Source organism: Cricetulus griseus, chromosome 3 (assembly GCF_003668045.3).
Source record: "Cricetulus griseus strain 17A/GY chromosome 3, alternate assembly CriGri-PICRH-1.0, whole genome shotgun sequence".
NCBI classification, from domain to species: Eukaryota; Metazoa; Chordata; class Mammalia; order Rodentia; family Cricetidae; genus Cricetulus; species Cricetulus griseus.
Genome location: NC_048596.1, coordinates 236,404,284 through 236,548,462, shown reverse-complemented (window position 1 = coordinate 236,548,462; position 144,179 = coordinate 236,404,284). Strand labels below are relative to the sequence as shown.

Sequence of the window (144,179 nt, the reverse complement as noted above, 5' to 3'; positions counted from 1 at the left end):
GGATATCTTTCATTAAAAAATGTGGATGGCACCTGAGGAATGGAACACCCACCCACCTATTTGCATGCAACTCCCCACAGACAAATAAATAAATAAGACTTTTTAAAAAAGGCTTATGGTGCTAAAATATAGGCATACCATTCAAATGGCAAATAATCTGCCAGGCTTCCAAACATATGTGGCTTTGGCATCTCAGAGACTTGCACCTAAAGAGCAAAGGAAAATTCTTTTCGTCAATGCCTGCTTGACAGACAATATAAGTACATGGTTCTTTCTTTGTCACTACAATTGTTAAGCAATTGTATAATTAAGAAAATTGCAGTGACAACTTACATTTTCTTGATACAATCAAGGATATTGTTGCCACTTGAATGTTGTGGGTTGCTGGTTTAGGAATCATCTCACTCTGTTAATGTCAAGGCCATGGGATTAAATGGAACAGGCAATTTAACTGTAGTTCTGGAAGGAAGCTCAGTTGTGATTAACAAGCCAGCAGGGATCTGGTAATACTACTTTTACTTCCATGGCATGCATCATGCAGATATTGTGAAGTGGGTGATAGACCTCTAAGGAGGCTGATGATTTATGTACTGAGTGACATCTTGACTGAGGCATAACTTGTAATTTGTGGTTGGTGATAAGATTGCTGGTATTTATTTTCTCCTTTCCTTGGCAAGTTCTCAAAATAAAAGAAACTAGAATGAGCCTATTGTTTTCCTTCTGTCTATTTACAGAGCTATAAAACTCAAGTTTTCTTTGATAGACGGAGAGGGAAGATGAATTAGATAAATTAGGGATAAAGTTTTAAATGATTAACGGTTCTAAAAGGGGATGCAAAACCAGAGCTGTCAATTTGAAGAAAGTTCGTTTGTATAACCAACATATTGTGTAGGCTAGAGATTAATGAATTCTATTCTTAGGATAAAAACAAGTAAACCGAGTGACTGGTAAAGCCAGTTCCATTCCTCCTCCTCCTCCTCCTCCTGGTTGCAGACTGTTCTCCACACAAAGCACAGGACTGAGCTGTCAGTTATAATAGCAGGCATCAAACTCTGTATAATTAAAGAACAGGCATCAGCAAGCATATCCCATCAAAAAGTGACAGTTAGGGAAAAAGCATTTCTTAAAGATCTTAGAAATTGAAACAGCTGCAGAAACAAACCCACAGCTGGAACCGTCCCACAAGGTGCCCCAAGGGATGTCAGGATAAACCCACTGTTGCACCTAAAGAAAGCATCAAGGAAGACCAGTACCAAGACATCCCATGGACTGTCCTCCTGCCTGCTCAACCTCTTAGCCACAGCCAAAGGACGGGGTTGGGCTTTTCCCACAGTGGTCTAGTCTAGGGCTAGGGTTTGCTCCCCACCCCACCCTCATCCCCACCCCGAGCCCCCACCTCCCGTAAGCTCCAAAGCCACCAGTCCACAGGTTTGCGCCTGCGCTACCCACACCTGGAAGCAAGTTGCTTAACGCCCCCCAGGTCGAAGTTCCCGGATGGTTTGTAACTCCGGGATCAAAGGAGGCCCCTACCCAGGAAACCGAGTGAGCGCTGGGAGACCTCATTTGCATAGATGACTCACCCATTCCGCATCTCCACTGCCCCGCCCATGGCTCCACTAGGACCAATGGCTGTAAACCACGTGGCCTCCAAAACAAGAGTAGAGAGTGACAACAGCGCCTGCTCCTGTGACCTCGGTGGCCACCTCGCCCCCTTCTGGTCTTCTTCCCAACATCAAATGTTTCTAAATGCTGCACTCTGGCTCCTCAAGCTGATGCTCAGGCTTTCCAAAACGGGACTCTCCTTGTTCAGATCTTACGATCCAGGCTTAAATGGAAGCTGATTTCAGAAACTGGGTGCCCTGGTGGCTGTGCAGATGCAAACTGCAGACCCAGACCTGCGGGGAGAAGCTCTTCTCCCACCTGCAGTCCTGGGAAGCTACTACAGTCTTTGGGGTGGAAGATACCTACCTCTTTCCCAAGACTCCGTTTTGATGAATGCCACCTCTAAGAAAAGAACTCCGGGAGGAACCCGATTCAAGTTTAACTTGTGTTAGTATTACTCCAATCCCTAGTGCCGCTGCCTATAACAACAAGACCCCAGCAGCTTCTCCAATGTCAGCTCACAGTTAATAAAGAGGCTGGTAGACTGAGAATGGAGAAGGGTTTGTACTAATGGAATTAGGAGTAACTCCTCAGAGCTCCCCTATTAGCTGACACAGTGCCCAGAAGCTCCGACAGCTCCGCAGTCCCCAGCTCTGCATCTGTGAAGCCAGCTCCTGGTCACACACTGTCATAGAACCGGTACATCTGAGAAACGCTTGCACACTGTTTGTTAGAGACTATCTTTACTCCAATGTATGTCTTTTTTTTTTTTTTTTTTTTTTTGGTTTTTCAAGACAGGGTTTCTCTGTGGCTTTTGGAAGCTGTCCTGGAACTAGCTCTTGTAGACCAGGCTGGTCTCGAACTCACAGAGATCCACCTGCCTCTGCCTCCCTAGTGCTGGGATTAAAGGCGTGCGCCACCAACGCCTGGCTCCAATGTATGTCTTTAACACCTTTGTCAAAAGTTAGATGGCCATACCTGTGGGAGTTTGCTCTATTCGTGGATGTACAGGTTTGTTTTTGTGCCTGTAACATGTTATTTTTGTTTCTGTGGCTGTGCATCACAATATGAAATCGAGTTTTATGATACCCCAGAACTGCCCTTTTGCTAAGTACTATTTGGGATCTGTTTTGTTTCCTTGTGAGTCTTAAGATCATTTTTCCAGTTCTGAGAACATCACTGGGATCTTGATGGGGTTGAGTTGAATCTGTATATTGGATTCAGCCCGATTGCCATTTTTACAATATGCATGCAGAAGAATGAAACTAGATCTGTATCTCCCCTGGCCCTTACACAAAAATCAATTCAAAGTGGTTCTAAGACCTTAAATTAAGACCTGAAACTGCTACAAGGAAATATTGGCAAAGCACTTCAAGACACAGGCACAGGTAAAGACTTTTTGGAAGGCACTCCCACCACACAGGAAACAACCCCAAGAGTTGACAAACGGGATTATATGAAATTGAAAAGGAAGCTACCAACAAAGAAAACAGCCTACAAAGTGGGGAAAATAGCCAGCAGCTAAACTTAAAATGAAGGATTTATATATAGGATGTATATAAAGAACAACATAAATTAAATTCCAAAAAAATCTCCCAACCAATAAATGGGCTTATGAACTGAACATATAGGTCTCAAAAGTAGAAATACAATTAGCTATTAAATACTTGAAATGTGTTCAACATCCTTAGCCATCAGAGAAACGCAAATTAAAACCGCTTTGAGATTCCATCTTGCCTCACTCAGAATGGCTGTCATCAAGGGGGGAAAGATAACACATGTTAGCAAAAATGTGGGGAAATCAGAAGCTTTATGTACTCCTGGTGGGACTGTAATTGTGTGCAGCCACTATGGAAGTCATCGTGAAGGTTCCCTCAAAAAACTTGGCATCTTAGTTAAGGTTACTGTTGCTATGATGAAACACCATGACCAAAGTAAGTTAGGGAGGAAAGGGTTAATTCAGCTTATACTTTCATATCACTGTTTATCGTCTAAGGAAGTCAGGACAGGAACTCAAACAGGGCAGGAACCGGGAGGCAGGAGCGGATGCACAGACCATGGAGGAGGGCTGCTTACTGGCTTGTTTCTCATAGCTTACTCATACTGCTTTCTTATAGAACCCAGGGCCACCAGGCCAGGGATGGCACCACCCACCATGGACTGGGCCCTCCCCCATCAATCACTAATTAAGAAAATGCCTTACAGGTTTTCCTACAGTCCAATCTTATAGAGGCATTTTCTAAATTGAAGTTCCTTCCTCTCAGAGGACTTTAGCTTGTGTTAAGCTGACATAAAACTATCCAGCACACTTGGATAGATATCAAGGACTCTAAGTCAGCACACCACAGAGACACTTGCACATCCATGTTTATTGCTGCACTCTTCACAATAGCTAGGAAGAGCAATCAGCTCAGATGCCAGACAACAGACAAACAGACAAAGACAGTGTGGTACCTATACACAACAGAATCTTATTCAGCTGTTAGCAAAAGTGAAAATATAACATTAGCAGGAAAAATGGATGGAACTGTGGAAATCATGTTAAACGAAATACGTCAGCCTCAGAAATATATGTTTTCTCTTATACACAGACTCTCTCTCTCTCTCTCTCTCTCTCTCTCTCTCTCTCTCTCTCTGTGTGTGTGTGTGTGTGTGTGTGAGAGAGAGAGAGAGAGAGAGAGAGAGAGAGAGAGAGAGAGAGAGAGAGAGATGAATTCAGAAAAGGGATCCCTAAGGGGAGGAAGAAATCTAAGGGAGAAGAAATAGAGAAGGTAGAGGGTTGCATGAAAGCAAAGGGAAGAGACTCGATGAGGCAAGCAAGAGAACCAGCAAGATGGAGGCAGAGAGGATGGGAAAAGGCAGTGTGTGGGGTGACAAGAAAGTACATGACGCTTAGGTAAGAAAATGCCAATTTGAAACCCATTAATTTCTATGCTAACCTAAAACTAGTTATATCTACTCTTAAAGAGTAACCGGTATTCTGAAACTGCAGGCCCAGTCTTTTGTTTGCTCCAGCATTTTTCACAGTAGCCTCATGAAAAGCCGGTCTTTGTCACTTGGTTACTTAGCGTTAGAGTTGAGTCTGAACTGAGGCAGTCTGACTCCACAGGCAGGGGATCTCAGCTTTTCAGAAAAGAACATGTGACCTTGGGCACACTGCTGAGCTCTTAGCTGACTCTGCACAGAGATGCTCTATGTGTGGTAAGAACCACACAAGCTCTGAGGTCATGACAGTGAGATGCTTGCTGACCACATCAGTGACCTTCCTCCTTGCTGTGATGAAAGCAACTTAAGGAAGAGTTTTTTGGTTCACGTTTTGAAGACACAGTCTGTTGTGGCTGGGAAGACACAGTGACCCGAGGATGAGGCAGTGAGCTACATTATATTCAGTCAGGAAGCAGAGAGGCACTAGTGAGATGTCTCAGCTGTTAGGAGCATTTTCTGTTCTTCCAGGGGATATAAGTTTCACACACACACACACACACACACACACACACACACACACACACACACACGGTCTCATATATATATAAGGGTCTCAGATCCTATATGTATGCATACCTTAGATCCTATCATATATATGCATGCATATGATATATGTGTGTGTGTAAGAGAGACAGAGGAAGAGAGAGAGACAGAAGAGGAAGAGGAAGAAGAGGTAGAGGAGGAGGGGGAGGGAAAAGAAGAAGAAGGAGAAGAAGAAAAAGAAGAAGAAGAAGAAGAAGAAGAAGAAGAAGAAGAAGAAGAAGAAGAAGAAGAAGAAGAAGAAGAAGAAGAAGAAGAAAATGCTAGATACTAGTTCTTGGCTCACTTCCTCTTTTTGTTCAGTTTAGGACCTCAGCTCATGGAATGGTGTCACCCACATTTAAGGCAAGTCTTTCTGCCCCAGTTCACTCAATCTAGAAGCTTCCTCACAGCCATGCCAAGAAGCATCTTTCCATGGAGATTCTAAATCCTTTCAAGTAGATAAACAAGATAGGTCATTGCACTGACACAAGGAAATGGATGAAAATCTAGGATGAAGTTTTAAAGTCACTCAACTGTGCTCTATTTGAGTTCTTGTTAAAAGACAATGCATCTTTTTATCTCTCAGCAGTTCAGATAATGAGCTTCAATGTTGCTTAGGAAAGTGAGAGGCTCATTACTCCTCCCAGAGCTACAGACATTTTTTCTTCAACTCCCCGGGTTGCCAGGCTTAGAGCGTCTAAGATACCAAGTTTTGCCTTTGTAATCCTGTTTTATAAGGCTGTTATTTTTCCCCCTTTGAACACTAACTCCAAGTCATTTAGATGCTTAAATGCCTAGACGTGGCACATTTTATTCTGTTAATGTGCTCCTCTCAAATGCCAAGTAGGTATTGCTGTGCCTTTCCAGGATGCAAAACGCTGGCTTATGTGCAAACAGCTTTCATTAAAGTGCCTGGCAAGCCCAAGTATTTTTCTCTTGACTTAAAATAACTTTTTAGCATGCAAAATAATAACTTCTTTATGACATTTACATAGATATGGATCACTGTAACTTGTTCTTATTTCCTTCCATGACCTTCCCTGTCTGCCCCCCCCACAAGCTAGTCCCTTTCCTCCCCCTAAAGACTCTCATTCTGCTTTCATTTCGTACATATGTGTGTCTCCATGGTGATTCTAAAGCCCACCATGTTTTTATATCTATTTGATTGTGTACGTATATACATTTATTAATCTAGATTAAATGAGAGAGAAAATATGTGATATTTGTTATGGCATTATGGGTTTTTGTTGCCATTCTGGGGACTGAAGCCAGTACCTTGCACATGTTAGGTAATTGCTCTCTCACTGAGCTATAGCCAGCCTATTGCTATGACATGTTTTATAACCCAGAATAAATTGCTCTCACAGTGGATGTTCTCTGAGTTCCTAAGAAGAATGTGTATTCTGCTGTTAGATAAAGTAGCCAAGACATGTCAATTATGTCAAGGTGATTGGTGACCTTTTTTTTCCTCCAATTTTCACAATATAGTGTTTTTAGGATAGGAAGCTTCCTTTGAAGTTAATTCATCCTTTCAAAAGTGCATCTCCTGGCCCAGCGAGATGGCTCAATGGGTAAAGGTTATTGCTGCCAAGTCTGGTGACCTGAGTTCAGTCCCTAGAACCCACTTAAGTGGAAGGAGAGAACTGACTCCCACAGGTTGCTCTCTGACCACCGTATGTGCACAGTGGCACGCCATTGCCCACACACATACACAGCACACACACAAAATAAATGCAAAAAAAATAATGTCTTTCCTAGCACCAGCTGTATTTCAAAAGGAGTGTGTGTGGGGGGGCACACACGCCCCCACTCATGTGGATGCATGTAGAGGCCAGAGTTAGTTAGCATCAGATGTCATTATCCACATTATTTTTTGAGGCTGTCTTTTACTGAACATTTACCTGGAACTTACTAATTCAGGGAGACTAACTGCCCATCAAGTCCACAGGATCTACCTGTCTATGCTTTCTTTCAGAGTTACAGACAGGGCTCCCATGCCCCAGGTGTGTACCTAGATGCTGAGGATTCAAAATCAGGTCCTCATGTTTTCATGCAAGTATTTTACCCCTCGAACAACTCTTCATCCCCCAAATGCTTACTTTTTGACTGGACGTTTTAGCAATGCTGTGATGGTATATGCTGTTTCTTCATTCAGCTATGTCCTAACTCATTTCATGAATGCTGCATCTGTCCACTAGAGGGCACAGACGTTCTCGCCTGTGACCATGGATGACCCTGTCTCCTTTCAGTTCTGTTTTTGCAACACATTTTAATGTGCTAATGTTCCATACATAAAATTAAAGGGTTTGGCGGCTGATTATTTTTCAGAATTAGTTGCTTTTGCATTTTGTATTGCACCTTTGTGTGGGTGTGTGCAGGTGCCTATGTGTATATGTGCATTTATAGGTCAGAGGACACCCTCAGATACTATTATTGCTGTTTACCTTGTTTGAGACAAGTTCTGGGACTCACTAAGTAGGCTTAATCTAGCTGGCCAATGAAAACAAGGATATGCCTGACTCTATTCTACCAGCCATTGTGGCATTGTGCATGCCATAATGCCCAGATTTCTTACATGGATTCTGGGGGGCAAACTCAGGGTCTCATGTTTGCAGGGCAAGCACTCTCCAAAGGAGCCATCTACCCAGCCCTGTAATTCCCCTCTTTGACCCTGATAATGTTCCTTGGTTCCTTTCACTGAAATCTGTTCTTTCAAAACTTAATGTAGTTATTTCCACCTTCTTTTGATTAGAGCTAGCTAGCAAGCTTTATCTTTCTCCCACCCTTTACATTTTATGCATTTGTCTTTGCATTTAAAGTGGAGTTCTCATAGATAACACATACTTGTCTCCTTCCAGTGTATGGATTCTGGGAATCAAAGTCACATCATTCCCCTTGGTGGCAAGTGCCTTTCCCCAGTGAAACATCTTGCCAGCTCCTTGTATCTTGCTTCTTGATCCTTTGCAATACTCTGTCTTTTTAAATAAGGGTATTTTAAATTTTTGTCTTTGTTGGCTCTTTGCTTTTTGTTGTTGTTTTGAGACAGAGTTTCACTATGTAGCTCTGGTTGTCCTAGAACTCCCTTTGTAGACCAGGCCGCCCTTGAACTCACAGAGGTCTTTGCCTTTGTCTCTGGAGTGCTGGAATTAGAGATGTGAACCACCATGCTCAGCTCGTCTTTGTTATATCTATGAGAGAGTTTTAACATAACTATTGATTCTAATTAGCACATTTAGACCATTAATGCTTAAAATGGTCATTGGTATAATTGGATATCTGTCTACTGTATCTGTTTCCTGTTTAATGCCTTTGTTTTGTTTCTATTTTTGTCTTCCACCTTTTTTTACTTGTAGTTTAAATTGAGTAATATCAGCTACATTACATTAAAAAACAATTTTGAGTGTTTATCCTAGAGGTTGAAATATATATTCACAACAAATACAAGCACCCTTTCCAATGGTATACACCACTACCTAGGTAACACAGGCACCAATGAGAACAGAACAGTCCCCATTTCTCCCTCTTGCTCCTTTGCATTTAGAGGTTAAATTCACGAGGTGTAGAATTTTAGGAGGTGACTTATCTTCTAGCAATGCTTGCAAGTTTTCACTCCATGTTTTTCTTGATTGTACAGTTTCTAAGGAGAAGTTGGAAATACTTATCTTTTTCTCGCCTCTCTTTTTTAAAATTTAAATTAGAAACAATCTTGTTTTACATGTCAATCCCAGTTCCCTCTCCCTCCCTTCCTCCCCTGCACCCCACCAACCTCCCATCCCCTTTCTGCTCCCCAGGGAGGGTGAGGCCTTCCATGGTGATCTTCAAATCTGTCACATCATTTGGAGCAGGACTTAGGCCCTCCGCCATGTGTCTGAATGGGCTCCCAAAGTCCATCCACACACTAGGGATAAATATTGGTCTACTACCGGAGGCCCCATAGACTGCCCAGTCCTCCTAGCTGACACCCACGTTCAGGGGGCCTGGTTTGGTCCTATACTGGTTTCCCAGCTATCAGTCTGGGGTCCATGAGTTCCCCCTTGCTCAGGTCAGCTGTTTCTATGAGTTTCTCCAACCTGGTCTTGAGCTATTTGCTCATCACTCCTCCCTCTCTGCAACTGGATTCCAGGAGTTCGGCTCAGGGCTTAGCTGTGAATCTCTGCTTCTGCTTCAATCAGCTACTGAATGAAGGCTCTAGGATGACATATAAGGTAGTCATCAATTTCTTTATAGGTGAAGGGCATCAAAGGCAGCCTCTCCACGAATGCTTAAATTCTTAGTTGGGGTCATCTTTGTAGATCTCGGGACATTTCCCTAGTGCCAGATTTCTCTTTAAACCTATAATGGCTCCCTCTGTTTTGGTATCTCTTTTCTTGCTCGCCTCTATTCTTCCCGACTCAATCTTCCTGCTTCCTCATGTCCTCCTCTCCCCTCCTCTTCTCCCCTTCTCTATCTCCTAACTCCCTCCCCCCTCCCCCATGCTCTGAAATAATTATCTTCTTAAGATTTTACCTTATTATTATGTGTATGAGTCTATGTATATCTACACATGAATGCAGTGCTCAAGGAGGCCAGAGGAGGGCATCAGAGTCCCTGGAGCTGGAATTATGAGCACTTATGCGTTGCCTAATGTGGATGCTGGGACTGAACTTGGGTCTTCTTCAAGGGTAGCAAGTATTCATAACTGCTGAGCCATCAACCCAGCCCAACCTTACTATTGCTCTACAATATTTTGCAAATTTCCTCCTTTGCTAATTGTTCTAAAAATTATTGTGGATTTACATTTCCAGATGAGTTTAACTTTTAATCAGTTTCAAGTTCCAAGAAAATCTTGTTGGTTTAAATGGTTTTCACTAAATTTACAGTTTAATTAGGGAACTGTGAATGTATTTATAACATTAAGCCTTTTTATCTATTAACCTGGAATGGCAATTTTGTAAGATTTGTTTTGTTTCGTTTGAGACAAGGTCTTACTGTTTAGTTTTGGCCTACCTGGTGCTCACTATTGTTTCATAGGTTGGCCTCCAAGTCACAGTGATCCTTCTGCCTCAGCCTCTGGAGAACTGAGATTACAGGTGTTCAGTACTATGCCCTGCTTCCATTTTGTCAGATACTTAGGGCATGTTTTGATAAGGGTTCCTAGTTTTATACTAATATTGTTGTATGGTTTTATTGAATTTGTTCCTGGTTACTTTATGGTTTCATTGGGCCATAGGACATCTTACTGCCAAGACATAACTACTTAGTAGATCTAGCAGTTTCTCCGTTGACTCACTTCAGTCTAAGCTCGCCTTCTCAGCACAGTGTAAACTCCAAACAATCATTTGTTAAAGATGCTGCAGGCTCCTGTCACCAGTCTAAGCCTGCATTCTACATCCAGGGGTACAAGGTACAGGAAACCACATTTGTTGATCATGATCACTGTAAGACCCCCCAGAAAGCTCAGGCCTCCAGGATCTCAGCCCAGGACCTCGGCCACCCCAATCACCATTCGTAGTCGAAAGCTTGATGCAAACTGCACAAGGCTTTATTATAGTTGTTTAACGAGCTAACCCCATGTTAGCTCGGGTCTTTCCTCCACCCACCATGGCAGATGGCTAAAAAAGACAGCGGCTTCATAGAGATCTTATAGGGCAGCGTAAGGGGAGTGTCTAGGGGTACGCACAGGCTCAGGATTGGTGTGCCTCCAGGCTTGGAGGGCTTGCCCTGTGTTGATTGGCCAACTGGTTGTTATGGCCCATAGGCCCTCCCAGGGTGGTTGCTATGCTCTGCGTGTCATTGCTGTGCGCTTGTCGGTAAAGCACACCCAGAGCCGTAAAGCATACCACCACCAGCTAACTTCTGATTGGTTCCTTGCCACGAGGCAGGCACCTAACCTCTAGTGACCAAGGCAAGGTCAGACAAGTGCGTGTTCGGCTGTTATGGCTGCCAAAATGGGGAGCTGGTCCCTTCAGTCACCAATAATACTAGGTTGCTGTCTCACTAGCCTTTCCCCTGATAACACTGACAAAACAGAACAAAATCTCTCACAGGCATTAGTTGGCTCTGTTTCCAGTGTCCTCCCACTTTCTATGTACAGGGGTTGAATCCCAAGACCTATTGCAATACTGGAAAGTGCTTGACTGCTGAGCTACCCGCCCCAACCCTTCAATGTTTAATATGTAATGTTCACCTCTTTGAAGAGATTCTCCCTTAAAATCTGGTGTGGAAAATGCAGGTGGAAACAATGCTGAGTCGGGGATCATTCAAGGTGAGGGCACCAAGATACCTGGAGGTGGTGAGGAGGCTCCAGGGGTCTTCCATTTAGTCATCATACAGTACAGTTCGTTAGGTTGAGTTTAAACTACTAGCCACTGTGCTGGCTAGTTTTATGTCAACTTGACACAAACTAGAGACATTTGGGAAGAGAGAACCTCAATTGAGGAGATGCTCCCACCAGATTGGCCTAAGAGCATTTTCTTGGCCTAAGAGCAAGCCTGTTGCACATTTTCTTGATTGATGAATAATTCGGGAGGGTCCAGCTCACTGTGGTTGGTATCACCCCCTGGGTAGGTGGTTCTGAACTGTATAAGAAAGCAGGCTGAACAAACCATAAGGAGTAAGCCATCCTCCATTGTTGCTGCTCTAGTTGCTGCCATAATGGTCCTGGATGACGGTCTATAAGCTGTAAGCTGAAATAGAACCCTTCCTCCACAGTTTGATTCTCATCATGGTGTTTTATCACGGCAATAGAAACCCCATCTAAGACATCATCCTAATGTTGGATTCTTTGGGGTCAGAAAATTCTTTGGGGCTGGAGAGATGGCTCATTGGTCAAGAGCATAGCTGCTCTTGCAGAGGACTCAGCTTCATTTCCCAGCACCAACATGACATCTTAGAAATATGTGTAAATTCAGTTCCAGAGGATTCAGTGCCTTCTTCTGACCTCCACGAACACCTGTATGCCTGTGGTGTACATACATGAGCTTGGATCCATACTCATAAAACAGTAAACCCTTAAAAAAGAACCAGAAAATTCTCAATTTCTTCCTCAGCCTTCATTGTAGATTGTCATGTAAGTAGAATGACCCAAAAGGGCCAAAGAATGCAAATTTGCAGAGTCACTGGTGGGCAGCTGTTCACCCTGTGCTCAATCTCCTGCTTTCCTGCTATAAGTATGGTTAGCAATACTCTACTAAGAATCATTGACTCAGCCATTTTGTTTCTTCGTTTTCAGGACAAGGTTTCTCTGTGTGGCCCTGGCTGTCCTGAAACTCACTCCGTACATAGACTGGGCTGGCCTGGAACTCACAGATATCCACCTGCCTCTATGCTGGGATTAAAGGTGTGTGGCACTGCCCTGCTGACACTGACATTTTTCTGTCTTTCATTTTTAGATTTATTTTACATATGTGTTCTGCCTACATGTATGTATGTGTACCATGTTTGTACCTGGTGCCTGTGGAGGACAGCACTAAATCTCCTAGAACTAGAGCTATGGGTGGTTGTAAGCCACTGGTGTGGGTGCTAGGTCTTCTGCAAGAGCACAAGTGCTTTTAACCACCGACCATCTCTCTGGCCTCTTCTGTCATTCCTTTTGTGAGAAACCAAATATAGCCTATGTCTCTGATATATAAACAATGCAAAATAAAACCACGAGCTGCAGGACAGAGTTCATCTCACATGTTTAGAAAGTATATAACCAAAAAGGAAATGCTTAAAAAGTATTAGCACATGAAAAAAAAAGTATTCACACTTCTGTCTTCAGAAGACAGCTCAGTGTAAAGTATTTTGCATGAGCATGAGGGCCTGAGTTCAGATCCTCAGAATCTAAGAAGAGCTGGATGCTCATTTTTATCCAAGGACTCCCACACTGAGACAGGAGGGAGAGACAGGAGACTCCCTGGAAGCCCATGGGCCAGTTAGCCTTGGAGTACACAGTGGCAAACAAGAGACCCTGTCTCCAAGAAGGTGGACGGTATGGACCGACACCCGAGGTTGTCGTCTGTGCTTGCTTGTACCCATGGTAACACACATCTGCACTCACACCACATGAATGTATATATGCACTCACACACACATACAAAGAGAAAAGTATAACCACTTACATGTGGAGAAGAAAGGGGTCTGGGCCTGGAGAGACGGCTTATTGGTTAAGAGCACTTGCTTTTACAAAGGACTTGAGTTTGATTCCTAGTACCCATATCAGGCATCTCACAACCACCTGGAATTCTAGTTCCAGGGCATCCATCACTCTCTCTGACCTCTGGGGACACTGCATGCATGTGGTATATATGAATACACATATCCATAAAAGTAAAATAAATAAATAAATAAATCTTTAAAAAAAACGGAAAAGAAAGGATCTAAATAGAGGGTGTAACAGAAGGTAATGGAGAGAATGAGGGAGTCAAATATTGCATGTTTTCTCTTATATATGGCATACATACACACATATATGACAGGGACACAGAAGGAATACCACAGGGGGAGGAATGGGACTTGTTGGGGGTGACAAGAGAGGATAATGGGAAGTGCAAGTGAGCAAAGCATAATGACAGATATGTATGTAAATGTCATATTTACACAAATTATTTTGTATGCTAAGAAAAGTAAGAAGCCAGATAGTAGCAATGCACACCTTTAACCTCAGCATTTGGGAGGTAGAGGCAGTGGATCTTGGAGTTGGAGGCCTGCTTGGTATACAGAATGAGTTCCAGGACAGCCAGATCTACACAGAGAAATCCTGTCTTGGAAAAAAAAAAAAAATCATAGTGCTTTTCGCACTCAGAAATCAAACCAGCAAAACAGATATTTTAAATGTTTTTAGTCCCTCGGTTAACATTTTGGAATATAATTTTTTTACACATTACTTTATGAATACATGCAGATCTACTAGGCAACTGATGAGTACTCAGCTACGACTGCTTCCAGAAGCATCAGGACCCTGAGGGTTTTCAAATGCATTCCCACCACATACCAGCTCCTTTCCCACCACTGTGTCAGAACTCTTTGAAGAATAGCCTCAGAGAGCACAGGTTCATATTGGCTCCTGGCTTTACCAGGTAAACTCCATCAGGATGGGGAAGGCATAGTGGCTGGGGTGGCTCTATCCATGAGAGGAGGAGCTTCTGTCATGGCTGTTCAAAGGCACGTGGGTCAGGAGGCAGGGAGCCAGACTGGAAGTAGGTTGGATTGTAAACCTCAAAGACCTGCCAGCCAAACACCATGTCCCAAAGGTTCCTCAGCCTCCCCCAATAGCACCACTGACTGGGGATCAAGTAATCAAAACATGAGTCTGTGAGTGACATTTCACATTCAAACAGCCCCATGTGGGTAAGATAGAAATTTGCTTTAAGAACTATGGTATCAGTAGATGTTCGAAGCAGAAACAGGAATCCATAGCTAAACACTGAGCCATACCCCTGGAATCCAGTTGTGGAGAGGGAGGAGAGATGAGCAAAGAAGCCAAGACAGTGCTGCAGATAACCGTAGAAACAGTTGACCTGACCTAGCGAGAACATGGAGACCTTAGTCATAAAGCTGTGGAAACAGCATTGGGCCAAACCAAGCCCTCTGAATGTGGGTGGCCAGCTAGGAGGCCAATAGAGTCTATGGGACCTCTAACAGTGGAGCCAATCTTTAACCCTAGAACACAAATGGACTTTGGGAGCCCATTCCCTATGGAGGGATATTATTGCAGCCCAGATACAGCAAGGAGAGCCTAGGCCCTCCCCCAAATAATATGACAGACTTTGAAGGTCCCTGGTGGAGGGCCTCACTATCCCTGGGAAGGAGTTGTGGGATGGGTTGGGGGGGGTGGGGAACATGGGAGGATGGGAGGGCGAGGGAATGGGGGGGGATGGATAGGTAAATATGAGTAGTAATTAAAGAATATAAATAAAAATCATTAAAAAAAGAACTATGGTATCTTGACAGTCTGGGGATAGTATAGCTCAATGGGTAAGAGCATTTGTTGAATAAGTAAAAGAGCCAGAGATCCTAGCACCCCTATATAAAAAAGTCAGGCATGGCCACATATGGCTATGTACTGACCCGGAACCTCAGGATGGTGTTGAGTGGAGACAGGGGGACCACTGAAGCTTGCTAGTTGCCTGCCTGGCTCTAGGTTCAGTGTGATGCTGTCTCAAAGATCTGAAGCAGAACCCTCTAGCCTCTGCATGCACCCTGTGCACACACACACACTTATACACAGACGCAGATACCACACACACACTTTTTAAAAATTACAGTGGACTGCAAAGATTAGTTCCCCGCCTACCTTCTCTTCCCTGTTCCCCGTACGCACAGCTGCCAAACTAATCTTTCCAAAACACCAATTTTCTTCTGCCACTCCAAAATCCAGCTTCCCGACTTCCTGTTGTGTAAAAACTCGTCCTACATGCTTCTGCCTGGTGCACAGATCCTCCAAAATGCTCCACTCTTCCACCACTAGCTGCATATCCTGGACTAATTATCCAACAAAGCCATTCCCAATTCCCCATAGATGCTTATTTGACAGTGGTGAGAACTGATTCTCAAATCTTGCATATGCCAGGCAAGTACTTGACCACAAAGGACCATCCAGTTCTTGGGTTTGTTTTGTTTTGTTGTTGGTTTTTTAAATCTCTCTCTCTCTCTCTCTCTCTCTCTATATATATAATATATATATATATATATATAATATATAATATTTGTGTTTGTGTGTGTGTGTGTGTGTGTGTGTGAGAGAGAGAGAGAGAGAGAGAGAGTGTGTGTGAGTTCGTGCATCTGTGGAGACCAGAGATGTTGGCTTCTCATGGAGCTGGAACTACAAGCAATTGTGAGCTACCTGGCACAGGTACTGTGATGGGGGATGTCCTTCTGTATATATGTTTCTCTTATTGGTTGATGAATAAAACACTGATTGGCCAGTAGCCAGGCAGAAAGCATAGACAGGGCTACCAGACCAGGAGAAGGCTACGGAGAGGAAAGCAGAAAGGAGCCACCAGGGAACACTATGTAGAGGCAGAAGGAGTAACATGCCGGGGCATTACCGGGTAAGCCAAGAGCACATGGAAATACTTAGATTAATAGAAATGGGTTAATAATTAAGACAGAACTAGCCAGTAAGAAGCCCTAGCCATAGGCCAAACAGTTTATAAATTAATGTAAGTCTTTGTGTGTTTATTTGGGGCTAATCAGCTGCTGGACCAGGCAGAACAGAAACTTTCACCAACAGTGCTGGGAACCAAACTTAGGTTCTTTGAAAGAGCAATACATGTTGTTAAACCATGAGCCATCTCTTTAGCCTCAGAGCTTGGAATTTTGCTTGGTGTATGGAATCAAATTTAAGAAAATATTTGCAGGTCCTGGTGGTATAGGACTGTCATCCCAGAACCTCTGACACAGAAGAATGGCAAGTTCAGGACTGCTGCCTGGGCTAAAGTATTAGTTCAAGCCCAGCCTGGGCAACTCATCAGGATTCTATCTCAAAATAAAAACTAAAATGAAGGCCTAGGTTCAACCCCTTTCAAAATCATCAATGAATAGATGCTATCATCTATCCCCATCTATCTTGCCTTGTAAAAACAAAACATATTGAGACATTAATTGGAAAAGGACAATAAAAGCTTAAGTCTGCTATGAGATTGTGTCTCCTAGAAATGACAAAGAAGCTACACCCATGATACCCCAACAATATGGCTGCTTAATCAAGACCTGAACAGCGACAACACCAACAGACCTGCAAAAGTAGAAGGGGGAAATCTCACAGGGCCCCACCCCTAGATAAAGAATTGAAAGTAACTAAAAAAATGCTGACATTGGGAGAAATAGTCTTCCCCAGGGATGAGCCCACTAATTGGTTATCCAGTACCAACTGGTCATCAATGAAATCACATACATTCGAGAAACATTAAAAGGACCCAGAAGGTCATACATAAATATATACATACGTGTGTGTGTGTGTGTGTGTGAGAGAGAGAGAGAGAGAGAGAGAGACAGAGAGAGAGAGAGAGAGAGAGAATAATTGGAGGCATGAATTGGGAAGGGAGCAAAGAGGGGCATGGGAAGGGGGGAGATTGCAGGCAGGAGAAGGAAGGGAAGATGATATACTTATACTTAATTTTTAAAAACTAAAAGCTGGGGGTTGGTGGCGCACGCCTTTAATCCCAGCACTTGGGAGGCAGAGGCAGGTGGATCTCTGTGAGTTTGAGGCCAGCCTGGTCTCCAGACCAAGTGCCAGGATAGGCTCCAAAGCTACACAAAGAAACCCTGTCTTGAAAAACAAAACAGAACAATAAAAAAAACTAAAGTAAACAAAAGCTCTTCTCAGTAGCCTAAATTGTCTGGAAAATGTGTCCTGCATGACAGCCACCTACTTGTGGGACAACCACTGGTTTACTCCTTATTCTCCTGTTCTTCCTTTCTCTCGTTCTTCCTTCACCTTCTCTCTCTCTCTCTTTCCTTCCTTTTTCTTGCAATGCTGGTATCAAACCAACACACCACAGCATACTAAGCATATGTCCTACCACTGAGTCACACCCACTGTCCCTAGATATTTTCTTGTTTGTGATTTTGGTAAATGTTTACAATCCCACAAACCACCTCCGAGTAAGTTCCTTGCTATGGTCCTGTTCAAGGGCCGATGTAGATTATTAAGATACCTTTCAGAGATTCCTGTTAAATTTAAATTGTCTGTAACCTTTGTATAAGGCAGATACAGCTAGTGAAAATACTGCCACTAGGCTGGGCGTTGGTGGCACTCGCCTTTAATCCCAGCACTCGGGAGGCAGAGGCAGGCTGATCTCTGTGAGTTCGAGGCCAGCCTGGTCTCCAGAGTGAGCGCCAGGACAGGCTCCTAAGCTACACAGAGAAACCCTGTGTTGAAAAAGAAAAAAGAAAAGAAAAGAAAAGAAAATACGGCCACTAAAGCTGGAGAGGTGGCTTAGCATTGAGTGCTTATTGGTCTTGCAGAGGACCCAAATTCAGTTCCTAGCAACCCCAACTCCGGGAAAATCCAAAGCCCTCTCTGGACTCTGTAGGCACTGCTTTCACGTGTAAATACCCCCCCCCCATGTGGTTTAAAAATAACTTTAAGTTTTAAATTAAAGTAAGATATAGAAATATAGCCATTTTAAAGGATCACATTCTCTGCTCACTTAGCATAAAATCCCACTTAAACTAAATCTCAATTCGTTCAAGGGCCAGTGGATTCTGCATTTTTGACAGAACTCTACACTGTGGGGTTTTTGTTTTGTTTTTGTTTGTTTGTTTGTTTTTCCTCCAGAGGAGTGAGCAAGAGACCTGGCGACTGGCTTTTCTTCCCGATCCTTTGTGTAGCGCTCACCCAGGAGGTCAGGCAGTAACTAATGCCAAAGAAACATCAAAATAGAAAGTGCTAGCGTGTGCGGTCATGCAGCCGTTCAGGCTGCCTGAAGATTAGGAAACTGTTCAAACATCAGATCGCCGGCAGGCGTCCCAGCCCGGGCCTGTGCAAGAAGCTCGCTGGGAGCGCTTTGGTGTCCTAGCTGAGAGCGAGATTAGAAACCAGGAAAGCCACTCGCGCGTGTGGCAGCGGGTGCAAGGTTGGCCGAAAGGCCCTTCCAGCTGCGATCCCGTGTGCCCCGATCGTGGGACCTGCGCACTAGGCCCCAGGAACCGACAGGAAACGTGCTCCGGGCCCCCCCGAGTCTTCTCGTGCTTAACCGCAACCACGGGATCCTCTCCAGACTTCTGGAGAGACGCTTGCGCCGAGAAGGGGCTTTGCTAATTGCAGGAAGTGAGCACGAGGAAGAAGTGGCAGAGATCAAGAGGAGGGAAGGGAGGAGAAGGAGCAGCAGCAGGGCAGCGCACAGAGCCTTAGAATCGCGCGTTGCCACAGCAGGAGATTGGGTCCCGGCGATCCTGCTGTTCTCTGGGGTCCCAGAGGCTGCCCAGCCCCGCTCGGACACTCGTCTCTCGGTCTTCATGGCTTCTCCGGATGACCCTCTGCGCTCAGGTAAAGTGGCACCGTGCCGCGCCCGTACTTGGAGCGTGACCACCAACTGGGTTCCTAAGACTGAACCTCTGTCACCCCTGAGAGCGCTTCAGGACACGAGTACCTGCGCCAGATGTGTGTCAGGCTGGATGGGGACAGTGGTGGCACACTGTTCTACCTCTCCCAATCCCACCCTTGTGCTTCCCCCTCTGTGACCAGCAGCTGACCTGCTTGCCTCCTGCACACTGTAAGGTGTGCGCGGTCCCTCTCCCCACGCGGAGGCCCAGGCGAGCGCTTTTGTTCTGGGCCACGCGGGTGCCAGGTTGAAACAAGTCAGTCAACCTTTGGCAGAAAAGAACATAGGGAGAGTCTGCGCCCCCTCCCAGGCTCTCCCTTGCTCCCCGCTCACACGCTTTCTTGATTCCCCTTTTCCTTCCTGGCTCCACTTTGCTGAGATGGTTTTCCTTCTGTTTAAGTCTTACCTCTCCCAGCCGCTCTATGAACTATTATAGTATCCACAGAGCCACGAGGCTGTGGCAGTCCCCCACCTGTGCAGGAGGCCTCTAGTCCCGTTAGCACATAAAAAACGTTGTGCCTGAGGCCAGCATCTAGATTTTTCTATCGCGTCTCCCTGCATGCGTTTAAGTAAAAATTCTCTTTAAACTTCATCTTCCAGGGATCCCCTCTGTCCTCCTGCAACTTAGCTAAAAATTTCATCGTTCATTAGTGTTTGTGAGACACGCACGATGAATGGGTGGTGTGCCCCTCAGAGTACACTGGGTGTCTTTGGTTTTGTTAAGGTTGGAAGTTCTGGTGAGAGCCACCCAGAGCCACCCAGAACCAGACCGGTTGGGACTGCTGGGTTAGATGTGACCGCTTGTGTTTCGTATTTCATTTCTTGAGCTGGAGTGGGGACAGAGTTCAGCTGTTCAGCCCCAATTAGTGGCTTGACCTGACGGAGGTGACACCATGTGTCTGGCAGTGGCCAGAAGATTAAGCCCAATGGCCATGTTGGTATCTTGAAGGACTGATTAGGGGAGGGGGCTGTTTACTGGTGACATTGAAAAAAGAACTAAATTATTCAAGTGTGGCATGGTCAACAGGCTATCAATTGGAATGAATTGGCCATCCCTCCCATTGTTTGCAAGAACAGAATGGGAAATGAAGGGAACAATTCTCTTATCCTGGTCCTAGTCCTAACACTACCCCTCCTGTGCTGAGAACCTTATTGATAAGGTGCCCAGGGGTGTTTGGGACTAATTTTAGTTATAATGGTTCCAGGCTCATTAAATGATACTGGTGAGGGGAATTTAAAAGATGGAGAGAGGGAACTCACTAGATGAGGATATGGGTAACATTTGCCTGAGCTGTACCCCAACATCACTGGCACCAGAGAAAGTGGGGGGTGGAAACCAGTTCAGCAGTGACATCAGTGTAAAAAAGCCTCAGGGAGGGCTGATGAAACAATAGTTCAGTTAGTAAAGATCCTGCCAAGCAAGCAAGCAAGCATGAGGACTTGTGTTCTGATCCCAGCACCCACATTAAAAGTCAGCCATGGTGTCGCCCATCTGTAACCCCAGTGCTGGGAGGTTTGTTTAAGACAAACAGACAGATTCCTGGAGCTCACTGGCCAGCCAGCCAAGGCAAATCGATGTGTTCCAGGTTCAGTGTGAGATCCTGTCTCAAAGAAAATGTGGGGAGAGGTTAGATAAATGGTTGTGTGGGTAAAGGGAGCTTTGCTGTTCTAGTGTGAGAACATGGAGTTTAAATTCTTAGTATCCACACCAAAACCTAGCCATAACACCCACACCTGTAACCCTAGGGCTGTGAAGAGTGGGCTAGAGACAGGAAGATCCCTGGGGCTTGTTGGCCACCAGTTTAGCTCCAGATTCAGTGAGAAACCCTGTCTCAGGTGGGTAGAGAATGGTAGAACAAGATGCCTGCCATCCTCCTCTGGCCTACATGCATACACAGGTACATACCTGCATACACATGTACACACACACATACCTGCATACACACACACACACACACACACACACACACACACACACACACCAGAGAATAATTAATGAAGACACCCTAAGTTGACTTCTAGTCTGTACACACAAAGGAGCATGAGCACTTACACACATGTACACGTGCCCACATGAACATGTACATATAACCCCACACATATACATTTAACATGTACATATAACCCCATGTGTATGTGGGGTCAGATATATGATCTAAGGAGATAATTAAAGTATTATAGGATTAGAATTGCAGCTATAGCCTTAGTTAGCTTGGCCCATATAGAATGGATGACCAAAACTTGCAGTAAAGGGGCCATCAAATCTCTGTATGTGTGGAATGGTGTGAACAGAGGGTGTCCTGTGGACAGAACTCATACCTCTAGGTGAACTCTTTAGGGAGAGGTGAACTGGGGCTCCCCACAAAGGGGAAGGAGGCCTCCTTCAGGGACCCCTTCAGCAGGGAATGGTGAAGACAAATTCAGGCCTGGGAGATATTAAGAATGTCCTTTCCCATCCTAGGAATCTGTCAAAGAGATTCCTCCATGTAATTCATGTCTGGACACATAGACACTTCCATTCAGACACCCCACCTGGCCCTTCCATTTCTGAAGTGCCAACATGGGTGGTGTCGGTGCGTACAGCCAGTTGACTGAAGATTTCAGCTCTTCACCTCAGACCATGCTCTATCTCCTGGCTTTCTGCACCCAGCTCCCAACTGGAGTTTCCACACTGATGCATGCTTCCTGTCAGTGGCCAGGGTGAACTCTTGATCAGTCATATCTGTCACCCTCCTGCTTAGACTTACTTCTGGACAAATTCTCAGACTTGCCATCCATCCTGCTACACCCTTAACCCATCCTTTCCACACCTTTAGTCACTTGTTTTTGGCATGAGAGTCATACTGCCTCCTTTCTAGCCTTTGAAAAGCTCCATCTTATGTGCCTCCAGGCCTCTGCCCCTGCCCCAGGGAAGATTGTTTCCACTGTCCAGAAAGCTCCTGCACCCTTCCTTCCCTGTCTGAGACCTATTTCTTCAGACTTCAAAGACCACCCAGCTCAGCCCAGTCCAGCCCAGCCCAGCCCAGCCCAGCCCAGCCCAAGATCACTCTCTTGGCTGTTCTGGAACCTTCCTCTCACTGTTTCTAGATTCCATTTGGCCAGGGTCACTCTCTCCATTGGAAAGTGAGTCCCACCTAGAACTAAAGTCTGTCTTGTCTGTAGCTCCTCTTTAACTCCCATCACAGTACTCAGTACACACAAAGCCCTGTGTAAACACATTTTACTTCAGCAAGTGGAAAAATGAATGGATGAATGGATGACACAGAATTTAATGCAATTGCTTCAAACTGTGATAAAAAAAGTTCTTTCCGTATTGGTTCCTGAGGAATTTATTCATCAAGTGAAACATGTCAACTAAGTTTACCGTGCAGAGTAAAAAAAGAAAAAAGACCTGTTTCCTCAAACACATAATTAAGATATAGCTCAGTGGTAGAGGACCCTTGCCTGTTATTCATGAGGTCCAATTCTTTGTCTGTCTGTCTCTGTCTGTCTGTCTGTCTGTCTCTCTCTCTGTCTCTGTCTCTCTCTCTCTCTCTCTCTCTCTCTCACACACACACACACACACACATACACACACACACACACACACATAAACAGAGGATATATCACTATGCTGTATTGTGAAGTTAATTAAAATTTTTAGACATATTGATTTTATTCTATGTGTATGAATGTTTTGCCTACATGTATGTATATGCCTGTTACCTGTGAAGATCAGAAGTATCAGATCCCCTGGCACTGGAGTTATGGATAATTGTAAGCCACCATGTGGATGCTAGGAACTGAACCTGGGCCCTCTGCAAAAGTAACAAGTGTTCTTAACCACTGAGCCATCTCCCCAGGCCATGAAGTTCATTTTAAAAATTATTTTACGTATATGTGTATAGGTGTTTTGCCTTCTTTTATGTGTACCACTTATCTGCTTGATGCACTCAAAAGCCAGAAGAGGACATTGGATCCTCTGGAACTAGAGTTACAGATGGTTGTGAGCCACCACATAACCACTGAACCACCTCTCCAGTCCCCATGAAGTTAATTTTTAAAAATGCTATTAAGAAACTTCACAAGACGCTTGAGGTCACAGGGAAAGACAATGGCAGTGATGGTGAGGGGTAGCTGTCATACTCAACTTCCCTCACTGATCTACCATTGTCTGTCTTTGTGGCTAAAATCTGGCTATTCATGTTTATTTGGATATTGAGGACTAACAAAGCATGACCAAGAGAGGAGGTGGGATACCTTGTTACCTAAGTGCCATGGTGGCAGAGTACAGTCATGTGGCTTTCCCTTTGTTCAATGTCCCATTTTCTCTGTATAACCTGGATGTTCTGTGGAAGCCCTTGTCCAATTCCTGGCCATCAGCCTAGGACTGTGCTTTTGGAGGTGTCTCACCTGTCCTCACCCTCCAATAGGTATATATTTAGCCAAGACCAATAGGTCTTGGCTAAATCCAGGGTGAACCACTTCCAGAATCAGCCACGAGGACAAAGCTGGTCCAGCCTACTATTTCTCCATGGCTCCCATAGGGAGCAATAGTGGAGAGGGTGGGCATCTGTAATTTTCCAATCTCTTTCTCTGTGGGGTTTCCCAATGTGTCCTTCATCTCATTTTCCTTTTGTGAGGGTACTGGGGGTACCAGAAGTGGAACTTGGGGCCTTGCTCCTGCCGGACAATTGCTTTATCTCTGAGCTACATCCAGTCCTCTGTTTCCTTTTTGTTTTGTGAGGCAGAATCTCACTAAGTTGCACTCTGACCTTGAATTCACTTTGTAGTTGGGGGGGGGGGCTTCAACTTTCCACCCTCCTGCCTCAGCCCTGCAAATCTCTAGGATTTGCAATTTACAAATCTCTTATTTACAATGCTTCCTAACTCTTCGTATACTCTTCTAAGTCTCCCCTCACATCCTTTCATCTCGTCCCTCATCAGTTTGAGTCTTGTCACTGGGTCAGTAGGGCCTATTCTCCAAGGACTCCATAGGAACACAGCCCCTTCCCCATCTAGTTCAGCCACATGGCAAGAGAGAGAGAGAAGTCAGCTACACCAAAGGCAGCCTTTCTATGGCTTTGAGAGTGTCTGTGATCCTGAATTTTTACAAGCAGGAACAAAACAGCTGTGGGTAAGAGAAAACTTTGGGGAAGGGGGGGATTAAAAAGAAAGAAAAGAAGAAAAAAAAAAAACTTACTCTGAAATCCCAAGTTCAAAGAGTCGACTTCAGTTCAGCACTAGAACACACAAAGGGCCCGATCTTGCCTGGGGAACTGGGAGCTCAACATGATTCCCTCTTTATTTTCTCTAACAGACATCTTTGGGGATATTTAAACTTTCTGGGACAGACTGCTGCTTAGGACCAGAATGTGCTAGGTGAAGGGAGATGTCATTCTGTCCTTGTTTGAGCCACTGTAGCTGGTTCCTCCTGCATAGGCTCCGGGTGCCAAATGCTCCCTCTGGAGGTGAGGAGGTTAGATCTCTGGGTTGAATAGATGAGGTTCAGATTTAGAGTCAATGATTAAGGTTTGGGGGAGGGTGAGTATTCTGCAAGTGACTGGGATAGGAATGGGGAGTGGACTGTGGATGGACTGTGACCCCCAACACCTCAGAAAAGGTTATGCTGAAGTCTTAAACCCCAGTTCTTCAGAATGTGACCTTTTTGGAAAACAGAGATTTTTATTAAGGTAATCTCGTTAAATTGAGGTCATAAGAGCAGATTGCTATTCAATAAGAAGTATCTTTACAAAAAGGGAAATGGGGCCAGTGACATGATTCCCGGGATAATGGCTCTTGTGCATGAGCCTGACAACCTGAGTCTGACCCCCTACACCTACATAAAAAGGAAGGACAACTCCACAAAGTTGTTCTCTGACCTTCACATGTGTACAAACACACATACACTAAACAAGTGACATTTTTTAAAAAGATTTTATTTATTATGTATACAACATTCTGCTTCCATGTATATCTGCACACCAGAAGAGGGCACCAGATCTCATAATGGATGGTTGTGAGCCACCATATGGTTGCTGGGAATTGAACTCAGGACCTCTGGAAGAACGGACAGTGTTTTTAACCTCTGAGCTATCTCTCCAGCCCCAACAAGTGACATTTTAAAAAGGAAAAGCATTATTGAAAATAAATGAATAGGATAAGTCTGGGCATGATGGTGTCCCAAGCTGAGTCTGTCTGGTGACAAGGCCTGAGCGACCTTCTAGAAGCCTCCGGTGCTAGCAAACCAACCAAGCCTGAGGTGTCAGACTCAAAGCTTGCCTCTTCCATGTATCCATGAGCATGGCACACACCATGGAGAGGGGGGTTCTCATACCTTTCTCAGTTATACAAGTCACTTATGTGACCTGAAAGGTATGGGGTCCCTTCCTCAGCAAGCAGGCCTTCGGTGGGCACTAGCAGGGGTTTTTCTCATCTAACTTAATTCTGACACTGCAAGGAGGCAGAGGAAGACCTCACAGGTTGAGGGCTTATCCCCAAGACTACCACATCCCCTAAGATTGCACGTCTGTGTTGGTGAGCCTGTGCTTCTAACAATTCTGAAGCTTGGTGAATCGGCTACGAAAACCGTTTACCAACCTTAACTAGTTTTTCTGCTTGCTTTCTGTGGTGCTGAGGATGGAACCCAGTGGTCTACCACAGAGCTATCCATACCCTTCGACCCTTGAAGGATTCTGTAAAGGACACAGATAAAGAGACAGATGCTCAGAGTGAGGCCTGGGGAAAGAAGGGACATGAAGCTATGAAGCTTCCTAGCCCTCTCTGGGTGCCAGCATTCACCCAGGTGTTCCTGGGCTTGGCTGACCAGAAGCTCCTTGAAATAATCCTTTTCTTTTTCTTTTAATGGAGATAGTATCTCAGGTGGCCCAGGTTGGCCTCCAGCTAGCTACATAGGATGACCTTGAACTCCTAATCTTCCTGCCTCCATCTCCTGAGTGTTGTGATTATAGTCATCACTACTACACAGGGTTTATGTAATGCTAGAAATCGAACCCAGGGTTTTGTGAATGCTAGGCAAGTGCTCTATCAACTGAGCCATCTCTCTCAACCCCTTACTTATATGGAATTTATATGGAGGTTTCATTGCAGGGCCTTGATTGAAGCCTGAATGACTCCATGCGTAGAAAGTACGGCCTGACAAAGAGGCTGACTGAGAGGGTCCTAATGAGGCTTCAGCTCACATCTTCCTTGAGCATCCCCATCTCCTCTCCAATATGGACCCATTACAAACACAAGATCAGATGAGGTAGTGCACAGAGATTTTGATGCACAGCTCCCAGACAGAGGTCAGGGAGGTCAGAGTTTGGATGGCCTGCCTTGGGAAGGAAGTTTGAAGCAGGAGAGAAAGCAACACATGTATGTCAAGATATCACAGAGACCATACATAAGGTACAGTGCAGAGTGGACATAAGGGAAGGAGACATTCTAGCTTTTACTTCAGGTGGCAGGGCTGGGGACTTTCTACTTGAAGATGCCTTTCACTGTGGGGCTCCCATAGTCACTGTGACAGACTGATATGGGAAGGGGACATAGGTGTTCTTTTGTTGTCACTGTTTATTGAAACAGAATCTTTTTTATAGCCCAGGGTAGCCTATAGCTCACTATATAGTCCACATTGGCCTTGAACTTATGAACCCTCTGCTTCCATTCCAGATGCTGGAATTTCAGATATGTGCCATCACACCTGGTTAATGTGGTCCAGAAATTTTGAATGACGGTGTAGCCTACTCATTCTGATCTGAATCAGGGTGCTAAGAGCCTACTGGTACCCACCCTATCAGGGACCCCCATGGGTTTACCAGGTAGAACTCTCTGGAAGGTGTTTGTGAGTGAAGGTGGAACATTAGTTACTGCATCAGGCAGCTGATGTGTGGTGATCTGAACTTGTTTGGGGTGGTTGAGGCAACTGTGGGAGGGAAACTTGGCCAGACAGTGGGTGAAAGCTGGGGGCATGGGAATGTCCCCATCACCCCAGAGAAGAACTGTTAGCTATGCTCTTTGGGGCTCATACCCATCCTGTTTCTGTTTCAGGCCCCTTGGTGCCTCACATCCCATCTGGCACTGGAACTTTGCCTGTGGGCTCAACCTGCTGATACCTGGGGCTTGTAAAAACAAACATTTTCAAGCTTTAGATAAATGATTTGATTTTATACTTAATCATATTGTAAACATTCAACTTCAAGGCCTCCAGGTACCGCTTTTAGAAAACTTTCTACCTCTAGATCTGTCTCAAATAACCAGGAACAGCCCTCCCCGCTCCCCCCCCCCAACCTCCTTGGCACACACAGCTTTGGGCCTGTGAGAACAAAAGCAGCCGGGCCTGACCTAAAACAGCTGCTGGGAGAAGGCACTGGATCAGAGAGAGGTAGCATGTGGGACACCACCATGAACCTAGGTCTGTGAGTGCATTTGACAGACATACGAATAAGAGCTTAATCTAAAGCCCCATGTGTAGCAAAGGCCAGGGTAACCAAGTGTTGAGAGTGAAAATAAGAAAATACATGCAGAGGCTGGGGGTGTAGCTCAGCTAGGAGAGTATGTTCCTAGCACACCTGAGATCCTGAGTTTCATCCTCAGGACCTCAAAAACCAGGAGTAATGACAAACCCCTGTCACTCCAGCACTGGGGAGGCAGAAGGAGGATCAGAAGTTCAAGGTCATTCTCCCTTACATCGAAAGTTCAAGGCTGGCTTGAACTCTGTGGGGGCCTGTCTCAAAAGCAAAACAAAAAATAACAAAAGACCCCAGCGTGTCTCTTGTACCCAGTACTCAACATGCCTTTCCTGAGTTTTCTGGGACCTTGTTATGCTTCAGAAAGCAAAGCTGCTCCTCAGCCACCCAGGTGACCTTCATGTCTAGCCCAAGTAGTGATCATCAGCCTTGTGGCATCCAGTGACCAGAGGACCTGAATTTGATCTCATGTCCCAGAGGACATTCCAAGGTGTAGGCAGCTTAAAGCCGATCTAATGCCTACATCTCCCCTCAGGACTCATCTGAGCACAGTCAGAGGCTCCTAAAAGGCCACACCTCAAGTTTTACCATGGTCAATGTGAACCCAGATGAGACCTCAGGCCTTTGCCACAGCTGATTGGTGCTCTAGTCTATTAACATACCTGCTTGCTCACTAAGGCTGTGGGTTACATTGCTCCTTTCCCAGCCACCACCGCTGTTTCCTTTCTCAATTCCCAAGTTTTGGAATCATGGGTACTTAGCATCAATCCCAGAAGTTGTTTCTTTTCCCTCAGATGACATTTTTAATTATAGGAGAACCCTTGAGCAGGTGTTAATGCATGCTTCTTCTAGACCATTTCAGTCTGTCTCAGAAGTAAGCTATTTTCCCTACATGTATGTTGTGTGACTGTGTGTATACATGTTTTTTTTTCATGTGTGGGCACAGGTACATTTGCACATGTATGCATGTGGAGGCCCAAGGTTGATGTTGAGACCCACCTTCCATTGTTCTTCAACCATATTCATTAAGGGAAGATCTCCCTTTTATTCATTGAGTGAGGGCCTCCTCTTTATTCACTGAGGGAGGGTCTCCCTTTGTTTATTGGGGGATGGTCTCTTGCTAAACCTGCAGCTTGCCAATTCCAGTTAGTCCAGTTAACCAGCTTGCTCTGGGCCCTGTCTCTGCCTCTCCAGGGCTGGGATTACAGACAGCTGCCATACCCGATTGGCTTATCGGGTTATGGGGATTTAAACTCATGCTTGCATAGTAAATGGTTTATCAACTAAGCCACCTCCTCAGTCCAAGAATCTTAATATTCTTAAGTGATTTTAAAAAATTAGAATTTTTATTTTCTGTGTGTGAGAGTTTTTAAGGCATGTATATATATTCACCCTGTGTATGCCTGGTGACTACAGAAGTCAGAAGAGGGTGTCAGATGCCCTGGACTCAAGTTACAAACAGTTGTAAACCTCCAAGTGGGTGTTAGGAACCAAACTGCAAGAGCCCTAAGTAGTCCTAAGTACTGAACCATCTCTCCAGCCTCCTAAAATGATTATTATTTTTTTAAAGCAAGTTACAAAAACTAGGAAATAAGTAAATCTACAGAATTCAGAATAAAATCCTTAAATGGTTACACCCAATCAAACAGGTAGAGTTGTTGGTAGCTCGGGAGATAGTCTGGTCAGCAAATGCTTGGCTTGCGACTATGGGGACTTGAATTTGATCCCCAGAATCAATATACAAAAGCCAGATGTGGTACAGCACACTTGCAATCTAAGCACTAGGGAGGCAGAGACAGGCAGATCCCTGGGATATGCTATCCAGCCAGCCTCACCTATTTGGTGAGTTCCAGGCTAGTGACGGGACCCATCTCATAAAATAAGAAGGTAGATGACTGCTGCAAACAACACCTCAGGTTGTCCCTTGGTCTAAACATACATGTGCACACTTACGGGGGTTCATATCAAGTTTGTATAATTTGTGATTGGTTGTAACTCCCAGTATTTGAACACATTTATAAATAACTTGTGTTTTTTTGTTTATTTGTTTCAAAGTTCTGAGTGTCATAGTTTTGGTTTTCTGTTTCTCTTCTTGCTCTCTTCCTTGAAGTAACATGCACAGGTCTCTTTGGGTCTCAGGAATAGTTGACAGTGCATTTATATTGCCTGAAAAAGAAAGCTCATTCATATGTGAAAATGACAGGGAAGACCTCATTTGTGCTTTTGTCTCAATGACAATCCTGTCTCTTTGTGTCTTCCCAGATCACATGGCAAAGGAGCCAGTGGAGGACACAGACCCCAGCACTTTATCTTTCGGCATGGTAGGTAGCAATTTTTACTTTGACTCTTCATGCCTTGTTATGTCACACTGTAGTCACCAAGCATTTCCAGGAAATCTCAGAAACCCCAAAGTAAGATTTTCCTAAGATAGACCTCCTTCTCATGGGATTCTCTGTGGTTTCATCATCTCCAGGCTAAAAACAGTGTTAGAACATGTGTTGGAGGTGTGGCTCAGTGGACAGAGTACCTGCCCAGCATACACAAAGCCCTGGGTTTGATCCCCAGTACTATATAGACAGATAAGGTGGTGCACACTTGTAATCCTAGCACTCTGTAGGTGGAGGCAGAGGATTGGGAGTTTAAGGTAATTTTCAGCTATATAGCAAGCTTGAAGCCAGCTTGAACTACATGAGATCTTCTCTGAAACAGCACCAAAGTGGTGTTAGATCCTCTTCTTGCTTCATGCATACCAAAAGTGACCTTCTTAGATGTTCCTAGGTCTTTGTCTGGTGCCAACTTTTAATACTATCTATTTTAGTTAACTTTCAGCATTCAAAATATACTATGGAGTACTGTCTCAGTTTTCAAACTAAGGACAGAGTCCTACAACTGTGAATATTGACCCAAATGACTGTCACAGAAATGGCAAGAAGAAATATGAACTCCCAGAATACACAAAGACAAAAATCTGAGCATAAGGCTGCAGGAAGTTGAGAGGAAGAATAGCACAGCCCAGAAGGGAGGAAGTGTGGTTTAGCGGTCAGAGCCAAGGAAGTTAAGAGGGGATTATTTTGTTTCATGTTCCAACATTAACCTGTTGACTCTGAATTCATTCCTATCTCTGAAGAAAAACAGTGAGTCAGGCCTACTGATAAGCCTGAGGCTAAAGACCTGGAAGGTTTAATTTTGCTTTATACTGCAACCCTGGGGATGGAGCCCGGGGCCTTCTGTATACTAGGCAAGCACTTTGCCGATGAACTAGCTACCCCCAGCCTGCTTCCAACGTTTTAAACTGAAACCCAACACAAAGCTCTCTTTTCACTTTGATCTCAGAACTGACATATAAAATAACTCTCTGCTTTTGTCCGTTTCTGCAGTCAGACAAGTATCCCATTCAAGACACCGGCCTCCCTAAAGGTAAGAACAGTTAATGGAAGGACTTCAGCTTGTGACTAATAGAGTATCTGGAACAAAGCACTGTTCAAAATATAGTTCTCCTTATTGAAGATGGTAAAACAGAAATAGACCAATAAATTAGCTCGAGGCTGGCTACACAGTTGTCCTCAGAAATGAATTTTCTTATTAAAACATGTCAATCATTTTATACCAGATTATAAATTGTATTTGCCAGGCATGAAATAAAGTCAGCGGGTTCTGTGTTCAAGGAACAGAACTGACTCAAATTTGGTTTTGTTTTTTTTTTTTGTTTGTTTGTTTATTTGTTTGTTTTTCAAGACAGGGTTTCTCTGTGTAGCTTTGGAGCCTATCCAGGCACTCGCTCTGGAGACCAGGCTGGCCTCGAACTCACAGAGATCCGCCTGCCTCTGCCTCCCAAGGGCTGGGATTAAAGGCGTGGGCCACTAATGCTGGGTTCAAATTTGTTTAAGAAGGAGGGGAAGAGTTGGGTGCTGTGGCTCATGCCTGTAATCCTAGCAGCATTTGGAAGGCTGAGAGAGGAAAACTACTATGAGTTTTTGGGCAGACTGGGCTACATAATACGTTCTAGGCCAGCGTAAGCTATAAAGTGAGACTTTAAGTTCTAGGCCAGACTGGGCTATAAAGTTAGACTGTTTCAAAAACCAAAGGAAAAAAAAAAGATATAGAAATAGAGAAGAAAAGAAGGAAGGAAAAGACTGGTTAGCTTAGGGGTATCAAGGGGCTTCTGGACCCACACATTTAAGGGTGTTCTTTGTTCAGCCCATTGACCTCATGGCTTTGCTTTCTTCTGTGCTACCCTTGTTCTTGGGTGAGACTTACTGCTGAGGAAGGCAAGAGTGTCTAAGCTGCTGTTCAAGATGGTGGTGGTCAGGGACCTCCTCAGAGCTATGATTCAGGCAGTGTGGGTCACATGCCCATCCCTGAATCAGTGTCGTCATCGAGAAGATGAGCAATGTGAGTGAGTCCTGAGCCCTGGCTCAGGAAGACCTAGAATAGATTTCATTGAAACCCAACAGTGTTCTGCGGCCAGACAAACAGCAAGGGATTCTTGTCAGGCCCCAAAGTCACCCCCAAAGTTGTCTTTTATAACCTGTAGCCCCAAGTTCAAACAAGGATAGGATCAAAAGTGACCCATGGTCCTGTGGGGTGTCTGCAAAGCCATCATGTTGCTTGTTATATCACAACATTGACTTGTACCCTGTGGACAACCCAGAGATGAGGGGACAGGGACAATCAGATCATCCCAGATCTAGAGATGGCAGGGCATCTGGCTGTCTGGTCTCTATGCAGAGGTGGCCTGTGGAACCCCTGCCCAAATTCCTAATATGTTCCCTGGCAGTGGGAATGGAGAAGAGATTTCCACCAGGGCCATCAATGGATAAGTCCAGGTTTCAGCCAAGGCACTGCACTGTCCCTTCTCTGGCCCCAAGATCTCCTGTCCCTTAAAGTGACATCATTAATGTGTCAGTCCTCTTCTATATACTGTGCATGGTCCTGGAGTGACTGTGGGATCCAGGAAGAGGCCAAAGTCTGGCTTGAGTGTAAACCATAGCTGTGTTTTGGGGATTTCTAGAAAGCTCCCTTACCCTGCATCTTCTCAACAGGTAAACTATCCTTCATCTAGAGCTCCTATTTTCTAGCTTATTTATTTAAACTTTAAAGTTAACATACAAAGTGATGAGTTTCATCATGACATTGCCTTACATATGTGTCATTATACTGTATTCTAACTTCCTGTCCCTTGCAGTCTCACTCCCTCCTCCCTCTAGCTAATCTACTTTCTTCCCCCAGATATTCCTTCCCAATTTCATGTTACATGTATTCCATTAACCTGTTTTTCCTTTACACACACACACACACACACACACACACACACACACACACACACACACAGGCGCGCGCATGCATGCACATATTTTTTTAAAAAAGAATTCAACAAAGATCCAGGTTCTAGACCACATTCTAATGAACATGAGCACTAGATGGGAATGGAGGGAAGACTGACCCAAACCCCACAGAAATCAGTTTGGGCACTGTCAAAGGCTTCTAAGTAGACTGGCCAAGGGGGGACACTTGTATATATGTCATAAAGGACTTTTCTTCTTTGCTCTAGAATGTGATTTCTTGTTTTGAAAGGAAAAGATCGCTGCTTAGAAACCCGATCCTGCACTAGAAATAGGGTCAGGTTCCTCCTAGAATCTGAGCTTTACACATCTTTAGTTCAAGTTGTCATGCCTTTATGAGAGGCATGTTGAAACAACACAGCAGACCTTCTCTTTGTCCTATGTCACAGGGAATAATATAAAGTGCATAATTTTTACGTCTCCAAATAAATGCACCGTTTTGTAGGTAAATAAATCTTGGTTAGAAGTTTTAAAATTTGAATTCAATAATAAGGAAATTTAATGTCTGATAGTGTTTTCCTTTATCTTCCTCAAAGGAGGACAAATCCATCATGAGATGTTTCGGATAGTTTTCTCATGGAATTTGTTCTTTAGGAGAGGGGAATGGAGGAGGACAGCCCAAAGGGGGAATAACAGCAAAGTATAATTATGCTTATGTTTGAAAATGTACCACAGTGAAATCTGTTACTTTATGTGCTGACTAAAGAGTTAATGAAGGGTTGGGGAGATGGTTCAGCCCACAAAGTGCCTGCTTCATAAGCTTGAGGACCAGAGTTCAGATCCCAGCACTACATATAAGACAGGCATGGGGATTTGAGTCTGCAAGCCTAGTACTAGGGCTTTGGATAAGGAGGATCCCCAGTGCTCAATGGTCAGCCAGCCTAGTTGAAACATTGAGCTCTAGGTTCAGTGTCTCAAAAGCAATAAGGTGGGGGAGAAGACACCTCACATTGACATCGGGCCTCCACAAATATATAAATAAGTACATAAGTAAATATATAAATAAATAAATTTTTAAAAAGAGTTAATTTTAGGTATCTAAAATCCATATGGACCTAAACATAAACTGCAATCTAATTATATTAAGTATCAGCTATAATTCCAGCATTCCAGTGAATGCTGGTGTCTGGTTTACTTAATATAGTAGTCACGGGTAATTAGCTTTAACAATTTCCCTATGGTTGAAAAGGCCTCCAGACTCATTTTCTTAAATAGGTTAGGCGAGCTTCCTAGCATCTGCTCTTCTGTCACTAGAGTCCTACATGATTCGTGTGCGGCTTAGACCTGTTCTTTAACGCGGGCCAAGCTCGAGTGCTTTTGAATGATGTGGTTTTGCTGCAAGTCATGTGGAAATCTAGGGTAATTTCAGTGATCAGCATATGATTTATCACACTCATTTCTCATCAGGGGCAAAGGCATAGCTTTCTCCGGAGTCAGTCTCTGTTCCTAGGCTCAGGGGTTTCTAGGGGCATTCTGCAGGGCTCCTTCTCCAGCAGCTCCACTGTGACCCTGCAGGTGCTTGACATTTGTGAAATGGGGAATGAATTAGTTACTTTTCTTGTTAATGAAACCAAAACCTCGACCTCCTCACCGCCCCGCCCCCAGAAGAAAAAAAAAAAAAAACAACTTAAGAAAGGACTTATTTTGCTTAAAGTTTCAGGATCCAATCCTTCACAGGGACGTGAGGCAGCAGGTCACGTGACACCTGCAGTCAGGAAGCAGAGAGGAAAAACCCTGAGGAAAAAACCTTTCTCCTTTTGTTTTGGTCCAGGACCCCAGCCCATGGGGTGGTGCTGCCAACATTCTGGGTTGTTCTCTCCTCAGACCTTTCTAGACAGATTCTTACAAACACACGTAGAGGTGTGTTTCCATGGTGATTGAAATTCAGTTACGTTGACGACGAAGCTGTTCAGCTTCATTACAGGGACGTCACTCCATTTTCATCACGAATCTCCTGACTTCTCCCAGAAACTGCTACCTTGAGCATCCCGAAGAGGATGTGTTTTCCTGTCACATTTGCAACTGTGTTTGGGAAAAACAGTTCTGGTTTTTGAGTGCATATTCACAGCAGGAGACAGCTGTACCCAGACAAGCCCTCAGGTAAATTAAGAAGACTATTCATCTTTGGCTGGCCGGGTAGTACAGGCCTGGTACTGGAAAGGCTGAGGCAGGAGAGTTCAGCGCCTGCCTGGGGTTACAGAATGAGGCTGTCCCAGGCAGCTTAGTAAGACCCTGTCACCAAACAGTAAAAAAGGAGCCCAGAGACAAGCTCAATGGTAGAACATCTGCTAAGTATGTGTGAGGACCTTAGTTCAACGCCCCCAGTCCTGAAAAAACAAACATACAAAACCTAATCATTTTCTTTGGAGTGCCTCTCTCCTACTGTTCAAAAAGATGTCATAGTAACTTTAAGATTCAGGAGCTAGAGAGATGGCTCAGTACCAGAATAATCACTGTTCTTCCAGAGGACCTGAGTTTGGCTCCCAGCACCTATATCTGGCCTGTAGCTCCAGCTCCGATGCCCTCTTCTGGCCTCTGAGGGCACCCACCCATACACACATGAATCAAAATGAAATAAAATATTTTAAAACATTAAAATGCAAAAAAAAGTGATATAAATTGATTCTGTTTTTTATGAATCTGAGCATTCATGCATGCCTGGGAAATGCTTTGGTACTGAAATACATCCATAGCCCAAGGAATTTGAACTTTCTGTTATTTTAAGCACCCAGATACACTTCATTTAATTTTTTTTTATTGTGATGCTAGAGATCAAACCCAGAACCCTCATGCATGCTAGGCAAACACTCTGCTGCTGAGCCACTTCCTCCCAGCCTCTGGAATGTTCATTTTACAACTTCAGCATCACTCGCACGTAGCCTGCTATAAGGAATGCTCAAATTAAACAAACCCTTGATAGTCCTTCCTCCCGGACTAGTCACGGATCTCTTGGGTATCTGGACTCCATCCAGTTGAGTGCTCTCGTTTGTAGCCTGGGTGGGGCCATCCAACTCCCCAATGGCAAGATTTGCTCTTTGGGTACAGGAAGCAGAAATGCTGAGCAAAGTGCGGGTGTACTGGCTGGGAGAACAACAGTACCCAAAGCTCTGCTTCTTTTCTTTTTTGATCAGCACAGGGTCCTCAGCCTGCCCAGCCTGCTCACTTCAATCCCCTCAGAGGTCAAGGGGCAGGCGGGTCACTATCCTGAGTCACATCAACCAACGTGCCACAGCTCACCTGTGCTGCTGCTGTACATTCACAGAGCATGTTTAGAACAGATACAAGCATAGGTGGCTCATGTGGTCACCGTGCACACGAAGCACCAGAGGATCCCTGGTCAGTGGAACCCAAACAGCAGTCGGCCAGGGTACTATGCTGTCACTGCTTGGACAAATAGGTGTCCAGAGACTAACCTGCCACCCTCCTCTCCAGTCACTTAACAATAGTTTTCATCCTGGGACAAGAGATGGCCTCATTGAGCCACACAGGCTAAGTTCAAGTCCACCCCAGGTAGCCGTCACCAGTGAAGTCAGTTAGCCAAGAACAGATAATTCATTCTCACCAAATGTCCTTGGCCATGGCCTGGTCACTGTATTGATCAAGAAGTAGTTTTTGACTGCCTTCTCCATATCCTGTTGATGAAGGTGGGATGCTACCCTAGGTGATGGGGCTAGCCAAACACATGGTGCCTGGCCCTGGACAGATGAAATGCGGGTAAAGCTACAGAGTCACATACATCTGTAGCCTGGGGAACAAGGATACCTCACAGTATACAGAGCCACACCAGATTGCACTTAGGTACATGGGACAGTTAAGGGAGTACAGGCTGTGAGAGGCAAGTTCTGTGACATCTACAGGGTGGGGTCTCTGGTTCCTCTGGAAAGGCTATTGCCTTCTTTGAATAATTCTTTTTGTTGGCACTGAAAGGAATCCTGCTGCTCCAACATCAGCAATAAGAACAACATCCCAATAAGAACATTGTGTAGCTGGAGAGAAGAGTTGGGACCTGAACTTGTCCTCATTCAGATCCATCCCAATTTTACCAGATGCCAAAGCCTCTCTTAATTCTGAGTATTAATTTTAGGTTTTAAGCTGGAGTGTGTGCTTTCTTTACCAAGCTGTATTCTGTTCTTTTTGTCCCCCCTCCCCAGCCAAGGAGTGTGATGCAGTCACTTCCAACTGTCCACCAAATTCTGATGATCAACATCAGAATCAGGTAAGAATAATATTAACTATTTGTTGAACTGCAAAGACCCAGAGCATTTATAAGAATGATCTGAAAGAGCAGTAAAAATAAAAATGAGGACGCGCATAGCAGTGCATTCCTGTAATCCCTCCACCGAGAGGGCAGAGACGCCAGGATCATGGCTTCAAGACCAGACTGTGCTGTGTGAGACCCTTTCTCAAAAGACAAGAATTGATCTGGGGAGATGCTTGCTATGGAGGCATGAGGACCTGAGTTCAGATTCCTGGCACCCATGTAAATGCAGGTTGGTGTGGTGGCCTGCCTGTGATCCCAACCATAGAGAAGCAGAAACGGTGGGGGTGGGGCGCAGGAGTAAGCCAGCTAGATGGACTAGTGGAAGCTCTGAGTGCAAGTGAGAGGTCTTTGATATATACGGTGGAGGGTAACGTCAGGAGACACTGAATGTCAGGCTTTGACCTACACACACACTCAATAAAGCTCCACAAGGGTGAGTATCTAAAGGTGAACAGTAGAATTGCAGTAGCTCTCAGCCATTTCTTTGTTTTCCTTGTTTTATTCATGCAATCTAAGCTTTACAATATTAAACCTTTTATCATCAAAAGAAACGGGGGCTGGGGAGATGACTCATTCAGTAAAGTATTTGTCATGCAAGCTTGAGGACCTGAGTTCAGATCCCAGCACCCATGTAAAAAGGCAAGCACAGAAGTGTGTACCCACAATGTGGATAGGTAAACTCCAGGTTCTGTGAGAGACCCTGTCTCAAAAAATAAGGTGGGTAGTGCCTGGTCCTATCGGGTTCACATGTGCTCCTTTTCTCAGTGCTCACTAGCAACATTGTTTCCAGTTCAATCTCCTAAGCTACAGTTAGAGCATTAAGTGTCTCAGAAGCATGCCCCTAAGACAGGCTGCTTCATGCCTGTGCCTTCACACACCAAGTTGATTCCTAGCAAGTTTTGTTTAGCGATGCTTTAAAAACAACACTAAGTTTTGAGGAAGAGATGGAAAAGGACCTGCCAGGCAAAGGCCTAAAGGTTTAGTCAAGGTGGGCTGAAGATGTGTGTTAAGTTTGGGCTACTGATGGGGCCATTGTTGAACCGGAAAGTGGTTTCTCTTGGCGGTGGGAAAAGGAAGTATTACAGGAATTGAAGACTTTGAGACTTCTTACATTCTGAGAGCAGAGGGTCTAATTGGTGGATTAGCTAACTCTGGCGCTTTTTTTGTTTTGTTTGTTTGTTTCCATTCCCTAGAAATAACCCAAGATCAATTCTTTTTCTAGAATTTAGTCATTTATTTAACAGAGCAGTTTTAGGTCCACAGGAGAATCGAGTTGGAGGTACAGAGATTTCCCACCTAACAACTTCCGCACATACACAGCCTCCCACGTTGCAAACATCCTCTACCACGGTGGCACAGTTGTTACTGCTGGTAGACTCACATTGACACATCATCAGCCACAGGCCAGCATGTGCACTGAGTCTCATTCTGGGTGGTTTACATTATGTGGCTTTGGCCAAATGGTTAATGCCATGCACCTGCCATGACAGAATCACACAGGGCAGTTTCACTGTGCTAAAAATCCTTTGTGCTCAGCTGTTCAGCCGTCCCTCCCCTCAGCCCCTGGCAATCTCTGATCTTTTCATCATTTCTATAGTTTTGCCATTTCCAGGATGTCACAGAGTTGGGATCACACCATAGGGCTTCTTGCATTTAGTATTCAAATAGTATTCAAATCCTATATGCATTTAAACCTCTGTGTCTTTTAATGGTTGGCATTTCATTGCCTTTATGTGCTATGTAGTATTTCACTATCTGGATACACCACTGATTATCTATTTACCTACTGAAGGATATCATGGTTGTAAGAAATAAACCATTTTGATCCGTTTTCAGTATGGGGTATGTTTAGAGCTCTTCAAAGAATCACAGATAAGTAGGAGGCATGAGGCCCTAGTTTCCCCTAGCTGGCCACTGGTGCCAGCTTGTCTAGATGTTGGCAGTTTGTTCTGGGTTGAAAAGTTATAGGGAGTCTGCTATATAGCTGAGCCATAATAAAAAGGGGGGGGGATTTTAGACCTCGGGATATGTTAGATAAAGCTTTGCATCCTAAACCACTAGGATGGAAAATTTAGTGGGAATTATGCTAAATGAGCATGGAGATTGTAGCTCTCTGGAGAGCAGACTATGGGACAGAGGAGGCAGCGAGTTTTGGAGATCATTAAAAAGCCATTGTCTGCCCTAAGTCAATGGTGCTAGCCATTTTTGCCTTTTCTCTAGAATTCTACAGAATTGGAAAATAAAAATAGTGTCACTGTCTCTAGTGTCTTGAATTTGTCATTACAGAGTGAGGGTTTTTTTTGTCTCACAATGGTTGCCTCAATGTTCTGGCCCTTAGGAAAAATCAGCTCTAAGCACCTGTGTGCAGGTTTGGGCATGTACAAGTGTCCAGGAGTATGCCTGCCGGCCGGCAGGGTAAAAAAGTTCAGTTTTGTAAGAAGTTGACACCACAGTGTGACTTCCAGAGTGACAGCTCCATGGTGAGTTCTCACCAGAAGCCAATAAAAGTTCAGTTGCACCACATTATCCGGCATTTGGTGCTCTCTGTGTTTTGATTTTTTTTGGCTATTCTAAAAGGTGTATAGTGGGTGTTTTAATTTGCATTTCTGTAATGGCAGGTGGTGTGGATAGAATGTCTTTTAATATACTAATTTTCTATCTGTATATTTTATTTATAAGGAGTGTTTAGGGATTTTGCTTATATTTTGAAGATGCATTTATGTATTTATTTTTATTTTAAGTGTGTGTTGCCTACATGTATATAAGGGTACCACAAGCATGCCTGGTCCCTGCTAAGGCCAGATAATAGTGTAGGGTTCCCTGAAACTGGAGTTACAGTTCTGAACTGCTCCTTGTGGTCCTCTGCAAGAGCAGCCAGTACTGTTAACCACTGAGCCATTTCTCTAGCCCAGTTTTGCCTGTTTTTAAATTGGCTCCTTGTGTCCTTTTCGTTGGGTTTTAAGGGTTCTTTGCATATCTTAGATGGTTTATTATTCAAAGTATCTTTTGCAAATAATTCTCTCCTGATATGTGGGTCATCCTCTCCTTTTTTTTTTTTTTTTTTTGGTCAGGGCCTTAGTGGAGCAGACATTATGGCGTTTTTTTTTGGGTGGTGGTTGGGTTGTTTTGGTTTGGTTTGGTTTTTTTGAGACAGGGCTTCTCTGTGTAACTTTGGAGCCTGTCCTGGAACTTGCTCTGTAGACCAGGCTGGCCTTGAACTCACAGAGATCCATCTGCCTCTGCCTCCCAAGAGCTGGGATCAAAGGGCGTATGCCACCACCACCCAGCTCAAACATTGTTTAATGAAGTCCACAGGGACCACTGAGTAGGAAAATGTGTGGCAGTGGAAAGGGCCAGGGAGACACTGTGCCAACATACATGTTCAGGTAGACTTTGTGATCTTATTTAAAGCCTCTGGAACATACAGCTTTCCTGGAGGACATTTACCTATCTAGGTGTTTGGCAGGCCATTTGGATTAATATTTGTTTTTTTTTAGTGAATATGCAAAATGATAGGATTAGGAAGGCATTTTAAAACATAATTTGTTTTTGTTGCTCCTCCTTCCTTCTACCCTAGTCCCTGTACCTCCCCACTTCTGTCTTCCTTTTCTACTTTCACAACACGTTTCCTGTTACCTTCCTCTCTTCGTTAAGTTAGGGACAGTGGCACCTATTTTTCTTTACCTGAAAGCCTCCAAGACAATAATCTTGGCCTGGGGATGAGATTCCACTGATAGAGCATCCACCTGCCATGTAGAAATCCCTGGGTACCATCCTCAGAACCATGTGAAAACCAGCATGGTGGCACACACCTGTAATCCCAGCACTTGGGAGATGGACGAAGAAGGACAGGAAGCTCAAAGTCATTCTCAGTTGCAAAGTGAGTTTGAAGACAACCAGAACTACATGAGATCTTGCCTCCTTCAGGATGTCAGGGTATATATACATATCCTATAATTCTCTTGGCATTTTAGAACATCAAGTCTTTACTCAGGTCCAGAGGTAGTTCTGTAGAACAGAAGAAATCCTGTTCTTCTGGCTAATAATCTGAGTTCTGCAGTTTCCATTCTTGGGTTAAGCTACTGACTACAACTTTGTAACCTGGTGATATCTGACTAGATTCCTAGGATAACTCACCATCTTGATAACTGTAGCTTCATAGTGTGTTTTAAAGCTAGGTGATTAGAACCCACTGCTTTCCAACAATTGACTATTCTGGATTGGAGGAAATCCACTTTCTGTATCAATTTTAGAATCAATTTGTCAATATTCAGAAATAGTTTGCTGGGACTTTGCCTGGGATTGAGTTGACTCTGTAGGTCCACTTGGGGAGAACTGATGGCCTATACCAATTACTGTTTCCCAGTTTTCCAAAGATGACAGGCACTGAGGGGACCTCTTTAGGTATCCCTTCTACACCCTGTGAGTGGCCTTATTTCTTACAGACCTGACTATATATCCCAGTATGTTTTGCACATTCTACATAATGACCTGTGTTTGAAGGCCCTAGGGATTTATTAAATCTTTACCAGCTTTTCTACTAATGATGAAAATACACTGTAATAGAATAGAAAAATGGACTATCCAGGAAATAATTCCATTGATATATATGTAGTAAATAATTTCTAATAAATGGTGATTTAGTTTTGCTTAGATTATACATTATTTTAGACACATATACATATATAAAAAAGCATCACCTGTTTTCTGTAGATTTAACTAAAAAAGCAATGCCCTATGGTTGACCTGAGCCCTTTAGAGATGGCCATCTTGCTTGTCTTGGCCATTCCCACATTGCCCCCCAGAGGCCTGACATTTCTCAGTTGGCAGCAGTTGATGTACCAGGCCACATCAACCTAGAGAGATTGTGGATTTTCCCTCCACTTCTGAAGGGCACTGGGCTGAAGGAACAGCCTGTATGGTTGCTTACCAGACCTCGCCTGGTAAATGCAGGGTGTTTGGGTTTCCTTTCTTGTTGTGACTAAAACCCCAACAGAAACATCTTAAGAGAGGAAGAATTTATCTGGGGTCACAGTTTCAGAGGTACAGTACATCATGGTGGGGAAGACATAGTAGACTTCCTCGTGGTGGGATCATACGGCGGCAACTCCGCAAATCATGGTATATAGCAGCAAAGAACTAGCATCAGAGGTGGGTGTAAAAAGTCCTGAGCTTAGTGACCTAAGTCCTCCAAGCTAGGTCCAAAATCCCAGATTGTCCATGACCTCCCCTAACAGTGCCAGACTCTGGGGACCAAGTGTTGAAACAGGTGAGCCTGGAGGTGACATTTCAGACTGAGACCTTACTCAGGCGTTGCTCTTTTCTTTGTGTTGCATTGTGAGGCACTGGGTAGAATTCTAACCAGCAGCCTTGTTGTCTTGGCAGAGCAATGGGCTCACCAGAAGATATGCAGATCCGAAGCCATTAAGTGAATGGTAATAACAGGGCATGGCAGGGACCAGCAAGGCTGCAGATGCTATCTGTCATTAGTCAGCCTGGCAGGCCCCTGCCTGCAATTCTGGACACGCAGCAATCCTTTCAAGCTCCAACAAGATCTGTTTCATAGATTGGCGGGTCCTTGAACTTTTTTCTCTGAGGGAAAATCAGATATCTCTGGCTTATTTGGCAATTTCTTACCTTGCCCCTAGTGTGAAGTTTATGGGACAAGGAACCAACACTACCCAGTAATACATACATGGTTTATTTTTAACCCTAATAAGAGAGACTCCTGCTGTAGCCTGCTACTCCAAATAAACCCCTTTTCCTTAAATCAGGTCTCTTGACACACAGTTGTCTGGGCATCTTGGGAGAGAGAGTGAATTTCAAGGGGTTGGAAATCACCTGCTTGGTGTTATGCACGGTGGTCTTGCCATCTCTCTGCCTCCACTGAGATGGCTGACAAGCAGTTCATGTCAGATTGAAGATGCTACCTTTGAGTAGACACTTTGATGTTAGAAATACTTGAGCTGGAATGGCAGGATGGCTCAGTAGGTAAAGGCACTTGCTGCCAAACCTGATGACTTGGGTTCAATTCCTGGGACCCACATGGTAGAAGGAGAGAACCCAGACATTGTCCTCTGACATTCATACTCATACTATGACATTTGTGTACACACAGACTCACACAGATACACATACACACACACAAAGAGATATAATTAGTAAAAACCTTTTAAAATTAAATAAATACCCAAGCCTGGTATAATGGTTCACACCTGAAATGCTAGCACTTGGGAGGTAAAGGCAGGATATTCAGTTCGCCATCCTCAGCTACATAGTCAGTTCAAGGCTAATCTAAGCTACGTGAGACCTTGTCTTTAAAAAAACAAACAAACAAAAAAATAGAGGCTGGAGAGATGGCTCCGTGGTTAGGATGCTCTTCCAGAGGATCGTGGTTTGATTCTTAGCACTCACATGGTGGTTACTCCAATTACAGGGGATCCTTTGACCTCTTCTGGTTTCTGTGTACGTGTAACATACATTCACAGACACACATGCACATACATGTAAATAAAAACAATAAATATATATCTTTGTTTAAAAAAAAAGTCAAACAACTAAAAGTGGGTAACAGGCCAGGAGGTAGTGGTGTACACCTTTAATCCCAGTACTTGGGAAGCAGAGGCTGGGGGAATTCTGTAAGTTCCAAGCCAGTCTGGTTTACAAAGTGAATTCCAGGGCAGCCAGAGCAACACAGAGAAACCCCTGTCTCAATTAAAAAAAAAAAAAAAAAGAATTTCTCTTTCCATCTTTTGATCAGCAGAGACAATCCTGTCCCAAACAAATAGCCATCTGATTCTATCTCCTGCCAGTATTTAATGCCCTCAGAGTATACCAGCTTACTTTTTCTACACTACAGGTGTGTGTTCCAGACACTGAACTTGCAATTATCCTCCCCCCCACCACCAGCACTGCCCACAGGATGGTTGGTCCTGGGTCATGGCCAAACTGGGAATAAACCCTGCAGCCCATACTCTGAGGCTTTCCTCTCTGCCCCAGGTTTGCCCCTCTCTGCAGGCCCTGTTGCCTTTTGACACCCCACACACACACGCGCACACACACACCTCCCTGTTTGCCCTTCTGGACTTGCTCATGGCTGTAGGAAGATGTTCTTGTCATTCCTGGCCCCCACAGCCCTCCAGTGGCCGGACACTGATCCAGGTTAATGTCCTGGTTAGGCAATTTGGTGATAATCTCCCTGACATTTCTGTGAGATCTGCCTTGTCAACTCTGAGGCTTAGTTTCTATTTTTGATGACTGGGAATAATGGAATGTCAGTCTTGGTTCCCAATGGTGCTACAGCAAACCCATGCTCCCCAATGTCACTCACTATTTCAAAGCTAAGAGTTTTTTTCTATAATGAAGCTCTCCAGAAATAAACATCTAAAAGAAAATTGTAGTATTTTGACTTGATATGGCTTATTAAGGCCAACAGCTTTGACTTAGTACTATTTTTTGGACCAAGTCTAGATTAAATATGTGTGGCCTTGTTGGGGCCTGTAATCCTAACTAACTGGGAGGCTGCTGCAGGAGGATCAAAGGTTAGAGGTTGACCTGGACTACAGGATGAGTTCAAAGCCAACTTAGGCAACTTGGTGGGACTCTGCCTCAATTTTTTTTTTAATGAAGAAAACAGGACTGAGGATAGTTTTCAATGGTAGAACACTTACCTAGCATGTATAAGGTCCTAGGTTCAAATCTTTGTACTAGAAAATATATATGTATATATGTGCACACATATAAACATATACTTCTGTGTATATACACATATATGTATGTTTACATGTACATATACACAAACACATATACATATATAAGTTTATATATGTGTGCATATACACATGTGTATACACATATACATATGTATGTATACATACATACATTCATGGAAAGACATGGAGAAGTCAAAGTTTTCTAGAACTTAGTTGTTTTCCTATGGTAATCTAAACATTTTTTCTTAATAATGAAATTGAACGCTTTTCTAATTAACTGATGCCAAGCCTTCTCTTCTTGTTACTCTTCAGAACTCTGTTGACTGTAATACATTTGGGTTTCATGAGTGGGTTAGAATTTCCTGTGGGCCTCAGTTGGTCTAGGTGTTTAGCAAAACCACCCTCACATACTGTGGACAGTAGAAACAGATGTAATTTTAGAGAAAATTATCTAGCGGTACCTGTTGCTAATCAAGTGAGCAATCTTGCTTTAAGGGCAGGACCCCAGAGAAGGCAGAGGGCAAGATTCACATGGTGGCACTGGAAATTGAGGAGTTACAAACATCTGCATGTTTCTTGGTTGATACTGGTTGAGTAAGTCAGGGTAAAACTAACTTCATTCACACTGTTAAACTAGGTAAACTGTGTAAAACTATGAAAAAGAGGAAAGAAAGTTAAGCATGTTGGCTCATGACTGTAACCCCAGTACTTAGTCAGAAAATCAGGAGTTCAAGTCCAGCCCAAACTTCATGAAATCCTATCTCAGACAGACAGACTGACTGACTGACCGACTGACTGACAACTGATTTTAGGAGAAATTCCAGGCTGTAAGTTGGCTCAGAAGATAACTGCCAACTGCTAAGTCTGAAAACCATAGTTCTATCTCTTGGTCCATAGGAGAGATGGCTAAGTAGTTATAAGCACTTCTGCTCTTGTAGAGACCAGGGTTTCAGTTCCCAGGACCCATGTTGGGCAGGTCATACCTGTAACTCCAGCTCCAGGGATCCAGTGCCCTCTTCTGGCTTCCTCAGGTACCTACACACACACACACACACACACACACACACACACACACACACACACTAGAGCTGGAGAAATGGTTCAGTGGCTAAAGTGTATATTCTCTTGAGAGAAACTGAGGTCAATTTACAGCACCCATTTTGAGTGGTTCACAACTGCCTATAACTCAATCTCTGAGGGATCTGATGCCTCTGGCCTCCAAGAGCACTACACTCAAGTGTACACACATATATACACCAATAAATTAAAATAAGAATAAATCCAAAAATAATTTTAAAGAATAATAAAATAAATTTTTAAAATATAAGAACTGTTTTAAATAATAAATAAAATAATTAAAATACATTGAAATAGCCATCCAAAATGTAAACTTTTTTCCATGTGAATACGTGAAATGATGTGTCTTCCTTGGGCTCACACACTATAATGCAGCCCAGGAAACTCACAGAACAACCAATGTATGATGCTGTTCTCTCCATACATGGCCCACAGCCTCTGTTCCAAACAATACTGGTACTAAAAGCCTTGGGTTTGTCAATGAAAGAGATCTAAGGAGAAGCTCCCACCACCCTCGAATCTCCATGTCTTGTGGTCTACCTGTGCTTGCACACATGAACCATAATCACCCATGAAGTGTTCTGTGACATTTTTGAACAGTAACCAGCTCTACTCGATACACGAAGGGGAAACCCATGATCTTTTACCTCTGTGCCTGTAGTGTGAGTTTGAAATTACACTCAGCACCCTGGCCTCCCAGTTCTAGCAACAGCTAAGGTTTTGACCCACACTTCAACTCCAGCTGTGGCAGGTCTATGTCATCGCATAGAAAAACCACTGAGGAGAAGAAAGAGCTAAATATACACAATCTGCAGGTTTGTTCTCAACTGAGGAACAACCGTGGCATTTCTTTGAAATTTTTGATCTTCTGTATTTAGTTTTTCATCCACAGTATAGAGATCCCTGTGGCTGGCCTCACTTGAATCCCTGCCCACGTTTGTGCCATCTTTGTTTTTTCTGGGCTTTTAACACATGACTCCTGAGAGGTTGGTCTTTACATATACAGCCAACATTAGATGGGAGACAAACTGAAAGCATTTCCTCTTATTTAATATAGTGCTCAAAGTCTTAGCTGTAGCAATTACACAAGAGAGAGGCATAAAGGGGATAAAAATGGGAAACAAAGATGTCAAACTATCCCTATACACAGATGACATGACTTTACTTCAATGACCCTATAAAATCTACTAGAAAGCTCCTATGTCTAATAAACACAGTAAAATCGTAAGATACAAAATCGATATAAAAATTAAAACAATATCCTTCATAGATAGCAACAATATAAAATGGAGAAAGAAATCAGGAAAAATATCCCAGTCAAATTGGGGGAGGGGGAAATACCCAGGAACACACCCAGCTAAAGAAAAAGACCTCCCATGCTCATGGATTGTCAGAATTAATATTTTGAAAATGACTATACTACTAAAATTAGTCTGCAGTTCTAATTCAATGCCTGTCAAACTTCTGATGTCACATTTCACAGATCTAGAGAAAAAAAAAGCAATACAATAATTGACGAGGAACCACAAAAGACTACAGATACCCAAAGCAGTCCTCACTTCAAATTATACTATAGAACTAGAGTGACAAAATCAGCCTGGGGTTGGCTGAAGAACAGATAGATAGAGGGCCCAGAAATAAACCAATAAAGCTAAGCCCACCTAATTCTTGACAGGCACAAATACACACCGATGAGGGAGATAGCCTATTTAATAAAGGGTGTTGGTAAAACTGAACCTCCACCAGTAGAAGAATAAAATTAGATATATACTATTATTTAATTTTTAAATATACTTATTTAATTCTTTTTCTTGAATGCCCCTTATTGTGTCCCCCACATCCTCTTTCATGGTTTATTGGGTGACATTTCACTTTAGGCCTTTCTACTCTGCCGGGGACCTCTCCCACGTATGTGCCTTTTACCTCCCAATGCCTCCACTCTTAGTTAGCTCACTTCTTTATTTTTTTGTTTTATTTTATTTTGAGGCATAATCGTCTTGCCTGGGATTCCCTGTGTAACCCAGTCTAGCCTCAAACTTCTGACTCTCCTTCTTCCACTTCCTGAGTGCTGGGATTACAGACAAGTGTTATTAATGCCCATTTTATTCAGGGACAGGGATCCAACCCTGGGCCTTGTGCATGCTGGGCAAGCACTCTACTACATGAGCTTCATCCTCAGCACTTAGTTAAACCTATTTTGAACATAGCCTTTGTGCTCAGCACTAGAGATGAGTAAGATGTGGTTGCTGCCCTTCATGGTAGAGCTGTAACAGAAGTGTGCACAAAATTCATAAGCCAAGGAGCAAGGGAAGTTACTGGAGACAATGACACCATCTCTCCAGAGACTGAAGAAGACAACGACCTAAGGCAAATGCAGATGCTCCTGAGGATGGGAGGAATCCACTGGCTCTACTTGTATATTATGAAGTAGGGGGAGAGAAGGAGACAGGGACCTCAGTGGTGAGTGGTGGGTCTGCATAGGACCCAATAAAACTCAGGATAGTTGGCTGGTGTATTAGTTCTTCAGAGGAACAGAACTGGCAGAATGAATACACAGCAAAGGGGGATTTAGTAGACTGGCTTACAGGAAATGGTCTGGGTAGTCTAGAGATAACTGGAGGCCTCAGCAGTCCCAATATGGTCCTGAAGACCTGAAGACTTCCTGGAGAGGCCCAGGGCTTCATGTTGAAAGAAACTATTAAAGTCAGGGAAAGATGGCAACAGAGGTAGCATGCACAGTCACAGCAACAACACAGTAGATGAACATGCCAATGAGATGTGAAGCTAGCAGGCAAAAAGCAAAAGTGGTTCCCTGAAGCCTCCTTCTATCTGGACCATAGGTGGACAGTCCTGCCCACATGTAGGGGGAGACTTCCCATTTCAAATAACCTAATCAACACCTTACAGGTATGTCCAGAGGCTTGCCTCAGGGGTGCTCTAGATCTTGCCAAGTTGACAGCATCACATTGGAGGACCCTAGGATGAGTAGGGAAACAGCGGGATCAGATAGCATGAATGTGTGAGGTTTTCAGCTTTCTTTTCTCCAGCAAAGCATAGCAGGTTAGAGCAAGATGGGTTGGAGTGTAGGAGACTCCAGGGATTTGTCAGGGGCCCACAATTATCAAACAAAACCAGCACACAACCAGGAATGATGGCTGTTGTGTGAACTTGTCCTGGGGAAACATAGACAAACATCTGCCCACCCCAGATAGGATACCAATGAGTGACCAAAGCAGTGACTCCATCCAAGAGTAGTTTGGCAAAGTGAGGTGATTGGATTTACCAATGGAAGGTGGATGAGGGGTTGCTTGAGGGAGTGTGGGAGGACCCAGGTCACAGAACCCACATGGGGCATTTGGAGAAGGCTCCCAAAAGGAAGTGATGTGTCAGCTAAGGCCTGATGGGGGCAGGATGGGAACCTTACAGAGCTTGGGACATTGGAGCATTCCAGGTAGACCCAACCACATCTGTGGCAGCACCACCCACCCAGAGAGATGTTTCCTCTTCCATTGCCTATGGCCTCTCAGCAGATCTTGTCTTCACTTGGCCCTCAGACCTGATGATTTCCCTACAACTCACGAGGGTCACCTCCCTTCTCTCTGCCCTGATTCTGTTTTCCTCCTGTTGCCATCACAATGTAGGATTTGGGTACCACTGGAGGTTGGGACCTTCCAGCTTACTCTCTATTTCTCATCTCTCCTTCCAGAATCTGCTCAGCATCCCTAGTTCCATCACTTGCTGTGGTCTTTTCTGGGGATAGTACTTTCAGCTATTCTCGGTTTCTAGGGGTTATTGTATATGGACCTGACCTCTTCCTTGTCCATAACCTCTTCAGAGCCTGCTCTGCCTTCTCTTCACTTCCTCTGCTCATTTCCTAGTGACTTCTTCACATCTAGACTTCTTGCTTTCCCCTTCCTCCCAGATACAGAGTCTGTATCCCAGACTCAGCCCCTGTCTTCCATGTGTCTGTACCTGCAGCCAGTCAGGTATTTCTCCTGCTAATTTTACACTGTTTTGGATAGCCTCATCCTTCTTCTGGTGAGAGGCCACGGTGAGCCCTACTGTGTAGATAAAGTCCAGCACTTACAAGGGCATCAGACATTCCCTTCTGCCTGCTATCTCAAATCTCTTCTCACCTCTGTCTAAGACCCAGTGACACTGAGCAATTTCCTGTTTTTCTGTGTCCTTGTCAACTGGTGTAGGCTCTAGGCAAATGCCCTGTTCTACAACTGTCCATTTTCCAGGCCCTCAGCAGGATCAGTCTCAACCTGTTAGATGTCTTTGCATCTAAGAAGTGATCTCCAGTTTATTTTTATCTTATTTATAGATTTTTGTGGTATTGTTATTTGTGTTTTTGTTGTTTGGTTTGTTTTTCAGAGACAGGGCCTCATGCAGCCCAGGCTGGCCTGGAACTCCTGCTCCTCCAGCCTTCACCTCTCAAGTGCTGGGATTACAAACATGCACCAATGTTCCTGGTCTTACGTGTGCTGGGGATCAAACACAGAGCTTCACACACTCTGCCAACTAGGTTATATTCCCCACCCTCCTCTTCCTTGCCTCATTCTCCACAAAACCCCCTCAAACAAGGTCTCATGTAGCCTAGAGGGGTTTGAACTCTCAGTCCTCCTGCCTTCACCTCCAAAGTTCTGGGATCATAGAGGTATGTACCACCCCACCCAATTTGTGTTTGGTGTGTTGAGATAAGTTCTTACCTTAGCCCAGACTGATGTCTATAACCAGGAAATCCTCCTGCCTTTGCCTCCCCAGTGCTAGGATTATAGCTGGGAACCACCACACCCAGTTTCGGGTTTTGTTTAACTTTTTTGAGATGCTCAGGATTGAACCCGGGGCCTGAACATATTAGGCAAGCACTCCTTCACTGAACTACATCCCCACCCCACCTCTGGCATTTGCAGTCTATGGAAACCTCTTCTTGGGGTACTCCATCAGTATCTCCTGAACACTCGCCATCTTCAGCCTGACCTTTTGGTTAGGCCTGTGATTCTTCTCCCCCTGTACCTCAGGTCAAGGGCTCAGACCCTTGGACCTGTGGATATGAGCTCCTACACACAGCTTCTACACATTAACAGTTTAGGAAACAAAAGTGGGATAAAGGCAGGAGCATTGTTTCAACAAGACCAAAATAAATAAGACACAACTTAAGTCTTTTCTGATGTCACTGTTGGGAATTTCACATTCAAGTGGCACCGTTATCAGACCTGGAAACAAAGGTCCTGTCTTATCTTATGTTTCATTTTATCCTTTGAGGCAAAGTCTTGCTCGGTAGCCCGGGCTGGCCTGGAACTCTCTTGGAAGTCCTCATAGTGGTAGGACTACTGGCATGGGACACTCTTTTGTCTTTAACCATTTCACAGAAATTCTGAGCTGTGCTCCCTGCCCACATCCTGAGGGTGAATCTGAGCAGCTGGTGTTGACCTGTTATTCTCTAGATGATGAGAACTCAAATAGAATGAGCCAGGCAACACAGTTTTGACTTCTGGGAAACACTGTGTTTTATCAGTGACCTCTATACCACAAAATCCATAGACTTTACCATTCCTGTCTCTCTCTATGACTTGGGGTTTCTGTTCCATCCTTGTGGCCCACACTTCTGATTCAGTGAGCAGAGCTGACTGTGTTGATATAAGAGTGAACAGGCCTGCTCAGGCCTGTGGAAAGTCTGCAGATAGGAAAGGGCAGGTCTCCACAACACCTTCAAGGCAGTGAGTGGAGTCTTGTGGGGGTGGGGCTCTCGGGGATCCACCCCGTGACTGTGTGAGTCTGTGCTGAGACATTCAGGTCCCTTCAGGGGGCTTCCTATAGTTCTTTCACACACACATTCTCTCTCTCTCTCTCTCTCTCTCTCTCTCTCTCTCTCTCTCTCTCTCTCTTTCTCTCCCCCCTACCCCCCTTTGAGAAGGGAGAAGAAAGCACTGCTGAAATCCCATGGCTCCCAAGCACTCTAGCTTTGTTGCTGTCCTTGGAGAGGCAGGGAAGGCAAGAAAGCAGAAAAACCAAAGCAAGAATTGTCTCAACACCTACGGGGAAGGTCTGGCTGTAGGAATGCTTCTGTGGTGGGAGGAAAGCTAGTCTTGGGATTAGTAGATGTAGATACACCTCAGAGAACTGGGATTGGTGAGTTTAAGACAATGAGAACGGCTTCTTAGAGGATTAAAAGAAAAGTGGAAAATGTTTAAAATTTGCTAAATACAGTGACGCTAGGGAATTATCACTTTTTGTTATTCCTAAAACACTGAGTTGTTGTAAAGACCACTTTTGCCTTAAACCTATAATCCTCCTGCCTCTGCTTCCTGAGTACTGGGATTACAAGTGTATGCCACCATGCCTGGCCAAGTTAGCACTTCTTTACAAACAAAATTCAGGCACCTGGTAATTAAAAGCCCCATGGAGCTGTGTGAATTCCAACAGAACCTTCATGTACATGGGAGCCAGCATAGGCGACATATGCCCGGGGCAACAAAGTCCTAACTGCAGGCCCCACTCTGGTGATGGGTGATGGATGAAGGAGCAACACCCAGTGATGGGAGAGACTGTGGTTGTACAAAAACGAAGTCCCCACAGCCAAGTGTGCTGGGACTGGCCCTCCATGACAGCTTTGTGGACAGCACATGTCCCTCCAAGGAGACCATAGAGAAGACGATTGTCATCCTAAAACAGCATGATCCTGGTAGTAGAAACAGAATCCCAGTCAGACAGGCAGGGCACTGTCCACACATCCAGGGCTTGCCACTACTTTCTCGTAATTTGTTTCAGCTGCTTTGCAATAAAACGTAAAGAAATCCATAGAGAGACTTGAGAAATGAGAGGCTCAGTGGTTGAGTACTAGCTGCACTTGCAGAGGCCTGGGATTTAATTCCCCGTATCCACAGGATGGCTTATAACCATCTGTCACCCCATTTCCATGGGATTCCATGCTCTCTTGAGGCCTCTGCAGGCACCAGGCACGAATTGGTGCACAGGCATGCATGCACACAAAATACACATAAAAATGAATGAGGTAAAGAATTGTGGCCTGGAGTGGATGTTAGGTAAATGGATCCTTGGGTCAAGTTCCTGCTGAGCAAGCACCGAACCCGAGTTCAGATCCTTACACCCGAATTAAAGCTGGGTGTGGTCGATACATCTGTAACCTTGACCCTGGCTGGGAGCAGGATATAGAGACAGGTGGACTCCTGGAGTTCACTGACCAGCTAGTCTAGCTAGAGGTAAGAGACACTGTTCAAAAGATAAGAAAGATGTACCGAGATGGTGGACATGCACGTCAACCCCTGGCCTCCAGACACATGTACAAACACATCACACACACACACACACACACACACACACACACACACACACACACACACACACACACACACGCAGATTTTAGCCTAGACCAGCAGGTCCAATCCAAGGCAGAATGAAAAAAAAACAAAGAAAATGATTTGTAATGATAAAATAAAACAGGAGCCATGGTTACACACCCAGGGGTTACATGCCCTCAGTTGTTTGAAATAGGATCCTGGTCTGCTTTACTTTTGTCCAGTTTCTTCTGGAGCAGCCGTGCTCTGGGCTAGTTCCACATTCTAGGTCAATTCTTGTAGCTTGCCACCACTGAAGAACCACCTTTGAGCATCAGCCAGGCCCTCACACTTAGTTGTTAAAAATTTAACTAACAGGGAGAATTGACATTGTCATTTACTCGTGGCCATGATTTTAATGAAGGTCACTTTTTGTTTTTTTAGGGAGAAGAAAATGATTTTCCAGACAGCACTGGAGATCCCCTTTCAGGTAAAGGATTGACTAAGGTTAGGGCATTGGCAATAGCTGGGCAGATACATTAGAGTTATTCAGCGAATGTGTGCTTTCATTAACTTGTGCTATGTGTGTGGCTTTATAGCTATTTGACAATCAGCAGTTAACTTTCATCTGGGTTGATTATAATTATGTGCACATGTATGTGTGTGTGTGTGCCTGTGTACATTTGTGTATTCATGTATGTGCATGTGTTTGTGTGTGTGTGCATGTGTGTGCATTCCTGTGTGCACAGGTATGTGCTTCAGTTTTTGAGACAAGCTCTCACTAGGACCTGAAGGTTTCTGATAAGACTAAGCTAACTGGCCAGGGATCACCTCCCTCTACTTTCCCAGCACTGGGACACACAGGCATGTCACCATACCTAGCTTTTTTCATAGGTTCTGGGGACTAAATCGGGTGCTTGGGGCTTGCACAGCAAGCGCTTTACTGAATGAACTATCTCTCCAGCACCAACTGTACTTTCTTTTTAAGCAATAGCATGTGCTTAGGTAACTAAAGCATAGGGCTTGCCCAGTAACTCTTCATCCTTTTTATGTTTTCTGGGTACAGTTATGAAAGTTCCTTTTTCCTGTGACCCAAACACCTCTGTGCAGCCTGGTGTCAGTACATACATTTGGAACACCATCTCTCATGAATATGTCCCAATCTCTTTGAGTGTCTGAAGGATTCACCTATTGACTGTGTTTTGATGGTGAATTCTCAGTCACTTCTGATCTCTGTATAATCCCTTCTGAAAGGCCCAAGTAACACTGAAAAGGGCAAAAGATTGTGGGAGGAGAAAAACTGAACTGTTTATAACCTGCATGCAGAATAGAGTGACTTTCCATTCTAAATTGGCATGACCAACTACATAACAGTGTGTGCCTTCATCCAAGTCTCCCCCCACCACCCGAATGCAGTACTGGGATGGAACCCAGGGCCTTCACATGCTAAGCAAGTGTTCTGCCTCTGAGCTGCATCCCTAGTCTCCTGAAAATGTGTAGAGAGAGGTTTCTCTCTGATCTGGCCCTCCTTCATCTGTGAAAGGTAGATTGGCAAGTTTAGCATTTGGGCCACCCTCAGGACCCTGCACACTTCCTGTGCTGACAGCTGCTGACCTGTAGTTACTCCCTGAGACTGTGGTTTCCATCACAGCTGTGCATCTGGTGTCTCTGAGGGAGCTGTGAGAACTCCCATGCCCTGCTGCCACTCCACACTAATTAAAATAGAGCCGTGGTGGCTGGCCCAGATGTGAGGAGGATTTCCCCTAAGGGTTGGAGGGGATCAGTATGTTCCGTCTCAAGTGAAGTTGAGGAACAATTGCTTCTCTAGAGCCATTATTCCCACACCCACGGCTGTCCACTGTGGGCCGTGCTGTGTGTTAGAAGGAGGCTTTAATGGATGATGATGTCTGGAGAAGCAAAATCCTCATTTATTCTCCTATTTGACAAATACATATTTAATTTCTTTTTAAAATATTATTTGTTTTTAATTATGTATATGTGTGTGGCAGTGGGTGGGGCTATGTGCATGTGACCACAAATGCCCAAGGAGACAGAAAGGGGCATGAGCTCCCCTGGAGCTAGACTTACAGGAGGTTGTGAATACCCTTAACTGCTGAGCCATCTTGCCAGCCCCACCTTTTTTAATTTCCAGAGAATTTGCTATTGGAGGAAGGGCTGGTTCCCTGTCATTACAGTAACTGTCATTTATCCAATGCCTACTGCATACCCAGGTCTTATCTATCACTTGGGGGGGGTATCGGGAATCCTCCCCCATGCCTGATGATTTCTTTGTTCTCAAGTCTCTCTTTCTTCCTCAAGACATCTCAAAGTTTGTCCTTTCAGACAGAATATTGCATGAGATATGAGAAGTAGTTAAGGTATGGGGGGATAAATATATTTCATAGAAAATAACCCCACTAGCTAAAGTTTATGATTTTCTTTTCAATGTCTTAAACAGGGTCTTTATATATATACATATATATATATATAATTTTTTTATTTTTTACATTCCAATCCCAGTTCCCCCTTCTTCCTTTCCCCATGATCTCCCCTCCTTCCCCCATCTTACCTCCCATACACTCCTCAGAGAGGGTAAACCCTCCCTTAGGATGTCAACTAAGTCAGACCAGGTCTTTCTGTATAGTCCTGGCTAGCTTAGAACTCACTGTGTAAATCCTGGCCTGGAACTCACAGAGATCTTCCTGCCTCTGCCTCCCTAGTGCTTGGATTAAAGGTATGTGCCATCATGCCTGACATAGCTTATGATTTTAGCAGGCAGTTTGAAATCTTCTCATGTTATCAATCCATATGGATTCCAGTATTGCTTTTCCACCTTATTCACTGAGGCAGGGTCTGATCTTTCCAGGCAGCTTGCTCTGTGGATCCTGTCTCTAACTTCTGAGGCTATCACACTCACACAGCATTTACAGAGGATCTGGGGGTGGGGACAGTCTGAACTTAAGTCCTTATACTTGTTTGGCAAATGCTTTAGCTACTGAGCCATTTCCCTGAACCCCTATTTTATTTATATTTGCGACAGAGTCATGCTATGTAGCACTGGCTGACCTGGTACTTCGGCTAGCATGGCAAACACTTTATCAGCTGAGACATTTTCCCACCCTGCCTTTGTTCACATTTCTTACTCTCCTACAGCCACTACTCAGTGACATCATGTGTAGCGATGTGTCATCTTGTAGTAAAGTTCACATCCCCACAAATTTCCAAGCTTCTGATCTTTAAACCCATACTCAGACTCTGGAGACAGCATTGTGTAGTTGACACTGCTCAGTGGGTGTGTCCACAGAGTGGCACCACCAAGGGCTTTAGTGAGTGACTTCCTAATACCTCTTCCCCACTGACTTCACCTCCCACTCATGTTTTTCCCTGCTGTTACTAAGTGATGCGGAGAGGACTGAAGAGGCTGCCCTTCTGGGGTGGGAACCAGTTTTTTTGGGTGAGGCCCAGGCTAGAGCCTGGTGCACTCCTCGGCCTGCCTCCAGCTCCCTGCACACCCCGAGGCTGCTGGCCACACTTCAGACAGAGCCTCTGTGAGTGAAGAAAACAGATAAAGCAGAGGCATGATAAGGAGGCTATAAATCCCAAAAGTCAGCTTTCTGCCACTAGCCATGACAGATATGCTTTTTGTTTTCAAGATATGCATGTGCAGCAGGCAAACCTGTTTTCTTTCTTTTCAAGAACTTTTGAGGGGTTGTGCAATCACAATGACATCTTCACATGCCAGGTTTGGTGTTAAAAGCTGCCAGGGAGGCCAGTGAAATGGCTTAGTAGGGAAAGGTACTTGCTGTCAAGCCTCATCATAACCTGAGTTCAATCCCCAGGTCCTACAGGACGGAAGAGAAAACGGTCCTGCAGTTTGTTTCCTGACCTTCACAGGATGTGGCACACAGGCGCCTGTGCACATACACAGCAACAGCAAGAGTAAATGTAAATTAAAAAACTGTCAGGAGCACAGGGATGTGTGCACAAGCATGAGTTGGTCCTGGAACCCTCAACCTGGTCAGTGGCCCTCCAAATGCATTCTGGAACAGGGGAAAAGCATGGATGGGTAGAGGTTGGCTTTATCAACTCTAGCTACTGCTTCCAGCTGAACAGCCTTTCTTTTCCTGTAAAGAGTAACACTGTAGGAGGAACAGATCCCTGGGATTTGCCAGCCAGCCTAACCTACTTAATAAGTTCCAGGCCAGAGAGAAATACTGTCTTAAAACAATAAAAACAGCAACAATAACAACAAAACAAACAGGCTCAGTGGATAAAGTTCTTCCTATGTACCTATCTTAAAAGTAAAAGCCCGGTGCCTCAGAGGCAATGCATATCTGTAGCCTGAACAGTGGGTCCAGATTCAGGTAGATCCCTAAGGCTTCCTAACCAGCCAGCCTAGCCTAATCTGTTGATTCCAGACCAATGAGAGATCCTGCACTAAAGGTGTGGGGGTAGGGGTGGCACCCAAGGATTGGCACTCAAGGTTATTCTCTGGCCTCTGCGCATATACCACACATCTGTGCACACTTGCATACACACAGAACAACATTGTGTGAGCAATGAGAAATGACTGTTCTGGACTATTCCAAGGAAGGCTATGGGACACTTAGATGATGTTGCCAATACGGTAGGAAAATAAAGAGAGCATTGCTTGTGTATGTCAGACCCCTGGCTAACCTGTGGCCTCTCTGTCATCCTGCAGGTGTCAGCAGAAACCAGCCATGTAAGGAAGGCTGCTCTTGCTCCTCCTGTTTGCCCCGGGTCCCCACCATCAGTGACTTGCTCAATGATCAGGACTTGCTAGATGTGATCAGGATAAAGCTGGATCCATGTCACCCGACCGTGAAGAACTGGAGGAATTTTGCCAGCAAATGGGGCATGCCCTATGACGAACTCTGCTTCCTGGAACAGAGGCCCCAGAGCCCTACACTGGAGTTCTTATTCCGGAACAGCCAGAGGACTGTGGTCCAGCTGATGGAGCTCTGCCGACTTTACCACAGGGCTGATGTGGAGAAGATCCTGCGCAGGTGGGTGGATGAGGAGTGGCCCCACCGAGGACACTCGGACAACTCCATGCACTTCTAGAATCCCCTTCTGGCATTGGCCTTTCTGCTTGCTGGACCAGCATGAGTCACAGGGAGTATGTAACTGCTCTTAAGATTTTTCAGATGAGGTTGTAGAATGGGCAGTGTTTGTCCCTGAAGCTGGTGGCTTGTGGAAGGATGGGTTCTGTTTCGGTGGCAGGTATTTGTTTCTTTTTGCACATCTGTTTTAATTTAATATTTGAACCTGGAATTGGGGAAGAATATTTTATAGGTTGCATAGGGCCAAAGCCTATGGTTTGGACAGAATCATGCCAGCATGAAAAGAAAAGAACATTCTCCTTAGATACTGCTTAAGATTGCAGCGGGATCCCTAGCTGTCGATGTCTCTGGACATGTTCATGTCAGCCTGTGCAAGAACCTTTGCATTCCCGGCCTAGAGGAAGATGGCATGGAGATACCCTAGACCTGGAATTACAGGCATTTATCAGCCTCCATGTGGGTGCTGGGAACTCGACTTCTGCAAGCACAGCGGTGGTTGTAAGTGTCCACTGAACTTGCCTTTCTAGAGTTGGATCAAAACTGCCAGGCAGGGCTGGAGAGATGGCTCAGCAGTTAAGAGTGCTTACTGCTCTTTTAGAGGACCCATGTTCAATTCCAAGCACCCACATGGGGTGGCTCACAGCTGCCTGTAACACCAGCTCCTAGGGGATCTCTTCTAATCTCCAGGAGTACCCCCCCACACACACACACAGAGCATATACTTACACACACACACACACACACACACACACACACACACACACACACACACACTCACCTAGAAGTAAATCTCTAAAAGACAATGTCAAGCTAGGGCTGGAAATGCAGCTCAATTGGTAGAGTGCTTACCTAGCATGACCAAAGCCCTGGGTTTGATCCTCAGCGCTGCATAAGCCAGCGTGGTGGTGCATACCTGCAATTCAGGTACCTGGAAATGGAGAGTTTGAGGCCAATCTTCACTAACTGTAACCCTGCTTCATAAACAAAACAAAATGTCATGCAAGCTATGTGCAGTGGTGCATGACTGTCACCCCAGCATTTATCTTGTGAGAATTTTTAATTATTAGAAGCATGGAATCAGCAGAGGGAAATTTACTGAAGATTTCTTCAAGTTCATTCTGACTCTAAATGTAAGATGACTTTGATCTGAGTTGCATAAAGAGAGTCAGGGAGTATTTGTAGATGAAGTACAAAGCAGCTCATTTAAAGCCAATCAGTTCCTCAGAAGCATGAATACCCTGGAACTTCACAGGAGGGAGAGCAGGGGGGAAGGAGGTCATTTTATGACCGACTGATTAAGTAATTATTGGAAGCTTAGTCATCACCTTTTAAATATTTATTTTTATTGTTTTTAGTTACATGTCTGTGTGTGAGTCTGTACACATGATATAGGTGTTTGTGGAGACCGGAGATGTCAGATCCCTGGAGCTGGCATTCCAGGTGGTTGTGAGTTGCCAGACGTGGGTATTGGGAACTAAACCGAGGTCCTCTAAATTGCAGTATGATGAGCTGTCTCTCCGCCCCATCATCATTAACCCGTAAGTGCTTTCTATCCTGGGAACCTGTGTTAGGTGATCACAATGTAAGCTGCATGGGATAAGGTTGTTTTCCTGTTACAATGTTGAAATCCCCTTAGCTATGTTTCCAAAAAAAAAAAAAATGTGTTCTTTAAGCAAAATTTTCATCTGTAATGGTCAGTTATGAGGCTAAATGTTGTGTACATTTTATTTGGTTGCAATAGTAAAGAGTCAAATGAAAGGGAAGGACTCAAAGCCACACCGGACAGCTGTACACCCAGGGAGAGATTACACACTTCTGGGGACCCACACTGGAGGAGGCAGACAAAACACGGCATGCAGTATTAGCATGGTGAGGTTTTAACTAGTTAGGGCTTGCAGCTGTGCTAGGATGTCCCACCTGTGCCTCTAAAAGACCCCATACAAAGCAGCCACCTACTTCTGTAGCAATGAATAGTAAAACTCCTCAATAATACAGGAAATCTAGCCAAAGACTGCAGTTCATCCTGAACAGTAATTTTTAATATAGTGCTGCCCCCTGCTGGAGGGTACATTCTAAATCGGTTTCCTTTTAGAGCCTGGGTTGGTTAGGTGCCGTCCAAGCAGCCCCACTAAGACAGAAAGAGAAAGGGTATGGCTGCTCTATCATTTGGCACACATAGACACTCTATAAGGATGACATTGCTGAGATGGGGGCTCCTGGCTCCAGGATGTGCCCAGCATAGTGGCTGCAGAAGATCCCTGTGGCCTGTCAGCACTTACATGGACTTGTCTCCACAGAACAGAAGGTACAGTTGTGTCTGTTGGGTCTCTTCCTCTCCCAGTTTAGCACCCAAGAATACCATGATGCTGGAATCTTCTCACCTGTCTTCAACCAGCTATATTAAAAAAAAAGTTGTGTTTCTAAAGACAGGATTAGTAACAAAGATGAAACAGATTTTTCTCTTCTGTCCTCTCCTTTTTAGGCGATTAAAAAGATCTCATTTGATTTTGAGTGAAGTCTTTCTTTCCTCCAAGTCTTTTTTTTTTTAAATCAATCCTGTTGTCCCTGCTTTAAAATTTTCCTCCCATTTGAGGATATGATGTTGCTGTCTGTGCCACTTGTTCAGAGCCATTCACAAATGCATATCTCAAATCACCTTCCTCCGCTGGCCGACAGTGCTCCCCCTCTGAGCTGGCAGCAAACATCTTCTTCTTGTTCTCATGTGTACACACAGAAATAACAATGCTGTGGACCTAGCAATGCTAAACCACTCTCTACTCTGTCTTCCTGTGGAGGTGGAGGGGAGTGTCTCTGGGAATTATGTCTGGCAGGGGATCCCCAGGTGCTCAGATGTACTGAAGGGACTGAGGTAGTCAGTGATGCAGCTGGAAACAAAATGATGAAATCATGCAGCTCACTTGGAGGTGTAAGGAGGAAGAATCTCTGTACTTCCTGGGTGCTATGTGCTCTTACATTCAGTGTGACAGTCTAGTGACCACTGTCTGCTGCAGCACCCCCTTGGGAGCTTATGCTAGACATTTCAGCCTGAGAAAGTAAAGCATCTTAAATCCCTGTGTCCCCAAATACCATCTGTATACCTTGGTGCTATCCCTGTGACTCTGTCTACTTTTTCATCTTCTGTATGATTCTGGCTTTCTTATGAATAAGGAAAGATTTTATAACTGTAATAATGGGTGCTACAAGATTAAAGACTGATGTCAACTGCTGTTCCAATGGATGCCTCATTTTTTAATGTTTATGTGTTTCTGGGAAGGGGTGTTTTGCATGTGTGTGTATACATGTAGAGGCTGGAGGACAACCTTGGAGTCAGCCTCACAGACACACACCACTCATCTCCTTTGAGGCAAGGTCTCTCATTGGCCTGGAGCTCACAGATTAGGTCAAGCTAAATGACCAGTGAGCTCAAGAGGTCTTCCTGTCTCTGTCTCCTCAGGGAATAACAAGTGTATGCCACGATGTGCAGCATTTTTATATAGGTTATGGGGATCAAACTCAGGTCCTTGTGGTCAAACAAATAGCACTTTACCGGCTGAGCCATCCCTTAAGTCCTACTTTGTGTAGATTTCAGTGTGGTCATCAGCTCATGTCTTCTTAGCACCATCATCCATTATTTGAACACCCAGTGGTTTGCTGAAATGTGTTCCAGATGCTGGAGATGCTAAGATAAACAACACAGCCCTGCATTCCAGGAGCTGTAGACAGGCAGTCACTGAAGGTAAGGACTGATAGGACTGGGGAATGTGGGCAAAGGTGGTCCAGGGCAAAGATGGTCCAGGCACACTGTACGGGAGGAAGGATGAGCAGTTAGCCTTCCAGGAGAGTCTCCAGTGCACTGTGTCTGTATGTGAGGAGCTGTTTCACCATTACTGCCTGCCTCCTCTGACCCAGTCCGTCCTCTAAGGTATCTATGGGCTTGATATCTCTGGAGACTTATCAACACCTCAGACTCAACCAGATCTTTGATTCATCCTCATGGTTTTGTGTCCCACCAGAGTTCTCTGTGTCAACCATCCACCAGCAGCTCAGGGCATCCTTAAGACTCTCCTCCTCTTCCTGGTCTATTTCTCTTTGGGTTGTTTTTGAGACAGGGTTTCTCTATGTAATCCTAGCTGGTCTCTAAAGCAATCTTCTAACCCCTGCCATCTGAGCCAATGATCGTGTGTGTGTGTGTGTGTGTGTGTGTGTGTGTGTGTGTGTGTGTGCCCATGAGCACGCATACACAAGATTGCAATACACATGGCATGCTGTGTGGAGGCTAGAGGTCAATCTCCAGTTCTCCGGCATCATTCCTCTGGTGCCATCCACCAAGATTTGGTTTGTTTGGGGTTGGGGTTTTTTGTTTTGGTTTTTTGTTTGTTTGTTTGGTTGGTTGGTTTTTCAAGACAGGTTTCCCTGTGTAACAGCTTTGGCTGTCCTGGAACTCACTCTGTAGACTAGGCTGACTTCAAATTCACAGAGATTCACCTGCCTCTGCCTCCCAAGTGCTGGGATTAAAGGCTTTTGCCACCACCTCCTGAACTGGCTGGCTAGTAGGACACATACACACACACACACACACACACACACACACACACACACACACAGAGAGAGAGAGAGAGAGAGAGAGAGAGAGAGAGAGAGAGAGAGAGAGAGAGAGATTACTGTGTCTGCCTGGCAATCACTAGGATTAGGATGACTACATCTCGTCATGCAGTTTATCTAGCTACTCTATAATGGGAACTGCCCCTCCCTTTTTGGTTTTGTTTTTTTGAGACAGGGTTTCTCTGTATTGCTTTGGAGCCTGTCCTGGAACTCTCTCTGTAGATCAGGCTGGCCTCGAACTCACAGAGGAATGATGCTGGAGAACTGGAGATTGACCTCTAGCCTCCACATACATGTATACTGCATACCATAATCCATCCCGTGTGCTGGGATTAAAGGTGTGCACCACCACCACCCGGCTGCCCCCCGTCTCTTTAGACCAGTGGTTCTCAACCTTCCTAATGCTATGACCCTTTAGTACAGTTCCTCATGTTGTAGTGACCCGCCCCCACCATAAAATTATTTCATTGTTGCTTCATAACTGTAATTTTGCTACTGTTATGAGTCATAATGTAAATATCTGATATGGGAACCCAAAGAGGTCCCAGACCCACAGGCTGAGAACCACTTCTTAGACTCACTGCCCTCTGCAGCTCATCTTTCATGTGTCTGCTAGAGTGACCCAGTATCAAAAACAAACAAGTTGTTACCTGCTTGAATTCATTGCTCTCCTCATTCTGTCATCACATCCAAACAAAATCATCCCTGTCAGTTTAAATGAGGAAGACTCTTTATGACTCTATCCAGGGACCTAACATATGTCTGTTTTGAAACTATCCCAGCTTGACTTTAAGCCATTAGCAATTATCACGGTTGCCTAATTACAGTTCAAAAACTCAATGTAAGGTGCAATTTCAAAACAGAAAAGTTTTAAGAAAAAAAAAATGCAGTCTAAGTAAAACATGCCCTTGGTACCTCGCAGCAAAAGTCTGTTCAAGTCCATGTCAGATTCACTTTTAGTCTTCCTGAAAACAGACAGTTCTTTTACACAGCACTTGACAGAAACACATAATGGACATTGTTTTGTCTGTTTCTGGCAAAGCTTCCTGAACTGGGAACAAGCAGGGTAACCAAGGAGATGATGAATTAATACTTAAATGTTAGGTTGGGAAGATTTCAGAGATGGGGCCAGATTCCTTCAAGCTTCATTCAAGCAATTGTTGACACCAAAGAGCCAGCTCCTTGTTGATCTCCGAGGAACTAGACCAAGAAGGTGCCCCCCCAAGACTGCCCCCAAAGGCCTGTGATCTCTCAGGCCTTGTAACCTCTCCCCACAAGTATCAGATTGTTTACTGGAGTCAGAGGTCCTCCTCGTCCCCCATTACAATGAGTAAAGAGAAACTGAGCAAAGTGGCTCAGTGGGTGAAGGAATTTACTGTTAAGCCTGACAGAGTTCAATCCCCAGGACCCACATGGTGGGAAGAGAGAACCAACTCCCACAAGTTCTCTGACCTCCACATGTGTACTCCGGCATACACAAGTAAAATCGGTAAGTAAAGGTCATTTAAAAATACTAACTCTATAGTGAATGTTTTAAAATGTCAGTAACTTCATAAAGGGAGGCACAAAGCTGTGCCTCCATGTATCTGATTGGTGTGTGTGCGCGCACAGGCAGGTGCACAGGGTAAAGATATAACCCTCAAGGACCCCCTCCCCCAGCAACCCACTTCCTCTAGAAAGGCCCTATCCCCTGAAGGCTCCACAATCTCCCTCAAATAGTGCCACCAGCTTAAGACCTAAAGTCCTAATCCTGTAGGGGACGTGTCATATTCAAACCATAGCAAATGTACAATATTTACCTCTGATCTTTGTGTTTGTTTGTTTGTTTGTTTGTTTCAAGACAGGGTTTCTCTGTATTGTTTTGGAAACTGACCTGGAACTGACTCTGTAGACCAGGCTGGCCTGGAACTTACAGAGATCCAACTGCCTCTGCCTCCCAAATTAAAGGTGTGCTCCACCAATGCCCAGCCTCACCTCTGATTTCTTTTTTCTTTTTTTTCTTTTTTCTTTTGGTTTTTTGAGACAGGGTTTCTCTGTGTAGCTTTGGAGCCTATCCGGGCTGGCACTCGCTCTGGAGACCAGGCTGGTCTCAAACTCACCTCTGATCCTAACTAAACAAATGTGCCTCCACTTCAAGCCTCCTGCCCTTCCCCTGGCCAGGAGACACACATATCTGAAGACTGAGCGAGGAGAAAGTCCATTTTAAAGCTGCATGACTTCCCTGCAGGGGGTGGGAAGCTAGGCTGGCCGGCCAGTGAGCATCGGGACCGACCAGCTGTCTCCCACCTCCCAGATGCTGGGATTGCAGGTGTATACCATTGTGCTTGGCTTTTGTGTGCACTGCAGGTCCTCATGCTTGTGTGACAAGCATTTTACTGAATGAGCCATCTCCCCAGCCTGTGAATGAGGCCAGCTCTAGATGCTGGAGCCCTGTGCAGTATTTCCCTCTCTCAAACCTTTGAGGTTCGTCCATGCCAGAAGGACTCACAAGAGATGAGCCCAGATCCCCCAGTGGATGCTGTCATGCACATGTGATCTAGAGTCATTCAGCCATTATGAAGAACTGCTAAGATTACCACATATACCAACTGCCTGAAGTGCTAAAGGTCAACTCGGACTTGAACTTTAACCCCAAATCCTATTCCAACAAATGGCGCTGTTTCCAGAAACAACACAGCCTCTTCCACCTTCAGTCAGGGCCTCTACTCCCCAGAAGGTTCAGTGAGTGGTAGGGGCAGCTCTGGGGGCTAGCCTATGGCAGGCAGAGTTTGATGAGACAAGTGTGTGGATGTGACTTCTGATTCTGGTTAGTGGTTATGTCTGCACACACCTCTTCCCCAAGTGTCTAGAAAAGTAGGTGTGTTAATAAAGCTGGCTTGGGTTTTCAATAAAAGATAAGGAGGAATATGAACAGAGAGGATCTTGGCTCAATGCCAAGCTCCAGGCTGGAGAGATGGCTCAGTGATTAGGCACACTTGCTGCACCCATGAGTAGGGAAGAGACTGGGGAATCACTGGGGCTTGCTGAATTTCAGCCCAGCTGAAAAACACAAGCCCTGGGTTCAAAGGAAGGCCCTGCCTCAAAGGAACAGGCGAAGAACAGTAAAGGAAATGTGTCGCTGTGATGAAAACACTGACTCAAACCAACGTGGGGGAAGACAGGATTACTTGGCTTGTGGTTTAGAACCTATCAGAGACCCAAGATAGGGGCTCAAGGCAGGAACTGAAGCAGAGGCCACAGAAGAGCATTGCTTACTGACTTGCTACCCAGGGCTTGTGCAGCCTGCTTTCTTACAGAACCCAGGACCACCAGCCTAGGAAAGGCTGGACCCTCCCACATCAACCATTAGTCATGAGAATGCCCTGTAGGCATGCCAATAGGCCAATGTAATGGAAGCAATTCCTCAGTTGTCCCTCTTCCCCATGACTCTAGCTTATGTCAAGTTAACAACACAACAACAAAAAGCCAACACCCAATGATTCCTTCTGGCCTCTGAATAAACACATGTACACACACATGTGCATGTGTGCATACACACATACAGAGAGATAATGAATAGGGCAGATGACTCACCAGTTACAAGCCCTTTCTGAATAAGCATGGCAATCTGAATTTAAATGATGAAACTCGAGTAAAGGTCAGAAGAGAGAAATGAGTCCACAAAGCTGTCCTCTGACCTCTCCATGTGCACCACAGCAGGTGTGCATACACACGCCACACACATCATACACACACATACACACACATACTTACATATATACACAATACATACACATCATACACATACATCATTCACACACACATCATACACATACATACCACACAAACATCATACACATACATCATACACACACATCATACGCACACATCATACACATACATCATACACACATCATACACACACATATCATACACATACACACCACACACATATACATACACATCATACACATACACACCATACACACACACACCACACACAAGCACACACATCATACACACACCATACACACAAACACACATCATAACACACACACCATACACACACACATCATTTACACACATACACACCATACACACAGACTCTCTAAAAACACTGACCCTTGAGCTAAAGTATCTGAGTGAGTTTTATTCTTTCCAAGATTCATTCTTTTGTTTTTTGCTTTTGCTTTGTTTGTTTGTTTGTTTTTTGTTTGTTTTCCAGTTAGTTGGCAGGCAGTCAGGCAGAGGCTGGCTGCCCCGAGTTGGAAATAATAAGTGGCTGGGGACATGGCGGGGTGGGGTGGGGATTTGAGGGAGCAAATATTTAGCGCCAATGAAATTAAAAGTCAATAAACAACTGGACATTTTCATTCATTTATTCATCCATCCACTTATTTATTTATTCACTTGTTTACATTATTGAGTATACAGTGAAAGAGGGCATATGGATCAAGAGGAAGGGATGTGGCGTAAACCACCGCTTGGTGACCACTGCCATTTGACAAAGTTCCAACATTTCAACATTGCAGACAGACCACACTTGTCCAGCACCTTTTGAACTTTCATTTCTAAAGGTTCTTGATATCATCAATGCTTTTCCCTTTGGGAAATTTCGTGTGGGCTTTAGTAGAGGACAAAAACCTGTATAGCGGTATCCTAGGCTCTCTAAACAAAATAATTCTTTGTGGGAAAAACAAAATCCTCAACACCGGGGGACCAGGAATTTCACTGTGCCCTCCTAATGAAAACCAAGAACAGTAATGTTAGAGATTTACTAGACACACCTGATGGCAAGGATGAAATGCCTACAATTCAGATGCAGAGGAACCCGAGGGAGCCTGAGCCCATTAACGGCAAGAATTCGGTTAATTAATAAATACAGAGAAATCAGAATGGTATGCTCTCCTTGTAGAAGACTGAGATGTCAGAACCTTGCCTTTTGGGTGAGTTAGTAGGGGAAAAACTGCAGTGTCATTAAGCACCTGTTCCCCTCCAAGATTCATTCTTAGCAGGTGTATTAACTTACAGCTGTAATCCCAGTTCTCAGGAGGCTGAGGTACTTAGTGAGTTTCAGGTTAGCCTTGGCTACAGAATGAGACCCTGTGTCAAAGAAACAAAAATAAAACAATCATTTCCCTAGAAACCCCAACTCAAGAGTCCTACAGAGCCATGTCCAACAGTTAGACCCCCGTCTGACCTGGGCCACCAGCAGCTTTCTATAACCCTAGCCACAGCTTTCTGCTGCACTGTGTTCTACAGATTAAGAAAGGGAAGATACACAGATCACATGGTGTCTTAGTTAGGGTTTCCACTGCTGTGAAGAGACACCATGACCATGGCAGCCCATAACGAAGACATTCAACTGGGGTGGCTCACTTACAGTTCAGAGGTTCAGTCTATTGTCATAAGATGGGGAGCATGGCAGCATGCAGGCAGACATGGTGCTGGAGTAGTAGCTGAGAGTCCTACATCTTGCAAGCAACAGGAAGTCAACTGAGATGCTGGGCAGTGTTCTGAGCATAGGAAACCTCAAAGTCAGCCCCTACAGTGACACACTTCTTCCAACAAGGCCATACCCACTCCAACAAAGCCATATCTCCTAATAGTGCCACTCCCTATGAGATTATAGGGGCCAATCACATTCAAACCACCACACCTAGTAATAGCCTCTCAGGTCTCACTCCCAGCATCTTTCCTGCTGCTATCATAGCCTGGACAATTTATTTTTAAATTTTTATTTATCTTTTATTTGTGTATGTATGTATATGTATGAGGGCTTGTGTGAGTTTATGTACTTCATGTGAGGTCAGGATCCTGTGAAACAGAAGAGGGTGTCCAATCTCCTGGAGTTACAGACAGTTGTGTGCTGCCATGTAGGTACTGGGAATTAAAGCCAGGTCTTCCTAGAAGAGCAGTCAGTGCTCTTAACTACTGAGTCATCTGTCCAGTCATTTATTTATTTGTTATCTATTTATTTAGTGTGTATGGCATGTATACTCCTGGCAGTCAGAAATAGGCAACTTGCAGGAGTAGGTTCTCTCCCTCTACCACATGGGTCCCAGGAATTGAAATCAGGTCACCAGGCTTGGCAGCAAGTGCCTTTACCCACTTAGTCATCTGCTGGGATTTAAGTAAATCTCAAATGTAGCCCTTCCTCTCCTCTCTCTTGATCCACCAGGGTGTACTGCCTTGACACAGACCCAAAACCATGGGGCCAACTTGCTGTGCCCCTAAACCTCCAAATCAGTGAGCTCAAATAAACCTTAGCTCTTTCCCAGTTAATTGTCTCAGGTCTTTGTTATGGTCATGGGAACTAACTTGGTTAACCTTTGGTAGACGGAGGAGAGCCAACTTCTCGTATTCTGAAAACCACCAAAGAGGAAAGATCCAGTAGTTACCATATCCCTCTGATAAACTTCACCTATAGTGAAGGAAGTAACAGTATTTTAAGAGTTCCCACAAGTAAGGTTGGGAGAAATGACATATCAAAATATCAGGTTTTTTTTTCTTCCTACTGAAATAGTAATTCTAAACAAAAGCCATCAACAGCCAGATACTAAAATCATCTGATCAAAAGCTGGAATGAAAAAATGGGGCTAGAGTGGGGCTCCATTGGTAGGTAGAGTGCTGCCTAGCATACATGAAGCCCTGGGTTTGATCCCTAGCACCATATAAACCAGGTGTGGTCTTGGACACTTTTAATGTCAGAACTTAGGGAGTAGAGGCAGGAGGATCAAAATTCCAAGGTTATCCTCTGCTACATAGGAATTAAGGCCAGCATGGATTATAAGAGACTGTCTCAGGAAAAAAAAAAAAAAGTTGATGGCCACTTTGTAATAGGTGGGTCAGACTAGCAACATCTAGAAGCAAGATTCAGGTTTGATTCATAAGAAGGATGAAGAAGTATATCTGCTCCCTGATGGGATTCAATTACAAGATCTGGCTCCTATGAATTCTGGCCAAAGAACATTGAAAATGGAGTCTTTACATTGAAAGCCAGGTGGACATTTGTGGTCTGTGCTGCTGCCTGAAACCATGCTGATGTCCAGGGGCCATGTTGCCACCATGCTGTGGTGTGTGTTCCTGCTAGAGGTCATGTTGATGTCCGTGGTCTGTGTTACTACCGAAGGCCATGTGGATGTCTGTGAACTATGCTGCCAACAGAAGCCATGTTGATGTTCAGGAGCCATGTTGATTTCTGTAGTCTGTGTTGTTGCTGTTGGAGGCCAAGTTGATGTCTGTGGCCTGTGTTTCCACTGAAAGTCATGTGGATATCCATGGTCTGTACTGTCACCAGAAACCATGTAGAAGTCCATAGGACAAGGGAGCTTTTTTGCACAGTACTGATGACTGCAGACTCGAAGTTGACATTAAAAGACATAGAAGTCTTCTATTACAACCTCTTTCCACACCCCTCCCCAAAATAAACAGCCTAGACAGGAAGCCATTGAAGAGAACTATTAAAAATTGTGAGAGGGGCCAGGCAGTAGTGGTACATGCCTTTAATCCCAGCACTTGGGAGGCAGAGGCAGGCAGATCTCTGTGAGTTTGAGGCCAGCCTGGTCTACAGAGTGAGTTCCAGGTTGGGTTCCAAAGCTACAGAGAAACCCTGTCTCAACCCCCCCACACACACAAACACACACAAAAATTGTGGGGAAGTGTAGCTCCCCACAGTTAATGGCTTATGGTGAGGGTTGGGGAATGACTCAGTTTTCTTTAGGGGCTAGCTACTAGAAGTTTGAGCATTGCGGTGGTTTGAAAGAAAATGGTCCCCAAAGGGGGTGGCACTGTTAGGAGGTGTGGTCTTGTTGGAGGAAGTGTGTCACTGTTGGGGTGGGCTTTGATGTCTTTTTCTCATGCTTCACTCAGTGTGATAGTCAGTTGACTTCCTGTTGATTGCAGCACCGTGTCTGCCTGCATGCTGCCATACCCTCTGTCATGATGATAATGGACTAAACCTCTGAAACTGTAAGCAAGCCCCCCTCAATTAAATGTTTTCTTTATAAGGATTGCCGTGGTCATGGTGTCTCTTCACAACAATAAAAACGCTAAGACCACCATGCTCTATTGAGTATATGGGCCACACAAATCGGACTTGGTATTTTTTTTCATTTCTTTTCATTTTTTTTTTTTTTTTTTTTGCTGGAGGCAGTTCACAAGGGTGGGAGGGTGACCCTGGGAGAACTGGTTGGAAGCCTTTTAAGTGTTACAGCTCTGAAGGAAAAGGTATCCAGGCAATTGGGAGGCAAGGAATGCTACGAAGTCACACTGCACAACATACTTCACAGAAGAGATTTACTGAAAGGGAAAAACCAGGAGGGTGGCTGCCTCTGGTCAGGTGGGAAGCAGCAGGGAACTGAGCAGAAGGCAGGATTTATTTAGGGTTTCTTTTCTGGGGGAATATTCCAGGGTGGCCTAGGATTGGTGGATTCTATTTCTTGGCCCTAGTCTTGGGCTTAGGGTCAAGTCAGGGTCAGTGTGTTCTTTCCCTGACCTTTTTACCCCATGGGGGCATAATGTGAAATTCCCAAATAATCAATAAGAATGTTATGTTGAAAAAAAAAAAGAAAGAAAATGGAGTCTTTTCAAACCCGTCAGTGTACAAACTCCTTTTGAATTTTTTGTGGATTTGTTTGGGAAGTGTCCCAGTAGTGGGCACGAAGTAAATGAGGTTTATCTGAAATAAGACAGGCCACAGTGATCATTGCCACAGGGGGACAGTGAGAGCACGGGCCTTCATCACACTATACATAACAATTTATGAGGTTTTAGAAAGAGTGCTTAGGGGAATCTGGAGAGATTGCTCAGTGGTTAAGAATGCTTCTTGCTCTCACAGAGAACCAGTTTGGTTTCCAGTATCTGCATTAATGGGCTTGGAAACACTTGTAATTTCAGCTCCAGGGGATCTGGTGCCCTCTTCTGGCCTCAGAGGTCACCCACACTCATGTGCACTCTCGTGTGTGTGTGTGTGTGTGTGTGTGTGTGTGTGTGTGTGTGTGTGTGTGTGTGTGCATGCTCACACACACAGATAAATATAAAAATACTGTTGTGTTTGAAAAATCACATTGAGTTCTGATCTGCTTCAGTCTACTACTGAATTTACTATTAGTGTCTCATCACTATAATGAGCTGTATAAACACAAGCTAGAAGTAGATTGGCTGACCAGAAGGTCTGATTCAGTGCTGAGGCTGGGTTGCTGAGAGAATCCTTTTAATGAGTCTCAATAACTTAACAGGAATAAATGAATGTATGTGTAACAACAGCCTGACTCTGAGAAGCTTTAAGCTCCAGAAAAGTCCATTTTTGTACCATTCTAGCTCTTGTGGACACTCATCTTGGGTTTCCCTTTATATACATTCATATATACTACTGTATAGAGAATAAAAACCTTTATATTCTTTTATAGTATCTTGTTGTTTGGCCTTTAAATTTATACAATTTCAGATACATTTTCCCCAAATCAAATACTTCAATATTCTATAGTACTAGCATGGTGTAGCCTTTAAGATACTAAGGGGGAAATGTTTTAAGAAATAGGACCGTGTGCCATCCTTCAGGAGGTGCCACTTTAATTTACACTTTTCATAAGATCTCTCCCATCACTAAGATTCTATTATTTTATGATATAACCAGTTCTAGAAGCTTGCTTCTCCCAGCTGAAACACTAAGGCGTGGGACATGAAACCTGTAGAACATAAGAGGTAAGCTTTGGGAATCTGAACAGAGGCCTGGCTGGAGGGAGAAGTGGTTCAGTGCTCCCGAGTGATGCTACACAGGTGTGGGAGACATCTGGTCAAAGCAAAAGGATGCTGAGCCAGGGAGACAGGGTTCAGTAAAGTGCCTGTCACACATGAGGGCCTGTGTGACTTTAATATCCACATAAAAAGCCAGGTGTGGTGGTGTGTGCTTGTAATCCCAGCACTGGCAGAGACAGGAGGATCTCTCGGGCATGCAGGCCAGCCAGTCTAGCCAAATCCAAAAGCTCCAGGTCCCAGTGAGACACTTTGCCTCAAAAAAACAAGGTGGATGACTCTGCAGAATCGACACTCAAGGTTAAGCTCTGGACTCCGCAGACATCTGGTAGTCAGCCACATGATGGTAAATGTTTTACACTGGCTTTCAAGAGAGAAAAGACCTAAGAGGGAGTACTTGCTTATTTTCTTAGTGAAAAATCTTGTCCTGGCCCAGGTATCAACACAAGTGGGAAAGTACAAATTGGCTCTCATAGCTGGGATGAGCAGACTTTAATCTTCACTAAGTGTTCTTGGACTTCTGGCTACAACTCACTAGTTACTAGTAGGTCTTGCCAATGTTTTAATGGATTATAAATAGCATTTTTAACCTTTTGGAGTTTTGTATGTTGTTTTTTGAGACAGGGTTTCTCTGTGTAGCCCTGGATGTCCTGAAACTCACTCTGTAGATCAGGCTGGTCTCAAACTCAGGGATCTGCCTGCTTCTGCCTTCTGAGTTCTGGGATTAAAGGTGTGTGCCACCACTTCCTGGCTGCATTTTTTTTAACCTTAAAAAGGATTTTTATTTTATATGTTTGCCTACACATATGTCCATGCACCATGTGTGTACACAAATAGCATTTTTAAAAATGGATAGATCAATCCCAGAGTGAGTTTGTGAAAACTTGTTTTTTTCATTGAAACATAAGAAGTCACAGTGGAAACAATTCTCAATGTGGCTGGTTACAAAGTCTGAAAGCCACTACTATTGTATTGTCTCTTAAAATAAAAAATAGCTGAATGCACACATAATCTTAGTACTTGGGAGAATAAAACAGAAGGAATGAGGAGTTAAAAGCTAGCCTAGGCTACATAGGACCACAGCATCTCAGAAATACCCACCCTTCAAAAATGAAAATCTTAAAAAAATGGTTTGTGTGTATGATCGTATTTGTGTGTATTGTGTCACACACACACACACACACACACACACACACACACACACACACACACACACACGACTCTGGCTGCAGAGTCCAGAAGAGAGTACCATTCTCTGGACCTAGAGTTGCAACTGATTTTGAACTACAGTTGTAGGTGCTGGGAACTGAATTCAGGTCCTCTGCAAGCACCATGTATATTCTGAACTTCTGAGGCATCTCTCCAGCCCCATTGAACACCATTCTTTACCCTTCCATTACCCTTGCTATGGTGCTGTTTCTCAGTTCTTCCCAGCAGAATGATTTTCAATGCTTAAGGTTACTATTCCCACCATTTCTTAACCTCTCATTTCCTCACTACTTCAAAGTCAGTTCCCAGGGACCTCTGTTGCGACACCCATTGATCCTGTTTGTGTGATTTGACCCCTCAGAGAATTTAGCACACCTATGCTCCTGTAGTCATTCCCAGCAGGTCTCCAGAGCCACTCTTACTTTCTCTCTTCCTGGATTTTTCTCCGCAGGGCTCTGGCCAAGGCTGTTTTCTCCTATCTGCTCTCCTAGGAGGCCTCATTCCCATGACCTCATGTCACCTTCCTCTCTCTGCCTGCCTCAGCATGCTGAGGATTTTTGTTCTGAGAGCATGCAGTGGCTCTCAAGAGCCCCAGGACTTTGCACTAGCTATTTCCACTACCTGAAATGCATCCAGCATTGAGGTGTATTGATCTTAACTTCCTTTAGCCTTGTGAAGAAGTGGTAGGCTCAGGCAAAACTGTATATTAAATTGCTCTTCACTTACCAATAACGTAGCATTCAATCCAAGGTCTAGGGACCTATTTCTTTAGAGGATTTTCACAAGGTATTGGGAATATGTACAGCAAATTCCCTTTCTCAACTTAAAACTCAAAGTATAGTTAGAAGCCCACCACACCTAACAATAACTACTACGTTAAGGCAGTGTACATCAAGGGTTAAATTCAGCTATTCAAGTAGAATCTTGAGGAGTGAATCAAATTTACAAAACGGACAAGAGGAAAAAGTAAAAACGAACCAGACATGAGGTTGCTGCTAAAAGGCTTATAATGAATTCAAGTTCATAACAAAATAAAACGCACAACCAGAGGGGAAAAAAATAAACCGCCATATCTAACATGTCTTTCAAAAACAAACACGGGGCGCACGCCTTTAATCCCAGCACTCGGGAGGCAGAGACATGCGGACCTCTGTGAGTTCGAGGCCAGCCTGGTCTCCAGAGCGAGTGCCAGGATAGGCTCCAAAGCTACACAGAGAAACCCTGTCTCGAAAAAATAAAAACAAAACAAACAAACAAAAACAAACAAACAAAACAAACACGGGCAAAAGTCAAGAAGAGAACATAACTTTGAACCCTTCAGCACACCAAAACTAGGCAGCCACTCCAAGAACTCTGTTTTTATTTGTATTTCTGTTTGTACAAAGGAGGCCAAACTGTCAGCAGTGCCGGCCCCTGACAGTGCAACTGTTTATTTACCATCTACTCTGCTCAGAATCGAGCACCACACTGTCTAAACTGTTCTCTAAGAAATCGTCCCATTCAGCAAACCCCAGCACAGAATAACTGGCGAGTCCCAGTGTTAGCACGTCCAGGCACTCACTGCTCACAGATGGGGTCTTCCTGCTGGGGCAATACTGAACCGATTTCCTCCACACCTAGGGCGAGTTACTGGCAAAATGGAGAGATTGTTAAATCCGATTGGCTTGCAGCATTGCTCGTCTCTGACCCAAGGCTGCAAAGGAACGCATTTTTATCACCCTTGAGATAACAATGTGTGTCCAGGGTGACCCAGAACTCCTTAAGTTCCCCAATAAGATCTCAGGATGACCTTGAATTTATGATCCTCCTGCCTCCACCTGGAAAGTACTGGGATTACAGGCAATGCACCTCGACCAGTTTGTGTAGAATTGGTTAGAAATCAACCTGGGGGCTCCCAGCACGATAGGTAAGCCACATCCAAGCCCTGAACAAAACTCAGACTCCCAGCTCCCACCGTCAGCCAGCACTCGGACGCCCCGCCCCTGGCGTCGTGCTCTCGGAAACGGCCTCGGACTAACCCCGCCCTCGGCCTGTAGTCTCGTGGAGAACGCGGACGGTGTCCTGCAGGGCACACGGCAGAGCGCAGTGCCTCCTAGCACCGGGCTGGGGTGAGTTCGGGCGACACCGGGCTCAGGGGCATCGGGATGTCACGGTCTCCAGATAGGGATCCGAAGGATGGTTCGAGTGCGGACGCGCCGTCCCGCCGTTCCCATCCCGACTCACGCTCTAGGCTCCGGGCTTCGGGCTCCGAGCTCTGGGCTCTGGGCTCCGGGCTCCGGGAGGTGGTCGTGGGTTGAGGCTTGTCTTCCGACCGGAGTGTCGGGACAGCGCTGCCAGCGTGAGTGAGGCCTTTCCGCTCCGCGCCTCCCCGCCTGTGGTCTCCATCCCCAGCGGGAGAAAGGGCGAGCGTCACCTGGATCTCAAAGGCCCCGGGACAGTTGATTGACAGCTCTTGCCACACTTTGTGATCCTAGACACGCACTTTAGGATGCTGAGTCATTCGACCCCAAGGTTGAACGTGGGGAAAACGCAAGGTCTCTGGATTTGGGGCTCATCATTAAATCTAAGCGATTGCTTCTTTTGGCTGGAATGATGAGACTTGCCTGGAGACTTCGGGGACTAGTTATTTAATGCCAGCCGAGGCCATCTGGATCTCTCTCTGGGCAAGATATCAATTACGGATGTGGTGATGGCAATTCTTGTCTCCTTTATGCTCTCGTTTCTGCTTCCTGAATTGCACCGAACAGAACTAAAGGTTCAGAAGTTTTGAATAAATTGATAGTTAATGGCAAATACTAGGTAGGGGTCTAGGTTTGTCTTTTAGGGTGTAACCAAGAAAGATCCAATTTTCTTTTTCCCAGTAAAAACTTAACAGTTGGGGAGTGCCTATAGTCATACAGCCTGACAACTGTAGGAAGTAAACTGCAGGAAACTCTAGTTTCGGTTTTCTGACTTGGTTCTGGTTTGAGTCATCAGTCTTAGAGGGAGTAAAATGTATTATTGGGAAAGGCGTAGTGGAGGTATCTTTAAAAACCAGGCTGGTGCAGAACATTGTATGTAGTATTCAGGGGAGTGGCTAGACTTTCCCAACCCACCTCCAACTTACTTAATTTGGCTAACTGAAGAAGAGCAATCTTAATAGCTAACACATACTGAGCTGTTTTCCACTATTTAAGCTTGTTTAATCCCCAGAGCAGTGCTATGATGTGATTCTTGCTTTTTCTACAAACAGGGAAAGTTAAATGAATATTCTCATAGTTTCATTGGACTGTTTGCATGTTATTTGCCATTGTTGTAGTTTAGGGTTTTGCATTGTTTTTGTATTAGGGACTGAACCCAGGACCTTGAGCATATTTGACAACCCCCAAACCCTTTCCCCACCTTTTTTTTTTTTTTTCTTTTTTGGCATTGAGGATTGAACCCAAGGCTCCAGGCATACTAAGTATAATGTAAATGACTGCTGATATCCTAGCTTGTATTTTAGTTGCTTTTGGTTCCCAGTACTGGGATAGAACCCAGGGCCTAATGTACACTAGTCAAGCTGTCTACTCAACTACACCCTTAGCCCTTAACAAAATTATTTTGAGACAGGATGTCTTAGTCACTATTGTATTGCTATGAAGAGACACCATGACCATGGCGACACTTATGAAGGAAAACATTTAATTGGAGCTTGCTTATAGTTTCAGAGGTTTAAGTCCATTGTCATCATGACTGAAAGTATGTAGCATGCAGGCAGACTTGGTGCTGGAGAAGTAGCCAAAAGTTCTACTTCCAGATCCACAGGCTGCAGGAAGGGAGAGACACCAGACCTGCCCTAGGCTTCTGACACCTCAAAGCCACCCCTATGATACACTTTCTCTGACAAGGCTACTCCTCTTAATCCCTTCAAATAGTGCTAAATATATGAGCCTATGGGGGCCATTCTTATTCACACTGCCACACAGGGTCTTGCTAAATTGCCTAGGGTAGCATCCAATTTGTAATCCTTCTGCCTCAGCCTCCCAAGTGGCTGGAGTTACAGGTATGTGCCACCATTCATGTTGAAAGACCCCGAAGAGGCACTTTCGTAGAGGGAGACCCACACACCCAGGAATCAGCGAGGCCACGAACTGGATGCAAAAAAACAAGAGGCTTTATTGGAGACGCAGGTACCTGGGGCGACTTAGCTTCTGTGTGGCTAAGCGCGCCCGCCCCAAGGGAAAGGCGTCCTTATATAGGGAAAAAGGCGCAAGCTAGGAGCAGGGATTCTATTTGATGGTTCAAATGAGGCACAGAGCCATTCCAGATCAGCATATTCTCAAGGTCTGGTGTCTGGTACAACAGACTTGATTCCTCCCTCCGCGCCCAGGTGGCTGACCTTGGGGGCGGAGACCTTGGGACGGAGCGGTCCGGCGGGGGCCGGGGCCGGCCTTGCGCGGCGGCGGGGAAGTGCCGGCAGCTGTGGGGATCAAGGGTCAGGGGGTGCAGGAGAGGATGTATTCGCCAGCTGCATTCGGGAAAACTTAAAAGAGAAAGCTAAGGGCGGGGGTCTTTCAATGTAATTTTATTATTTTTATAACTTTGAACTCAATGTAATTTTCTTATGCTCTTAAAAAATACTTCCTACACTGATAATTTAAAATTATTTCATGTATAAATACATTACTAAGAATGTAGAAGACAGGCAGTAGTGGCACATGCCTTTAATCCCAGCACTTGGGAGGCAGAGGCTGGAGGATCTCTGTGAGTTTGAGGCCAGCCTAAATCTACAGAGTGAGTTCCAGGATGGCCAAGCCTATACAGAGAAATCCTGTCTCAAAAAAACAAAAGAAAAAAATGTAGGGTAGGTCTTTGGTTATACTAACATTCTGTTATTTGTTAACTATTGGTAAAGTAATATAATTTGGGTATGAAAGTTTGATGTGAAGAAAAATTTTGCATGCTTGGTTTTCTATTTTGCTTTTACACAGGGCAAGTTTTCAATTTGAGTATTCTCTAAATGAAACGTGGGTAAAGCCTTATATAAAGAAGAGAGACTCCAATCAACAATATCAATAATAAGTTGGAAAAGAACGATGCTGTCCTTAAACAACCTGCAAAATATCATCTATAGCCCGGTAATAGATTTTAGCACATCATTTTTTTTTTTTTTTTTTGCCTATAGTAAGATTGACCAAAAATGCACTCAAGTTATAATTATCCTTTGGGGACCAGACATGAACACAATTCAGTTAGCATATATGGCATTTCTTTGGGAGATTGACACTGTGATGGGTACTGGTTGAAAAGTAGGTGTGTGGGGGGAACAATGACAGTACAAGGTGGTGAGAACTGTGGGACAGATAATTTAAGGGCCCTGGGAGTGGCATGTCTCAGACTTTAAAAGCTTAACCTTTTGGGGGTTGGGGGGGATAGGGTTTCTCTGTGGCTTTGGAAGCTGTCCTGGAACTAGCTCTGTAGACCAGGCTGGCCTTGAACTCACAGAGATCTGCCTGCCTCTGCCTCCAGAGTGCTAGGATTAAAGGCGTGCACCACTACTGTCTGTCTTCTACATTCTTAGTAATGTATTTACACATGAAATAATTTTAAATTATCAGTGCGCCACCGCCGCCTGGCAAAAAGCATAACTTTTAAAGGAAAATGAATCTCTTATTCTACGTAGCTTTTCCTTCTTGCTTCCTTTTTACATCTTTATTTACTGTGTATGTGGTATGTGTGCATGCATATACCTTGGTGTCACAACACACACATGAAAGGAAGGTCCAGGGACAACTTTTGGGAAGTCCTATTCTACCATTTGGGTCCCAAAGTTGAACTCAGGTAGTCAGATCTGGCAGCAGGCACCGTGACCTGCTGAGCTATCTGACTGGCTTACTCGATACTTCCTTCCTTCCCATCTCTCTATCTCTACCTTCTTTCTGTTCTATCTATGCTGTGGAATAATCCTTCCGTGTGTCATGAATTTGTATTCCTCTCATTGGTTAATAATAAAGCTAAATTGGCATGTAGCCAGGCAGAATGAGGCTAGATGGGAAAGCCAAAAAGAGATACAGGGAGAAAGTGGGGCAGAGTTGGGAGAGATGCAAGCCAGCCGCTAGAGGAACAAGACATGCTAGAGAAGAGGTAAAGCCATGAAACCATGTGTCAAAATGTAGATTAATAGAAATGGGTTAATTTAAATTGTAAGAGCTAGTTAATAATAAGCCTGAATTATAGGCTGAATATTTTGTAATTAATATAAGCTTTTGTATGGTTAATTAGGACCAGATGGCTGGGACAAAAGAAAAGCTCCACCTCTGTTTACATATCATCTGTCTGTCTGTCTGTCTGTCTGTCTGTCTGTCTGTCTGTCTATCTATCTATCTATCTATCTATCGGGGAGAATCTATGGCTTCATGATTTGGGTGTATTTTACCACTAAGCCACATATCCACCCCTTTACTGTTCATTTGTTAGGTTTTTTGTTTATTTTTGAGATAAGACATTGCTGTTGGATCTGAGCTCAAACTTGAAATCCTCCTGCCTCAGCCCTAGTACTGGGATTATAGACTGGTCTGTTCTGCCACATCTGGATTTTTGTCTTCATTTTGAAATGATAACTGTCCACAAGAAGTTAATGTTCAGGCTTCCCCTCTGTTTTTTCAACACTGCTTGGTACTGTAGCAGGGGAAATGTCAGGAGCCAGTGGTGAGAGGCCCATGCGAAGCATATGGTCCAGTTCAGGCTGCTGCTAAGAGTCCCTGGCTAATTGCTGGAAAATACACTCTACATCATGGTCCTTCCAGAAACCTGTGAAGAGCCTACTTTGGTTTTCTGTGTTTGTGAGACTCTAGATATACCTGATTTCTTCTTACCACTGCAGTGTGAACAGAGGCCTGACATAGGGCCACTGTTTTTTGGTGACCCCCCCCAAGGAAACTCTTGAGCAATTGAAATGGCAAGAGTCACTGAAGTAAGGTTCCAAGTCAGTTGTATGTTTGTGTTGAAGACATGGTAATTGTAATTTTTCTCCTTAACCTTCATAGTGTCATAAGGAAAGAAAGGTTTAACACCACTCCAAACAGAGTTCTGGGGAGAAATAGCCTTATGTGGCAGAGGGTTCAAAAAGGAAGGTCTACAAAATTTGACACTAGTGAAGATATTTAAAGTAACTGTATGTATGTTATAGTTAAAAACATCTCAGGGTTGTGAACTGGAAAGAAACAAGACTAGGCTTCTGTGTATGCGTAAATGTGTACATGTTTGAGCGTGTGTGTGCATGGGTATGAGAGAGTACGAGTGTATATGTGTACTTGGTAAATGTATGTATTTGTGAGTGTATGTGCATGTAATTTTTTTTTCTGTAATTAGTGTGATGAAGACAGGAACTGTCACCTTTTCGTTTTGACTTCGTGAATGTGTTCTTGGTCCAGATTGGTGTAAGCTCTGTCCATGTTAAAACACTTCTTGGGAAAAACAAAAGACACCACCAGTTCCTATTTCCTATTTCTTTCATTAGTTTCACTGAAAGAATCTGAAAAATTAAAAGCCAGACTCTTCTGCATTCAAATTGAGTGAGTCATATGGAAGAAATTGTCTTCATTTTACAGCAGAAATGCTGTCACGTGGAACCTGTGGGAACTTCATCATCTTCCCATAGATTCTGTGGTTGTTGTTCTTGGCACTCTTGCTGTTGTTTTGTGAGATGAGAGTCGGCATCTCACTTTGTAGCCCAGGCTGTCTCCATCTACATCAGTCTTTTGCCTCAGCTTCCTAGCTGCTGAGACTGAAGTTGAGCCGCCACACCTGGCTTGTTGAGAGCTGAAGGCACTCGACATCCAGCTGGCCAAGAAGTTAGAAAATATGAGTCTGGCTGGCTGCTACTCCTCACTCATAAACCACTCACCACCATTAATCCCAGCTGGAGCTGAGGAATGGCTCCTTCAGGAACCAGGTCTCTAAGGCTACACCTACTGTGCCGAGTCACCAGCACAAGTTTATGATCGTAGCTGTTGAGTTGTTGCAGCCAAAGGGCAGGGAGCAGCTCTGCCAGACAGAGAGGCTCAGGGGCACAGTCAGCACATGCTCCTGGGCCTCTTAGAACCTCCACGTGGGATTATCTGTTGGGGAGATTCTGAAGACTTGGGGATTTTATCCCGTGCTGGTCACACAGACACTGTCTGCCTCACACACAGGAGTACTGCAGACACCCAGATGAACACTACAGGTGTCCTGTTGTTTAGGGCAATAAGTGTTTTCTTGGAAACTCAAGTGTAGGCCCCAGTCAGGGACCAGCATTTCAAGGGCAGCACTCTGCCTCACTCTCAGTTCTTAATCTACTACGGTATCTTTCTCATCGTCTCTATACAGCCTTTAAAATACAGGTTGTGAGCTGGGCATGGTGCCTACCTGCAGTCAGTTCTTGGGAGGCAGAGAGGCAGGAGAGTCAGAAGTTCAAGGTCATCTGTTATTAGCCTCCATTAGTCACTGAGTTGGGTTATAACTGCCTTGTAACTGAATTTATGAAAATATATTTGTCAAATTTCGTTCCTTAGACAATCCCCTATGTCGGCACCATTTCTGAACAGCTGAAGCCTGGCTCTTTGATTGTAGTCCGTGGACATATTCCTAATGATGTGGACAGGTAAGAACATTGCATCCTGTGGAAGTCTCCCAGTGACTATGGAGAGGCCACTTTGATGCCTTGAGGCCTGCTGTTGTTTCACTAGCAACCCTGCTGAGCTGTGAGGAGGATGAGTAACGGGGTGAAGGTTGTTTGATAACAGGAAATCTTGATAAAGTGTCAACACTCACGGTATCTCTCAAGACAGTCTTGGTGGCTTTACTGAGTGTCTGCTTTGAGTATAAACTCAGGATGTGTTGGTTCCTTTTCTTGTTACTGAGAGAAGCAACAAAAGGAAGAAAGGTTCATTTTTGCTCGTGATTTGAGGATCCAGTCCATTCTGGTGGAGAATAAGAGCAAGTCTTCTATGGTGGCAGGGTCTTGATCACATTGTGTCCCTAGTCAGGAAGGAGAGAGATGAATGGCTGGTTCTCAGCTCACTGTCTCCTTTTTTCTTTTGTATCAAGTCAGGGACTCTAGTCTATGGGTGGTGCTGCCCACGTTCAGGGTGGGTCTTCCCTCCTCAGTCACACCTCTCTGGAAAAAGTTCTCACAGACACACCAAGGGGTGTGTCTCCTAGGTGACTCGAAATGCAGTCAGGTAGACAAGGAAGAGTAACCATCGAAGGTCGTGTCTGCCAGAGTTAAGTTCAGTTCTGAGTGGCTGACATCATTAATTTAAATGTGTGGAAATGATCTCACAGAGGCCCTGGAGCTTTGCAGTCAGTTCTACCCATCAGCTTGTGACTTGTGATCCTTAGCTAAAGTGCACCCTCACTTTGATGCTTTCAAAGGCTGGAGGTATATGTGCAGCAGGGGTTGGGGCGTGGGAGCAGGTATGGATGAGATCAGGTGCTGCTCACTCTGAACAGACTCCTCTGGGCCAGGAGTCTCCCTGGAACTTGCCTTCTGTTCATCAGCAGACTTGTGCTGACAGACAGGCCAGGATCCAGGGCAGTGGGAAAGGAAAGGTCTTATTCTGGCCTCATATAGACCAGAGGAAGGAGGAAGGGAAGATGGGCAGGCTGCCCTGTAGGTGCTGTGGATGCAGGAAGGGGTGATGGGGGGCACCTGTACTTTCCCTGTGGCTCGCCTTTACAGGCTCATGTGGTTCTTCTCTGCCATTGCCCAGATTCCAGGTGGACTTGCAGCATGGCAACAGCCTGAAGCCGAGGGCTGATGTGGCCTTCCACTTTAATCCTCGCTTCAAAAGGTCCAACTGCATTGTTTGCAACACGCTGACAAATGAGAAATGGGGCTGGGAGGAGATCACCTACGACATGCCCTTCAGAAAAGAAAAGTCCTTTGAGATCGTGATCATGGTGCTAAAGAACAAATTCCAAGTAGGTGCTGAGAGAGACAGGGAGAGTGCTAGTGAGCGAGCTTGGGGCCACCTCTGAGGCTACTGGAGGCATCAGATTTGTCATTCCCTGTCCAGATGGAAACACACAGGTCCAGAACAGATACTCTTTCTTAGGTCTTCTTTCTTCTGGGAGGGCTAAGTTCTGGATCCACACAGCATCCTGTTACTGTTAGGGAAGTGGATTATTAAAAACCCCCACCTAAGGAGTAGGAAAACCTTCACGAGCAGATTATTGGTGGCCAGGGTGTACCTGAAAGGGCAGTCCACTGTCACAGCCAGATACTGCTGTAGGGCCCTGGGGGTCTTGTGAACACAGCCACTGACTTCTTGGGCTGCACTTTGGCTCCAGAGGTGAGTGCAGCCCTCAGACCCACAGAGGGCTTGTAAACCAGAGATTCTTCAGCTCCGGGAGGTGTGCTCATGTTGGTCTAGGTCCCTATGAGACATTACTCTCGAGAATCCCATGCACTCCTCAATTTGCTGTTCTCCCCTTCTGTCTTGGTCAGTATAGCTGTATCCACCATGTTGCCCCTGGCTTGTTGTATGTGTACTGTGGGCCCTACTGTGGGCTGTTTATGTCTCCCTCCTAGACTCTGACACTCTACCTGGCATTAGGAGGCACGGTGCTGAGGACTCACAGATGGCACTTCACCATCCTACACAACTTTAGCCCATTGAGTAAGGCTTTTACAATTTAGAGATAAGAAATCTCAGATAAGTCAGAAAGCTCACTGTGTGCTTTTGCTGTTGATGTTGTTGCTTTTTGTTTGTTTTTGAGGCAGGGTTTGCCTGTGTAACAGCTCTGGCTGTCCTAGAACTCACTCTGTAGACCAGAGTGGCCTCAAACTCACAGAGATCCACCAGCCTCTGCCTCTGCCTCCCCAGTGCTGGGATAAAAGGCTTGCGCCACCACGCCCAGCTGCTGTGTGCTCTCAGTGAAGTCAGCACGTACTCGTGCCTCCCATATAGGTGGGCTCTGTCAGAATGTGGCCCTCAAAGAGGGTTGGGGCAGCAATTTGGCAGAGCTAACCTGCCTCCTAGGCTTTCAGACCTCGTGTGTGATCCTTGGGGCTCTGAGCATGGCTATCTCCTGGGCACACTCACAGATAGACCCATGTGGCGCACAGCACACATATTTCCAAATGTATACGCCTGGAGAGATGACCCATTCACTTAATCAGACAAGACTCAAAAAGTTCAGAATTTCTGTTAGTGTGGTGGTGGCTGCTTACATTCAGCCACAATGTGGGAAAATAAACCTAAGACGACATTTCATTCATTCATTCACTTTTTCTGTGGTGCTGGAGATGAAGCCTGGGTGGGGCAAACGTTCTACCACAGCTCCACTCCCACCTGTAAGGAGACATTTGTATTTGGACAAGGAATTGCTCTGTTAATGTGCTCTGAGGGCACTGTCTTCCGTCTGTGCAGGTGGCTGTGAACGGAAAGCACACTCTGCTGTATGCCCACAGGATCAGCCCAGAGAAGATAGACACACTGGGCATCTACGGCAAAGTGAATGTCCACTCCATTGGATTCAGCTTCAGCTCGGTAAGTGCCCTTCCTGCCACACATACCTGGGGGCTTTGGGGGACAGTGTTTTTCACATTCAGTCAGACCAAATGGTAGGAATTTTCTTTCATTTACATCTTCCATTTAGGTAAAAGTAACATAAATATTTCAGACCACTTGAGTCCTGCTCACTTAATCAGGCTTTTGTTGTCTGTGGGACCCCAAATCTAGAGTGAGCTTGCAAAGTGAATACCTTTTTAGCTGGTTAGTGTGTATTTCCTGTCCACGGGAACAAATAAATATTTCTGTAAGACAGTTTTCTAAGAATTGGAATTTAGGTTTCTTGGTCACTGATAGCTCGTTCCCAAGAGTGTGAACAGTTCACACCCTCGGCAGATGTGCCCAGCTGCTCGTGTGCTCATGATCCTATTAGCATCAGATCTTGTTCTCACAAACTTGCCAGTTTTGGGGGGATCTCCAGTGTTCAGTTGTATTTTTAAAAATCATAATTCTCAGTACTTTTCCATGCTCAGTGTCACTGATTTTTTTATTATGTTCACTATTTTAAAAAGATTCTGATGATGTTAATCTATGATCTTTTTGTAGGATTTACAGAGTATGGAAACATCTACCCTGGGCCTGACACAGATAAGTAGAGAAAATGTAAATATCCTCTCCATGAACCAGTAATTTAAAAATGTTCTTAGTTACCATCAGTGGAAGGAAGTCTTTATTTAGTTTTTGAAATTATTGAGTTTTCTGTATTCATTCATGTGTGTGTAGGTACATGTGTACGTGTGTGTACATGTATGTGGAGGCCAGAGGTCAGTTCTGGAAGTCTTTATCAATTGCTCTACATCTTTTTTTAAAATTATTTTTTGCATGTATATGTGTGCAGTATATGCATGTGTATACATGTTCACATGTGTTGGCATGTGTGTGAAAGCCAGAAATAGACGCTAGATGTCTTCCTTGATTGTTCTCAGCATTCTGAGGCAGAGTTCGTAGTTGAACCCAGAGCCTGCCAATTCAGCTAGTCTTAAGTAGCCAGCTTGCTCCAGAGATCCTGTCATGTGCTAGGATTACAGGCAGGCCTCCATGCTGGCCCAGCATTTATATGGGTGAGTGCTGAGGATTTAAACTCCAGTCCTCATGCTTGTTCTGCAAGTGCCTTAGCCTCTGGACCACCTCCCTAACACTTCCACCTTATTTTTTTGAGACAGGGTCTCTCACTGAGCCTGGGACTCACCTATTGGCTAGGCTGGCTGGTCAGCTTGCCCTCCTTTCTCTGCCTCTGCAGCACTGGGATTACCAGTGTGCAATTCCCATGCCTGGCTTTTGCATGTGTGCATAGCAAGTACCATACCAACTGAGCTGTCTCCCTAGCTTCACCAATTAAGTTTTTAATGTGAGGTCAGGACAGAAGCAGTCATTTAAGAACCAAGGAACATACTGTTTTATGGTCTTGGGCACCGTAATTTTTTTTTGGAGGGGGGCACTGTATTTTTGTTGACATGTTACCTGCTAGTTAAATGGCTACCACTCTGTGGTCATGTGAAAAGCACTTTGTCACCCTAACTTCTTAAGAGATATTGGAACGAAGCATTTGTAAATCCTGAACACCAAGGGCACTGCAGATGAACTCTGCCCCTTTGTGGCAACAGGAGCAGTTGTAAAATTGACACTGCTGTTGTGGAAAAAGCAAGGCCTTACACCTCTGCACATCCATGCTTACAGGTGGAATAACAATGTCAGTATTTGGAGGGCTCTTGGGGAGGATAGGTAAAATGTGTTTGAAGTTCACATGTAAACCTTTGAACAACCATTAATTTGTGGGTGCTAAAGTATTCACATGAAGTGCCAGGGTCCAGCCTGTATCAGTCCCATGCTACAGAGGCCATCTGTTCTGGACTGATATCTTTGGGACTGCCATTGGAGCCAGCCGAACAGCTCCGGGTCCATCCCTGAGTGGGAGAGTGTGGTTCGGGAAACTCCTAGCTACCCCACGGCATTAAGGATGAGACAGACACATCTTGTCATCTCAGGAGTGCTCTCAGTCCATGCTGGAGACTGGAGTCCATGGTTTATTCAAGCATCCTCTTAATAGCTTTCCAACAGTGGGGAAAAGACATCTATTATCATGTATCAAGCTGATATTAAATATTTCCTTTAATCCTAGAGGTAGTCTTAGAACTGCACGTCCTCACCAGCCTCTCACCAGTCCCTAGGCTGGTACACAAGCTTCCTTGTATACTACTAGGCTTACTAGTTTCCAGGCACGTTTTCATCAGCCCCCATGATGGGTATGCATCTACCCAGAGGCCTTGGTCCATTGTTACACAAACTAGGAACCATTCCCCACCAAGGCCAGGCATCTAGTGGTAACCAGCCAGCATCTGAAAGACAATGGGAGATTGAAGCTCCTGGGATCGAGCTGAGGTTTGTACCCCAAAATATCATAATTGATATTTTTTGGCCCCAACAATGAAGGACACCAGACTTCCTTCCAGTCCATGTTGCTCTTCAGAAGTCTTTGCACAGCACCTGTCATGAAACACAGTGCTTGTGTCAGCAAGGCAGATAAGGCACTGATACATGATGCCACAGCAGGCTGCTCCTTGCAAACCTGTCAGCCTGCCCAGTAGGTTGTGCTCACTTTTCTTTCTCTCCCACCAGGTATATAAGTCTGGCAAGGCACATTTGGTGAGTACTTTTTTTTTTTGCTTGGTTATTCCTTGCAGGACATTTTATAAACGACCCAGAACATGAACCGCTGAGCCTTGAAGGCAGCTACATTCTTTCCACACATTATTGTAGAACTGTTTCCTATAATCTGGTAATAGAGGAGACACTTCTAAAATCATACTCAGAACTGTGTAAGAGCATAGACTGAACTGTCACTCACACTAAAATCCACCCCCCTCAGCTGTTTGTCTAAGGTTTGAAGAGCCAATGATTTAACTCTGTTTAGAAATTAAGTTCTAATGCTGGGTGGTGGTGGCGCATGCCTTTAATCCCAGCACTTGGGAAGCAGAGGCAGGCGGATCTCTGTGAGTTCAAGGCCAACCTGGTCTAACTGCTACCTCCACTTCCAGCAGAAGCCCAGGGCAGCCCCTGGCATTGTAACTTTCCCTGGACAGACATGTCCTCAGGCATGTGTCTGAACCACTCATGTGGGTTGCTGGTCCCATTAGACCTTAGATAGCTCTGCAGCCATGTCTCATGCATGAGGAGTCAGGTGTCACCCAGGCTGTGAAAACAATCACTGTGTGAGTGTGTCCTGTTAGACAAGATGAGCTTTGCATGGTACCCAGCTGAAATGAAAACAAAGGTCTGTCCCCTCCTGGGGTTCACAGACTCTTAACCCACCATGTTGTTAGGAATTTTCCCACAAGGTCCTTGCCTGAAGATTGCCTCATTCTGACTGTGGCCCCTTTTCAGAGCCTGCCATTTGAAGCAAGGTTAAACGCCTCCATGGGCCCTGGACGAACTGTTGTCATTAAAGGAGAAGTGAATACAAATGCCAAAGGGTCAGTATTGCTGCGCCACTGTTGTCTTATGGACTGGGGGCATGTTGGTAGAGCTGGTGTGCTTTCCTGAAAGGAGGGACCATGGCAGTGCAAGGTCCCACTAAAGACCTGTTGGCAGAGTCAGGACTAGGGACAGCTTCTGGCTGGGCCCCCTTTCAGCCAGGTAGGTGGAATTTTTGTTCACGAGGCTCCTCTAGGATAGCCTCAGTGTACCAAACTTGGGGTCACAGTCCATACCCTAAGAAGCCAAGTTCAGCTATCCATCCTCAAGGAACCAATGAAAAAAGCCAGATTAATAGTGGGAAGCAGAAAAGGAGTTATTCAGTGCAGAAAAATGAGTTATTCAATACAGAAAAAAGGAGTTATTCAGTGCAGAAAAGGGGTTATTCGATGTAGAAAAAGGAGTTATTCAATGTAGAAAAAGAATTTAGTCAATGTGGCCACATGGGGAAGAGCAACAAAGAGGACCAGTGACCCCTGGCCTGCATTTGTAGGGTCCTGTGGTACAATTAAAGTTTAAATAGAGGGCCAAGGATCTGTACATCTCAGCAGTCCCAGTCAAGGCGTGGTCCCACCACCACTGGCCCATTATTGTTGGGGCTTCAGTCTCATCCCATTAGGTAGTCTTACAAATTACAGATATTTTTTCAGGCAACAAGTCCCCACTCTGATTAGTGCTATTTCCTTTTCTAGCATGAGATTCTTCCTGGGAAATCCCCATTTCTTGGGGTCCATTATTTCAACAGTCTGGTGGATGAGGGACACTAGTTCCTCTTTACAATACCTTCAGTTCTGCCAGGACAATCATCCCAGGTCACACCCAGATGAGGGTTCCCTTCTTTGATGCACCACAGTCTGCTTTAAGAATCTCCTCTAGGTCGGGCAATGGTAATGCAAGCCTAATCCCAGCACGTGAGAGGCAGACAGGGGGATCCCAGGGGCACCCTGTCTCAAAAAAAAAAAAAGGTAGAAGGGCTAGAGAGATGGCTGTGATTAACAAGTTGTGCAGCTTTTGCAGAGTTCAGTTTCCAGCCCCAATGTCAAGCAGCTCACAACCTCCACTAACTCCTGCTCCAGGAGATCTGGTGCCCTCTTCTGGCCTCCACAGGCACCTGCATGTATATGCACGTAGCTATGCATGCATGCATAATTAAAAATAATAAAATTAATCTGTAGAAATGAGTGAGAAAGCAGTAATGGAAGATACCCAATGTCAACCTCTGGTTTGTGTGTACACCCACCCGCATGTATCACACACACACACACACACACACACACACACACACACCTACCTTTTCCCAAGATGTCCATATTCTTGAATGCTTTTGAAATGAGATCTATTTCCTAGGTAGATTTCCATGCTTTCAAAAAGGGAATATGTGGAATTGATTGGAGAATGCTTGCATTGAGGGTCCCCGAGTCCTGCAACCTAAAGTACTTAGGGGGTTTACTTGTTCTGAACCCCCAGTTGTTGCTCAGTTGCACCTCAGCTTCAGCACTGATCCTGGTCTCAGGTTGCAAATGAGTCAGTGCCATGCAAATTCAGAGTTGGAATCCCCTCCGCCATGTTCCCCTGTGCTTGGTTTGTAGTTAGAACTGTAGTTCCAGTCTAAAGTTTTTTTCTTTCTCTTACAGCTTCAACGTTGACCTAGTGGCAGGAAAATCCAGGGATATCGCTCTACACTTGAACCCACGCCTGAACATGAAAGCATTTGTAAGAAATTCCTTTCTTCAGGATGCCTGGGGAGAAGAGGAGAAAAATATTACCTGCTTCCCATTTAGTTCTGGAATGTACTTTGAGGTAAGATTATGGTTTTTGTTTTGCTTTTTTTTGAAATGGGACAGGAAAAAAGAATCCTGAGAACACAGTAAAATAACTTTTATTTAAATCAAACCCAACCCTCTATGTAGGGATTGTGTGCTATTATTCACCCACTGTGGAGGTTGTAATTTGAACACAGGCCATTGGTGTAAACAGCAGGGCCAGGAAAAAGTACACTTGACATCCAAGAATGCTTGACATTTGTCATATTGACAATATCTGTGTAACCACAAAGAATGCTGACAGGAACTTTGTCTCAGGACTAGAAATACAGATCTGCTGTTTTTGGCATGATTACGTGTGTGTGTGTGTGTGTGTGTGTGTGTGTGTGTGTGTGTGTGTGTTTGGTGTGTGTGTGTGTGTGTGTGTGTGTGTGTGTGTTTGGTTGATGTCAGGTCTCCTTCTGTACCTCTCCCATTTTTTGAGACACATTTCTTACTCAGCCTGGAGCTCACCAATTGGTTAGGTTAGCCAACAAGCCTTAGGATCTACATCTCTGCATCCCAGCATTGGGAATAACAGTACATGCCACCACACCCAGAGTTTGACTTAACTCATGTCCTCTGCAAAGTGCTTTATCTACCGAGTCGTCTCCCCAGCCCCACATACTTGTAAGTAGATACATGGGAACCCTAAAATTGTGTGCTTGTACTGTCCATGACCTCCACAGTTCCAGATGGCAGTATTTCTTTCTAAAAGCTGGTCCTATTGGTAGGTAGCTAAAGACTGGTACACAAGACCCTTGGAACTAGAGGGCATACAATTTCTAATCTCCAGTATGAATTATGTTAATACATGGCTTTCCCCAAAGCCACCTTTTCTGGGGCGCTTTCTGATTGGAGAGTGATGGTGTCTCCTTGGGATGTAGATGCTAAGTGGCTGGCTAGACTGGTACTGGCCTAGGTGACTACCTCTCATGATCCTTCATGATCATTAGTTTAGGTCATGCTTTACATTTTAAACTCACATGCTGTAACTATTAGAGTCCTCAGGGACTCATCCAACCAGTTGTTAAAGCATGAATGCTAAGCTGACCAGAATATGTCAACTTGACAGTCACATTATTTCCAACTTCTGGGATAAGGAAGCACCCTAGTGCTTGGAGGGTGGGCAGATGTGGACTAGACATGGCAGGTTCCTTGAAAGTGTGAGCATTGTTTGTGAATTCAGAAGGCTGAGAAAGATCTGGAAGGTTAGGTTTAGGGCACTTGAATAAGTCACTAGAAGTGGGAGGTGTGGCTCAGGGTTGTGATTGGCAGGGGCCAGGGTTTATGGGGTGACCTGGGGTGCACAGGAGGGAGACAGGTGGGTGGGTACCTCCAAAAGGAAGCTGACCCTTGTGGCTGAGAGGAAAACAGTGCTATAACTTGGCCCCAATCTATGATGCTGAAATAAAAGGTAACAAAACTCAAATAATGCTGAAAACCAGAAAAATGAAAATTAAAATATTTACCTCCAATTGACTCATAATTTAGATAATGCCATTCAGATTAGATGAAGCAAGGGCTGGAGAGATGGCTCAGTGGTTAAGAGTGTGTACTGCTTTTACAGAAGATCTAAATTCAGTTTCCAGTTAGCACCCACATTGGGTGGTTCCCAATTACCTGAAACTATAGCTCTATGGGATCTAATACCTCTGGCCACAGTGGGTACCTGCAGTCACGTGCACATACCGCACAAATAATTAAAACTAACACAAATCTTTAAAAAAGAATTAGAGGGAGTCCATTCCAGACATTTTTTTTCTGTGGGCACAGAGCTGTTCGGCTAGCTCAGCTGAGGGGACAGGGAGACAGGTGGGGACACTACAAAGCTTTGGTACTTAGATTTCTTCCCTTGTGAGCTCTTGTGCTGCAACAATGATTAATTACGCTCATGCTGCTGTTAGCCTCCCATAGTGATAGACTGTGTCAAACTTGGGACTTTTCAGTATGCTTTCCTAAGGTTCTTGTAGATCTTCCCACTGTGCCATTCTTTTCAATTAAACAGGATCTTGCACTTCAAATTCACTTACTCTGAGTCTCTGTGTGTGCCATTTGTGTGTACAGGCCTGCTCTACCATTCAATGCTTTAGTCTTTGAGACAGGGTTTCTCACTGAGCCTGGAGCTAAGTTAGCAGCCAGCAAGCCCCGGTGATCCTGTAAGCACCCCCCCCCCACCCCCGATAGGTTACAGGTGCTTGGGTGGCCCAGCATTTTACTTGGGTCTTAGGATCCAACCTCAAGTCCTCACACTCGCTTGAACAGCAAGTGCACTTACCCACTGAGCCATCTCTCCAGCCCCACTCTTTTAAAAAAAATAGTCATGCTGGGCCTCACAGGCCAGCACACCGAGTCACTAAACTACCACCCCAGCTCTGTCTTAAAAATCTCATCCAATATTGGATTGCATTGATAAGCTGTTCAAATACAAAATAGCTTGTGACACTGGCTGTGTCACTGCATCAAGTGGAGCTCACCGAGCATCAACTTCACCATACTGGATGCTGTTAGGCCTGGCTACCTGCAGCTCTGAAGGCCTGAGTCCAGAGCAGACAGAATTTGAGTCAGAAAATTGTGTTTTCCCAGCTGTTCTGAGGTCACTGGGGTGGGGGGTGGTGGGGGGGGGGGGGGGGGGGGTTGGGGGTGGGGGGTGGTGTCTGCTGTTTCATTTCCTCTTCTAGGAGAATACTCTGCAGGTCACATGCCTTCTTCCTGTGCGCGTTTTGCTGCAGTGTTTCCACTTGTTGATTTTACATTTATTTGTTACAACAGGGGGAACTTGCTAGGATTGCATCCGGCTTCTTGCCCTACATCTCCACCCCTTTTCTGTTGAGCTATACAATAGGAGATTGAATTATGATCCGAGATTTCTTAAATATATGTCACCCAATATCCCTTCCAGCTAGTTGAACTTGGGATTTCCCCCATTCTTGGGGAGATAGCTCAAGTAGTAGGTAATTCCCCAGTTCCCTGTGTAGCACTACTTCGGTCTAGTCAGTTATGCTATGTGCTCATTTGTCCCTTGTCCTGACTTCCTATGGTAGCTTTTCCCATTGCTACCATCTAAAGAATAGAACCATAACAAGGGTCTTTGCAGATTTAAGTTTGATACTCTAGTCTTAGCTGTGCTGACTTCTAAAGGCTTCACTGTGGCAAGGAGCACAGTGCAGGGACACCAAACTGGCCTTTTCAGTGAGTGGCCACTTGGTACAGTCAGTGAGCCTACTGACCTTAAGAATGTGGCAGTGAAGCACAGGGTTAGGTGTTCAGGCAGTGTAACAGGATACTGGCTTTGGATGTTAGGTTTACTGTTAGGAAAACAATCTGAAGGGTGGGCAATAGGTATGCATCTGCCAAAATGCCAATAGCTGCAGAGCCTGGGAACATGACCCTGACAAGCTTTTTGGAAACAGGTAGAGAGGCCATTATGTTCTGATTGAGGACAGACTTAGGATTACTGAGTAATTGCTCTCCTTACCAAGTGTCCCAAGCTGTTGGAATGTCATCAGTTGACATGGCCAAGACCCTAGCATCGAGGCAGGATAGTTACACTCAGTTTCTCAGGGAATAGGTGGGGGGCAGTGATCAGCAGTTTTCTGTTAATTCCCAAATACCACATGGAGAGACACTTTACAGCCTTCTAAAAGCCAGGAGCAGAATGTGGTGGTGGTGGTGGGGATTGGGGGGGGGGGGCTCCTAAAGGAAGGATCTGGTGAGACATAGTGGGTGAAGGAGATGCCACATGGTACATTGGGGATTTGGGTTGCCTTGCCTGTGAAGTCACTCAGAAGGGGAGTCAATGGTAGAAGGCTGGGGAAACATCTCCAAGCTCAAAGCAAGCCAAATGGTTTTCCTTTTGACTGTCTGTTAGTATAAAAAAAGCATAAAATTTCAAACAAAGGGCAGCTACTGATGGTATATCTCCTTTCTTTTCAGATGATAATTTACTGTGATGTCCGAGAATTCAAGGTTGCAGTAAATGGTGTGCATAGCCTGGAGTACAAACACAGATTTAAAGAGCTAAGCAGTATTGACACATTATCTGTTGATGGTGATATCCGTTTGCTGGATGTAAGGAGCTGGTAGCTACCATGATTGTCAAAACCCTAAAATACAAAACGGCTTATGTGATACTGGCCATGTCAAATGCATCTGGCTTTCACCACATTGTTTATGTTGTTAAGTTGAGCTCATACAACATCAAGTTTTATCTGGTATTCTCAGGCCTGGCCATGCAGTGTGGCTACCTCTATGTTCAGAGGAACAAATCTGGGGCAATCCCAGCTTACTGCTGGTGAGGCTCTGCACATGGGGTCCCGTCTTGTAAAACCACACTCAACAAATGTTTAAGTGCCTATTCTAATATACCAGTTAATAGGGATAGAAGGCATATTTCTTGTGTATATTCTCTGAGCTGTGCATAGACACAGAGGTGCCCAGAACCAGTGTGGTCCCTGTTTTCTGGCACTCAGGCATCCATGATTTTACAGTAGGGTCTTTCTGCTGACATTGCATTAACCCCATTAGGGGGCATTTGTAGTTAAGGTCAGAAAAATATACTAATGGATGGAAAACATTACTTCCCCAGTAATCCTTTTCATAATCAGCATCCAATCATATCTTATAAGACTGTATAACACTTATTTAGTCGTCATTGCTTTAAGCTTTATAAAATAATTAATATGCTGAACATGGCAGAAAAATTGAGGCAAAAAAAAAAAAAAAAAAAAAAACTGAATTAGAACAAGTGTTCTGCTCCAAGCAGATTTCTGCTTATTGGCACTCAAGTCTGTGTGTGCCTGTGGCAAAGTGTGGTAGGGAATGGATAAATGCAGTTTGTTAAACCTTTTTGGGTAACTGACATCAAAATGAGACTCAGTGAATGTGAATTACACAGGAGGGTAATGTTGAGTTGGAGTGTAAACCAGTGCTTGCCCCTCTGGGTCTGAAGACATGTCTGTCTCCATCAGCAGTGAGGTCAGACACTGCTCTGTCTGCTAAGTAAACTTGCATCAGCAAATTCAACTGCCACACTCCCGTAACTTCTGTTGTTTGACTGGAGCTGGGAGAAGCCCCAGGTAAAGTCCGATTTTGTTACAGATATAGTACGGGGAGGGAGAAGAGCTAATTTCATCAGGTCATTTTATGACTAAACCACAGGACAGAATTCTGCCAGGGCTTGGGAGTAGGCACAGCCAATTTTCCCAGACAGATGTATACTTACGTGGGAAATAATACTGTCAGCATTTCTTACTTTTTAGGAAGTGCAACTGCTAGTCCTTCCTTCCTTTCATGGAAATCCATCTGACAACTATTGAAAAACTCAAGCTTTGGGGGAGGGGGGGAGACAGACAATCTGTGGAGAGCCCAAGAGGCTCTAGATGTGTGTGTGTAACTGGGCAATCTGTGGGGAACCCAGGCGGCTCTAGAATCCCCCAACTCTGAAAGGCACTCAGGAAAAATAAAAACCCATTCATAGAAAAGCTTATTTTCTGTTTTACACAAAGCTATTAAGACTGACTTTGAATAGACTCAGTCCAGATTCTGGTCTTTAAAAAAAAAGCTGCTGGAATTTAAGTTGTGAGATGTTTCATTGTATATTTCTAAGTTTTATCTCTAAAATGCAAAATGGCCTTTTTGTTTGTCATAATTCTACATTAAAATTTTATATTAAATTAGAATGAATACTCTTTGGAATAGTTCTTCTATGCTGTAAATAGTAAGGCAAACTGGTTTGAATTCTCATTTTCAGCCTCACTGTAACAATAGCAGATAGAGAACTACAAAACTGTCAATGGCATTGCTGTCCTTCCCCAGAGCTGATTTCACCTCCCCACAAACACAAAAGATGAAAGTGGAGACAAGCACAGCCCAGAACTAACTTTGTGAATGCTGCTGCAGAATGCCATTTTCTTGACCCAGACCACTACTGTGGGTGGTAGTACATACAGCACTTATACCACACACAAGGGAGGCACTGCAAGGAACAGTGAGATCCCGTGCTTTAGAGAAGCACTAGGCCGCAGGTACTGAAACTAAACACACCAGTCTCAGCTGCAACACCAGGCAGGACAAAGACAAATACCAGACAGTTCGTATAATATAAAACACCACCCCATTTACTCCTTTGCAACTCTGTACATAAGGCAGGAGAGGCTTCTGTGGGAGCCCCGAGAGGCAGGGATTTTGTAAAAACATTAAATATCGGCAGATGTGAAAGTACCAAAAGTAATATGGCACCACACCCCCACGTAAGAACATGAGAATGAACTCTTTAACAGAGCACCACACCCCCCACGTAAGAACATGAGAATGAACTCTTTAACAGAGCACTTTTGAGGCCGCAGGTTCGAATCTGCTTCAGAAGTAGCTCTGCAGCGGCTCCCCCAGCAAGGTCTCCAGCTGCTGGATAGTCTTCTGGCACTGATGCTCCACTTCTTCACATTCGTCTAACAGACAAAACCCAGAATTAGAGTGGGCCTGCCGCCATCCTGCCTAACAGCCACTGTTCCCCAGCAGGCTGGGACCTGAGGTCCTCCCCCATTGACCCCCACAGGCATGTTCTTGTCGGCTGCCAAAGAGGACCAAGCCACAAGAAAGGAGCCACATCCATCCAAATCCAAGCTCCAGGAGCTCTCACAGCCCTTGTTAATACCAGACACAAAAGAGCGTGCACAGCCAGTGAGACACAAAAGTGCTCTCCTTCCTCACCATCCCCAATTAATATGAAGGGCGCTGGGAGGTACGGAGAGGCATGTCAGTGAAGAGGGGTATTACTGTTTAAAGCAGCCCCACCTGCCGCTTAGTGCTATTATCAATGTCTTTAACTTTCTGAGTTCCTAGTTTCTTAGAGGGGCAGTGTGAACCCACTTTAAGATATGTCAGCACCTAACACCGAGTACCAGGAAGTATAGCTCATCATTCCAGTGGACAACCAATTATAATGACTCATGTGAATATTTGAAGTTATTTCATAAACAATGCCGTGGCCCACAAGGGCAGTACAAACACAGGGGTAGATACCAGAATATCCTGCAAGCTGCTCTCAGTGACTGTGAGGTGACAGCTTCCTGACTTGTGCCCCAGGCACAGCAGAGAGGACTCAACAAACAGATCCGTGTCAGGGAGCCTGTAGCCACAGGATTCTGCATTATCGTTTATTAGCTTCAGACTTACCTTCCATCAATTCTGCTAGAAAAGGAATGGACTCTGGAAGCAGAACAATGTAATTCTCTCTCAGCTTCTCAGCCACTGCTAAGACAGTAATCAAGGCTGCAAACCGCACCTGGAAGGAACAGGCATCAAGAATGAGACGAATTTCAAGTGTTGTTCCTCAGGGACCACCATCTTATTTTTTCGTCTGTCCTTGGCTGCTGTTCGTTACCGTAAGACCTGACTGACTGGCACCATGTGAGTGCTGCTTTACACTCTCACTGTGATGGCTCAGTGGACACCACATACACACACACTCTATGTGGCCGTTTGAGAGCTACTTAGAATGTGGGTAATCTACTTACCAGGGTCTTTCACTGTGTTCTAGCATTGCAGCACTTTAAAATGTGAAAAAAAAGGGTTGTATTTTCCTTTACAAAAAACAAAACAAAACAAAAAAAAGAGCAAGAGCCAATAAGATGGCTCAGTTGGTAAAGGTGCTTGCCACTAAGCCTGTTGGCTTGAGTTCAGCCCTCAGGGCCACATAATGAGGCAAGGAGAGATCTGACTCTTGCAAGTTGGTCTCTGACCTCCACACATGCATGATGGCAAGTGCATGCCCCACCCTAATAACACATGCAAACTTCAGGGAGTCATAAATGTAATTAAACTGGGGGTAGTTTTTTGGGTTGCCAGAGATGCAACCAACCTGGTGATGGAAGCTCGGCTATCTCTGACAGCACCTGTGTGGCCAAGACACCCATTTGGCTAGTCCCATTTCAGCACTGAATAGAAGTTTGGGTGTTTCTCTCCACATACCTTGCCTATCATGAGCAATGCAAGTAACTATGAGACAGCAGGCTACTGAAACAAAACAGTCCCTTTTCTAATTTGGAATAATTTTCATAATTATATTTAATGAAGATTTTCTTAGTATGTAATCAAAATAAAATACTAAAATTTGTTTCTGCAACTGTGTGAGAATGCCTAATAAATATAATAAAAGTCTGGTTGGGCTATTTACCCAGTGAGATTCTCATAAGAAAGTTTGTGAGATGGTGATTTATTAATAAAACTGCTAGAAAATTCCAGATAAGGAATATTAATTTCACCCAACATACCATGGGACTTATTTCTGCTCTAAGTAAAGGAGTATTCATTTATCTCAGGGTGCAGTGACATTAAAAAATAAGGCATAACTTGGAATTCTTCTTTTTTAAAGATTTATCACATATACAGTGTTATATGGGTATATGAATTTGTGTGTGGTGGGTGCCATGTACACTGTGTGCACATGCACCTGAAGGCCAGAGACGAATTTCAAGTGTTGTTCCTCAGGGACCACCATCTTATTTTTTTGGCAAGTCTCAACTCCCAGATACATGCCAGCATGTATGTTTGATCTGGAGATCAAACTTGAGTCATGTGCATGCACAACAAGCATTTCATCAACTGAGCTATCTATCCCCAGCCCAAGAATTCTTTATAAAGGCTAGGATGCTATATTACACAGTAGCTCAGATCTCTAGTTAAAAGGCCTAGGGCCAGGCTCTCCCTATCACTGCCCTGGAACAGGCATCATCTATGCCTATAGGTGGGCATTCAGGCCACACCCATGGGGGATGCGGCTTCAGCTTCAGAGACTGTGACCCACGTCCTTACCTTAGGGGAGGAGTCTCTTGTCTTCAGCAGAATCTGGTAGTTGAGGGGTTTCCACATGGAGTCATCTGCCACAGCCACAGAGAACTGTGCAATGCAGGGAACTAGGTGCTTTGTCACCCGTTCTTGAAACCGCTCTTCTCCTCCAAGCCTATTTTCCAGCTGTGAAGAGAGACACATGGGTGTCAGCAATAGGTCACATTTTCCTTGTGCCTGAACATACCCTTGATGTGTGTTTTATCACCTTTCCTAACATTAGGAGACTCAAAAAGTAGGTTCCCCCACCCTAATCTTGTCTCTATGGCCAATTTCTTCCCTCTGGAGCTCAAATAGCATCAAGCACTCCCTCTGGCACTTTCCTGTGGGGGCAACCATGCCCAGTGAGGCTCAGTTGATAGTCAACATACCTTTTCGTAACAGATCCCTCCCCCAAAAAACACCTTATAAAAAAACCCTTGCAAGCTACCATGTAGCACACCTAAAACTGCAAAGACCAGTCCAGGCAGTGACCAGAGACTATCCAGGGGGTTACCTGATCCACCAGAGGCATCATCAAGGCTTCTGCTCTCTCTTTACTCATGAAATTCTGGGTGTCAAAAAGGAAGATCTTGTATAAGCAGTTTAAGATAAACTGCAACAACAAGCAGCACTTTTCAGGGTCCTGTTCAGAGTCAAAAAATGCTTCATCTGTATGCAGGGAAAGAGTACAAGTGGAAAACACGACTCAGTTCCTGGTGTTTATGAACACTGTCACAATTACAACCAGAAGAGATTGTCGAAATGACCTAGAAGCTGTAAAAGGTGGAACTACAAACAATGGGGCTCTCCTTCACAGGGAAGACTGTGATGCTTCTTAGTTGGGCAAGTTCAGTCACTTCAGCTGCTTATTAGTGGGGGATAGACCAATCCAAACCCAAGGATGGAACCCACAATCTCATCTATATCGAGGAAACACTCTACCAATGAACTGTCTCCAGCCTCAAATTTATTATTATAAAGTCATTACCAATAATGAGTAATAATGTCTACTTTATTCTTTCTCTGTGTCAACTGATTATTGTTTGTTCTAATATAGCAGAAAATAAAATAAAGTAAAAATTCACCATCCTTACCAGAAAAGCCAAGGGACATGAAAGTCTTTTCTGAGCTTCACATCTCATGCTAACTGCTTGTGTCAGACACACGGACAAGGCTGGAACTGGCCCAAGGGAGCTACCAACCTGTTTTGGAGATGTTTACTTGGTTCAAGGTGTCTGCAAAAGGTTTCACCAAGTGGCCAGCGAACAGAGTGAAAAGGCCTTTCAACTTCTCAGCAATGCAGTTGGTCAGATTGTAAAATGTCAGCAGCCTGTCTTTCGGGGCATCTTCTGTCTTGGCCCAATCATACAGCTACAACCATGAGAGAACAGGGATGTCATCCACTTGGCCCTACCACTTACAGTAAGCAGGAGATACAGGAAGAAGGCCTCACCTTGAAGAAGAGAGGCCTGAATGTGACCTCAGAGAGCTTCACCACCATGGCCACTAGACAGCCAATGATCCAACTTTCTGTTTTCCCAACTTCCTCTAGATCATCCTGAAAATGAAGGAACTAATTAGTCAATGTGGACTAAATGCTTTGGCAAGGACAAATGCTGCAGAGCTGATGTTTATCTGCCTCTTGCACAGACAGGGAGATAACAGCTTTAGGGCATGGGGAGTAGGGACCAGCTCACCTCTGAGTGCTGTGCCCGGAAGTCCAGGGCACCCAGGAAAAAGGTGGTCAGTTCTGATTGGTGAGACAAGAGCTCTTCTTTCTTCATCACCCCAATGTGCTCTTGCAAGATGCTCATAAATGGGCCCATGTGATTCTACCAAGAATGCAGCAGAGAATACAAATTTTATTTGTCTTAGAGCTCAGTGCATCCTCACAGGAGGTGAATGATGCTATGCTCCCAGAAGAGAATATTCCACATTTTAGTACCACCTTTCCCCTCCAAAGTCCAACAGTCAACGTGACCTCACCTTCCAGTTCTTCTGGATCTGCTTGAAAGTCTTGCTAATGGATGGTAGTAGGACTCGAGGTGACAGTGTAGTAGCTAGGGTCTTTTTAAGAGATGTCAGGCGGATGTTAGCCTGTGAGGCAGGACCCATTTCGCTAGTGATTTTCTCTAGGTGAATCACCTGCAGGAACATGAAAAACAGTGTCTGAGGGCACTGCACTGTGCTGACAACCACACTCACAGAAAGGCTTGGTGATGGCAGGCAGGCAGCTCACATGACAGAGCATAGAATTTTAAAGCAGATAAAATCTGATTATCTGCAGATAAAATTAGGTAGATGCTTATCCTAACTGGAAGCCAGGGAAGAAGGTAAACAGCAAGCGCAGAAGCACAAAGGGCTCTCAGCCTGATGGTTTCCTCCAACTAAGGTTCCTCCTCGCTAAAAACCATTGAGGATGATTCCAGCAGCCTAGCTAGCTCCCTTGCAAGAGACAGCAACTTTGACCCCCAAGCTGTAGTCGGTGAATGTCAAGTCACTAGCACAATGACAGTCAAGACTCAGCTTTACAAATGGCAACTGATCACACATTAGAACAGTAATAACCCTGTCAACAAGTGGCTGACACTCACGGTATTTTCAATAAAAAATGCCACTTGCCTACTGTGGGCAGATAGGAAACCAAACACTCCACCTATAGTGGAGGAAGTCCATTATATGAAACATCTTACAGTTAAGAAAGCTTTCCCATCAAAACCGCAGCATACTGGTTTCCAAAAGTAACAGTAGGCAACTCTGTCTGCCATTCCCAAAGATCTGAGATAAATAAAAGCAATACATTCAATACATTCTGCTGAAAAACAGAGCCACCCTACTGAAAAAAAGAACCTTTCCTATTAGTTCCACGATGAAGCAGAAGGGACAATGAGAAAAAAAAAAAAAAAAAAAGATACATATTCAACAAGCAGAATTGTGCCTGTCAAACAGTAATGAATAAAGAGCCAGTAAAAAGAACTGAATGGGTAAAACTGTTTCCCTTGTCACCCTGCATAGTAAATCATAGTTGACCAAAGCCTACCTGGGTTAGCAGTCCTTCCAGGTAGGGGCTGATGAAGTGTGGGAGAGTCTCAACAACTTTGTGCAAGGCAGCCAGGGCGCTGAGCAGACAGACTTCGCTGTGGACCAACTCACTGGTGTTCTTCATGGCCGTCAGCAGCGATGGCATCAGGCTGGCAAGAAGGAACAAGTGCATTAGAGCAGCTTTACACCTCAGACACACACTGAAGAAGGGAGCTGGGACATGAAGAAAATCCCTCAGCCAGCTGTGCTTGCTACAACACTGTAACCCACAACATGCAGATATTGCTTACATACTTTACACTACTCAGTACAAGAAATCCTTGGTGCCAACAGTGCTGACACACTGGTAACTACTGAAGAACATTTTCAATTACGGAACATGTGCTAGGTGTCAAGACTGTGTACAAAGTATGGCAAGCCCTATAAAGAGAAACCCTGAGGGGTGGGTAGGGAACACCCCCGCATTATAGATGGCAGGGTTTTAAGATAAGTAACCTGCTACAGCTGCACAGCTGCACAGCTGGTTATGGTCAGAACCAACAGCAGAGTAAGGAGCATCATGCTTCCCTCTGTGGCAGCAAAAGGCTGCTCTGGTCATGCTTCTCAGCAGGGAATTACACCACAGCACCCTAAGCACACTGATGCCACAAAGGAAGAACATCACCAAGCAATGTGTCTGAAGGTCACAGCAATGGTGCACTTTCCACTGAGAAGAGATCAATTCTTTCACAAGTACTTTCATGTACTTTCTATTCAAGAAGCCACAAAGTCCACAAGGCATTTCCCCTTTTCTGCTGTAGTGGCTCCTGCTCCAAGGTACCTGGGAAGCTGAGGGATGGCCAGTGCTTCCAAAGTGGAGGTCACCTCTGCTATGCACAGCAGGGCGCTTCCCAGGACATTCTTCTCCTCCTTTTTCTCTGGTGCTATCAGCTGTACTGCAGCACTCAGAACCGGTATGAAAGGCTCTCGATTCCCTGCTCCAAAGTTCTTGCATAGGAGCTTTAGGGTATATAGGGCTGTCTGTCTGTTAATTGCTTGTTCATCTTCTTCCTCTTTTTTCTTATGCTGCACAATGGCCAGAAGGACTGGAACCAGTTTTAGAAAGCGGTGAACCTGAAAAGGCCAAAATGACCAATAATCAGAACCACAAGAAGGCCCAGCCTCCTTTCCTATCTTCACTGCTTGGGTCTGTTTGATCTGATCAAAATTCAGACTAAATCCCAAGCCATACAACCACATTTAAGTGACTGTTCCTCCCCAATACCCAATGTAGTGACGTTAGCTAGGGCCTTGATCATGTTAAACAAGTGTTCTACCATGGAGGTACATCCCTAGCCCTGCAGTCTGGACAGGGCCTGAACTTGATCTCTTGTCTTGGTGTCCTAAGTGCCACTATGCCTAGTTCCATCTATGTTCCTTACTGCTAAGCAAATGCACATGCTGTCTGAACTGCTTCTGAGCCACACGTATACAGCATCCCAGTGAGAAAACATCAAAATATGCTGCACTAACAGCTGCATGGGTCACAGCAAGCAGAAGTGCATTGACTGAATCCCACCCTCTGATCTTCCTTAACACATCTGTAGCATGAGAATGAACATGTCTCTTAGTATGCCAACCAATAGTAATATCCTTCTACTTTAAGTGGTGTACCTGAGAACGGTTGGGGAGTTAGATGCAGCTCTGCAATAAGCAGAGGGAGGGATATGGGTTTGCAAAAGGGTTCTTACTTACTGTTTTCTTCTTCCAGAATGTGTTCTGCTGCAGCTTGTTATTCAAAAGATCAAGAGCTTTCCTACGAACAGATGGCAGGGGGTTGCCCACCAGCCCTCTAACCACAGAGACAAATGTTTCTGTGGGCAGCAAGGCATTGACCTATAGGGCAGGGAACATTTAACACAAAAGAGGAGAAAGAGAAAGTCAATTCTGTAATACAGAGTTTTTATTATTCTGACAGAAAGTATACCTACATAGTCCAGGCTGGCATGACTCAGATTTGAGTGCTGGGACTATAGGCATATATCACAATATCCAACTCATACGCTTGTTTTTTTTGTAAGCTCTGTGGCACTAGTCATATTCATACATGCTTTCTTACATAATTCTTACAACAGCTCTCAGGAAGTTATTGCTAATCACACACAAAACTGAAAGCCCAACACTAAAAAGAAGTAAACTACTCCAGGCCATGCCCTAACTTCAAAGCCAATCATTTATCTAGTACATCTAACTGGCCTTTATATTATCCCAATTCAATGAAGCAGAATATTATATATACATGATCAATGCGTCATTAGATTTATTGAGGCACATGTTCTCATCATTGGCAGGGGAACACTTTTCAGACACGTTTGTTTCTAGACATTAAGAGGTTCCAACAAGAAAAATGATCTTTCTCATATCAAGAAAAGATATAGCTATAAGTGTATTGTTAAAGTGGACGTTTAAATTAAATAATTCTACAATGGCATAAAAACTAGCAACAAGCATGATAACCAAGGAGAAAAGTGAAAGACTACCTTATCCAGCATGTCGTAAGCTTTGCTGAGTAGGGCTCGCCAAAACTTCACAGTCAGTTTGTCTGCATTCTTTTCCATGGTCTGTGCTACTACATTAATGTAGCCCAGTACTGTTTCTAGCAACCTAAAACAGGGGCACACCCAGAAAAGGCAACTTAGTATTTCAGAATTACTGCAGAGGGATAGGAGAGGCATGATCATCACTAGGCTATCTAGAAGATAAGCAGTCTAGGGAATCTTCACTCTGGCTTGGAGCAAGGTATTTAGGGCAAAGAATATCTTCGGTGAGAATGAAAAAGCTTGTGCTAAGTGGCAGTAAATGTGGTCAGTGTGTCTGTTACATCCTTCCAGTTCCTCAGCAAGTCTGAATTATTCCCCCCAAAAAGTAAAAAAGGAACAAACATACCTCTGCTCAAAGCCATGTAGGATATTAGGACCACCACTTTCAACCACCTACGAAGAAAGAAGCTCATGAGAATAGTATGGATGCTGACGATGAAGTCATTTGATGTAGGTTAAAGAAACAGACTATTTTCACAAACCTTCCCCTGAAACTTCTCATGTTACAGGTTAATTAAGTTCAGATCACCCTCACTGGCTGCAGCCACTTAATTGGGTTTGCATATCTACAAAGCACAAGATCCAGAAAAACACAGCATCAAGCAATGCTTATGGAAGTCTGATCCTGTGAGCTCATCCAGTTACGGAAACAGTTGTGGTCCACCATGTAACTGCTTCCTGGTCCACCCTTCCTGTACCAGACCAAAGACAACCTGAATCTGCCATTAAGTTTCTAAACAGAGCTTGGGCAGTGCAGCACACACCTTAAAATCCTAGCACTCTGGAGGCTGGCCTGGTCTACAGCACAAATTCCAGAACATCCAGGGCTATACAGAGAAACCCTGTCTCAAAAACCAGCCAGCTAACCAACTAACCAACCCAACCTCCCAAAAAACCCAAACTAAACCATAAGTTTCTATACAGCACATACATCAGATTATTAAGACCAGTGTATGGAAACCTATCTAGTTCTAGTTCCTTCAGTCCAGTGATACATATTGTTCTGCTGTAGATACATTTAACCACTTCCCTCTAATGCTAGATAATTAATGTCCATTTTTTTCCTTGCATAGATTGAATACCACCCCTTACCTAAAATGCTTGAGATGAGACCTATTTCAACTTTTTTTTTTTAATTTTGGAAAATTTGCATACAAATGATAGTGATAGGACACATGTCTAAACATGAAATTACCTTATTGCCTGAACGTAATTTCATGCTATATTTCTCATGTGGTTCAGCTTTGATGGTCACCTGACTCATGAGGTCAGGTGTGCAATTTTCTACATACGGTGTCAAGTAAGTAGCTTCAATAGTTTTGAAGCATTTCTGCCAAGTTCAGATTAGGGATGTTCTGAGTAATAAAGCTTGAGAACATTTTTATAGTTCTCTTAAGCATCTGGGCAGGCTTTACTCACCTCTGACCCCACCGCAATCTGCCACATGCTTGCTTTCTGAAGTGGCTGTCTATGCACATACACACCACCCACCACTGCACGTCTTGTCTGTGGCCTTGCATCTCTTGGTATGAACAGCTTTGCCATTTCTGCATCTTTGGTGGGCAGCAAGGCAGCTTCTGTTTAGTCTACATTTCATGCTTTGCTCACTAGGGCACTTGAATTGTACGAAGTATTAACTAGCCATTGTGCTTCCTTTTCATCAAAACTATTCTTTGCCAGTGTTGTAACGGAAACATGTTTTTACCCACAAAATGCAATAATCTAAGCCTGTAGCTTTCTTTCTACTTTGCTTATGGTGGTATTTTGTTGAATCAAAGTTTGAAAGAAAAATTATTTCTCCCGTGATCACAATATTGTTCTCCTTGATTTTCTTTTAAAGGTTCTAGGTGCTGCTTTTCACATCAAAGTTTTTACTATACCTAAAGTTATTCGATGTTCATGGTATGAAAGCAGACTCACTTTTCCCCATAAATTGAAACAAACCATGCCAGCATTAGTAATTGAACAGCTTTCTTTGTGGATTTATAAACCTTCTGCTACTTTTCCTGTCTACCTCCAGGTAGGTGTGTTTCTCAGTTTGGTGGTCAATCTACCGACTCATCTGATTATTCTTTCTCTAACATTTTGCTTAACCCTCCCCACATCGAGATCATTTTTTAAAAAGTTAACTGGGAAAGTGCATTGAAGGTGGGTGCATGTGCTCTCGTGTGTGTTATAGTACACACACGTGTGGAGGACAGCTTACAGGAGTGGGTTCTCTACTTCTATTATGTGCGTTCCCAGATCAAACTCAGGTCATCAGGCATGGCAGGAAGCGTCTACCAGTTGATCCATCTAGCCAGCTCAACAGTGTGTCGTGTCTTTATATGCATGCACACTGTCTCTGTTTTTTAAGTATTCTTTTGTGCTCTATAAGATTCTGGAAATTAGTTGGATGGTGGCGGCACGCGCCTTTAATCCCAGCACTCAGGAGGCAGAGGTAAGCAGATCTCTGAGTTTGAAGCCAGCCTGGTCTACAGAGGAAGTTCTAGGACAGCCAGAGCTACACAGAAAAACTGTCTCAAAGATGGAAAAAAAAATCCTAGAAATTCTCTCAGAATATTCTTGTCAGCATTCATTAGGCTGAATTTTCAGTCCCTTATTTATGCTATATTGCTTACAAAGGAAGTTCTTTCCTACAATTTAAAAACAATAGTAACATTCTTTAGGGGTAAGATAGCTGGTTATCCCGTAGAGATAACCCCAACACATCATCTCTATCAGGAAGCTGCAGAGCTCAGGCATAGGCCTAAGAGACTGCTGATCCTTCTTTTTCCTGAGTCTCACGCTCCATTTCTCTTCCTGCACAGAAGGGATGACAGACAGCACCTTAGTTCCTGACTTTTGGAGAGGCACTAACACTTTATCCATGACCACATTATAAACCATAGTTCCCTAAAAGAGGTTCATCAGATGGTTGTGTTGTTTACCATGTCCCCTCAGAACAAGGTAGTTTATCCACTGGACTGACAAACACTTGGTTTATTAGTAGTTTGGGGCTGGCATGAATAATGCTATCCCCATTTGCCTGTAAATGTCTGGTGGAGTGCACCCTCATATGCTTCTGCTGAGCCATACTGCCTGAGAATGAAGTTCCCGGGTCCCACCTCTGGTGGATAGTGTCCAACAGGTCTGCATGGAGAAGTGTACTGCTTTTTCATTATCTTTCTAGGCATGTCTCATAGTTCACAAGACATTTACCAAGTTAAACACTGCTCTTTGGCAAAAGCAAGATCACATTTAGCATAAACACACTTAAAGAACTCATCACCTTTTTAAGGAAAAGATTGGAAGCCAGGAGCTGGGCCATGAAGGACACTGACAAATATTTAAAATGCCGAAGTTGTTTGCTTGTGTGAGTGTCCACCTTAAAAACTGGTAACATTTCTTCTTGTACTTCACTCTTACTAGATACTGTCTTGGGAGTAGCTTCTGAAAAACAGCAACAAAACAAATAATTTTATTCATCTTCAAGGACTAATTTGCCCACTGAGCTTTTGGTGTAGCATGGTGAGCAGAACGCTTTCTCAAAGGGAACTGTGCTTGGCTAGGACAGCAAGCTCTCCTGTGCTAGAGCAGGGAGCAATGGGAGCACATTCACCAACAGGCCTGAGGAGAGGGGGTCAGTCAAAGCAGGAAATGCAACACAATAGGAAAGTGGAGACAATCTAGACATCCTGGCTCTAGATGAGTTTCTGAGGGCTGAAGCCCACAGGCTACAGAAGGACACCTCCACCTGAAACACTGGTCTAAAAGCTGAAGATGTGTATCTCAGAGCTTCAAATCTCCTTTATAGCTAATAGAGTGTTAGAGGTACAGTGGTCAGGGGTCTCTGGTAGAGCACTGAAAACCCATCGTTCTTGGCCTTCTTTGGCTACACTAGGGTTCCAAGGACTGCCTCATCTTTTTGCTCCTCCTCAGCTCTCAGATCAGATGGAAACCAACACCTGACCTGTGCTTACCTTCTTTTTCCTCTGGCAGCTTTTCTAGATACTGGAGGATATGCATCAAGCTCTGGACCTGATGCTGGACACTGAATTCACAACAGACGGAAATCCAGAACTCAGTGTCTGCCTCTAAAATAGCATCCTGTTTGGAAAGAAAGGGGAGAGGTCATAAAACTGCCTAACAAGCATACAGTAAGCATACATTAAGGACACACCCAGAAGACATCCTTCAGCAGAATGTGTTTTTCCCTACAAGCTGTAACCAGATGAGAGAGTTGTGAATTCTTTCAGTAAAACAGCTATTCAAAGAACTGCACAGGAGTCCAGGCCACCATGCAGTAAGAAAACGTCACAGGATGGTTGAAGTATAAGAGGTGTTTGCCTTTTTCCAGGACCATCAATTTTGCATCTGTAAGCTCTGACTCTTCCAAATGACTGGCCAGGTCCTCCCTTCATATAGTGCCACCATAGGCAGTTTTCAGAGGCCCTGTTTCAACATCTCACTCTGATGGGCTTAAAACAGAACCACTAGTGAGGTTCCAGACCTGTTTCTTAGAAAAAGTCAAGGGGCCTTAGAAGATGCTTTGTTGCTATTTAAAGATGTTCTGGGTCTACACATTCTAAAAGCTTAAAGAAAACCAGAAACTAGGGGTTGGAGAGATAGCTCAGAGGTTAAGAGCATTGTCTGCTCTTAAAAAGATCCAGAGTTCAATTCCCAGCAACCACATGGTGGCTCACAACCATCTGTAATGAGATCTGGTGCCCTCTTCTGGCATGCAGGCATACATGCAGACAGAACACTATATGCATAATAAATAAATTTTTAAAAAAGAAAAGAAAATCAGAAACTATCTTGAAAAGGCTTTTGGACAAGCACTGTCAAATAGTGCACATTAAGCAGGCTAGTTCCATAATAAGCTAAACAGTACCCAAGCCCATGTGACACCACCCCATTCCTTCTTTACCATCCCACCAATATTCTGACCTTTTCTCCATAAGCAGCCACCAGCACTGTTTTAGTGACATACTGTTCAAAAAGCAGGACGAGGAGAATCCACAGGAATTTTTCTGCACCTAGTGTGTCAACAAGTTGAACAAGGATAGGCAAGCGCCTGTGCTCCGGCACGTGTGGAAGGGCATCCACAAATACACCAATGATTTTCACCACAATCTCTTCAACATTTCTAGTGACTTCTAGAGAGTCTCCAGTATCAGACTGCAAAAGATCCAGCAGGGAACTGAGTTAGCACAAACAACCTTCTTCAAAAGCAGCTTGCAGAGGGACTAGGCCTCTCAATGAAAGTTGAGTGAGTAAATATATTTATCCCCAGAACAGTAAAAAGCATGACGAATGACATTAAAAAGTGGGAGTAACAGAAAACCACCCTTCTTTGCATGAAGCTACTTTTCACTTTCCATATTTGTGTCCCACTGGTAGAGACAACATTCTGAGTCTTAGCTCTCAGACCATGCTTTAAAAACCTGTGTTAAATTGCAATCTAATAATTTGACATTGTAGCTGTAAAAGTTCTTTCCTATTTTTATTATATTCTTGATCTAAAAAGTTCATCATCAAATTATAAAACAGTCAATATAAATTTAACCATTATGATATCTATCATCATTCAGTGGAACCAGATTTAACATATTTGATGGCAGCACCAGAAAACATAGTTAATTTGTAAGGCCATTTGCTGGCTTTGCATTTGTAAAATTCAGGACACAGAAGAATCTGAGTGCTTCCAAACTGGCATTTACAAGAAAATTGTAAAAATTACAAAGAGTAACAATGATGGTGGCATCCAAACAGCTTACCTGAATAAGTGCTGGAATGACCATTTTTACCGTCTTGCTAATAACTTGAAAACTATAAGCATCATCTAAGCGCATGACATTGGCTCCCATAAATGTGAAGATAGACATGATATTGTGAAGAACTTTATCCTGAAATAAAGTACAAATTGTCATCATTTTTTATTTTAAATAATGAAGGTTTATTTTTTAAAAAATAATAAAAAACAGAACTATCTTTCCTCAAAAACAGGCAAATGGCTGCGGCTAGGGCTATAGCTCAAGAGCAGAGTGCCTGCTCAGTGTTAATGCCCTATACCACCAGAAATAAAAATACACAAAAATAGGCAGATCTTAAGTTTTCAAACATACAAATGGTCAAAGGACATAAGAATGAAGAGATATGCAGCCCCATCCACGACTGTGGTATCAAAATGACAAAACACACTTTGCATCTACTACAGTAGCTAGGATGCAAAGTAGCTAGGATACACTGGGATGGCTGTCACTTCTTCATGAGGTAGATGATAATCAAACTCATTTTTTTGTCTAGTCTGTTTAAGATCTTCTGGGGACTGCTGGCTAATCTTCCTGGGTAGTTCCTGTGTGTCAGATATTATATGAAGAACTGATCACACACCATCCAGCTGAAGCTTCACCAAATCCCAGTGAGAAAAGTTACTACCGTTTTTACATTACTAACCGAAGCTGCTACTTCCCCTTTTTTGGCAACAATGGGAACCAAACTCAGGGTCTTACATCTGCCAGACAAAAGATGTACCACTGAGCCCCAAACCTCTATAAAGTCAGTACACACCAGTGCATTCCCATGGAAGAAAAGCCCTAAAACAGCCACTAAAGTCTTACACGTTTCACTTACCGGAAATATCCCAGCAACAGTACCCAAGAGCAGAAGGGCGTGGTGGTGAGTCTGCGGCATCTCCGAGAGGCGGATACACTGCACTATCAATTCTACATTGAACTTCTCCTCATCTAGGACATCTACAGGGGAGGGAAAGGAAAAGGTCTAAGAGACTGATACACTCATGTGCAAAGCAGACAGTTTTTCTGCCCTACCCTTCTACCAAGCACATACCTTTAGGTATTCTGCCACCATCTGGGGAGAGCTTTTGGCAGATGTTGAGCAAACAACTCAGAATTAATTGCTTAGTGTATTCCATGTTCCCCTGCTCCGATGACAAAGGTTCTAAACATCTTCAGGAACCCCAGAACAGACACATTTTAGAATGTAAAAGTTTAATCCAGTCATATTAACAACTACTGTCCAGAATTTACTCAATAAGGAGTAAAGAAAATACTATCATTAAACAAACATGTAAGATTTCCAGCTCTAGTTTTTTTTTCTCATACAGTCAAGTACTATATCAGATTATTTCTCCTCTCTATGTACTTTCCACTAACCTACGTGCAACCATCTAACAATGTGGAAAACTACTTTACTTCTCAAATGACAGCACACTCTTTACTCAGTGGCAAACTCTACTGCTATGCTTTCTAGTAATTTGCAACTAAAATATAGCAGGTGCTATACAGCACCCTTAAAATACAAGTGATGGTGGCTTAGATATCACACTGCAAGTTAAGTAGGAAAGCAGGCAGAAAGATGAGGTCAGCTACTATAGAACAGAGGAGGTCAGCTACAGAAATTGGTAACGGGTAACTAAAACCATTCTTTGGTATTTCAACTATAGTACTTCAACTTCTTTTAATGGACAGACGGTGTAAACAAGAAGAGTATCCCAAAAGAGGAAGATAAATCTACACAGCAAATTTTTACCACCCGATTATTTCACAGATCAAAGCCAAGCCATTACCTTGACAGCAAGTTAAAGAGAGTTGGAATGAGAATCTGAGGGCCTTTGAGCTTCTTCTTGTGCTGCAGTAACTCCAGGATGAGGGTGACTCTCTGCCAGTAAGGGCCCTCAACTTCTTGGACAGATTCTACATCTTGTGATTTTCTGGTCAACAGAGGAGACAAAAAGTTGAAAATGCAAACACTATTATGCCTGTTTATGCAGAAGTGGTGGTTATCTAGAAATCACAATCATAGCAGTCAGAGCTGAAGGAACAAGAACAGGCCCCTTGATGTGTTCAGAGCTCTTACTTCTGTTGCATTTTTTGCCTTCTTGTTTGCTGAATTGTGCCCAAAGATTTAGCTTTATCTCGTGGCTCCAGTTCTATTCTGATTTGTTCAGCATCAACAGAAATCTGAAATATTGAAAGAATGGCTGGTGATAAAATTCACTGAAAAAAGATTACAGCAATAGCTGTAATTAAATTAACAACTTTAAAATAAGATCAAAATACTACTTCAATAAACAAAATTACACAGGTCAATGAAAGCATTTCACTTTTATGTCATGCCACTTGAGGCCTACCCAATCCCCAAATACAAACACTACTACTGACTTTGTATGCATTATTTAGTATGTTTTCAAATACTCAGTTGAATAGATTATTCTGGTACCTTGGAAATCTACTTATCTCAGTATGAATTTATTTCATCATATGATATTTACTTCCTGTCACTAAGTGCACAAAGATGTGCACAAGAGAGAATTTTGGTAATCACACTTGCCTTACAGTCAAGGTCAAGCTTATCTTTAACTGATATGGCATGCTTGAAAATATGTCTTCTTTGGTTTGTCTGGTTTTGGATTTTTGGAAATAGGGTCTCAATATGGAGCCCAGGTTGGCCTTGACTTGTGATCCTCCTGCCTCACCTTTCCAAGTGGTAGGATTTAGGTGCGCATCAACCTTTGACTTGCAAATATCTCATGTGCAGATACTAGTCTACTATTTACTGAGTAATTAGAGTAACATGTTCCATTTCACAACCTTTTAAACTTCTTATATAATGGTCTCTTTTGGGCTGGGTCTCAGTTTAGAAGAATTTATTATCATTATATTATATTTAAGGTCTGCTAAAATGCTATGTCTATGATACTAATTATCCCCATTTCTTTAAAAATAAAAATTAAAAGCAGAGGGTGTCCCATAAAAACGGTTCCTTTAAATGAAGGGCTAGAATGCAATTCTGGATCTGCAACTGTCATGTTCTCCTACTGTCTGATTTTGTTGCCTCAAGAAAAGCAGGAAGGAGGATGGTTACAACCAAAGCCAACACCAGACTTGCCAAGAGGTAAGAACCAAAGTAAGACAACCATATACTCAAATTCATTGAAAATACTTCATAAAATAAAAAAAAAAAAGAAAAAGAAAAAAGGCAAATAGCCTCACCCCACTTTCAGTTTGTTCTACTTCCTGCTCATGGATGGAAATGTGTGATCGCTCTGCTTTTGCTGTAGCTGCCTGCTGCCATGCCTCCCTCGCCATTATGGACTCTCCCTTTGGAACCATTTGTGCTGCTCTCAATCTTGTTCAAAGAGGCTTCCTATACAGTTGGCAGTGGTTACTGCAAGAGTCCTAATCATTCAAAATACTGAGAGTAAACGACTGTGAATGTTCAGCCGTAGACTCGACAGCTATACTGACCTGCGCCACACCAAACAAGGCTGAGGGAACACTATGGTAGTGGGCAGAAATAACCTGAGATGGGAAAGATGGAGAATGCTATGGAATGCTGTCCTCTCCATGTGAACTCACGGCAACTGTGGTCACCTGCACAGTGTCATGCTGGTGAAAAATTTCAGCATGAAGATCAGGCGGTGGTGGCACACGCCTTTAATCCCAGCACTCGGGAGGCAGAGGCAAGCAGATTATCTATGAGTTCAAGACCAGCCTGGTCTACAGTGCGAGTGCCAGGACAGCCAAGGCAACACAAAGAAACCCTGTCTCAAAAAAACCAAAATCATTAAAGAAAATTTTCAGCGAATGGGAAGGGGCTCCTGAGGCCCCATGCCTGGCTGAGGAGCTATGACAGCTGATGGCTTCTGAGAGAGGGGTGCCACTAGCAAGAAGCAGTGGATTGTTTCTTTTTTAAAAGAGGGCTTGAAGCTGGAAGGAACGTGTACTGGCAGGGGCAGCAGAGGAGTCATAAGAAGTAGGATGTGGATATGATTAATATGAATTATATAATTATGAAAAATTTCAACATTCAAAAACACACAAAAGCTGGGCGGTGGTGGCACACGCCTTTAATCCCAGCACTTGGGAGGCAGAGGCAGGTGGATCTCTGTGAGTTCGAGACCAGCCTGGTCTACAAGAGCTAGTTCCAGGACAGCCTCCAAAGCCACAGAGAAACCTTGTTTCGAAAAACCAAAACACACACACACACACACACACACAACACACACACAAAAAAAAAAAAAAAAAAAAAAAAAAAAAAAAAAAAGGAAAATGCTGACGACATATGATTTGGGTTTTATACCTCTTGAGCATATATTTTTCTATGAATCTTGTTAACAGTGAAATCCGATCCTAAAAGTTATATATTTTGTCAACTGGAAAAGACTAAACATTTACAAGTTACAAAGTTTGCAACTTACCCCTTTAAAAACACTGCCAACCGTCTGAACACAATGTGAGTTTTTGCAGTTCACCAGTAAGTCAAACAGCACACACAGAAGCTTCTGCTGCACCTTCCCATCTGATACAGCTGCAAAAAATGGCTTTGTAATCTAGGAACAGAAAAAAAAGTGCGATGCTTAAAAACTATTACTGTGTGTGTAATGCATGTATGTTGAGGTCAGAGAACTTTTGGGAATCAGTTCTCTTTTCACTATTGGTTCTGAGGATCAAACTCAAGTTGTCGGGTTTGGGTGGCAGGCAACTTTACCTGCAGAGCCTTCTTGTCAGATTTTAAATGTAATTAATTTTAATGACCTGCACGTGACTTTTATACAGTAGGTAAACTTTATCTTGTGCCTTTAAAAGCATGTTCAACCCATTAATAACTTACAACTCTCTACATGCATGATCAAGCTTGGGTTTCTGAAGGAAGTCACTGACCTTTTCAAGAGCAGTAATCTGTATGGTTGGCATTCCTGGGTGAAGATCCTTGGTTGTGTGCACAGCCTTTATAAACAGGTCTAGACTCTTTGAGTCTTTATGTAAAAGTGAAGCTGAATATTCATTGTATTTTCCCAGAGTGAGATGCAAAACAATGGCTTCATCTTTCAGGACAGCTGTGGGCTCCTTCTCCACCTTCTTTAGGAGTTGCTCCACCATAGGCAACAGCTGGGCAAGCACCATCTAAAGATGAGAATGTTATTAGTAGTAACTGAGGCTCATGTTTTGCTCAGGTCTGCTCTGACAGCTCACCTGACAGTTCCTTACATTCTTTACAGAAGCTGAAGACATTCTGAGAACAGAAATTACAAACTAAATTGTCAGTACAGCAATAGTTTAGCATTTGCTAAACTACTGCATTTCCTTCAACCACCATTTCCAATTTTGTATAACTAGTATTAATTCAAATGAGGTATGTAAAGGCTTTAATAATTAAACCATAAGCCAGCAAATCATGGCTTGTCTGACAAATCCAGTGGATGTCCTGTCCTTTTTAACTTGTTCACTGACAACAGCCATAATCTTCTGGTTATAAACCCTCTGTGGCTGCTCTCCTCAGAGTGGCAGATCTGAGCAACTTGCAAAGAAAGATGGACCACAGAGCCCAAGAGTTGTTTCTTATATCTGCAGCGTAGTGTCCATAGCCACTCCTTAAACAAAACCTTGGATACTCAAGCCCCTCATAAAACACAGCATAATGTGCATATATAATCTAGTACAGCTTTCTAAAACCTTTTAATTACCTCTATGTTAATTATAATAATCATGCTGTATTTGTAGGAAATAAAGACAAGAAAAAAAAGAAAAAAAAACCTGCCTGTTTCTTCCAGACATTAGCAATCTCAGCCTGGTTGAACCAGAAGACATGAACTTCATGATAGGAGTGTGGACCAAATTCACTATCTACTCCTTTGTAGAAGAAGTTTGTCAAATTGTAAATGACACCAGTGACAACTTAGGGCTGATAACTGAGAAAAAAATATAATCAACTAATTTTTATTACATTGTACCCATTTAAATTCTCTGAATCTGTGGTCATCAAGAGTGATGGGGAACATGGGCATTCAAGGCAGTGGAAAGAAGGGAGTTAAGACTCTCCTGGTCAGAGCTGACATTTCCTTCACATTACAGGCTTCCTTGAGGACATAACAGAGGCTGTGCTTTTCCCTCCAAAAAATACATGAACCCATGTATTTTATGAGGAAAAAAAAAATTCCGATTTTAGAGACTCCAAACATTCTTTTAGAGGATTTCTCCTTAAAACATGGATACAAGCTGAACACTCGGGAGGCAGAGGCAGGCGGATCTCTGTGAATTCGAGGCAACCTGGTCTAAATATTGAGTTCTAGGACAGGCCCCAAAGCTGCAGAGAAACCCTGTGTCGAAAAACAAAAACAAAACAAACAAAAAAACCATAGACACAACAAGGGAGAACTGGGATTGGAATATAAAAACTAAATTAGTTTAAAAAAAAAATGTTAAGAAAAAAAAAAAAAACATGGGCACAAATTAAAATATCTGAAATCAAGATTATGAGAGGTAACATACTTAATTTTAAAATGAATGGGCATTTATAATATGTGCTTTTTGCTTCCTGTATCCTTCTTTGCTCTATAATTCTTCTTTCCAAATTGTGAAGAACTTCCCCCTCATGAGTGTAAATCACTCATACCTCACTGTTCACATCTTGAAATACTTTCATCAAGTCCTTTGCAACATAAGATGGGCAGCCATAAATGCAGTGAAGAAGGCTTCTCAGAGTTTCAGACAACCTCTGGTGTGATTTCTGTTTCTCTTCTTTCTGTAGTTCATCAAATAATGTAGCTAAATCCTAGGATATCAGAAAGAAAGAAAACTGCATTAAAAAGGGGGAAAAGGAACTTTAAGGACTACTGTTCTAATTATGGAAGTCTTTTCCAAATGACATGATACTGCTTACATCTTTTAATTTCCCTTCAAATAAAGTCCCAACTGAAAAGAGTATCAGCATCCAACAGCTAGCTCACTGTGGAAGGCTGGACTTTAGTCTTTCATGCAAGGAAAGGACAGCAGAATTGAAACACATTAGGTGATCTTTTGAAAAATGGCAGAAAGACTGCAGTCGCTGACACAAATTTTTAAATTAGTGGATTAGTCCAAATTTCTACAAGGTACAGGAAGGGAGCAAGCTGTTCCTAGTCCACAGTCCCTCTGTCTCAACTGTCTTTAACAGTAGTCTACCTGAACCACATAGGTAGCGTCTGAAGTGATCTCCTCAGCCTTAGGAACCAGGTGTTCTATCACCAGCTGAAACTTTGAGGCTACTCCACTGAGAGCCTGGAGACACTGAACAGCAGCTCTGCGGACTTCTTTTACAGGGCTTCCCAGACTGAGGAGTAGAGATGGCACCACTAAACCAAAGAGGAAAGAAAACAGTGTACAGCTCAGTCACATAGCATACATCTGGCCTAGTTGCCATCACTGGCACTGCCCCCACCCTGGCCCCCACACACACGCACGCACGCACGCACGCACGGTTTGCGATCAGAATCCCTCCTTTGAAGACTGTTCACTGCCTACTTATTTCAGAAAAATGACCATGTTTTCTCAAAACATGCAAATGAGCCCAGTACACCTGTTCTTTGTCATCTCATCTCAAGGTGCATGTTCCCCTTCAGCACAGAGTTCTTTGTATTAAACCAATGTTGTATTTTTCATATAAATGCTATCTGGAAGATGTTTCCTGTTTGAAACCTTGTGCAAGATTCTTACAGAGTATCATTCACAGACTGTAAGGACCTGTGGTTGTGTTGTTCTACACACAAGCTTCCAATACTATGCTAGTTTTCAGGAACAAATCTGAAAACCTCTCATTTTATATCCTGCCCTATTTAACAGCACTAACAAGATGGCTTTAGGGTTACTATGCATCTCTTTGTGAGACCAACCACACTGGGTTTTTAAAAGATGTATTAGTCAGGCATTGGCCCACACTTGTAATCCAAACATCCTCATGGTGAAGGTAGAAAGACTGCTGTGAATTTCAAGGCCAACTTGCACTACCACATCAAGTACCAGGACAGCCAGGGGTATAAAGTGGAACCCTGTTTCAATAAACAAGCCTGTATTAGGATAAAAAGCTATCAACATCCCTTTCATGTAACATGAATAGAAATGAACAATATGTTTAGGCAGTGGCGGCCCTGGTCTTTAGTCCCAGCACTGGGGAGGCAGAGGCAGGGAGATCTCCATGAGTTCAAGGCCAGCCTGGTCTACAAAGTTACATAGAGAAACCCTGTCTTGAAAAACAAAAACAAAACAAACAAGAGAAATGATCAATGCGAATATTCCACTTCTAGAACGCAAGGAGGAGTTTGGCAAGCTTTCAGACTTGTCTGTAAATCTCTTACTGTAAGGGTTCAGGCATTATGTTGGCCTGCCCCTGGCAGAATGCACTCAGGCAGTACCCGGTCAGCCCAGGTGCAAAGGTCCCCTTTACAAGACAGACCTCCCTCACTGATGCTCTCTTTCCCTCTCTCTTTCCTGCCGTTCCCCTGGGGCAGACAGGACATTTCCTGTCTCCCTCTTCTCCTCTGTGATCTGTCTCTGTGTCTTTTCTCTTTCCTCCGGCGCCACCCCCCCACCCCCCACTTTCTAATAAAACTTCTCACTTGAGCTCTTGTCTGCCTGGCATGTTTGTGTCCGTGTTGTTGTTGTCGTTGTCCTCCCCACCCCCGATCTCTCTCACTTGCCATGGAATCCGTCAAGATTCCTCAGGCTTTATTCCTAACACTTACACTATGAAAGCTATAAATCTTTCTCAGTTGCACCATTAATTTACAAAATAAAGCCAGAAGCAAATAGCAAAAAATTAAAATTCATTCAAGAGGCAGCTTCAAGGCAAAAGAACAATTTCCCTGTATAGTGAAGCAGAACTTATAAAAAATTCCAATCTTAAGACATTCAAATTGCTATTATAAAAGGCACCATATCTAAATCAAGTCCTAGAACCCAAAATATGTTAAATCTATACAACTTAAGAAAACACCTTCTTGGAATGTCTTTGTAATGTATATGACAAAAGCAATTCTTCCAATTAATCTCATTTGCATTAAAAGCAGCATATTTCATTGATTTTTCTAGACTTGTTACTTATTTCTTTTTTTACGTGTATGGGTGTTTGGCATACATACTTTTGTATATGCAGCATGTGCATGCCTGGTGCCTGTAAGTCAGAAGAGGGTGTTGGATTCACTGGAATGGGAGTTACAGGCAGCTGTGAGTCACCATGTGGCTGAGAACTGAACCTGGGTTCTCTGCAAGAGCAGCAAGTGCTCTTAACAACTGAGCCATCTCTCCAGCCCTTACAGTACCTTTTACTTTTGAATGTTGTAACACTTTTGTAAGTATGTTAAAACAAGGCTGGCTGTGGTGGCTCTTGGGAGGCCCAGACAACAGGGGCACTATTGTAAGTATGAGACAAGCCTGAGCTACATAGTGAGTTCTAGGACAGCCTGAATGATAAGGATGGCCTGAAAGATCCCGTTTCGAACAAAGAACAAAGCAAAAAGATGCCAGCCAGTATTTCCTGGACTTCTCACACACAGAAATGTCTAGAAGCACAGCACACTCACATTGAGGACTGACGCTATCCTAAGAAGCCTCTACTGTCAGCTTCTAAATGGAACAAGTACATTTCTACAGTGTTCTGAGAAGTTCTGGAACAGTCTAGACAGCAGAAGTTCAGAAGTACTTATTATGCAGGGGAAGAGACAGATATAAGAGAACAAGAGCAGCAGGAAACCTGTTATGGTAACACCAGTGAACAAATTTAGTACTGTTGTTTGTAGTGTGATAGACATTATGTAGGGGCTACCCACTGCCTTTGATGTAAAGGATGGAAACGTGTACCAAGATGGAAAGTTATACTGATTATTTCTAAACAAATACTATATGCCTTCTTTGTGTAGACTAGGCTGCTCTGGAAGTTGCTCTATAGACCAGGCTGGCCTTGAACTCAGAGATCCATCTGCCTCTGCCTCTACCTCTGCCAGTGCTGGGATTAAAGGCATGTGCCATTACACCCAGCTTTTTTTTTTTTTTTTTTTTTTTGTAATTTTTTAATTACATTTTAAAATGAATAAATAAAAATACTTTCTGTATCTATATGTTATGGTGTGTGGTCACTACTGTGCTGAGTGTAGAGGACAACTTTCAGGGGTCAGTTCTCTCCTTCCACCATGTGGGCCCGGGATTAAACTCCAAGTCATTATAAGACTCGGTAGCAAGGGCCTTTACCATCAGCACCATCTCCCCCATAGAGCCAATTATTTTAAAAATTATGTTAACTCTATACAACTAAATATTAAGAGTATATGCTATACTTCCTAATATACTGTATGTCTCTAATGTACTAATTTAAAAATGAAATGTGATTTCCCATACCTGGAGATGTAGCGGATGCCAGCTTTTGTTTACACTGTGTATTCTGAGAAGAAAGCATCAGAGAACCTATATAAAGAGCCTGAGTCTGCAGCTCTGATTTCACAGTGCAGTTAAGTGGATTTGAAAGGCTAGAACCATAGGTCCACAAAACAGACAAGAACTTGAACAACTGAAGAACATCTTGTAGATGTACCTAATCAAAAGAAAGCAAAACAAATTGAAGTCTAATTCTTACCCAGATAAACTGCACCCCCCCAGATCTTTTCATTAATGTACAATAACATGACATGAGTGATTTAATGGCATGTGCCTTGTTGAATCACTTCTTCAATATTTTGAATTTTTACCAGTTAGAAGCCTTACACTTGCACTTGGAAACAATGAACAAAAAAAGACAGGGACACTAATTAAAAACCAAGGCAAGCTGGGCATTGGTGGTGCACACCTTTGATCCCAGCACTTGGGAGGCAGAGGCAGGCGGATCTCTGTGATTTTGAGAACACCCTGGTCTACAAGAGCTAGTTCCAAGACAACCTCCAAAAGCCACAGAGAAATCCTGCCTCAAAAAACCAAAAAGGCAAGAGAGGGTCCTGGGAAACTTTACTAAGAAAGCACTCTGAAGGCGTGAGCAATGCCATCAATGCTAAATGCCATGGAAAGAGTGAGTCAGACAAGGACAAGAACACACTGCTCTCAGTATGTAGGTAATAAAGCCCCAGATAAATTTCATGAGTGACTCTTCGTCTCCTGCATGTTATCGTTGAGTGCTTAGCCAGTTTTCTTCGCCTATAAATGGCATTTAAAATGCAAACAGACTGAGCTGCTATCATTTTTTTTTTAAAAAAAAGATTTATTTATCATGGGTAAAATATTCTGCCTGCATGTATGACTACAGGCCAGAAGAGGGCACCAGATCTCATTATAGATGACAGTGAACCATCATGTGGTTGCCGGGAATTAAACTCAGGATCTCTTGAAGAGCAACCAGTGCTCTTAACCTCAGATCCATTTCTCCAGGCTGCTGCTTTGATTCTTAAACACACTAGCCCATTAATAGAAATACTGCAATGTTACTCTCTACTCAATGTGCTGCCTGGAGGTGATTACTATACTGCTTTGGAGAGCATGTTTGCCAGCACACACTCTTCACTGCTACAAAATATACTTCCATTAGTATTAGAACTGTAGTAATAAAATAACCTATACTACCTACAGCAGAAATGCCTGTGAGCAGAGTGCCAAATACCTTCATTATAAGCTTCATTAGAACCCTGAAATGCATGGCATCAGAAACCTTGAGCAGCATTTCAAAGACACCGATGAGCAAGTGCAGGTAGTGTCTGCTGTCGTCATCTAGCTGCTCAGGATTCCACCATGTAGCACCTGCAGGAACATGGTGACAAAGAGAATCAATTGGTAAACCTACATGAGCATGCTGGGGGAGCTTTTCGTTTAAGTGAACTACTGAGTTAAGACCTCAGTGTTGCATCACATTTAAAGATTCATGACTGCGCCTTACCTGTAGGAAAAGATTTTGGAGCCTTCAGTGCAAAAATAAAACATTTCAGGGAAAATACAAGTAAAACAGCATCCTCCACAGCAACCCTCTGGGCAATGCGGAGCTGCTGTACATAATGTACCCACAGCTCCTCTGGCAGTCCTCTGTTCAGCATTAGTTCCAGGTGCCACTCTGCGGGGATTTCCTGTAACATTTATGGAAACAGAAACTAGTAATCCTGGAAGTAGTTCCAAACATGTGCTCTATGCATACACTTGGGCAGGTGTGCATATTCTAGCAGGAGAGTAGATTAACAATGGCATACAGACTGTTTGCAAGCATATGTGGATGGATATGCTGCTACAGCTGAAAAGGTGCTCAGTGCTCAGAAAGGACACTAATAGAACAATGTGAAAAACCCAACACCTGCACTGAACAGAACACAACTGCTCTACACTGCTAACACCAAGGACAAACACAGCTCCACTTACTGAACCTCACAAAAGACAGTCAGACATTATGAGGGGCTCACTTGGGCCACTTTTTAAAGGGTGAAGCAGCACACTAAGTTCACATAATTTTAGCTAGCAATGATTACCACTAGAATTTATAAAAATCCCAAGAGTATACATAAATATGATGAAAGTGTAATTCACTTAGCAAATGCTGTAATGGGCAGCCCTTTGAAGCTTAGAAGATAAATAAAAGAAAAATACTGCTGCAAACAGTAGATACTAAAACAATCTTGTTAACTCTAAATAGGGCACTAGGTACAAATGGAAACATGACCTTTAGTAACACTGTCAGAGACAATGGCAGGCCAGAGACAGCCAGACCTAGCAGAACACTCAACAATTTTAAATACACAGGGGACTGAAGAGATGGTTCAGTGGTTAAGAGAACTGACTGCTTTTCCAGAGGACCTGGGTTCCATTCCTAGCACCCACATGGCAGCTCACATCTGTCTGTATTGCCAAGATCTGACACCCTTTATACATATATGCAGGCAAACATCAATGCACATAAATTAGAAACAAATAAATATACGGAATATGCTTCCAATAAATAAAGTTTTGTTCAAGCACTAACTCTGGAAGTGAGTGTCATTACCAGAGTAGTTATGAGTGAAACTTGGATAATGACCTGACATAAAACCTTCCAACTGTGAAATCTTGTGATTTGAATAAGTTTGTTGCAAAAGCATGAGAGTACCTTGTCTAAACCCCCCTGCTATCACTGCTTCCCATTCCCCCAACTAGATCCAGACACCACAAGAGCTTAGCTTTGGTGCTTCAGCTCTGCCGGGATCAATAGGTCACGGTGAACTTCACTCAGTACTCAGCTTTGTGCAGACACCGGCTCCTTACCACAGCGGTGATGATGCTTTTGAGCTTCTCTATTTTTTTCTGCAACAAACTGAACACCCGTACAGCAAACGGAAAGCAGGTTTCTCTGAAGGATGAACAGCAAGAGATAAGCGCAGACACAATCACGTGAAATGTCACTTTCTGCTTCAGGTTGTAGGACTCCTTTTCCCCGGCATTTATTAACTCTTCCACCTTGGGAAATAAACATACTGGTTAGTCATGATCTTCCCAGGACAAACTTTTCTATCCATCCGGGCCTATCTATGTATCATGTATATAACATGAGACAACAAACAGCCTTTTAAAAAGCAGTAAATGCTGATTACTAAGTAATTATGCAAACACTTAGAAATTATAATGCACATAAATATACTTGACAAGTTAATGCATTCAAACCACATACTTAAAAATACAAACAGCAACAAAATCAATTAATCAGACACCTAATACCATTAAAAGGTTTACAAAAGTATTTTCTTTTAATTTCATTTTGCTATGTTAACAATGAAAAGACTTTAATATTTTAAATATAAATTAGGAAAAATGAAGATTAAAAAGAACAAAGTTTCTCACTAGTTCAAAAAATGATGTAAACAGTAAGGACTTAAACAATCTGTAGAATATGCTAAATTACTGGTTGTACGAGTTTTATAATCCTAGCACTGGGGAGACTGAGGCAAGATCAGGAATTCAAGGTTAGCCTGGGCTACATATTGAGTTCCAGGTCAGCTTGAACTCTAACTCTAGGCCACGCCCTCAAAGGAACACCCAAAACTACCTTTGTATTTGTTCAAAGTAAAACAGTTGTTTAAGAATGGAACAACAACAATGCCACACCTTTAAACCCAGCACTTGGGAGGCAGAGGCAGGCAGATCTCTGAGTTTGAGGCCAATCTGGTCTACAGAGTGAGTTCTAGGCCAGCCAAAGTTACACACAGAGAATCCCTGTCTCAAAACAACAAACGAACAAACAAAAAGAATGGGACAACAACAAAAGGACAAAAAAAAAGTCTGGTAGGGCAGAAATGGGTACCTAATGAGCATGAGAGGAGAGCACAGTGCAGAGGAAGACAGCACACCTACCAGCTTCAGCATTGAGGAGCGGTCTCCTGAACTTAAATTGAAGGCCAGTAACTGGACCATCTTCTGATTTCCTACACCAATTATTTCTCTTGACTTTCTGCTTTTAATAATATTTCCAAGAGCTATAAAAAATTTAAACACAGACAGCTCCACATCAGTGGCATTCATATAAAGAATTAGGTAAATTTAGATAAAATTCTTACTAGTTCTCTACAAAGGCTTGCTTTTTATTTTCCTTTTTAATCCAAGTCTGAATTTGTCTATGAGCCACTTAGTAAAAATAAAACATATCTTGCTGACATATAACAAATACAACTGCAAACAGCAAAGACAGTCAAATTTTAACTGATTTATCTTCTTTATAAAATAGATACCTGTTTTATCTAACAACTGGCTTTCTTACCTTCTTTCCAGCCTCTCAATAAAGGATGCAGAGAACAGATTCCTGATTTTGACAAATGTACAGCAATTTTCATATCAGGAGACTCTATGTCATCATTAGTAATGACCATAAAAGGCAACAACTGGACAGCCACCTGATTTGACAACTGATCATTTTTTCTTAGCACCTCTTCTTTACTCAGTATGTTTGCTGCTAGCTCAAGCACCCTGTACCTGGAAGACATGACAGCACATTTGTTTCAGAGACTTCAAGTCAACAGAATTCATTATTACACTGTTCTGGCTCAATTGGCAATAGCTTGCCTGGTCTCCTAACCAAAAATATTCCTCAGAGAGCACGAGGACACAACCTCAAATTCATGCTAAATAAAGGAGTTACCTAGCCAACAATTTTGTCCTATCAGATATCTTAAAAAACAAAAGCAAAAACCTTACCTGTAACAAAATATATTATATCAGATATCTCAGCCCCACTAGACAGTAGAGATTCAGATTCACTCATATAACCCTGAGCTGGAGAGATGGTTTAGCAGTTAAGAACACTGGTTGCTCTTCCAGAGGACCTGGCTTGTGCTCCCAGCACCCACACAGTAATTTAGCCAGTGGTAACAACACTTCTGGAAATTCTGACACCCTCTTCTGGCCCCGACAGGCACCAGCCATTTATGTGGTTCATAGAAATACAAGGAGGCAAAACGCCCCTACACATCACACCACATCACATAAATTAAATGAAAAGCATATCCTTTCTGGGAAAGGGAGAGACAGTTTTCATTAAGGGTGTGGCCCCTGCTAGATCAACCATAATCCACTGGATGGTCCCACACCCATGTGTATATGGGCAGCACATACTGTATTCGGAGGGTTATAAAGGAAGGAGGTAAAACTACAAAATTGGGAGGGAGGGAGGGAGCGAGGGAGGGAGGGAGGAGGTGAAGAGATAAAGGGTGGATCTAGAAGGAGTGGGGTGAATATGATCAAAATACACTGTACCCATGCATAACATTCTCAAATTATAAAAGCATCTCTCTCTCTCTCTCTCTCTCTCTCTCTCTCTCTCTCTCTCTCTCTCTCTCTCTCTCTCTATCCCTCCCTCCCTCCCTCCCTCTCCTATGTAATCAAATCTAAATCCTAAGATGTATCAGCAACTGACCTACAGGGCAGACAGAAAACTACACAAGACACCTTCTTATGTTCTCCTGATTGTTCATTTTTCTTGCAAAACAAAACAAAAAACAAAATGCTCATAGCTTATCATATGCTTAAGAATGTGTTTGCTACAAGTTTTTGAGCTGGTTTATTTTTTATTTGATTTAATTACAAATAGAATTAGAAAATTTTTCCTAACTTCTCAAAATTTAATATTGGTTTTTTGTTTTTTTTTTTCTCTTTTTTTTCTTTTTTAGAGACAAGGTCTCACTATGTACCTCTGGCTATCTTGGAACTTACTCTGAAGACCAGGTTGGCCTTGAACTCAAAAGAGCTCCACCTGCCTCTGCCTCCCGAGTGCTAGGATTAAAGGCATGTGCCACCACACCTGACTCTAATATTATATCTTACATTATATATTTTTGTATTTTATTTTTTAGAAGTTAAGGGCATACAAAATAGCATTCAAATACCAGATAATCAAACAGATATTTTATAGTTTATTCCACTAAGGTCTGTTCCACCAGGGCTGGTCAGTCGACTCACAGATCAAAGCTGCTACATAGGCCTCAACACCTGAGTTCAATTCCCAGACCCATGGGAAGGCAAAAACACAGAACCGACTCCACAAAATTGTCCTCTGACCTCCATGTGTATGCAGTGGCATGTACACACACACACACCAAATAAACTTTTTAAAAGCTCTGTTCTACAATCCCGAGCAAAGGGTCAATCACTAAGTTATTAAAGTCCTTCGGAAAAAAGGAAGAGAAGCAGTGTGAACTTAAGAGTTTCACTGATACACAGAGCATGAATACAGGAGAACAAGCACAAAACCACCCCTGAGCATGAACACAGGAGAACAAGCACATACCATCCCTTATTCTTTGAAAGTTCTGCCCTCTGGAAGAGATTCAGAAGATGTGAAATGGTCTCCTCCACATTGAAGTGTTGCTGGAAAATCTATAAAGGAAAACACAAGTATTTTCTTGCCAAATATGTGTTTCTAAAATGAAATTGAAAAAAATTATTTTTTTCAACTAATCATAAAGAATTTCTCCAAAGAATCCCAGTAGAACATCTTTTCTATGAGAATGTTTCTCTTGTACAATTTGTTTTACTTACAAGAACAATTTCTCAAAAGTGGCATTCATGACCCACTTATGTAGCTTAGGATCCCTAGCTGCTGACACAAAGCTCTTACAACAACACAAGAACTCACCAAGCATGTTTCTTTTTTGTAGTACTTCCTTACCCCAGCAAACTTTGCAGTCTGGCTACGTCTCTGAGACTCACCACCAGACTATGCTCAATGAACTCATTTCCAAACACATTCCTGCCTAGAGTCAAGCACCATGTGAGAAAACTAAGTATTTACAAACAAAATTTGCACACCCACAGAACACATTTACTTACCTCAAAAGCACTCAGAGCTGACAGAATGACATCTACATTATCATCACCCAATCGGGTTAGAATAGCTTCTTTAATGAAAGTCTCATCAATGCCCTCCTGAGCAAGAGAAAAGCAAATCAATGATTGCAACAAAGCTCACAAGCTTTTCCACTGGAAAAGACACCTAGAAACAGCAGTGTGGAGACCTGGCCCTGCTCTGAAAGCACAACAGATCAGAACCAGTCTCCTGAACACAACATGTACAAATCTAAGTGCCATCTTTTTAATTAAGGAGTTGACTTTGCTAAAACAGAGAGCCCAGAGAGAGATGACAGGCCAGTGAGATGATGGCTCTGTGGGTGAAGGCCCTTGCCACCAAACCTGACAATTTGAGTTCAATCTCCAATACTCACATGGTGGTCCTCTGACCCACAAATTTTTCTCTGACCACTGTGCAAACACTTGGTATACATGCACAGACACAAAATAAACAAATGAATAAATAATACAATTTTAAAAATTAACTATAACCCTTAAAATATAACAATATAAAACAAAACAAACAAATAAAATCCCCAAAACTCAACAAGGCAGATATTTTGAAAGAACTAAAAACAGTAAAATTTGACTTATCTGTAATGTTACAATGGAAATTCCAATTTCTTACTCTAGAATTAGGCTGGTCATTTTAAGGGGGAAGATGGAAAGTAAAGGTTATCTGACACAAACCTTTGCTGTTTTCATGACAGTCTTCAGGTGGTTAATGGCCAGAAGTCTCACAGGAGCCAGGGGATGATTCAAACTGAGCATCAAAGATGTGTCAGAGTCCTCTAAAAACTAAGTCCAACATGACAATTAAAATCATTTCATCTAATCTGCATAATACATAACCTAAAATGGAAACAGAAAACACCTTACACTGCCCAGTATACTGTGCAACAACCATCTAAACAAAGAAACAGAAAAGTCAGTTCATCTCTACAACACAGTATGAGTTACAACACATGAAAACATATTTTATACCTGGTGTGTTCTGTATACTTGTGTGGATGGATGAGTGGGTTCAGTTTAGTGAAATAGAATCATAATGTAACTCAGCACTTTTTATGATATATAATTCTAAGTGACACTACCGAGTTGTACCTCACTGAAGACAGTACAACCCAGAAAATCACAAAGAGATGCTGGAACTGGTGACAGCTTAGCTGACGCATAAAATCAAACTACAAAGGACGTCTATCTATCTCCTTGATTTGGAAATACAACACCACTAAAATAGCCCAATTTCAGGAGAAAAAAGTGCATTTATCTTTATAATATTCATTTTCAAGGCTAATTACAAGAACTGGCCAAGTTTCTTAGTATTTAGGCTTGAATCACCAGAAATGTCTTAAGCCTTATCATAGTCATGATTATGTGACCAAAGGCTCCTGCACTGGTAGATGCACACCTGGGGTGACAAGGCATGCTAGAAGCCTGTGAAGCCACCCATTGGTGACAACCAACATCATAGGAAATTCATTGGTGACAACCAACATCATAGGAAATTCCCAACATTCTCTGACTATTACATTTTTCTTCAGTTATGATTCCTGCCCAAGAGCCCTGTTTCTAGTAACTACATAAACTGTATAAATCCTCAGCTCTCTGATGTTATCCTCAGCTCTCTGATGTTTTTCAAACATGGAGGGAAGCAGGAAATTACTGCCTGGAGCTCTTCATATAGCCACAATACTACTTCCTGTCTTAGCTGTGCTGGGAAAGGACAACCTACCTGATATTTTCCTCCACTCGTAGAAAGAGAGATGAATTGGTGGAAAAGTTCCTGCTTTTTAAGGCCTGTAATTTCTTTCAGGTGTTCCTCTAATACAACATCTAATGTTCTGGGGTATCTAGGAAAGGAATTACAGTTCATTCAATATTCTAAAACTACATGTACAAAACACATACTATACGTAAAGGCAAATATTGATTAAGTCTGTCACTGAAGGGTCTAGAAATATGGGAATATAGAATTATAAACTTGGAGAAATAAGAACTGGCAGCTAGCAGCTTTGTTAACTTTTAGCAATGGCTTTTTGCCTTACAGCCAGCACCTCTGTCAGCAGCCAGGGGTTAACTTTTAATGATTAAACCCCCCTTCCCCTTACAGTCCACAACTGCTGTGGACCAAGGTTAATGTTTAATAGTTGTTCTTATGTGAGTGTCTCCCTTGTATTGTTTTGTGTCTTTCCCAGCTATAGAGAGAACAGCTATGTCAGAAAAGCTACAGGCTTCTGCAAACACCATTAAGCCAATGTAATGTGACTCTAAGCTTTACCTCAAGATTGCAAAATTTCTTTTGCCCCATGCCTTACTTACTTACTTACTATAAAAAGGGGGCCAAACCCACTCCCACTGTCAGTTTCAGAAGCCTGAACTCTGGTTGTGGTCCAAGCTAGCTGGTAATCTTTCTATGCCCAGAGGTGATTTTTGGAATAAAGTTTACTTCTGGTTTCATAGACTTCAGTGGTCTGTCTTCCATTATTTGCAAGTCCCCAGACTCAACAGTTACTATGAAGACAATAAAAAGTCTCTAGTTTAAAACAATTATACTGACCACAGACCCTTCACAACCCCTATTTCCTTTTGTCTTTCGATATATCTCATTCTAAATATACTGTTCCTTTCTGAAAAGGGAAAAGAAAAAGTATTTGCAATCCATCACAACTTGCAAGTTATCCTTTGCATAACAGATCAACTCTGAAGATGAACACCCACACACATACCCACACAACTTACTTGCTTTCTAAGAGTCTGATAAGTGGAAGGAACTGCTCATTAAGTAGAGCTACTTCACTAGCATGGGTTTCCTCCTGGGAACTGTATGAAATATACTCTTCAAAAAGAAGGCTGCAAAAGAAAGCAGAACACCAACAGATATGGGTTATCATTCATGGAATCCCTGCTGTGTATTAAGTTCCTTACAGATAATATCTCTAATTATCACACCTCCATAGGAAAGAAATTTTGTTGATTTTGCTGATGGAAAAAAAAAAATTAGGGCAGCCGGGCATTGGTGGCGCACGCCTTTAATCCCAGCACTCAGGAGGCAGAGGCAGGTGGATCTCTGTGAGTTCAAGGCCAGCCTGGTCTCAGAGCGAGTGCCAGGATAGGCTCCAAAGCTACACAGAGAAACCCTGTCTCAAAAAACCAAAATAAATAAATAAATAAATAAATAAATAAATAAAACTAGGGCATAAGAAAGCTTCCAAATTGCCTGAGGTCAAATGAGACAGCAACAAACAGAAATCAAGTGTAGTAACCCTTTCTATGCCAGAAAGAGTGGAGGAGGGCTATAAATTTTAAATGCCATTCTGATTCCAGCCTATAAACTAAGCCTCCATGCATACAAATGAGGCACACCTGCAGGCAGGCTTCTTTCTCACCTAACATACTGGCAAAACATACCCAAGAGGACTGGCTTCCAAAACTACTATTCTTACTGAAGTGGTGTAAAGCCAGATTCCAACCTATGTCAAACTACAACACCTAAACATTCTATTCATCACAACAAAGTGTCAGTCAAATAGGAAATGAAAAGGGGGAGACAGAAATGGCTTTCAGAGAAAAGGAGGAAATAATTTCCATTGCATACCTACTCTAAATATTAAGACTCTCAGCAAAACTTACTGAGTATCAGCTTTGATGTGCTATTTCAGGCACTTCAGCCCATTTATTAATAGAAAATTTTAAACACCTGTAATCTTTGTTATGGGCTACTACCTTCTCATTTTCTTCTATAAGCATTAAAGACAATCAAGAGAAATTTACTTTTGCACTTTTTGCTGTCAGTTGTTAGATTTCAAAACTCCAAAATTAGTGAAATGATAGGCAGTGCAAACAAAATACATTAAAAAGAGAACTAGAAAACTACTGATGTATCCTGAAATGAATACTTAAGTCATAAATATGCAAATCAGAAGCATGTTAACAGCAATCTTACCTAGCCAGTAAGTGATCTAAGTTGTTCGTCAGTGGTATTTTTCTAAGTATTGCTTCTAAGTGTCTCTTGTAGATCTGACCATCAGTCCCTTCAGTTTCTTCTCCTTAATATGTACACAGATGAAAGCTGAGTTAGGGATATTCTTTTTGGTATGCTTATGATTAAATTTACTTACAGCAGAAAACCTTTCTATTAGTAACTTGGTTGCACAAACCTTTTTATAACAGATTTAACATAATTTTAGAGATGTTTTTCTTAGTATTCAAACTTAACTTAGAGATGTTTTGTTAGTATTTTCTAAGCAGCCATAGAACCAAGTATTTACTTTCTTTTCTGTTTACTGAATCAAAGAGAAACAATGTAAATTATCATTTCCTTTCACAATTTGGATTTTTATGTATGAAATCTTGGCTTACTTTCTGGCAGCTGGATACTTACTGTGAATGAAACACTAGAGATCATTAAGTATCTAGATGGGAAGCAAAGGTTTACTTTACAGAGCCTATGCAAAGAGCAGAATCCTGAGAAATTTCTCAGAATGATGGCACTCCCTTCAGTGAACCTGCCCAACCCTAGAGATGTTTCATTAAATAGACACGTTACATAGAAACAACTGAATAGAAGAAATTTTAAATTGTTTAAAGTGTCTGTCCTATTTGAAGACAGTTGGAACTTAGAAAGCTTTTAGGTCCAAATGCAAATCACACACCCGCAATGTGCTGAACAATGGAGGCAACCAGATGAGGAAGCATGTAGCGCAGAAGAGGACTGACATCGTAGCTTTCGGAGATCCCGTGAAGCAGCTCTATAAGGTCTGGAACACTACACAAGTGAGGAAATGGTCTGTAAAGAAGCAAGCATGCATGATATCCATAAATTAGACAACTAGCAAGTATCTTACCAAAAATTATTCAAAACAACTTCACTAGCCTCCCACTATAAAACAAAACATACTTTTTTCCAAGGGCTTCTGGCTTCTGTCGCTGTAAGAGAATTATCAGGCAACCTAATCCATCCTTGACCTGAGAAGGAACCTTGGTCAATGTTCTGATGAGCTGAGATGCCAATGAGTTCACAAAGGTATCTTCCATCGTTACTTTCACAGAAATCTGACAGATTATCATGTAGGTGGCAGCTCTATAATCTGGTAAAGATGATTTCAACCCCTAAATATTTTTAAGATATAAGGAAAATGACAAAATATAGAATTATGCTTTTCTACTTAACATGTTACTTAAGTGAAACAAATTAGAAATGTCAATGTTTGCCCTGATTTACATCAAACATAGTAAATACACATATTGAAACATCACATGGTATACCACAGTCATGCACAATCCTTATGCTTCCATGTATAAGACACAAAACAAATTGTAAGCCAGTTGTCACAGAACTCAGGAGGCTTAGACAGGATGAACATGAGTTCAGAACCAGTGTGGTCCACACTGCAAAAGGCTCTCTCAAAGAACAAAAACAAACAACCTAAGGTTAGCAAGATGGCTCAATGGGTATAGGTACTTGGCACCATGTCTGACGATCTAAGTTCAATCCTCAAGGCACACATGATGGAAGAATAAAATAGGCTCACACAAGTTAAAAAAGGTCAATATAAGCTAATATACACTGACAGCCAATAAATCTTAAATGGAAAATCAAGGTGTTCATTTCCTTTCCTCTCCTATGTGGATACAGGGAAGAGACAAATCATAGGATGAGAAGGGACAAACTTCAGAAAAGCCTCCTAACTCAGACATCTACTACACATCCTAACAAGAGGCAATAATGTCTGACTGACCTGTAAGTTCACATCTTTGGAAGGGAGTAAAAACTATATTGTATTGAAGATAGTAACCTGGGTCATACGAAGAAAGCTAACGTTTATTAGATTCTCATTTAATAACCGAGGTCGTTTTTAACCTAAAGATTGAATCTTAACAACCATTCAAAATAAACCATCAATTTAAAAACATGAATTTCTCCATGAAATTTTCAAAAGCAAGCAATTTCCTTTATGTGTAAAATGATTGACTTGACTAACCTTTTGGATGTACGGAAATAGTTTGGCAACTACATTGTCCGATAGGTTCTCAGCAGCCACTAGAGCAGACACAATGGTGGAAGCATAGAAGGCCAAGAGCACTCTCAACTGAGCTGAGCTTCCCGGATACTCAGCAAACGCCTGAAATAGGGAACACAACACACATGTAGGCTCTTTTGAAGCACTCTTGGCTCTTTAAGTATCATATGCAACACTGGGTTAGGATGACAAGCTTACTGACTTTTTAGATAGTTTCTATTTAATAATCACCATAGCTGGAATTTGACAAGCAATAAACTAATGTATTTTTGTAGAAAATACCTTTTGGTGAAAAGACTGACTCTCCACCTGCTCACGCACCCCAAGAGCAGACATTTCAACATAGAAACTTCTTCCAAGTTCCACTGAATGTTTCCTTTCTCAGATCTAGCAATCATTTTATATGAGTTCACACACTCAACAACACTCTCATGGCTCACCTTCACAGATTTGGTCACCAGGCTGCAAATAAAATCCATAAATCCAAGGTCTTTGTAGCAATGTGTGACCAAAGTTCCTCTAGCTAAGGGCACTCCAGATTGCTGTTATTGACAAAAAGAACAAACTATTAGAAACAACTGCCAACCGCTACCCCAAGTATCTATCTAGTAACATGTATATATTGTGGCAAGTCATCTCTCCTTATTACTGGTGCTGATGAGATTAACACATAAACACTTAGAAACTCTAGAAACTCCAAACAGTGAAGGGAGAAGAACTCATAAATGTCACTTATGTATATATTTAATCTCAATTCTCTAGCTCTTAATCGTTCTACAGTAGGATTTGTTTTTTGAGTCAAGATGACATTATTCTGTCTCTGCCTCACAATATCCTAATAGCAGAAACAGACCCAGACCCTGGCCAACCTATACTGCTATTCTCACTAACTACTACTGCCCATGGCTTATGAATAAACATTAACAAAACAATTAAATGAAAACTGCAAGTAACTTTTAATGGGAGAGTGAGGCTTGGCTACTTGGAAAGTTTCTAGATGGTGAAGTCTGTGGAAGGCTTCAAAATGGTCTTGATTTTGTGAGCAGCATGAATGCTGGGAAAGGCAGCTTGAGCAGCAGCTTTAGCACAGGCTAGACTTTATGAACTCCAGTTAGCCTGACTAATTTTCATCCAGATTCTGAAATCTTTTTAATTCCCTCCCTCTAGTTCCTTCTGACTGCCAACTTCAGCTAGCACCTGTGTGTCACTAGCTCTTGGTGCAGGCCCAGGGTCTGCTGGTCTGCTTTCACCCTAAACAGCTGCCTCCCAGCCCCATCAGCACACTCACATGCAGTAAAGTTCCTGCCTGTGACAATCGCATACTTGCTTCTAGTCTCTGTTGCAGACAGATTTTACTACGCCCTTCTTCTTAGGTAACTATCCTTTCATTTCAAACACCATATTCAATTTTAACAATTTCCTGATGCTCTTCAAGTTAGCCTTATCCCCCCCCTTTTTTTCCTTTTGTTTTTTTGAGACAGGGTTTCTCTGTGTAACAGCCCTGGCCATCCTAGAACTCACTTTGTAGACCAGGCTGCCTCCTGAGGGCTGGGCTTAAAGGCGTGCACCACCACTGCCTGGCTCTTATCTTTTTAATTTAAGTATTTTAAGTATTTTAATTTAAGTATTTTAAGAGTTACATTTCCCCATCTTTTTAAAAATTTCTTTGGTACCAAAATTACAAATGCAAAGTGTACTGTATAGTACAAAGAGTAGGGTTCATATTGCAACTGTGCCCACTTTGGTTATAGGAACCCTAGTAAGTAGCTTCAATTTTCTGGGTCTGTCCTCACCTCTATAAAGAGTTCATAAGACTCCAAGACAGTATGATGTAAAATGCCTAGTCTAATGTCAGGTACCAAATAAATACTAGATCTCATTAATAAGAGTTTCAACAGGAAGCTAGGAAACAAATGGTATAGATAATATGGGACTATCCCCAGGATCACTAAGGGCTTTACTTTTCCCAAATTAAATTAAACTGAATTGAATTCCAAATTCCCCACTCTTTCCCTCTTGTTCCTTCTGATTGCTAGCTTTACTACCACCTGCCAGTAGCTCTTTCTGCAGGCAGATCTGTGACTCTGAGGTCAGCCTTGTCTACATAGTGATTTTCAGGCCGGGCAGGGCTACACAGAGAGAACTTTTCTCTAAATGATAAAGTTCAAAAATAGCTTGGGCTGTATAGTGAGACCCTACCACCAAATAAAGACTAGCCAAGCAACTAGGGAGGAAGGTGATGGATCTCTGTGAGTTGAGGACAGCCAGGGCTTCATAGTGAGATCCTGTCTCAAAAGAAAACAAAAGAGCAAAAACAAGACAAAAAAACCTTAATCATGATGTATAGGAATTATATATATGAATGAATGTGGCATTTAAAAATCTTACCTTAACAGGAGACAGCCAAAACCACTTGTGTTTTGGATTACTAATTTTGAGAAGCTGTATCACCCTCACAAATACCCGTGTCTCATGGTATGGTAGAACACAAGCAATGAGACTATCAGGATTGTAAAGATGGATGTGGAACCTAAGAAAAATATGAAACAATTAAGCCAACACAAAATACAAAATTCACAGGTACTTGTTTTTGTTCTTTCTTTTGACACAATCTCACTGTGTAGTCCTGCGTAGCATTCAACTAGCTATGTAGACCAGACCAGGATGGCCTTGCCTCACAGAGAAACTCAGAGATCCACCAGCCTGTGCTTTCCAAGAGTACATTAGCATGCCTGGCAGGCACATGTCTCTAAAAGGTCCAGATCCTGTCTCGATGAGGTACAAAGACCTAGGGATGAGTATCAATCACAACAAGATAAAGAGTACTTAGATGATAAACCCTCTATTTAGTATTCAAGTTTGATTCAACATAGTTCAATCAATTCTAAAGCAATAACATTTTGAATATTCAGTATCAAAATTTATACTATTAACTTTCAACTTCAATGAAACTGTGTAATCATCACCAAACCACAGAAAACTAACTGGCTAACAAGACAACTGGTGGAGCTTATCTGTGCTCCAGTCACCTTCTACAGCTTTCCTAACTACCATATTTTAATAATAATAACAATAATAATAATTTTGGTTGTTTTTTCAAGACAGGGTTTCTCTGTGTAGCCCTGGCTGTCCTGGAACTCATTTTATAGACCAGGCTGGCCTTGAACTCAAGAGCTCTACCCGCCTCTTCCTCCCAAGTGCTGGGACTAAACCACCACACCCCATGAAAACCAAAAGATTAATAAAATCACATTAATTTCTTCAGATAGAAAAAAAAATGACAGTCACTTACAATTTGTATATGAACTTGAAAAATCTGGTTGCCAGTCCATCTATGCTAAGAATATTAAGACGCATTTATTATTTGTCCCAAATCTATATAATGCAGCTTTCCTCTAGTGCTTTTCCTGATTCTTTCCACGTAGTGAGACCACTCCTATCTGTCTAAGCTGTTCTGTTCTTTTACATGTACTAAAAAAAAAAAAAAAAGTATATATGTATATATATATATATATATATATATATATATATATATAGTAATATAGTATATGTAGTGCCCACATAAGCCTGTGTACCACCTCATATACTTGCTCACAAAGGTCAGGGGGCACTGGATCCCATGGAACTAGAGTTACAGGTAGTTATGAGTGTTGTTTTACCTTTGGCACAGTGGCTGCACCTTAATCCATAGCTATTTCAGCCAGCAATTGCAACTCCAGAAGTTATCAGCCTGCTTCTCTAGCATGGAGCAACATAGCCACTTAGGGAGGGAATCCTGTTCCTGAAGGAACCTGCTCTGTCATTGCCTCTAAAAGTAGCTTTAACTAAATCTCTATCATTCAATTTATAAATAGGACTCAGGATTCAAAGGCAGGGTAAAAACCTGCTAGCTCTCCGAAAGAGCCGTTTTCACTTCACCAAACCAGAAAAACCTATGCCACTCCAAATCCCACTCTACTTCTTCTTATGTCTATCTCTCCCAGATGCCCTCTGAGGCTCTGATTACTTTCTGTCAACTAGTTGCTAGCTTTCGGCCTTCTGATCCAAGGTTAACGTTATTTAATTAATGCAAATGCAAACTTGAGGTTCACAGTGTGATTGTATATCCCAACATTAGTGGCCCCTGATATAAGTGCTGAGAACCCCACCTAACCCCTTTTTGAGAAGAGTAAGCAGATTTCACCACTCTGACATTTCTTTAGCTCCTACAAGTACTTTTAATAGTGCCAGACCTTGTCTTCTATTAATTTTATATGGGCTTTAATAGTAACAAGACACCACTTGCAAGGAATTTTCTCAACAAATCCTGGCATAGCCTACCTCTCTAAATCTTGTGTAAACTTTTACTAAGGCATATATTTAAAGACAGCCACCAAAGACAACCTAAAGATGTTTTGTTGTTGGTTTTTCGGTTTTTGTTTTGTTTGCTTTTTTTTTTTTTTTTTTTTTTTTTTTGATTTTTTTTTTTTTTTTGATTTTTTTGAGTCAGGGTTTCTCTGTGTAACAGCTCTAGCTGTCCTGGAACTTACTTTGTAGACCAGACAGGCCTCAAACTCACTGAGAGCGGACTGCTCTAGATTAAAGGCATGTTCTACCACCACTTGGCATCCTACAGATGTTTTTTTTTTTTTTTTTTACAACATTTAACAAAGTTTGCTGAATAAAAGTTACAAAAGTTTGGTTCCTAGTATCCACAGTGCTTAGTACAGGACCTACTATGTACATGCTTAATACACATCACTAATACTACATGATTTGGGTTGATATTTTAATGGACAGTCTTAACCTCTAGTGTAGTAAGAAAGAAATTTAATAGTTTTGCCCTTGTGAATGAATCTGCAATGGCAAAGAACACTGTTCCTTAGAACTAATGAAGTCCAGACTGGTCTGATAGCTCATACCTATAACCATAGTACTGAGGTAGGCGTAAGAGTTCAAAGCCTTAATTTCAAGACTTGGGAGGCAAAAGCAGGTAGATTCATGAATTTGAAATCAGCCTGATTTACATAGTTTTAGGCCAGTCAGGGCTACAAGGAAAGGCACATTCTGAAAAAAGAAAAGATAGAGAAAAAGCTAAAAATCAGTTCAAGCTGTATGAGACCCTATTCCCAAAACAAAACTAGACAAGAGTATAACACTAATAAATAAAAGACCCAGAAACTGATATTGGGGTTTAAGCGTCAAGCTGAATATCAGAAAAAAGCAAAGCAGCTGGACACTAGCTTCTTACCTCTACCTCAGGCTGAACATGCTAATCCTATCTGTCTATCTCTTAATCCTGGGTCAAACTTTAATACATCATGAATAATGTATCACTACACAAGAGTGATGACATATGCCTTTAATCCCAGCATTGGGGAGGAAAAGGGCTGATGTCTGTGAGTTTGAGATCAACCAAGAGATACACAGTGAGGCCCAGCAAACAACACAGCTTTAACAGGTATTCACAACTATTTAAGTTTGTAAAGGATTAACATGGTTAGCTACCTGTGAATCAACCATTCCAGACACTTCTGGGCTGGCTTAAGCAGGAAATAAGGAGACAGGTGAATGAGGAACAATGAAATGTTTTCATCCAGCTGTTTGTTCACTGCTTTGGTCTGAACGCTGCGCTCCAAGGTTTTTGCTAGCTGGCTGAACAATGGTGCTTCAAACTGTTCAAAGGCAGGGTCAATTCCAAGAAGCTCCTCCAGGCCAGTGCATCCTAGAAGAAGAGTCACTTATAACTTCCTTCTAAGCAAACTCAACAAACAGATCTTCTAGTTTTCCTTACTCTTTGTCCAAGAACTAATAATGCATAATGCACTCTCAAACGTTGGTTTTAGCTTTTATGTATAAGATAAATCTGATCTCACTCACTAGGAGAAAAGAAAGTACTTCATATCAAGATATTTTTAATACTTATTATAAATACACTCAATTTTGGAAGACTCCTCCCACACCTCATTCACTGTCTCAGTTCTCCTTATTTTTCTTCCTTTTTACATATTAGTTTCTTTGTGAAATTTTAGATATCACTACTTATAAATTCAAGCATCAAGCAAGATTGCCTTTTTTCCCCTTAACGAGACAAATCAAGTTAGACACTGTTCGGGAATCGAACAGGGCACAGAAAAAGCCCCTAATACCATTGCTCCCGGAGCTTTGCTAAATGAAAGGGAGCTCACCGATGGCAAAGGCGGTGTCTCTGTCGATGGTAGCCGCTTCCTTAGGGTCAAACAACAGAGAGGCAACTTCATGTCTAGTTAGGAGGCTGGGATCAGTTTGAGGGAGGGCGAGTCGCTGGAGTTGCTGGGCTAAGGACGTCATCTTGCAAAGGAGAGGATGTCTCAAAACACGGGCTAAGAACAAACATCGTGGAAAGTGTTTTGCGAAACTTCGAAGTGACTTTACTTGGCAGCACAGGCAACACCGCGCTCAGTACTCTAGAGGCCACAGAAACCCGCCGCCCAGCACTCCAGAACCCCCCCGAAGCTCAATCACCACGGTAACAGCATTAACTACACCGCGGCAGCGCATGCTTTACCCAGGCGGGGACCACGGCTGCAAAGCCCACCCTGGCTACCCGTCCCAAGCTACAGCCGCTCCCGGCCGGAACGTGCTCCTCCTCACCCTGAACTCGGAATATCCGCAGGATTCAACAACCAACAACTCTTCAGAGCAGCTCCCACATGGTGCCGGCGCGATCCCGGAACTCTAAAGCACTCCTCATAGGAACTTCCTGTTTCGCACTACGGCAAGAGAAGACGGACATATTTGTAGGAAACGCGATACGATAGCCCCGCCTCCCCGACACAAAGTCAACCTCGAGTGTGTAATCCCCCACCTACTTCCCCTTCCTCACTCCTGATCTTCGAAGCCCCGCCCTCGTCCTCGCGCCTCTCTGAAGCTCCGCCTTCCATCCTCTCCTCTTTCCAAGACCCCACCTTTATCCCACGCCCCTCGCAGTATTTTACTAAGCCACGCCCACAACCAGTATCCCCTTCCTGGCCTTCCCCAAAGGCCACGCTCACGAGCCCCGCCCTTTTCTGGGCCCCGCCCCTTGGGACTAGGGCTTGCCTCTCGTGATTCCTGCTGTCATGACTGGTGTTGCTGTGTGCCCTTAGGCTAAGGTCTGGGATTCAGTCTCTGAACCGCCTTTTGGAGTTTTTATGGGTATGTTGCAGGGATGGTTCATTCACGAGATGCTTATCCATCCAGCCAGGAGCTGAGGCGCAGAAAGCTGTTTTGTAGGAGTACAGATCTCTGCACCATACTTCCTACTCCGCTGTAGGAACCTCCTCAAATTCTTCACTTGACTGAGTTTGTCACATGCTACACGAGGCAGGGACAAACCTGGGATGAGGGGCAGACCCCAGTGCAGTCTGGTTGATTTGTAAGTACTGAACACTCACCACGATCAGCCAATGACAACTTTATCACTTTTGCCTGCATTCCTAGGGGTGGTATTTTTTTTATTCCTTTTTATTACTATTTGAAATAATGGTGGGAGAGGGAGGTTCGAGACAGGGTTTCTCTGTGTAACAGTCCTGACTGTCCTTTAACTAGCTCTGTAAACCAGGCTTGCGTCAAACTCACAGAGATAAACCTCATTCAAGAGATTTATTGGGAGGGAAGAATCTAGGAGAGTAGCTGCCTCTGCCAAGGTGGAAGAAGACAGCAGCAAACTGAACAGGAGCAGGGTTTATATAGGGCTTCTTAGGGACAACGTTTTTCCAGAGAGTCAGATTTCCAGGGTCAGATTTTTCAGTCCCAGAGCTCAGATTGGCTAGATCTCGTGCTAAGGGATTGGTTGGTTTTCTGCTCAAGGACTGGTTTGTTTTCCCTGCTCAGGAATTGGTTGGTTTTCTGCTTAGTTAGTTAGGGACAGATTTGGCTCTGTTTTCAGGGCCAAAATGTGTTTCTTTATCTGTGGTTTCAGGGTCAGGGTACATTTGTTTGGCTCTGGTTGCAAGGCCAAAGTGTGTTTCTTTTGGTTCTGCTCAGGGTGTGTTTCTTTAGCTGGCCTTTTTCTCCTACAGTTTGTATAGTGAGTTAGACCCCACTGGGGAAAACTAATTCTTCATTTGTGAGGGATTATCAATTCAATGGAAGATAGTTGGGAGGGGTCTTGTGTCCTTCCTCTCTCAGTATTGAGAGCCCATCTGGCCCAGACCTGTGCCTCCATTCCCTCTGGCTCTTACTATCTTTTCACCTCCTTTCTGCAGGGTTCCCTGAGGGAAGGGAATAGATAGAGACATTCCATTTAGTAGTGAGTCTTGGAGATCTCTCACTCTCTACTTATTGTCCACTATGGGTCTCTGTATTTGTTCGCTTCAAATGAAGGGGGAAATTTCTCTGACAATGGCCGAGCAAGAACACTGAACTGTGAATATAGTAGAATGTCTTTAGGAGTCATTTTATTGATCTGTCTATCTGTATCTATATATTTATGTGTGTATATATAATATCTATTACATATCTACACAATATTTATATAATGTAATTATATATATGTATATGTATTAGAACAGTAGTAGTTGGTTTTTCCCTAGTTCCCTATCTAGTCCCAGGTCTTTGGTGGCCTGAGCAGTGTCAGGCATGGGATCCATGTCATGGAGTGCCCCCTAAATCCAACCAGACATTGGTTGGTTACTTCCACAAACTATGGCACTATTCCACCAGCACATCTTTGCAGGCAGGTCACCATTGTAGATTGAAGGGTTTGCAGTTGGGTTGATGTTTACATTTCTCCTTTGGTAATGTACAGAGTACCTTCCAGTACCATGAACATGAAGTAGTGGTGAAGGCTCTAGGTAGGCACCAGCTCTACTTGTCCAAGTTCAGTGAGTTGTGTAGATGTTGTCTTCAGCAATAGGGTTACTGTCAGTTTGTGGAGAGCAACCAATAGCCTTGGTAATAGCTTGGGTTGTTTGGGGGTTCCCATGGATCCCCTTTGGCCAATAACTTGATTAGATGTAACTTATTCCTGGAACTGGAGACTTCATTTGGTAATGAGAGATGTCCAGATGGGACTTCATCACTCCAGTTATTTGGTGATTACATTTAGATTACCTTCATATATGTATGTATTTTAGAAGCTGCTACTATATTAGGTTTCAGTATAGTCATTCAAATGGCCTTTAGTTTTAGCTGTCCCTCCCTCATCCAAGTCTTCCCTCTCTCTTCCGGCTTTATCCTCCTGTTTGAATCCTACCCCTCCCCCATCCATCCATAACTCTCTATTCTGTTTCCCCTTCATAGGATAACCCAACCTCCTTTCTAGCCCCTTACTCTATAACTAACCTCTATGGTTGTATGGATGGTAGCCTGTATACTGAAAATTTAACAGCTAACATTCACATATAAGTGAATATATACCATTTTTGTCTTTGAGGGTCTGGGTCACTTCACTCAGGATTATTTTTTTCTAGTTCCATACATTTACCTGAGAATTTCATGATTTCATTTTTTAACCACTGAATAATATTCCACTGTGTAAATATACTACATTTTCTTTATGCCATTTATCCATTGACAGACATCTAGTCTGTTTTCCATTTCTGGTTATTATGATAGAGCAGCAATGTTCATGGTTGTTGAGCAAGTGTCTCTATAGTAGGCTGTAGAGTCCTTTGGGCATATGCCCAAAAGTAGTATCTTGGGTAGGGTTTCTTTTTTATTGTTATTTTATTATTTTACAATATATTTCAAAAAACTGCCATTATAGTCACTTTGACTCCTCTGAGAGTCCTGGAATAAAGGAACACCTAGATACACACAAACATCAGTTCGAAATACCAACTGTCCTTACCATCACTACCAAAGAGCTATAATTTTTAAATAAATGTGTGACAATGCAAAATAAAATAAAAATGTGTTAAAATAGAAAGTATTGGTTAGGGTTTCTATTGCTGTGAAGAGTCACCATGACCACAGCAACTTTTATAAAGGAAC

At 43.4% G+C, this 144,179-nt stretch overlaps 3 protein-coding genes and 1 long non-coding RNA gene across 8 annotated transcripts; 2 read left to right on the top strand and 2 right to left on the bottom strand.

Annotated features, from left to right (window-relative positions):
- Positions 1–18,542: 18,542 nt before the first annotated feature.
- Edaradd (EDAR associated death domain) lies at positions 18,543–61,579 on the top strand. Of its 5 annotated transcripts, none has more exons than XM_027409444.2 (7): positions 18,543–19,063; positions 29,831–29,889; positions 30,946–30,985; positions 37,062–37,126; positions 53,706–53,751; positions 57,101–57,278; positions 57,964–61,579. In XM_027409444.2, the coding sequence occupies exons 1-7, from the start codon at positions 19,046–19,048 to the stop codon at positions 58,344–58,346; spliced, it is 789 nt and encodes a 262-aa protein (XP_027265245.1). In that variant the 5' UTR covers positions 18,543–19,045; the 3' UTR covers positions 58,347–61,579. The 5 variants fall into 5 exon arrangements, with proteins under 5 accessions (XP_027265245.1, XP_035298743.1, XP_027265248.1 ...); XM_027409445.1 differs by lacking the exon at positions 18,543–19,063 and adding an exon at positions 34,879–35,010; XM_027409447.2 differs by lacking the exon at positions 57,101–57,278 and having other exon boundaries at positions 18,558–19,063.
- A 13,655-nt stretch (positions 61,580–75,234) lies between these two features.
- Positions 75,235–75,815, bottom strand: LOC113835011. The gene is made up of 2 exons (XR_003484131.2): positions 75,681–75,815; positions 75,235–75,584 (listed from the first exon to the last, which is right to left on the bottom strand). It is a non-coding gene; the product is annotated as an uncharacterized LOC113835011 (long non-coding RNA).
- Positions 75,816–75,900: 85 nt separating this feature from the next.
- Positions 75,901–95,424, top strand: Lgals8 (galectin 8). The gene is made up of 10 exons (XM_027409450.2): positions 75,901–75,999; positions 78,844–78,990; positions 82,408–82,496; positions 83,608–83,818; positions 85,270–85,389; positions 85,957–86,013; positions 88,027–88,053; positions 88,792–88,880; positions 90,516–90,681; positions 94,620–95,424. The coding sequence occupies exons 2-10, from the start codon at positions 78,949–78,951 to the stop codon at positions 94,767–94,769; spliced, it is 951 nt and encodes a 316-aa protein (XP_027265251.1). The 5' UTR covers positions 75,901–75,999; positions 78,844–78,948; the 3' UTR covers positions 94,770–95,424.
- Positions 95,425–96,779: 1,355 nt separating this feature from the next.
- Heatr1 (HEAT repeat containing 1) lies at positions 96,780–141,014 on the bottom strand. The gene is made up of 45 exons (XM_027409449.2): positions 140,856–141,014; positions 140,411–140,584; positions 139,731–139,947; positions 136,632–136,773; positions 134,684–134,785; positions 134,205–134,345; positions 133,121–133,332; positions 132,876–133,009; positions 132,167–132,269; positions 130,963–131,073; positions 129,956–130,073; positions 128,911–129,018; positions 128,203–128,298; positions 127,661–127,749; positions 125,639–125,850; positions 125,236–125,357; positions 124,153–124,344; positions 122,807–122,990; positions 122,534–122,670; positions 121,288–121,480; positions 118,084–118,253; positions 117,536–117,694; positions 115,804–116,046; positions 115,341–115,472; positions 112,997–113,100; positions 112,707–112,850; positions 111,968–112,086; positions 111,752–111,873; positions 110,896–111,024; positions 110,066–110,296; positions 109,096–109,222; positions 108,405–108,565; positions 105,480–105,526; positions 105,074–105,197; positions 104,289–104,429; positions 103,375–103,667; positions 102,553–102,703; positions 101,499–101,657; positions 101,210–101,344; positions 100,966–101,070; positions 100,715–100,883; positions 100,027–100,181; positions 99,498–99,656; positions 97,860–97,968; positions 96,780–97,132 (listed from the first exon to the last, which is right to left on the bottom strand). The coding sequence occupies exons 2-45, from the start codon at positions 140,550–140,552 to the stop codon at positions 97,044–97,046; spliced, it is 6,432 nt and encodes a 2,143-aa protein (XP_027265250.1). The 5' UTR covers positions 140,553–140,584; positions 140,856–141,014; the 3' UTR covers positions 96,780–97,043.
- Positions 141,015–144,179: the final 3,165 nt, after the last annotated feature.

Excerpts from the sequence above, each read along its gene's own strand:
- Lgals8 (XM_027409450.2), top strand. The coding sequence starts at position 78,949 with ATGCTGTCCTTAAACAACCTGCAAAATATCATCTATAGCCCG. Across the intron at positions 83,819-85,269 it reads TGCTAAAGAACAAATTCCAA|GTGGCTGTGAACGGAAAGCA; the intron begins GTAGGTGCTGAG and ends CCGTCTGTGCAG. Across the intron at positions 85,390-85,956 it reads TTGGATTCAGCTTCAGCTCG|GATTTACAGAGTATGGAAAC; the intron begins GTAAGTGCCCTT and ends ATCTTTTTGTAG.
- Edaradd (XM_027409444.2), top strand. Across the intron at positions 30,986-37,061 it reads AGACACCGGCCTCCCTAAAG|CCAAGGAGTGTGATGCAGTC; the intron begins GTAAGAACAGTT and ends CCCCCTCCCCAG. Across the intron at positions 53,752-57,100 it reads CACTGGAGATCCCCTTTCAG|GTCCTACAGGACGGAAGAGA; the intron begins GTAAAGGATTGA and ends TTCAATCCCCAG.
- Heatr1 (XM_027409449.2), bottom strand. The coding sequence starts at position 140,552 with ATGACGTCCTTAGCCCAGCAACTCCAGCGACTCGCCCTCCCTCAAACT. Across the intron at positions 131,074-132,166 it reads TTAGATCACTTACTGGCTAG|CCTTCTTTTTGAAGAGTATA; the intron begins GTAAGATTGCTG and ends TTTCTTTTGCAG. Across the intron at positions 101,071-101,209 it reads TCCGGGCACAGCACTCAGAG|GATGATCTAGAGGAAGTTGG; the intron begins GTGAGCTGGTCC and ends CTTCATTTTCAG.